Source organism: Lagenorhynchus albirostris, chromosome 5 (genome assembly GCF_949774975.1).
Source record: "Lagenorhynchus albirostris chromosome 5, mLagAlb1.1, whole genome shotgun sequence".
Taxonomy (NCBI): domain Eukaryota; kingdom Metazoa; phylum Chordata; class Mammalia; order Artiodactyla; family Delphinidae; genus Lagenorhynchus; species Lagenorhynchus albirostris.
This window is the reverse complement of record NC_083099.1, coordinates 86,912,277-87,034,172: the sequence shown is the minus strand read 5'-3', so window position 1 is coordinate 87,034,172 and position 121,896 is coordinate 86,912,277. Positions and strand designations below refer to the sequence as shown.

The following is a 121,896-nucleotide window of genomic DNA, read 5'->3' as shown; positions in this document are numbered from 1 at the left end:
CTTATTGCCTGTTTACATCTTCCACAGTGCATGGCTGCCTGAAAAATGACCTGCCAAATAGGGAGCAACCAGTGTTGCATGTGAGACTAAATAGCAGAATATAGAGAGGGAACCACGAGACTACAAAGTTTTCAGAAATCCAGATAAAGGAATCTTATTTTAAAATTAATTTTCCAAATTAGAATTTAGAGCTAGTGCCATTAGAAGCATCTCTGGCTAGTGGAAGGTAGTATAATCATACTATCACACAAAGGCAAATAAACTGGCTTCCTTCTACATCTCTGGGGACAGGTGTGCTCCTGATCATGTTGGAGAAACTGAGGCAGCTTACCAGACTTTCATTTAGGCTTGTTATAGGCCTCCTCATAGAAGTTCTTATCCTCCGTGGTCTTAACAATTGATTCTGTAGGCTGTTGATTCTAAAAATGGAGATAGGAGTCAAAGTCTGAGACTGTTAATAAGGGTCAGATTTATAAAGCAGAGCTGGTGTCAGATCTGGTCTGTAGATCAGGGGACCTAGAACTGGGACTTCTGCCAGTGACAGCACTGTGTGGGGACCAAAACATTTTGTAAGGAGCCACTTTATGTTGTGTCAGCCTTTTTCATTATGTAAAAGTAAAGCTACAGTTCTGGGGTGGTAGTAGTAGGGCAAAGGTTTGAGGGGAGTAGGAAGGGAGCTGGCTCAGAAACATAGCCAAGATCTGACATCAGGGAGAAAAAAGAATTTACTACATAACACACTTTGTTGATCTCTGTATGTCTCAGTAGCTGATGTTTCTACCATTTAATGGACTGTCTCTCACTTTAACACTACTTCCTCTATGTTAGCAACCATCATGCAATCCTTTTCTTTAATTAAGGAAAAGCAGCATTTTGGGGCAAAGTGTACCGGGAGAGCACTAGCTTCCCTGGCTCTTCCCTCCATCCCCTCAAATATGCTATTAAGATGAATCCTACAGGCTTGTCAGCCTGCCAGGGCTAAGGAGAAAGATGGCTTAATCGGTAAGCTAGACGAAGCCATCTAATATTTTATCTTAAGTGTCTTACTCCTCTTTTTTTGTTTTTTAATTGTAATTTCCCTTTGTTATTTCCTAGTCTTCAGCAGCAACTGTGTTTGCGAGAATTAGAGGAGGTGACTGTGTCCATATTTTTTTTTTAGAAAATTAATATGGGGAGAGCAAAAGAGGTTTGGAGACGAAGTTTACAATGTTAAGAAGGGGTTAACAAAGAATAATAGACATTCTGTGTATGTATTGCTTGTTATATGTCAAATACTATGCAGTGTACTTCCCATTTCTTTAATCCCCATGTGGTCGCACTATATGAAATAGGCATTGTTATTATCCCTGTTTTATAGACAGGGAAAAAGTGATGCTCAGGCAGGTTGAGAAACTTGTCCAAGGTCACATGGCTAATATATGATGGAACCAGGAGACAAACCAGAGAATTTCATGCTAGAGCCCATACTCTTAGCCCCAAAGCTATTGGGTCAGGAGTTCTAGGTAACAAGCAGGGAAGGTTTGAGGAAAAGCTTCCCCAGGAAGACTCCAAAATACTTAGGGAGAAAGTGAACTTCCTGCTTTTATGCAGAATGAGAACATTTGTGTTAAAGAAGAGTATTGGCCTCTTGAAGATCTGAGAACTTGGACACATTTGAGTTTAAGATGGACATGAGAAAAACACCTTCAACGTCCCCCATGGAACCTATAATTAACTTTCATTCAACATACACTCATGAGGAGAGTTTCGGGGGAAAGGGAGCATGTGCTTTGAGTTTGATGCCTACTGCTAATATAGCAAATAGACTTAACTGATGTAAAACATTTTTAACAATCAAATATACAATTTTCTGATGTATTTGTAGTAGATATTTCTCAGATTCTGGGCATGATAATCAACATCTCCTGGAAAAATACAACCAGCTTGGAAAAGACAAGAATTAAAAATAAATTCTCCCCGAAACTAATATGTCAAATATGCCTCAATTGGGCTTTCCTGGTGGCGCAGTGGTTAAGAATCTGCCTGCCAATGCAGGAGACATGGGTTCGAGCCCTGGTCTGGGAAGATCCCACATGCCGCGGAACAAATAAGCTCGTGTGCCACAACTACTGAGCCTGCACTGTAGAGCCCATGTGCCATAACTACTGAGCCTGTGTGCCACAACTACTGAGCCTGTGTGCCTAAAGCCTGTGCTCCCAACAAGAGAAGCCACCACAATGAGAAGCCTGCACACCACAACGAAGAGTAGCCCCCGCTTGCTGCAACCAGACAAAAGCCCACGTGCAGCAATGAAGACCCAACACAGCCAAAAATAAAATAAATAAATTTTAAAAATATGCCTCAATTTTAAAAAATAAAATTTATTAAATAAATAAATAAACTCTCTACCCCACCTGGAACTCCCTAAAATCCAGTCTACAGGTAGGCTGGTGTAGATCTAGTGAGGTAGAGTCGTCCCTAGGTATTGGCAGGGGATTGGTCCCAGGACCACATTCCCTCTTCCCACAAGTACCAAAATCCATGGATGCTTAAGTCTCTTATATAAAGTGGCATAGTACAGTATGCGCCCAGTATCCATGGGTTCCGTGTTCTAGGATATGGAGGGCTGACTGTACTTTCACTCTATTTCTCAGTTTACCTGAGTACTTGTCTCTTCTTGAGGGTGTTCTTCATTTGTTCTGCTTGCAGCTGCTTCAAAAAAGACTGTGTTAGTTCAAGCACTGAAACAAAGGACTGTATCAAATAGTACGACTCTCAAAGTCAACCATGTTCAAGTCACTTACACCCAGGACATGTGATCTGAAATTGGTGGTAATTTTGACTGGTAGCAAGTGGGGTCACTTTTCAAAAAAGGGATTAAAAGTCCTTTATTATAAAGATTGTGTAACAATTGTGCAGAAGGTTTGGAAAGTAGAGAGACAAAATCATCTATTGTCCCACCAGCCCCAAAATACTTTTATATTAATATCTATTGAGCATGCCAGGACCATTGGTAAGCAATGGGGATACATAAGAAAACAAACGAGTTATGATCCGTGCCCTCTTGGAGCAGATGGGCCAGCAAAAAAAAATACAAAATGGGAAAATAGGATTGTGTGCATAGCGGGCTATGGGAGCACACAGGAGAGTGAAGTGTTGTGAATTTGGAATGTATCAGTGATGCTGAGATTTGAAGAATAAGAAGTTAGCTCCGTGGAATGGGGAGATGTGGGGAGAGGCATGTTTAGAAGTTCCAGGCAGAAGGAAAAGAAGGAATGTGCAAAAGTTCAGGAATGAGAAAACATGAGGTCTCCCAGATTATGTGAACCATTAGCTGTTTGGTATGGCTACGTTTTAGAGAGTGGGGAGGGGAGATGGCTGAAAAAAGAGAAGACGGTGAAGGTTTCAATACCATGTCCCATTTCTGCTTAATCTAAAGATGAGAGGAGACTCATGTGATGACAGTATTGTGTGTCCACATGGATTCAAAGGTATATAATTGTAACATAATAAAGATAAAATTTGTTTAATGTTAGCAACACAATGTTGTATCATTGGTATTTTTACTTGACATGTATCATTGGTCTTTTCCAAGTTACTACATGGGAAATTAATTGGTTAATGGTTATTTAGCATTTAATCATGTTGACTAATGTGTTAATTTAATTAACCATTCATTTATCATTAGCCATTTTGATAACTTCTACTTTTTATTTTTATAAATAATGCTCAATTACCCTTATCACATTTTTTTATTTATTTCTTTACAATAAATGTCTAGAAATTATATTATTAATTAATTTTTTATTGAGGTATAATTGACATATATAAAAATTATATTATTTAGGCAAAGGATATAAAAACCTTTACAGCTTTTGGAATCTTGTGATAAATTTATTTCATCAATTAGTGCTGGTATCAAGGTAAGAATGTATATCAGATTCACAACATTTTTTTTGAGCATTAGGCATTATAATTCTTTAAAAATCTCACTAATTAAACAGAGCAATATTTAATTTCTGTTTCTATAAATGTTAGTAGTGTTGAACTTTTTTACATTTTGTTTTCAATGTAACTTTTCTTCCATGAATTGTCCTTTGCTGACCTCTTGATTGGTAATATTTTTATTGACACAGAATTTTAAAATTAATTTCTATATTTCTAAATTTAGAACTATGTCTCTTTCAGTGAAATGATAAATATTAAATTATATTACTATTTATTAAATAATTTAATTATTTACCAGTTAATTTTTAAATCTACCTCAAACTCATTTTCTAAATTTGAATCAATGACTTAATAGTATTTATTAAATAATCATTTATGTTCTGATTCAACTTTATTCATGCAAAATTTGTATGAATAGGCTTTATACTAAGGTTATTTATTGGGTCCCTGAACCAAGATGACAGAGTAGAAGGGCGTGCTCTCACTCCCTCTTGCGAGAACACCAGAATCACAACTAGCTGCTGGAAAATCATCGATAGGAAGACATTGGAACTCACCAAAAAAGATACCCCCATATCCAAAGACAAAGGAGAAGCCACAATGAGAGGGTAGGAGGGGCACAATCACAGTAAAATCAAATCCCATAACTGCTGGGTGGGTGACTCACAGACTGGAGAACACTTATACCACAGAAGTCCACCCACTGGAGTGAAGGTTTTGAGCCCCATGTCAAGCTTTCCAACCTTGGGGTCCGGCAACAGGAGGAGGAATTCCTACAGAATCACACTTTGAAGGCTAGTGGAATTTCATTGCAGGACTTCAACACGACTAGGGGAAACAGAAACTCCACACTTGGAGGGCACACACAAAGTAGTGTGCACATCGGGACCCAGGGGAAGGAGCAGTAACCTTAGAGGAGACTGAAACAGACCTACCTGCTAGTGTTGGAGGGTCTCCTGCAGAGGTGGGAGGTGGCTTCGTTTCACGTGGGGACAAGGACACTGGCAGCAGAAGCTCTGGGAAGTACTCCTTGGTGTGAGCCCTCCCAGAGTCCGCCATTAGCACCACCAAAGACCCCAGGTAGGCTTCAGTGTTGGGTTGCCTCAGGCCAAACAACCAACAGGGAGGGAACCCAGCCCCACCCATCAGCAGACAAGTGGATTAAAGTTTTACTGAGCTCTGCCCACCAGAGCAACAGTCAGCTCTATCCACCACCAGTCTCTCCCATCAGGAAATTTGCACAAACCTCTTAGATAGGCTCATGCACCACAGGGCAGACAGCAGAAGCAAAAAGAACTACAATCCTGCAGCCTGCGAAACAAAAACCACATTCACAGAAAGATACACAAGATGAAAAGGCAGAGAGCTATGTACCAGATGAAGGAACAAGAGAAAACCCCAGAAAAACAACTAAATGAAGTAGAGATAGGCAACCTTCCAGAAAAAGAATTCAGAATAATCATAGTGAAGATGATCCAGGACCTCTGAAAAAGAATGGAGGCAAACATCAAGAAGATGCAAGAAATGTTTAACAAAGAGTTAGAAGAATTAAAGAACAAACAAACAGAGAAGAACAATGAAATAAATGAAATGAAAACTACACTAAAAGGAATCAATAGCAGAATAACTGAGGCAGAAGAACGGATAAGTGACCTGGAAGACAGAATGGTGGAATTCACTGTCGTGGAACAGGATAAAGAAAAAAGAATGGAAAGAAATGAAGACAGCTTAAGAGACCTCTGATACAACATTAAATGCAACAACATTCGCATTATAGGGGTCCCAGAAGGAGAAGAGACAGAGAAAGGACCCAAAAAAATATTTGAAGAGATTATAGTCGAAAACTTCCCTAACATGGGAAAGGAAATAGCCACCCAAGTCTAGGAAGTGCAGTGAGTCCCATACAAGATAAACCCAAGGAGAAACATGCCAAGACACATAGTAATCAAATTGGAAAAAATCAAAGACAAAGAAAAGTTATTGAAAGCAACAAGAGAAAAATGACAAATAACATACAAGGTAACTCCAATAAGGTTAACAGCTGATTTCTCAGCAGAAACTCTACAAGCCAGAAGGGAGTGGCATAATATACTTAAAGTGATGAAAGGGAAGAACCTACAACCAAGATCACTATACCCAGCAAGGATCTCTTTCAGATTTGATGGAGAAATCAAAAGCTTTACAGAAAAGCAAAAACTAAGTGAATTCAGCACCACAAAATCAGCTCTAAAACAAATGCTAAAGGAACTTCTCTAAGTGGGAAACACAAGAGGAGAAAAGGACCCACAAAACAAACCCCAAACAATTAACAAAATGGTCATAGGAACATACATGTTGATAATTACCCTAAACATGAATGGATTAAATGCTCCAACCAAAAGACACAGGCTTCCTGAATGGATACAAAACCAAGACCCATCTATATGCTGTCTACAAGAGACCCACTTCAGACCTAGGGACACATACAGACTGAAAGTGAGGGGATGGAAAAAGATATTCCATGCATATGGAAATCAAAAGAAAGCTGGAGTAGCAATACACATATCAGATAAAATAGATTTTAAAATAAAGAATGTTACAAGAGACAATGAAGGACACTACATAATGATCAAGGGATCAATCCAAGAAGAAGATATAGCAATTATAAATATATATGCATCTAACATAGGAGCACCTCAGTACATAAGGCAACTGTTAACAGCTACAAAAGAGGAAATTGACAGTAACACAATAATAGTGGGGGACTTTAACACCTCACTTACACCAATGGACAGGTCATCCAAACAGAAAATTAATAAGGAAACACAAGCTTTACATCACACAATAGACCAGATAGATTTAATCGATATTTATAGAACATTCCATCGAAAAACAGCAGATTACACTTTCTTCTCAAGTGCTCATGGAATCTCCTCCAGGATAGATCATATCTTGGGTAACAAATCAAGCCTTGGTAAATTTAAGAAAATTGAAATCGTATCGAGTGTCTTTTATGACCACAACTCTATAAGACTAAATATCAATTACAGGGAAAGAAATGTAAAAAACAGAAACACATGATTAAATGAGGCTAAACAATATGTTACTAAATAACCAAGAGATCACTGAATACATCAAAGAGGAAACCAAAAAATACCTAGAGACAAATGACAAAGAAAACACAATGATCCAAAACCTATGGGATGCAGCAAAAGCAGTTCTAAGAGGGAAGTTTATAGCTATACAAGCCTACCTGAAGAAACAAGAAAAATCTCAAATAAACAATCTAACCTTACACCTAAGGAACTAGAGAAAGAAGAACAAACAAAACCCAATGTTAGCAGAAGGAGAGAAATCATAAAGATCAGAGCAGAAATCAATGAAATAGAAACAAAGAAAACAACAGCAAAGATCAATAAAACTAAAAGCTGGTTCTTTGAGAAGATAAACAAAATTTGTAAACCATTAGCCCGACTCATCAAGAAAAAGAGGGAGAGGACTCAAATCAATAAAATTAGAAAGGAGAAGTTACAACAGACATTGCAGAAATATAAAGCATCCTAAGAGACTACTGCAAGCAACTCTATGCCAATAAAATGGACAACCTGGAAGAAATGGACAAATTTTTAGAAAGGTATAACCTTCCAAGATTGAACTAGGAAGAAATAGAAAATATGAACACAGCAATCACAAGTAATGAAATTGAAACTGTTATTAAAAATCTTCCAACAGGGCTTCCCTGGTGGCGCAGTGGTTGAGAGTCCGCCTGCCGATGCAGGGGACACGGGTTCGTGCTCTGGTCTGGGAGGATCCCACATGCCGTGGAGCGGCTGGGCCCGTGAGCCATGGCTGCTGGGCCTGCGTGTCCGGAGCCTGTGCTCCGCAACAGGAGAGGCCACAACAGTGAGAGGCCCGCGTACCGCAAAAAAAAAAAAAAAAAAAAAAAATCTTCCAACAAACAAAATTCCAGGACCAGATGGCTTCACAGGTGAATTCTATCAAACATTTAGACAAGAGCTAACACCCATCCTTCTCAACTCTTCCAAAAAATTGCAGCAGAAGAAACACTCCCAAACTCATTCTATGAGGCCACCATCACCCTGATACCAAAACCAGACAAAGATACTACAAAAAAAGAAAATTACAGACAAATATCACTGATGAATATAGATGCAACAATACTCAACAAAATACTAGCAAACAGAATACAACAACACATTAAAGGGATCATACACCATGATCAAGTGGGATTTATCCCACGGATGCAAGGATTCTTCAATATATGCAAATCAATCAATGTGATACACCATATTAACAAATTGAAGAATAAAAACCATTTGATCATCTCAATAGATGCAGAAAAAGCTTTTGACAAAATTCAACACCAATTTATGATAAAAACTCTCCAGAAAGTGGGCATAGAGGGAACCTACCTCAACATAATAAAGGACATATACGACAAACCCACAGCAAACATCATTCTCAATGGCGAAATTCTGAAAGCATTTCCTCTAAGATCAGGAATAAGGCAAGGATGTCCACTCTCACCATTATTATTCAACATAGTTTTGGAAGTCTTAGCCACGGAAATCAGAGAAGAAAAAGAAATAAAATAATACAAGTTGGAAAAGAAGAAGTAAACTGTCACTGTTTGCAGATGATATGACACTATACGTTGAGAATCCTAAAGATTCCACCAGAAACCTACTAGAGCTAATCAATGAATTTGGTAAAGTTGCAGGATACAAAATTAATGCACAGAAATCTCTTCCATTCCTATACACTAATGATGAAAATTTGAAAGAGAAACTAAGGAAACACTCCCATTTACCACTGCAACAAAAAGAATAAAATACTTAGGAGTAAACCTGCATGGGGAGACAAAAGACCTGTATGCAGAAAGGTATAAGACACTGATGAAAGAAATTAAAGATGATACCAACAGATGGAGAGATATACCGTGTTCTTGGATTGGAACAATCAATATTGGGAAGATGACTATACTACCCAAAGCAATTTACAAATTCAATGCAATCCCTATCAAATTACCAATGGCATTTTTTATAGAACTAGAACAAAAAATCTTAAAATTTGTATGGAGACACAAAAGACCCTGAATAGCCAAAGCCGTCTTGAGGAACAAAAATGTAGCTGGAGGAATCAGACTCCCTGACTTCAGACTATACTAGAAAGCTGCAGTAATCAAGACAATATGGTACTGGCATGAAAACAGAAATATAGATCTATGGAACAAGATAGAAAGCTCAGAGATAAACCCACGCACCTATGGTTAACTAATCTATGACAAAGGAGGCAAGGATATACAATGGAGAAAAGACAGTCTCTTCAGTAAGTGGTGATGGGAAAACTAGACAGCTACATGTAAAAGAATGAAATGAGAACACTCCCTAACACCATATACAAAATAAACTCAAAATGGATTAGAGACCTAAATGTAGGACCAGACACTATAAAACTCTTAGAGGAAAACATAGGAAGAACACTATTTGACATAAATCACAGCAAGATCTTTTTTGATCCACCTCCTAGAGTAATGGAAATAAAAACAAAAATAAACAAATGGGACCTAATGAAACTTAAAAGCTTTTGCACAGCAAAGGAAACTACAAACAAGACCAAAAGACAACCCTCACGATGGAAGAAAATATTTGCAAATGAATCAATGGACAAAGGATCAATCTCCAAAATATATAAACAGCTCATGCAGCTCAATATTAAAAAAACAAACAACCCAATCCAAAAATGGGCAGAAGACCTAAACAGACATTTCTCCAAAGAAGACATACAGATGACCAAGAAGCACATGAAAAGCTGCTCAACATCACTAATCATTAGAGAAATGCAAATCAAAACTACAATGAGGTGTCATCTCACACCAGTTAGAATGGGCATCATCAGAAAATCTGCAAACAACAAATGCTGGAGAGAGTGTGGAGAAAAGGGAACTCTCTTGTAATGTTGGTGAGAATGTAAATTGATACAGCCACTATGCAGAACAGTATGGAGTTTCCTTAAAAAGCTAAAAATAGAATTACCATATGATCCATCAACCTCACTACTGGGCATATACCCAGAGAAAACCATGATTCAAAAAGACATCTGCAGCCCAATGTTCATTTCAGCACTATTTACAATAGCCAGGTCATGGAAGCAACCTAAATGCCCATCAACAGCTGAATTGATAAAGAAGATGTGGTACATATATATAACGGAATATTACTCAGCCATAAAAAGGAACGAAATTGGGTCATTTGTGGAGACATGGATGGATCTAGAGACTGTCATACAGACTGAAGTAAGTCAGAAAGAGAAAAACAAATATCGTATATTAACACATATATGTGGAACCTAGAAAAATGGTACAGGTGAACCAGTTTGCAGGGCAGAAGTAGACACACAGATGTAGAGAATAAACGTATGGACACCAAGGGGGTAAAGCTGTGTGGGGTTGGGGGGGTGGTGTGATGAATTGGGCGATTGGGATGGACATGTATACACTGATGTGTATAAAACAGATGACTAATAAGAACCTGTTGTATAAAAAAATTAAAAAATTTTTTTAAAAATAATAAAGTTATTCATTTAGTCACATGATTTATATCTCTGTTGTTCAGACAGTGCAACAATATTTTCACTATTACTGCTATATAAAATATTTTAACTTTTGGGATGAATTAGGAATTCCCTCATTAATTACTTTTATACACAAATAATGTGTATAATATATAATACTATTATATGTGTTTGTTTTTATAGATTAAATATTAAAATTTCTAATAACTTAGATGTTCTTGGTTTTAATTCACACATTGGATATCAAATATGGCAGTTAAAAGGATTCCTCAGTACTCTAGGTAGAATGCATACAAGTTTCCAAATACATATAGGAGTATTTTACAAAAGGAAAGTAAGTTCCCAATTGCTCAAAGAAATCTAACATACCTGATGCTACAGGATGAGCACGTTTACGTGAAGTTATATACTTTCTAGTGTTCCACCTGAATTTTTTTGAATCAATCGCAGTTCGAACAATTGTTACCTTTGTGAAATCTTCAGTGCCTTGTATCTGAAAGTTGACAGATTACAAGCTATATCATACGGTTGAATGTTTCTGTTAGGCTACTATCTCAGACCCTCTCTAAATATCTGGGCCTGAAAATTGACAGTAGCAATAGATATTAGATATCTTTAAATACCTGGATATGTTAGTTTTGTGAGAGTCAATATTCTACACACTTTCACTGATTTTTAATTATTTTGCTCATTTTTATTACAAATGAGAAAAATAATCGAGTTAATCATCAATGACCCTTTAAAATATCACCCAGAAAGTTTTTCTATGTGGCAGGAAGAAAGTTTGAAAATCAATGGATTTCAAGAAATCTTCCAACCTTGTGACTGTCTTCAATATGCTTTGAATAACATTGGTGCCCAAATCCACAGTGAGCAGAGTTTTATGCCTAGAAGAGTAGACAGAGTTGGGCAGGTTTGGGCTGCCTTGAGAATCTCTTACTTGGTCATCTAAATTCCCAACCAGCACCCCCCAACTAAGCTCTATTGTTATGTATTCAAGAATAGAGTTGGGGAGCACCATAGTTAAGAATAATGTTTTACTTCCTCTCACTTGGCATCAAATTGATGCTAGTGGCATCCACGTAGAAAATTTTCTTGTGACTGTTTCTCAGCTTAGAATTCCTCTTATTCCCACCTCAGTTTTTTCCTTGTGTCCCAAATCTACCTTTTAAGCACTTCTACCATAGCTGTAAATGTTTATTAATCTATTTATATATGTTTCTTTTCGCTTGGTTGAGAGATCTCTTGAGGGCAAGCTTAAAGTCTCATTCATCTTGACCACTTTAGCATCTAGCACTGTTTCTGTCATAGTTGCTTTTAAAAAGTACCTGATTTAATTGACTCTAGGTCCCTCTTTCAAGTTACTTTCTTTAGCTGTATTTTATGTGTCCTCTGATTCCTCCTGACATGTGCCTCTCTTACTCTACACGCACACAGACACACACATAATACAGTCTTACTTCTTTCTTTCTTCTCATGGCACAGCTTCTCATTTTAATTGGAAGGGTAACCCAACAGCTTAAATATGAGAAGTCCTTCATTTCTACATTCACTTTGAAAGTATCTGGGGAAATACCACTGGTACTCACTTCAGCATGGGACTGACAGAACATTTTTAGAGCACTGCTGTTACAGTCCAGAGAGAGTAGTCCTTCTGCAATATGTACATGAACTTAATAGGTCCTCTTTTGCTATTTACAGTTGCACCAAAATCTAACTGTGGTCAAAATGTATAGCTTGGCCCAATTCATTGACAGTGAATAGGAATAACTTGGTGTTTGGGCTACCCAGTGCCAAAGCAATCAATTAATTTGGTGTGTTGTGTGTGTGTGTGTGTGTGTGTGTGTGTGTGTGTGTATGGAGGTGGTGGGGGAAAGGGAGAGAATGGGAAGGTGGAAAAGTGACAATTTTTCTAACATTAACACATTGGACAAATGGCATATTGACCTGAAGATATGAATCAATATTTCTTTACCTGATGGCATGTTATAGGAATTAAGAAAGGAGCCTTATAAGCTTTTCGTAACTGACAATCTTCCACAGCTCCATGAATGAGGATGACATAAATTACAGTTTCACCATAGATATCAGTTTTGGTGTTCTTTGGTATATTTTTTACATAAATGTTACAGAGTTTTAACTGCATCTTGTAATTCCAATCCTATAAGAAAAACACAATTTCATAGTCTATTGTTTATAAAGTTTAATATAAATTCCTAAATAGTTAATTTCTAACAAAACTTTAGGGCTATTTCACTCAGAGAGAAATACAATTTTATATAAACACCTCTTACCTCATAAGATAAATGTTCCCTGATTTTTTTGGCAGTAATAGAAAGTCCAAGTTTTAGCCACATTTTATATTCAATGTGAGGAAAGAATTGTTCAAAAGCTTCATACAAGTGATGTTTGGGAATAAAGTATGCCTGGAAAGAAGAGGATATCAATTTTTTTAAGTCTTTTGTTGAATTTGTTCCAATATTGCTTGTTTTATGTTTTGGTTTTTTGGCCACGAGGCATGTGGGATCTTAGTTTCCCAACCTGGGATGGAACCCACACTCCCTGCATTGGGAGACGAAGTCTTAACCACCTGACTGCCAGGGAAGTCCCAGAGGATATCAGTTTAACATTTCATCCTGTGCACCCATGATTTAATGAAATGAGGTTTTCCCATTTATATATGTAACATTAAAGCTAATAATTTCAATTATATAGATTCATGTTATTTCCTGGAAACCTAATAAAATGTATCTATTTAGTAAATATTTGTGCAATCTTGTCATACACTAAGCACTAAAAGACTACATGATCCAATGAGAGGTTCTTTATTATTCTTACAGATTCTGAAAAAAATAGAAAACCAAGTATCAAAGATCATTTAACCTTTTCTAAAGACATAAGTATTTCTAAAAACACATTATTTGAGGGGAGCGAGTGTTTTGGTCAATAACAAAATGCGGATACTAACAATGAACAGACTATTGGCTATTAGGAATAAGCTGCTATGAATACAGAAGACATTGTGTATGTTGGTTTTAATTTCTCTTAGTAAGTATCTATGAGTGGGGTTGCTGGGTAATAGGGTAAGTGTGTATTTAACCTTATGAGAAACTGCCAAACTGTTTTCAGATGAAGTTGTAACATTTTACCCTTTAACTAGCCATGTATGAGAATTTCAGTTGCTTCACATTCTTGCTAATACACTGTTCAGTTTTTTTATTTTTAGCCAATGTAGTAGGTGTGTAGTGATAACTTATCATGATTTTAATTTGCATTTCTCTGAGAGCTAATGATATTGATTATTTTCTTCATGTGTTTATGGGCAATTTGTATATTCTTTTGTGAAGTATCTGTTCAAATCCTTTGCCCAATTTTTAAAATTGAAGCATAGTTGATTTACAATATTATACTAGTTTCAGGTGTGCAACATAGTGATCCAGTATTATTACAGATTATACTCCATTTAAAGTTATTACAAAGTATTGACTCTATTCCCTGTACTGTGCAATATATTTTTGTAGCTTATTTATTTTATACATAGTAGTTTGTACCTCTTAATCCTCTACTCTTATTTTGTCCCAACCCCTTCCCTCTCCCTATTGGTAACCACTAATTTTTTTCCTGTATCTGTGAGTCCATTTCTGTTTTGTCAGATTAATTTGTTTGTTTTCTTTTTTTAGATTCCACATATAAGTGATAACTTATAGTAGTTGTCTTTCTCTGACTTATTTCACTAAACATAATACCCTCTATGTCCAACCATGTTGTTGCAAATGGCAGAATTTCATTCTTTTTTTATGGCTTAGTAATATTACCATATATATGTATATAATATATATATATATATATATATATATATATATATATATATATATTACCACTTAGGTTGCTTCCATGTCTTGGCTGTTATAAATAATACTGCTGTGAACACTGGGGTACATGTATCTTTTCGAATTAATGTTTTCATTTTCTTCATATACCTATCCAAGAGCAGAATTCCTGGATTATATGGTAGCTCTATTTTTAGTTTTTAGGAACCTCCATACTGTTTTCCATAGTGGCACAAATTTACATTCCCACAAACAGTGTACTAGGCATCCCTTTATCCACATCCTCACCAACATTTGTTATTTGCAGACTTTTTTTTTTTTTACTTTTTGACCACACCTTGCAGTATGTGGGATCTTAGTTCCCCAACCAGGGATCAAACCTGGGGCCCTAACGGTGGAAGCACAGAGTCTTAAACACTGGACTGGCAGGGAAGTCCCATTGTTATTTGTAGACTTTTTGATGATAGACATTCTGACAGAGGTTTTATTACTTCATTAGGGATGGCAAAATGGAGATATTCTAATTCTGTCATTCTATATTTGTTAGCTGGAATTCTTCTACACAGAAGAATTTTTCATCATTTTTTTTTTCTTTTTAGCTTCCTTGAAAGAGTTCATAGAGGAAAGGCAAGATAAATGTTTAATTTTTTCTTTTTTAAAAGAAGCAATCCAGAATTCCCTGGTGGTCCAGTGGTTAGGACTCCGGGCTTCCACTGCCAGGGGTCCGGGTTTGACCCTTGGTTGGGGAACTAATATCCCGCAAGCTGTGTAGCATGGCCAAAAAAAAAAAAAATATATATATATATATAAAAAAAATAATAAATAAAACACGGTCCTTTAAAAAAAAAGAAGCAATCCATTTTCAGAGACAGAAATTGATATCCTAGCAACCTTTATGGAATAAAAAAATAGGTGTCATTATCGACTTATGGGTTTTTATATATTTTGGAGGTTCAATTATTTACAGTCATTATTTTTTCTGAGTTCTCATTAGGCCAGTGGAAGTCTCTGCTGCTTTGAGGATTTTGTCCTCAATTGTGTGTCAGGAAACTTCCGTCCACTTTGCTCAACTTTTCTAGTAATAAACCCCAGCTCTTTGACTTGTTCCCTTCCTTACCCTCCAAATTATGGTATTGATAGTTAACATATCCCATCTAATTTTCCCATGAGAGATCTCATATAACCAGTTTTTCTGGTTAAATCCTTGTTTCAATATGGTAGGTTAACTTTTACAAACCATTTTGTTAGGACATTATAGTGTGTTCATAAAATTTTATAACAAGTTTTATTTCTTTATCATCCTTATTTTTTAAAAAATTGTCGCTAGACTGTAAACATATACAAGTACAAAAATAACCTTAAATTTTGTACTAGATATTTAACAAAGTACAACAGTAAGACATTAGGTGATGTTTTCTGACCTCCACTACAGTTTTGCAGGTGGCAGAATATTTCATAGGTTCATTAGTCAAGCAGTTTAGCTCTCCTATTATTGCCCCACTGATCACAAAGTCTGTGTAAGTTATTTGGTAATCTTTCTCCTCTGACTCCCAGATTATTTGGTCAATTCCCAAACCTGGCTTTGATCTTTGAAGCTGTTCAGGAACAAAGAAAGAAAAAAAATACATAGGCCAGTTAATTTACCAAAACTATTTAATTTATGGCTTTTTCCCCCTTTGGTTTTAACAGTTTTAATATTTATATATTGTTTGAGAACACGTATTACTCATAACTTTTAAAGTGAATTTATTAAATTAGCAATGACTTGGAAAAAAAGCATTCTTAAATACTCTGATCTTTCTGATCCCACCTACTCACTCAACCTATACCTGTCTTAGAATGGCTAAAAGCCCAACTCAAACATAAGATAAATAACAATGTATATTATAATTTTCCATCTTAATGCTGATCCTTTGAGGTTTCTTGTTATCAATAGCAACGTATGACTTAAAGGTGATGGCTGGTATTATCATTGTGTCTGAGGAAGAAAATTGTTGTTTGGATAACAGCTGCTGTCCAAAAAAAGGAATAATGGAGTTCTTAACATTGAAAGGTATTTATTCTGTATTATGTAACTTTTTAACTAGTGCTCACAAGGGCATTTATAAATGTCTCTGCCTTACCTTTACCATGCCTGAAATAATTACATAAATTCCTTGGGGCTCATCACCTTCTTCAAATATATCATTTCCATAATCAAATGTTACAACTCTGGATCTTTCCTAAAAAATACCACCAAATACATAAGCCATAAATAATATTTTAGTGGTGATTGGAGTTTACATTTTTTAAAAAGTTGTACATTTTTAAAGTAAATGTTACTTTAAAATATCTGAAATTTTGTGTTAGTAATAAATTTGTAAGAGAAAATAGGAATTATGGCTAACAGAAGAAGGTGGATATTCACAGGTATGTGTAATTTCAGATGGGGTGTTCATACGTAGATTAAAAAACAATCTAATCTAGGAATAAGAATGTAGTAGAAGGATGAAAATATTTCATTTGGATGAAAGATAGGACAGATAGAAGCTAATGGCACATATGTGTCTTATACATACTCGTGCTCTAAACAGCTGATGAAGTAATAAAAAAATTCATTCATTCAAAATATTTTAAGCAGGTGAAAAAAATATAATTTGTCTTTTGTTACTTATTTGATATAGAAAAAGATGTTAATAGAACAGGTTAAATCTCTTTATTTGTTCATCCCACAAACACTTACTGAACACCCGCTATGTGAGATGTTACATGGTAGGAGTTGAGTATTCAAAAGCTGGATGAGGTAAAAATTATAGTAGGGGAGAGAGATGTAAAGATAATAATTGTAATATAATGTAATGATGCTATAATAAAGATATACAGTAACAGTGGTGATTCCTTTGGTCTTCCAAACTCTGGATGGACCATAGGATGTTCTTCTACTGGTGGGGTATTTGACTCTAAAGCCTGCTTTTCAGAGTACCTGTGGTAGGGGTGTTTCCAGAGAAGCAATAAGCAGAGGAGGTTTTGGGGGAAAAAATGAAAGCAAAGAGCATTTCAAGATAAGTAAATAGCACTCACAGAGGAATGGACTTAAAGAACAGTATAAAGTTCTTGGGGTACCATGAGTGGTTCAGTATAAATAGAGTATGGGGTATATGACACATGGGTAACAGAAAGTAAAGATGGAGAGGTAGGCAGGAGGCAGATTGTGGGAGAACTTTGCATGTCATTCAAAGAGATTTTGATTTTATCCTACAGGTAATCAATGACATTTAGGTAATTTAAAACTGAAGAGTATCATGGTTAAATCTTTACCTTTTAAAATATCATTTGCTGATACGTTAGAGATAGTATTACTAGCAAATACAAATATTACCTGAATAAAGCTTATATAGTCTTGGTCTTTATCTAGCCATGGAATATTATAGAGTGCTTTGTCAACAGTAAGAGGTTTGTACATAGGTTGAAGATCAAGTATCTCTCTTTTTCTGGCCATTATTAACTAAAACCACAAAAGTTAAGAAAGGAGATGAACAAAATTGGTGTTCACAGAATGTTTAAAACAATTATGGTTTTATACTATTTCCTTTTCTTGCTCTTCTGAGATTTTTGTTCTTCCATGGAAACCTTCAACCTCTCCCGTTATAGCATTTTTCTATGTTATCATTATTCTGAAGTCACAGATTACTTTTAAAAGTAAATCTTATATGTCCATGCCACTCTCTCACTTCGTCCCAGCTACCAAATGTAAAATAGCTAGTGGGAAGCAGCCGCATAGCACAGGGAGATCAGCTCGGTGCTTTGAGACCACCTAGAGAGGTGGGATAGGGAGGATGGGAGGGAGATGCAAGAGGGAGGAGATATGGGGATATATGTATATGTATAGCTGATTCACTTTGTTATAAAGCAGAAACTAAGAAAAATAAATAAATCTTTTACCGAAGTATAGCACATATGCAAAAAGTGCACAAATCATAATGTCCATCAAAGAACATTTACCACATGAAAATATCTGCGTAACCAGCACCCAGATTAAAAAATAAAACATTTATTGAACCCTAGAATCCTCCCTTATGTTCTCTTCTAGTCATTACTTCTACCCCAAATTAATCACTCTTTTTCTATTACCATAGTTTAGCTTTGTCTGGTTTTGAACTTTATCTGCATGAAATCAACGAGTATGTACTTAGTTGTGTCTGGTTTCATCTGCTCAACATTATGTTTCTGAGATTCATCTATAATGTTGCAAGGAGTAAACATTCATTCATTTCATTTTCACTGTTGTGTAGTATTATATTTTATGAATATACCACAGCTTTATTTATCTGTTGTTGATTGACATTTGGGCTGTTGCAGTTTTGGACTTTTGAAATGCTGCAGTGAATACTTGTTTGCTGTACATATGTACTCATTTCTATTGTATATATGGTTATATAATCTAATTTCTGGGTCTTAAGATATGTATATGTCCAAATTTAGTAGATTCTGCCAAATAATTTTCCAAAGTGATTGCATCAGTTTATATTCCCACTCTAATGTTCCAGTTGCCAACACTTGGTATTGCCAGTATTTTTGTTTTTATTTTAATTTTAAGTATTCTGATGGTTGTGTATTTGTATTTACTTTTGGGTTTAATTTGCATTAAGCTTATGATGATGATATTTGGCATCTTCTCTTATGTTTATTGGCCTCTAGAATATTCTCTGTTAGGAAGTGCCTGTTCATATCTTTTGCTGATTTTTTTTTTTAAAATGAATTTTCTGTCCTGTTCTTATTGATTTGTAAGATATTTTTATATATTCTGAACATGAGCACTTTTTTGGATATATTTATTTTGAAAATTTCCTCTACCTTTTTGTGGATCATCTTTTCATTATCTTGTATCTTTTTCTGTCTCTCATTTTCTGCATTACTCTCTTCTTTTGTATTTAGTTGATTTTCTGTAGTGAAACACTTAAAACTCCTTTCTCATTTATTTATATGTAATTCTTTAGTTATTTTCTTTTCTATTACCACAGGGGTTACATTTAGCATCCTAGAATATAACACTCTAATTTGAATTTATAACAGTTTAACTTCCATAACATACAAAACTCTGCTCCTTTAACAGCTTCATCCCCACCCCTTGCAGTTGATGTCATAATATTACATCTTTATGTGTTGTCTGTCCAAAACACAAACTAAATATTTTTAAAAATGCATTCATCTCTTAAATATGACATTACAAGCCAAAGCTGTAATAATTCTAGCTTTTAGACTAATAATTACTTTAAAAATATATTACTCTCTTAAATCATGTAGAAAACAAAAAAAATGGAGTCAGATACAATTATTACAATAATACTAGCTTTAATAATTGCCCATGTATTTACCTTTACTGAGATTTTTATTTCTTCCTATGGGTTTGAGTTATTGTCCAGTGTCCTTTCATTTCAATCTTCATGACATGTTTTAGAATTTCTTTCAGGGCAGGTATAGTGGTAATGAACTCCCTCAGATTTTGTTTGTCTGAAAGTGTCTTAATTTCCCTCTCACTTCTAAGGACATTTTTGCTGGATATAGGATTCTTAGTTGACTATTTTTTCTTTTAGTACTTTGTATATATCAGCCCATTTTCTTCTGGTCTCCAAAGTTTCTGATGAGAAATCTGCTGATAATCTTATTGAGGATCCTTTGTATGTGATGAATTTTTTCTCTATTGCTGATTTCAAAATTCTCTCTTTATCTTTCAGCAATTTGATTACAATGTGCCTTGATGTGGGTCTATTTCAGTTCACCCTACTTGAAGTTCATTGAGCTTCCTGGATGTTAATATTCATGCCTTACATCAAATTTAGAAAGTTTTCAGCCAATATTTCTTTAAATTTCCTGTCTGTTCCTTTCTCTCTCTCTTGTCTTCTTGGGACATATACATCGCATGTGTTGGTCCACTTGATGGTATCTCACAGGTCCCTTAGACTCTGCTCACTTTTCTTCTATCTTTTACTTTCTATTCCTCAGATGCTATAATTTCCATGGTCCTGTTTTCAAGGAGACTTATTTTTTTTTATGCCTTTTAGTTCTTGCCATGTGGTGTTATACATATTTTACCTTAGGTTCATTCTTAAGGATTTAGAGTTTTTAATTGCTATTGTGAATACAATATTTTTCCACATTTTCTTTAGTTGTGGAATAATTTTGAAAGTTGATCTTGTTTCTGGAAACCTTATTGAATTATTTTATTGATCCTATATTATCAATTTTAAGTTAATTCTCTAGGGTTTTAGATTAAACAATCAATAGGAAATAACAGTTTTATTCTTTTTCCAAAACTTCCATCTCTCAAGTTCCTTTTATTTTTCTTCTTGATCTGGCTAAGACTTACAAGCACAGCATTCACTACCTGGAATGGTACTGTTCTGACTTTAATGGGAATAATTCTAAATGTTTTGCCATCTAATACAATGTTTGCTTCAGATTTTTAATAGATACTTTTTATCCAGCTAAGGATGTTACTTCTTTTATTAGCCTTTGAACATTCTGAATGAGAGTTGGATTTTATCAAATGACTTTTCTTCTTTGATCTCTTAATAAGGGAGTTATATAGCTATTTTGGGAGACAAAACCTTCTTAGTCATAGTGTATTATGCCAGATTCAACTAGCTACTATTGTGTTAAAAAGTTTTATATATGTATTCACAAGTATAATAACTTTTTTCCCCTTATACTATTCTCGATTTGGGGAATAAATTTTATACTTACAGAATGAGTTGGGACCCTCTCTAACTTTTTACATGTCACAGTACCATTTAAATAACTTAGAGAAAGGAAATGTAATTAATTCTTACCCTATAATTGAGTGTTCTTATAAATCATAGTTTTTATGGAAAAAGTTGTTTGAGTGTCACAGGTAACTCCCAGGAACATATTGATACCCAGTTTAGCCTAGGATGAGGAATAGTTTCATTATACCTTTAGTCTGGGTGCAAAGCGTAGAAAGAAGTTGTCCCTCACTATGGCAAGAAAGGAAAGGGAAGTTGACCAATAGAACTGCAGGAAGGAAACTCTCTCTGATAGGTGCTTTTCTTTAGACAACTATTTTAAGTTATATATTTATATTGCAGGAATGGCCTATATTGGAAAGAGCCAAAAGTAGGTTTGATGATCATAAATAACTATATATCAAGTAAGTATATTTGTTTTGAAAATATTCTACCATACCTTATTAATTTCAAAACCTTCAATTTTATGAAGAATTCCTTTTAACCTGAAAACTTTAACAATTTCTCTAGCCAAACTGAGCATGACATTAATCTCCTCCTTTGTTTTCATAGTGACAGCGATTTCTGGGTGGTCATACTCTAAGTAGCCTGAAAAATAACAAAATATTTTCAGAGGAAATAGGACATTGCTTAAATATTTCATGTGGACAGTAAGCTAATATTTCTTCTTTAAACTCATGGAGTATAACCCTCACCACAGGGAAATGTATCTCTCCCTGAAGAGGTCTCTACAATCAATCAAAATTCACCAGTAGTTACAGAATTCTGCCTGACATTTTCTTGTTGGCAGCCCATACCTGTGTCTAAGCCCGTGAAGGACAGACAGCCCTAGTCCTAGGATCAAAATTATACTGAAGCACCTATGCTGGACACTGAGAGGCTCTCCTGGGCTCTAGGTCTGGAGTTCATGACCCAATTTTTCATTCTGTTTAAATGAAGATTTCTGACTACAGACTGTGTGCTTAAATATGGCTTCTGATCAAGTTCTCTCACTCCTCCTGGGTCATTTCCACCTGTCCTGCCTGGGCATCTAGATCACTCATCTATGTTCTCCTGCCTGTCTGATGTGGATTCCTGGATGCCCATGAGAGTTTCATCCACTTAGGACTTTTTCTTGGTCATGACCTCTTGTCTGGCTTGACAACCATCTGCCATGCAAGATCTCTCATGCTTGGCCTCATTCCCAGGCTTGCTGTGTTCTTTTGTTGTCCACCATCTGGTACCAAACCCCCTTCTTCTCCATACATGTAAACACTGTGCTATAGGGATGTGTCTGTCTCACTCCCAGGATTTGTGCTGCACTAGGACCATGAATTGGTGTGATTCAGAGAACAGGCTGTTGTCACGTTTGGGCACTGAGTCTCCTAGCAGTCACATCAGCGATCTGTGAGGCTCTGTTCCGATTTCAACTCGTTTTAAAGCCTAAATTGTCAGATGGCAACTCTGTGGCAAACGGAGGAAAAAATAGCTTCTTTCCTTGTGTTGCTCAGGAAGGTATGTTTGGAAGAAAACAGAATTTATAAGGTGATAAAGACATGCATAACCATGGCATGCAAATGTGTTTTCTTTAAACAGAAATTAAAAGTCCTTCACTATGGTATAAGGCAGAGAGAACAAATGTGGAGGGGTAATATTACACTATTCTCATCCAGCCAAAGATACGATCATGTTGATTGTTGAAGTTATTCATTTTATTATTGATAGTAAGTAGGTCTCCTCAAAGATCAGTTTTGTTATCAAAACCATTGCCTCTCTGAAGAAACGATGATAAGAGATGGTCATGTTAGATCTTTAGGGTGAGAGGTACCTACCTAGCTCTTCCATAGCATGTCCTGTATTCTTCATTATCCTCCTTAATAACATCTACGGAACAAAAGAAATGTTTTGGGAAACAAAACTGTTATAAAATGTCTTTACATTTGCAACTGATGAATTTTTAACCTAAATTAATAACTTTAGGGCTTCCCTGGTGGTGCAATGGTTAAGAATCCGCCTGCCAATGCCGGGGACATGGGTTCAAGCCCTGGTCCGGGAAGATCCCACATGCTGTGGAGCAATTAAGCCCATGCTCCACAACTACTGAGCCTGCGTGCCACAACGACTGAAGCCCGTGTGTCAAGAGCCTGTACTCCGCAACAAGAGAAGCCACTGCGATGAGAAGCCTGTGCACTGCAACGAAGAGTAGCCCCCACTCACTGCAACTAGGGAAAGCCTGCAAGCAGCAATGTAGACCCAACGCAGCCAAAAATAAATAAATAAACTGAATTAAAAAAATAACTTTAAAGAAAAATATGATGGGGAACTTTTCAGGAATTCGAATTGAATTTTGTGCAATGAATTTTATTTTACTCCAGCAAGAGTGGTGGAGAGGATAAGAAGCGGCATTACCTAGGCTAATTTTGAGAAGCCTAAAGGTAAGTCATATATTTTTTCTTAAAGTAACTTACTTTAGGATATTATTGATTCTGAAAACTGCAGGCATGCTAGTACTCTCCCATTCAATTTTTGATAGCCTCCAAATTTCGGAAACAGGTGTGGCTTTCAACCTTAAATGAGATAGAAGTTTTAACCAAACTATGTGGGAGCAGAAATGAGGACTGAAACTGGCCAATATCTTAGAGATTCAAGTCCTTCTGTATTTTCTACTGTGTATCCTCAATATGAGTGGTTATAAAGGTAATAAAATGCAGCAAAATAGTTTTATAGTTACAGGTGGTGAAGAGAGAAAAGATACAGCTCTTTGTATTCAACTACATATTGAGTGTCAATGTTCTCAACTACAAAGCTTTGGACATATAGCATATAGAATATAGCATTCAGGGCTTCCCTGGTGGCGCAGCGGTTGAGAGTCCGCTTGCCGATGTAGGGGACACGGGTTCGTGCCCCGGTCCGGGAAGATCTCACATGCCGCGGAGCGGCTGGGCCCGTGAGCCATGGTCTCTGAGCCTGCACGTCCGGAGCCTGTGCCCCGCAACGAGAGAGGCCTCTCCCCACAGTGAGAGGCCCGCGTACCGCAAAAAAAAAAAAAAAAAAGACTATAGCATTCAAATGTTCTAAATTATCTTGAAAGGTGACTGCTTAATTCCACATAGCTGGCAAATTTGTGGGGACATATAATCTGCCTAATTGAGAAAATGAAAAATAAGGTCTAGAACTTAGGCCCTAGCATTCTCTTTGCTGTTTATTAGCTATGTGTGTGACTTTGGCATAATCATTTAACCTCTCTTGGCTTCATTTTTCTCATCTGTATAATGAGAGAATTAGATGTGATTTCCCTCTAAGTAAGTTATTGGTACTCCTTTCCATTTGCCATATCCCCATCCTTTACTTCTTTCATTATTTACTGTGGGAAAATCAGGGATATAGAGAAATAGAAGGAACCTTTGGGAATTATGAGGAAGGTCCGTTGGCTCAACCCTGCCATCACTTATCGTCCTCCAATATTTCCTATTTAATGCATCTGTAGCCTGACAGATCCTGGAACTTGCATTGAGAGAAGCTGACCGCTGCACACAGGTTTCATGACAGCTCCACAAGGACAAAAGGATGTGCTCCAAGAGCCTCATAACTTGTTAATATGGCATAGACACTTCAATAAGGAGCCTTCTGAGTAATCTAAATGTTGATCAGTTTCAGTTTTTACAGACAATTCTTAGCAAACCAGGAATCAAGGGTCATATATAGACAGAAGACATGATGGGTGAGGGAGACTGAGGGGTGAGGAACATAAACCATTTTCTTAGTATTTAAAGTTTTCCTCACCTGTTTAATCTGTTTAGAACTTGCAATCTTATCAATTATAGTCATTATGTCTGCTTCACCTTGGATATATCCTTTTAGTATAGCATACTTAAAGGACAGCTGATGACTCATCTTTTTATCTAATATCTGCAGCAACTTTGGTGTTACGAGCTAAAAAACAGGACCACTATTTAATATAAATTGTACAAATTATAGTTGATTTTATGTTGGTTAGTTTAAAATAGGTATTAATAAAAAATGACATGCTCTCAATGGTAACTATAGTAACTTGTCAAGATTCTTGGTTATTTTATTCATAGTATCTCTATAATTTCATGGCTAGAGCTATTTCCCCGTAACTAATAATATTAGATGTCTCTGTGAGGTTAAGACTTTATTCTTTACTTATTTCCCTTAGAGAGAATTGCATGCTATTTTCAACTGGTTTAAATTCTTGGAAAACAATGTGATTAATCTTCTGGGCTTAGGCCATAAAATGACCGTCTATAAAGTACTGTCACTTTTACCTGCTAAACCTCCCACTAAACTGTTCACTAGATGGTTCATTTGAGTGAGAGTCCACCACAACTATACTCCCTGTTTGGCCCCACAATTAACTTTTCATTGTTTCTTTGCTGAGGGTTTAAGTCCCCAGGTTATCTGTTACCCTTGTACAGTCTCCTAACTTCAGCAGAGTTGGCTGATCCCTAAGTCCATGCTCCATAATCTCCACACTCATATAGAAATAAATAACTACTCATTATACTTGTTATAGGAAGACATTAATTAGACAGTCAAAGGTCATTTTTGATGCTGTGATTTTATAATATTATGAGTTTATATAACACAGAATGTGTATTTTTCGGTTTCTTAATTTGTATGAATGTATACTATTTGCTTTGTCGCTACATGGTTTGTTTTGTTGATTTCCATCATTTATTTCAGGTATTCATAAGAATAAACATTACTTTGGAGTTTTCATGTGCTCTCTATTCAAAGGAGAAGCTGTGATGAGTATTTCTGTACTTTCATGTGCTAAACAAATTTCTAATATAACTTGGATATTCATAATATAATCTGTTATAAAATTTAATTTGTCAAAGGGATCTAAAATATAAACATCAGCCCAACAGAAAGTGGAAACCATAACACTAGTAAACTGATTTTAGTCCATATTTCATGAAGCAGTCAGGAGCAGTTCGAAACTGCATGATTTAATAGTTCTTTACCTTCAAAATGCGTAGAACGCGAAGAAATCGAACAACTTTTATAAAGACCACTGTTTGAATCAAATCAAAAGTATGATAATTAATGGAATTTGTCTCAATAAGCATTACATCTATGATGCCAATTAATGTAATTGTTAACTCAAATAGATTCCAGGCATGTAAAAAATATTCCTTCTTCATTGCTGCTATCTGTCGATTTAAAAAGAAATTATATTATCTTATTTGTTTTTGCTTTTACTACACCATTTTCCATAATAACTGAAACATTACTAGTTAGGTTTTTCTCTGATCTACCTTAAGATTCTACTTGTCTAAAATACTAGGAAGTGATCATATCAACTTGAAATTAAATGGTTAAAATATTGAAATATCTATTCCAAGAGATAAAATATTCAAAATACCTACTAACTTATTAATTCATTCTTTATTTATTTAAAAAATTTTTATTGAAAACCTACTATAACTAAGAGAGTAGGAGCGGTCAAAAATGATTGTGGAATCCAGCCTGGGAAATTAGGTTTCCAGGGGAATTTTGAAGCAAGAGTAGGTTTAGAGATGATACATTTGTTTTGAATATGCTGTTTGAGATGTTTGCACAGTATTTTATTGAAGAGATCCAGTCATCAGTTGTCTATATGATCTGAGGCTCGGAATAAAATCTGAGCTGGAGACATGAGTTTGGGAATCATTAGACTATGAATGGTAGTTGATGCAAGGGAAGTGGTTGAGATAGCCTGACCCATGAGGCCCTTTATTATTTAATTCACGTCTGTGTCTCCTGTCTCATTTTCCATATCCTCCTCACAGATTTAACATCTCTCCAATCTGCATCGTGACCAGCCCATCCCTAAGCTCCTGTCATTAGGAATATTGTTCCTTGTATGTGTCACATTGTTGCTTCTAAGTTTTCCCTTATTCTTGTTGTCCACTCACATACTCCCTACTTTGACTCCTATTCATTATTCAGAATTCAACTCAAGCATCTCCTTTCCTTAATAGCCTTCCTTCTCTAAACCTACTATTCTGTGTAAGGAACTCCATTTTTTTCCCATAGCACCCTGTGTAGGTCTCTATCATAACCCTTAAGATACTGATTTGTAAATTTGATTAATTTGTCTTTTTTAGCAGCCCGATCCCCCTACTCACTATGATTCAGAGACTGTAGGAGACAGACTTATTTACGCCAGGGAAAGTGTAAGCTCGATTACAAATTAAGAAACTGTCATGCTTGTTTGTAAACAGACTGTTGTGTGTTTAGTGGTAGAGAGTCATTTCCCTTGAGTCTGCTCACATTTGGCGGGGCTGAGGAAATTCAGTGTCTGAATCTAGGGAGCGGAAGACCAGATCCTGGTCTTGTGAGGTCCTGCTCAAGGCACCATTCAGCTACTGTAGATGTCTCATTTCCTTCTTATTGAAACAGAATATAGGTTAGATCATTCTCTTAGGAACTTGAAAGAACTGGTATCAACAGTAAGACTTTATCCAGATGCCCAGTATTTGGAAACGTGAAGGAGTTTTTTGGAGGTCAATAGAATACAGCCACAGGAGAGGAAGAGCTTGGTATAAAAGGATAGTGTAGGCTTCAAAGGAAGAGGGTTTGTTAAATATAAGGTTGTTAAAGAATGGTTAGAAATTCAGGTAATGGAAGCCTCCAGCACTCAGATATAGAAGAGTGATTACTCTTCCTCTGAGAAAGTTTCAAAAGATCCATTACTCTAATAGGTTGAGGAGTGTTTTGGGAAAAGTTTGAAAATACAAGAAGGAAAGTTTAAGGTAGAATTGTGTATTAGAAAGAACACAAACTTTGAGGGGTTGGATCCAAACTCTACTATCATTAGCTATGTGACCTTAAACAGCTTCTCAGAGACTCAGGTCCCTCATCTGTAAAATGCAAGTCATAATATATATCTACATTAAAGGGCTAACAAGGATTTGAAATGTTATAATTGCAATGATACCTGGTACCTTAGTGATCATTTATTATTGTTGTTATTAACATAATGAATTTTTAATAGGCATAGTACAAAGGGAGCAGAACTGAACTTGTGTAGAAAAGACAGCAAAGAAAATAAGTGAAGGCAAGCTTGTAAATCGGGCAGTGACGATGAATCCTGAGTTAAATAGAAGGGAGAGACAAGAACAGAGTTGCACATTTGGGAGTACCCTCTTAGCTATGAAGTGTAGCGAAGTCTCTGCAGTCCTTTTCTGCTCTCTTAAGTGGACCTGACTGAAGGAGCTATGGCTATGCACAGTTGTGAAGAAAATAAGTGAAGGCAAGCTTGTAAATCGGGCAGTGACGATGAATCCTGAGTTAAATAGAAGGGAGAGACAAGAACAGAGTTGCACATTTGGGAGTACCCTCTTAGCTATGAAGTGTAGCGAAGTCTCTGCAGTCCTTTTCTGCTCTCTTAAGTGGACCTGACTGAAGGAGCTATGGCTATGCACAGTTGTGACAGAAGCTTAAACTTGGCAAAGTACAAAGACCACAGAGCTGGAGGGATCATTTCCTCTCATTTAGGCCAACCCTGATATCTTACAGAAGAAGAAACTAAGGTTGGGAAAAGTTTAGTGACTTGGTGAACAGCTAACTGTCTGTCAGAGAAAACCAAAACCAGAGCCAAGTCTGCTGCATCCCAGCTCGGTGTTCTTTCCACTATAGTACATATTAAGTGATTTTAGGGAATCCTTTACTCACACTCACCCTGGTACTAACCCTAACCCTAATTGCTTTATTTCTTCTTAATTAGGTGACATCTCCTATGGTCGTTCCAACTAATTGGAATTTATTACATACAATGTGATTGAATGTGAAGCCATTCCCCTCTCCCCACCAATCACAGCTCTGCAGTAGCATTTTAATTTTCCAGTAACAATTCGAGATTTCATCCACTTTGTTTGAATATCATATATAATTCTTCTATTTAAATCATCTGGCTAAAAATATTTTATATTACAACTTGATCCATATGACACAATACTATTATCAGTTTGTGGACCCATCAATACATTTCCATCATTTAACAGCTACCTTTATACTGGATTTAACAAATCAAATTATGAAATGTTTTTCAAGTATAAATGAATTTCTATCAATCTACTTATCCATCTGTTTATCTATCTAGTATAAAAACAATAAAATGGGACTTCCCTAGTGGTGCAGTGGTTAAGAATCCACCTGCCAATTCAGGGGACACGGGTTCAAGCCCTGGTCCGGGAAGGTCCCACAATGCCGTGGAGCAACTAAGCCCATGTGCCACAACACTGAGCCCACATGCCACAAGTACTGAAGCCTGCACACCTAGAGCCTGTGCTCTGCAACAAGAGAAGCCACTGCAATGAGAAGGCCTCGCACTGCAACGAAGAGTAGCCCCGGCGTGCCACAACTAGAGAAAGCCGGTGCGCAGCAACAAAGACCCAAAGCAGCCAAAAATAAGGAAAGAAAGAAAGAAAGAAAGAAAGAAAGAAAGAAAGAAAGAAAGAAAGAAAGAAAGAAAGAAAGAAAGAAAGAAAGAAAGAAAAAATCTTCCATTAAAAAAATAATAATAAAATGAACATCCAGGTGCTCACCTCTCTGCTAAGTTAAAGAACTTTGCCAATACCTTTTTAACTCACTCTGCATCTCTTTGACACACACTAATTAAAAATTTGCAAATACAAAATCAGTCCCTAAAGTATGAATATTTTCTATTGTCACCCTAAAATCACCTTTAAAAAATAAATTTGTTTGAGGAGTGAGGGAGAATTTTATACACTCCTTTGGAAAACTGCCTGTAGCTAGTGTTGAAAAATGAAATTAGGAAATCTCCCTGTTAGACATATCACACACACACACACAAACACACACACACAATCACATTTTAGCTTACCTTAAGTAGTGCCTCCGTGATATAAAATGCAAGAAAAGAGTAGTTAGCATATGCTAATTCAAGCTCATAGATATCGTTTAACACAGATATCCAAGAAATTATAATAGGAAATATATTCATTAGTATCACAAGATATCCGACATACTCAAATTCATCAGTAAATACTATTTTATGACATACACGAAGAAAGCAATGGCTGTAAAAAAAAAAAGATAGTTTTATCTGACAAAATAATTACACTGAATTAATTTCAATATATGCTCAGTTCTGTCCTAATCATCAACAGCTACAAAGCCCAGCTTAATTCTGAGAAGTAGCTGTCAATACCATACACTTTCTGGCATCCTACTTCATATACTTTCCTTTAATTTCTTCCTCTGCTAAATATCTTCAGGCTGGTTTCCCCTCTTTCTCACTTTCCTCACCTCTCATTCATTTTTACTTATACTTTTAGTAGAAATACTTCAGATCATAAGACAGGGATAATTCAAATTGGAAATATTAAAAAAAAAAACAAAGCAAATCTCTCCCACCTTCTAATAATTTCACTTCTCAGAGATGGCTACTATTACCAGTTTGAATATTTTTCCAATATTTTTGTTTATATAATCATATTTATAAATACAAAAGGAATTATATCATACATATTGTTCTATAACCTGTTTTTTCTCTTAGCAATGGATCATGAGCATTTTTCCTTGTCAAGGCATATAATCTGGAACAAATCCCAGCATGTGTCGTAGTGGAACAGGTTAGGTCATATTTTATCAAAAACTTTAAATTAACATACATGCTTTGAAAAATTATTTTTATACTGAGTATGCTAGACAGAATTGTGGGTGAGAGGAATTACTTAATGTATTTTTAATTTTATTTTTAAATTATTCAACTAGTATAATAATGCATTATTATTGCTAAAACTCAAATGAAATTATTAATCAATTATTGATTGAAGAGTGGGTAAGTGCTGGATTATTTCTCTATTCTTAGAGGTAGATCCGTGTTACGCAGGACCTGAAATTTTTACAATTTGGACCCCTGTTTAAGGAAAAGAAGATGAAATTATGAATACATATATGATGCTGTCATCAAATTGCAAAAATCCTCCAAGGCCTCAGGCAGTGCCAGTGTGAGGGAGGAGCCATAGAGTGTAAGCTTTGTTAAGTTTATGGTAACACTGCCTTTGCCCTTCTCAGCCCTCTCTCCAGACTGTTTTCCTTTTCTATTTTTTTAAAAATTCAGCCATATTGAGGTATAACTGGCATAAAAAATTGTAGATATTGAAAGTGTACATCATATATACATGTATATATACAATACAATGTATATACATATACATTGTGACAGGATTCCCCCCATCTAGTTGATTAACACACCCATCACCTCACATAACTCTTTTTTGGGGGTGTGACCATTTAAGTTCTACTCTCTAGCAAATTTCAGTTATAAAGTACAGTGTTCTCAATTATAGTCACCATGTCTTACATTAGATCTTCAGGCATTATTCACCTTATAGCTGAAAGTTTGTAACCTTCTACCAATCCCTATTTCCACAAACCCTCAGCTCTGGTTTCTACTCTCTGTTTCTATGAGTTGACTATTTTTTTTTAATGAATTAATTAATTAATTTATTTTTGGCTGTGTTGGGTCTTTGTTGCTGTGCACAGGCTTTCTCTAGTTGTGGCGAGGAGGGGTTACTCTTTGTTGCGGTGCACGGGCTTCTTATTGTGGTGGCTTCTCTTGTTGTGGAGCATGGGGTCTAGGCACGCAGGCTTCAGTAGTTGCAGCGCGCAGGCTCAGTAGTTGTGGCACACGGGCTTAGTTGCTCCACAGCATGTGGGATCTTCCTGGACCACAGCTTGAACCCATGTCCCCTGCACTGGCAGATGGATTCTTAACCACTGCACCACCAGGGAAGTCCCTATGAGTTGACTTTTTAAAATCTATTATTTTATTTCATTTTTTTCATTTTACTTATTTTTAGAGTTAACATATAAGTGATACCATGCAGTATTTGTCTTTCTCAGTCTGGTTTATACTTAGCATAATGCTCTCAAGATCCAACCATGTTGTCACAAATGCAGGAATTCCTTCTTTCTCATGGTTGAATAATACTCCATTGTATTTTCTTTATCCATTCATCCATTGATGGACACTTACGTTATTTTTGTATATTAACTATTGTGAATAATGCTACTGTGAAATGGGAGTGCAAATATCTCTTTGATATCTTGTTTTTATTTCTTTTGGATATATACTCGGAAGTGGGACTGCTAGATCATGTGGTAGTTCCATTTTTAATTTTTTGAGGAGTCTCCATAGTGTTTTCCACAGTGGCTGCATCAATTTAAGAGATAAGAGAATGTGAAATGAACAAAGAACTATATAAAGTAGTAAGAAAACAATTATCAAATGGCAATAGTAAATCCATACCTATCTACTGATGATTTTCAGTAGTGGTATGCTTAGATTCCTTTCTCTTTATCTTTTGTGTATCTACAATTGTTTTCTGCTTTGTGGTTACCATGAGGTTTACATAAAACATGTTTATATTTATAACAGTCTATTTTAAGATAAACTTAACTTTGAATACATACTAAAATCTTTACATTTTTACTCCTCCTCTCCACATTTTATGTTTTTGATGTTACAATTTACATCTTTTTACCTTGTGTATCCATTAACAAATTATTGTAGTTATTTTTAGTACTTTTGCCTTTTAACCTTCATACTAGATTTATAAGTGACTTACCATTATTACAACATTAGAGTACTCTGAATTTTACTATATATTTATTTACTTATGAAATTTATACTTTGATATGTTTTCCTGTTATTAAAAAATTCCCGTTCATTTTACCTTGAAAGGGACTTTAGTCCATTTTAACATTTCTTTTAAGGCTGGTCTTGAGGGTGCTGAATTCCTCAGCTTTTTCTTGCCTGGAAAAACTCATTATCTCTTCTTCAATTCTGAACAGTTTTGTTGGGTAGGGAATTCTTGGTTGGTAGTTTTTTCTTTTTTTATTCTTTCAGTACTTTGAGTATATCATGCTATTCTCTTCTGACCTACAAAGCTTCTGCTGAAAAATATGCTGATAGCCTTATTGGTGTGTGTGTGTCCCTTGTATATAACAAATTGTTTTTCTCTTGCTGCTTTTAATATTCTCTCCTTGTCTTTAACTTTTGACAATTTAATTACCTAATGTGTCTTGGTGTGGGTCTCTTTGGATTAATCATATTTGGAAATTACTGAGTTTCCTGGATCTGGATGTCTGTTTCTTTCCCTATGTAAAGAAAGTTTCCTGCCATTAGTTTTTTGAATAAGTTTGCTGCCCCTTTCTTTCTCTCTTCTTCTGGGACCCCTATAATGTAAATACTGGTCCACCTGATGGTGTCCCATGAGTCATTTAAGCTATCTTCACTCTTTTTCATTCTTTTTTTTCCTCCTCTGATTAGATGAATTCTGCTGCCTTGTCTTTGAGTTTGCTTATCCTTTTTTCTGCTTGATTTCGTCTGCTGTTAAACCCCTCTATTGAATGTTTCAGCTCAGTTATTCTTCAGCTCTGTGATTTCTGTTTGGGACATTTTTATATTGTTTATCTCTTTGTTAAATTTTTCCCTTTGTTTATACATTCTTCTTCTGACCCTAGTGAGCATCTTTGATCTCTCTAACAGCTAAATCACTCTAATAGATCTCTTTAAGAGATAAATCACTTATCTAAATTTCATTAAGGTGTTTCTGGAGTTTTATTCTGTTTTTTTGTTTGGAACATATTCCTCTCTTTCTTCATTTTCCTTCATGCTCTGTGTTGGTTTCTGCATATTAGATAAAACAGCCACCTCTTTCAGTCTTGATGGACTGGTCTTGTGTAGATAAACCTTATCATTCAGCCTAGCCTGAGCTCTTGGTTGTCTCTCAGACCTTCGTGATTGTCCAAGCTGCCTTATTTGCTCTTAGTGGCTCCCAGTAGTTGAGGATGTTTGTGTCCCATTGTGGAGAGTATCATTCATCACCTAGATGCAAGCTGATTGGAAACTGGACTCCTCAGGTAGCAGCTTTTGAGGTATGCAAATAGACTTCTTTCAGGGAAAGACTGGGAGATGGGTATTTCTATCTGCTCCATCTGCACTGAATCCTGGAGGTGTAGTCCATTAAGAAGTGTTCCTTTGTTTGCTACAGTCCTGTGGGTCCTAAAATACAAGCCCCCTTGGCCACTAGAGCCAGGCAATCAAGAGGTGTGTCCTTTGTGTGGCAGCCACAAAATCCAGGGTGCCAAATTTTACACAAGCTCCTTCCAAGGAGACAACATCCTCATGAACCCATTAAGAACTGTTTCTTTGTCTGCTCTAGTCTTGTGTATTTTGTGGTTATAAGTCTCATTAGATTTCAGAACTAGGTATTTTGGGGGCCCATCCCCTAGGGTGAAGTCTTAAAAGTTGGGGTACTAGATATTGGCTCAAGCCCTTTGCTTCTTGGGAGAGACTGGGAGCTGTGTGTTCCCTTCCGATTGTATGTCTGTGCTAGGGGGTGAGTTTTATGGTGAAAGTGTGTCTCAGCCTTTCCTACCTGTTTCAAAGTAGGTATTTTCTCATTAGCTTGATGTGTAGGAGTTGCTCAGATAGTTTCTGGATTTCTTTCAAGGAGAACTCATCCATGTTTAGCTGTAGGTTTGGTGTGTCCATGGAAGGAATTGAGTTCAGGAGTCTCAATGCCACCATCTTGGTTGAGAGAACAGACTGCTTTCTAAAATTTCTTCCAGCAATAAAATCACATCTGGCACAGCATTACACTTGAGGTTACCTTCTGCTTAAATTGATAATTGACTATAATCTGATTTGTTTATGTCAGATAGATAAATTAAAGGGAATATGATGGGAATTACTTACAATTCCTTTAAATCTTTAATGTTGGCGTTAGTTTTTAAACTCCTCCTGGAATGCTATATTGCTTCTCATTACTATTTTGGCCAAGGGTTCCACTTGGCCATTTCTGCCATGATTCTTACAATATAGGTCAACAAGGCGATGTTTGTGTTCAGCTAGACACTAAGTATATTCATCCCAATTATACACTTAGGGACTTAGGGAAATAACCACACAGTGGACCTGGTGGACTTCTATGAGACAGACTGGGTCAGAAACTCCATAAATTATCTGGCCTAAAAGCTCCCAGTTTAACTTGAGGAACACAATAGTATTTCAAGCCTTTGATATCAGTATCATTTAAAATGCCATAACCCAAAGTCCTAACAGAGTCTGAGTATTTTCTTTTCCCAATGCACAGGAACTCTGGTAAAATGATTAAATGTCCATTTGAGAGAAGATTGAGGAAATATTTATCCTACATATTTGTGGTGCTTGAGTTCTTTCTCAAGGACTCTGGTTCTGAGAATTGACTTAGCTATCTTGCAGTAATTGACTTCATCCCTTTGCTCAACAGCTCTCCCTTTTTATCTTTAGAAAAGTCAAGTAATAACATAGTTAATTGTTTGTCTATATTGTCTTTTAATATACAATATTTGTTACCCATCCTTAGGTCAAACACTCTGACTGCTACTCCAGGTTTGCTGTCCACAAAATAAAGTATGCCCACCTTGCCTCTGACATTTAAGTGTTGCCATCTGTCTTCTGCCATTCCCATTTCCTTTTGATACTAGAGAGGCCAGTTCCACAGCAGACTTAATGATGGTTAACCATGTCCTGCAGAGGACATCTATCATTGAGTTTCTCACTATTGCCTTGGTGAAGGAAAATATCCTCCGTTCTTTCGCAGGGAACAAGATCATGAGGTTGGTTCTTCATTCTAATATAATAAATCTGGTTAAATATTCCAATTTTATCATCTTCACTTCATTTATTGTAGGTTATTGGCCTGGTCAAGCTTCAAAGAACCATCTCAGGAATATAATAGCACCAGCTCCAAGTGTCCTAGATAGAATGTTGAATCCTGAATTATCATGGATAAGACCTCTGTGCCAATAAATTTCTCCCCAATCTGGCCTTATGTTGCAGCCCTCTGGTCCCATATCCTCAAGACCCATCCCCTTATATGTTCTACTAGTATTTGCTGATGTCAGGTCCTGTAATTCCGTCAGCTGACAAGTTGTAGTCTCCTGAAGCAGCCACTATATTTCCCCCTCCAGCTGTGTTGAGACCTGACCTGGGTAATTACCTTGGAAGCAATGAAAAGGTGGTAGAAACTATTATATATATTTTTTCCATGTTATAGAATTTATATATAAATTATATATTTTTTCATTTTCATTATATAAATCTTCTTTTGGTGATTGGCCTTGCTCATGTTTGTGATTCCATCACTTACTAACTTCAACATTTCATTAATACTTATAGTCCATATTGGATAATTTTAATAACTGAAGTCTTAGGGATATAAATCTGCCGTTATTTCTGCTGATTCACTCTCACGATTATTTGTTTCCTTGTGTCTTTGTTCATCTTTGATAGTGACTTCATCCACTGGTTAGAGAACTCAATTTTTATTTAGCACAATAATAAATGCTAACATTTAAGTGCTTACTTAGTGCTAGTCTCTGGACTAAGTGCTTCTACACACACTATTTATGTAATCTTTACAACAATCCCATAATGTAGGCAGAGGTGAACCCAACTAGCATATACTAGTACCTACTATATGCCAGTTATTTTGCCAAATGCTTTACATATATCAGTCTCCAGAATATGACATCGATATTACTTTATCCGTTTTTCAAATGAGAAAACTGAGACCTGTAAAACTTATCCAGCTAATAAATGATAAAGACTAGGATTCTAAACTAAGCCATCTGACTCCAGAATCTGTACTACCTCCTCTGAGATGAGTGATACATAAGAGACAGCCTAAAAGGTAGACGACTATAAATCCTAGTTTTTCAAATCTCCATTTCTTTGTTACATCAACAGAAGTAAGTACTCAGAAAGTTGTAGCCTAAGTCACTATTGAAGGTTTTGAAAGAACCATAGTACAAAAATATCCATTTGGTATTTACTGATACTCCTATTGAGAAGAGGGAGACCTCTCTTGAATCTAAGAAAAGAAATAAAAGACATCCCAGTTGGAAAGGAAAAAGTAAAATTATCTCTATCCTTAGATGATATGCTCTTAAATACAGAAAGTCCTAGAGAATTCACAAAAAACAACTAGAGCTAATAAATGAATTCAGCAAAGCTTCAAGATACAAGATCAATATACAGAAATAACTTGTATTTCTATACACTAGAAATAAACACTACAAAAATGAAATCAGGAGCACAATTTTATTTGAAATAGCATAAAAGTATTTAGGATTAAATTTTACCAAAGACATGTACACTGAAGACTTTAAGACATTCCTAACAGGAATTAAAGATCTAAATAAATGAAAAGACACCCCATGTTCATGAATCAGAAAGTTTAATATTTTAAGATGGTAATACTACTCAAAGCAATTTACAAACTAAATGTAATTCCTAAGAAAATCTCAATGACATTTTTTATGTGCATAAATAGACAAGCTAATCCTAAAATTCATATGGAATTGCAAGGAACCCTGAATAGCTATACCAATCTTGAACAAGAAAACAAAGTGGATGGACTCACATTTCCTGATTTCATAATTATCTAGCAGATGTGGAAAACAATTTGGTGTTTCCTCAAGAAATTAAATAAATTAATTAAATTAAATAAATGTTATTTTCATATGATCCAGCAGTTTTACTCCTAGGTGCATACCCAAAAGATGGAAAGCAGAAATTCAAACAAATACATGTACATAAATGTTCATAGCAGCACTGTTTACAACAGCCAAAAGCTGAGAACAACTCAAATACTCATCAACCGTTGAATGGATAAAGAAAATACAGCACGTCTGTACAATGGACTATTATTCAGCCATTAGAAGAAATAAAGTATTCATACATGCTACAAAGTAGATGAACCTTATGCTACAGATACATGCTACAATGTGGAAGAAACATTATGCTGAGTGAAAGAATCCAGAAACCGACTTACTTCACCCTGTATGACAGACTCTAGGTCCATCCACCTCACTACAAATAACTCAATTTCGTTTCCTTTTATGGCTGAGTAATATTTCATTGTATATATGTGCCACATCTTCTTTATCCATTCATCTGTCGATGGACACTTAGGTTGCTTCCAGGGTGGGATAGGGAGGGTGGGAGGGAGGGAGACGCAAGAGGGAAGAGATATGGGGATATATGTATATGTATAGCTGATTCACTTCTTTATAAAGCAGAAACTAACACACCATTGTAAAGCAATTATACTCCAATAAAGATGTTAAAAAAAAGAATCCATAAACCGAAGGCTATATGTTATATGATTCTATCTATATAATACATTTGGAATAGGTAAATTCATAGAGACAGAAAGCAGACTAGTGCTATCCAGGAGCTGGGGGGGAAGAGAGAATGGGGAGTGACTGCTTAATGGGTACTGGATTTACATTTGGGGCAATGAAAATGCTGTGGAATTTGACAGAGGAGATGGTTGCCCAACGTGAATATACTAAATAACCCTGAATGGTACACTTAAAAATGGTTAATGTTTAATCTTGTATGAAATTTACCTCTATAATAAAAGTTATTACACTATATCTTTTTTTCTTTAAGTAACTTTTTGTATGTATATAAGTAATTTAGTTGTAAACCACCTCAAAATATTTTACAAAGTATTCAGGATATAAATTTTTAAAAATAAATAAAAGGAAATTTCAAATGATTATAATAACATTTCTAGTAAGGTTTAAAAGCACTTACCTTGATGGGATCCCTTTTTCCTTTTTCGTATTATACACCCAGTTGAGCAATACTTTTCTAGTAAAGACAAGAATTTTTTTGCTTTCAGAGTAATTCTTTATTGTCTCTGCACTCATATATCTAAAAAAAAGAAAAAAGAAGAAGAACCTTTAAATATGCTTTAAAATTTTTGAGATAAGTTTAATGCAGTATTGTCAGGAGGCAGGAAAACTATTTTGTCTAGTGACGACAGGAAATGAGACACTTTCATGGGCATAGGTCCAAGTCATGAAGATGTAGATGAAGGTGGATATGTAATTATGAAGTTAGATTGTGGGACTCATCATTAAACAGAGAGTAAAAAAAAAAAAAAGGAGATAAATGTTTCAAAATAGAGAAGTCAAGTTTCAGGGAGAGAAAGCATACCATGATTCAAATATTTGGGATTCAAATATATGTGGGTTTTTGTGTTTGATCCTCCATTATCTGGGTGGCAGTGAACAAATTACCTCATTAACCTGTTTGCTCTCAGAATGGAAGTAAAAATACTTATGTCAGCCTGGGAAACTTAAATGAGAAAGCATATATGAGGCATCCAGCCCAACTCACACATTCACCCATCTCTTTTCTTGCACCTTCTGGGCAAGTAATCAGGGAGTTTATGGGGAAAATACAAGTGGAGAAGTGAAAGAGTAAAAATGGTTACTTGGAGAAGTTGGTGCTCATAAACCGCCAAAAGACATTTGCCCCAAGTTGCCTGTAGGTTTCTTCTGGGTTTTTTGTTGAGGCAGTTCAGATCTATATGTTATCATTTGGTCTTGCTCAGCAAATTCCCTTGGTTTCATGAGGAACTTACCTGCTGCTGACCAGATACTTACATTGTCTTCATCAGAAGGAGGATGGGGCTCCATCCCTGGATCTGAGGCCCTACCTTAAAATGCAGCTTAATGGAAAGGCATTGGTGACTTAAGTACAAAGGTGGACCTTGTTCTTCCTATGGATTATGATGTTCTCAGCCTAAAATTTGGGCAATTTCTCTGTTACAGGGATACTGATATAATTAAAAAGAAGGAAGTTATTCCGTTCTCTGTGATTCAATATAATCATGTGGTAATTACATGGAAAATCATGAATGTATATATGACTTGATTCATTTCTGATTTTTAAAATATTTGATTGAGCACCTTTTATGCTTGATAAATGCATGGGGTAAACCATAAATACTGGTCTCTGCCCTCAAGAATCCAGAAGACTAGTGGAGTAAAACATGCAAACAACAGTTGCAGTTAAGTGTAGTAAGCGTTCTGCAGAGACAAGAAGAGGACACTCTGGACCCACAAAGGAGGGTGTTGAATACAGTCTTGGGGAATCAGGAAACCTTTCTGAAGGAATTAATGTCTAAGCTAAGATCTGATCATTTCACAAGTTCCTATGAATCCTAAAATTCTGTGATATCAATGTGTGTGATATTTTGCAGGCCAAATTATTGTGTTTTCCTGAGTTCCTATTTTATATCAACATGTTCACCGTTTAGACCTGATTTAGGAAAAGAGTATGATCTCTCTAACTGGATAGTGAGGTAGGATAGCTTTGAACCCGTGCTCTGTAATTCGTTAGTTAAATAACCCTGGGTAAATTATTTAATCTCTCTGTGCCCCACTTTCCCCATCTGCAAAATAAAGATAATAGTAGCACTTATAGGATTTTTATGACATTGAATGGGTAATACATGTAATATGTTTAAAACTGTATCTGACACAAGACAATAAATATAAGCTCTATTCAAAGTATTGCTTCTTAGGCAATTACGCAGGCACTTAGCACAGGTCCTGGTACCTCTATTTAACCCCCTACTGTTTTTATCTTTAGACTTGTTTTCTTGCCACAGGGTACCCCAACAGGTGGGGCTATGGATAGGAATGATCAGCAGATGGTGAAATCAACTCCAAAGCAACACAGCAAAGCAGTTATCACTGAACACAAGTGTAATTAAGAGAAAGTTCTCTGATATGAACACCATTTCACTGATCTTGATATTCCCCAGTGCTGGCATATAGTTTTGCACACGTTAGTATTCAATATTTATCTCTTGCATGTATAAATGAAAATGTATCAAAATTTGCCTTTGTTGCCCACTACGAGTCCTTTCACACCTTAACCCCATTTACTCTGGGTCCTCAGAGGCATATGTTTCTTCTGCCTTCGTGGATTTTAAGAGGAAAAATCAAGGTGGTGGGCTGAATTGCTCTATATAGGTACTGTTTTATATGTATTCTACATATGTTAACCTCTCCTGGACAATGCAGTGATACTACTTTTCAGCATGCCATTTGTTCATTCATTTAAAAACTTCCACTGTACATAGTGCATCTGTCTTTAAAGTATGAATCATATTGTTTTAAATTGATCACATCGGCCCAGCCTTCTCCCTCTACTTCACTAACATCGCTCAGGTCCCCTAAGCATTTGAGGGCCCTAGAGCAAAAGGGCAGGTGGAGGACTTGCACCATATATGGAAAGAAAATGTCATAATGATTTACATGGTTAGGCTTGAAATTAAAACTCTTAGACTCTTTGAAAATCTGTACTCACACTGCAGTGAGAGCATGCTCTAGTGTCTGGCTGTTTCTCTTCCCACACACAGCTTTATCTCTCACTGTACCTCAAGCCGGTGCATGTGAGTGGACACCAGGCTGGCACATGTCTTAGGTTTTGAGGGGTGCACACCAAGGGCCCAGTTTGCTTGTAAGATCATGACATAAGGGAAAAGGCCCAAGCGATCCTAGAAATAAGCTTAGGACCACTTGAGCAGGAAATTTTGGTGTCCGCAGTACCAGAAGTGAGACCTAGAACAAGAAGGTATGTCTGGGTTTTGGGTGGTCACTGTCGCAACTGCATTGCAGTTTAACTCATCCTCTGCCCAATCATACATCCTTCATCCTTCCACTCCACAGGGGATGATCTGAGGGTACTCCCTAACATGATGACTTTGAGGAACTCATTGTCGACTCTGGAGGCTTGCATCTAAGGAAATCATTATGAGTATATCAGGAGAGGTTGTGCATTGGGATGATGTGCCTGGAAGAACTAAGGAAGTCTTTGACCTCAGTGAGGTATCTGAGTAGCCTAGAAGGAGGAGTGGTTTACCACAGCTTAGCTTTGCAGGGGTGGGCAAAAGGAGAAAGGGAAGAGCATCTCAGTCAGAAGCAGCAGCTGGTTCAAATGCACAGAGGTGTGAATGAGTGGAGCAAGTTTGGGAAACTGGAAGCAGGTGATTTGGCCTGGTTGTGGGGTGGAGAGCAGGCAGTGGCTTGCACGCATAATACTGGATGATCTCAAGTTACCGGACAAAAGCGGGAAACTCATTTGCACAATTTCCTAAATGCAGTGGCTTAGGCTGGAAGCTTTCTCCTGAAAATATACTTACTCTCCTTTCTCACCAAAGCTTCCTGCTGCACCTACCAGCACCTGGACTGCACTCTGGGACAGAGTCTCATTCCTGTATTGTCTCTGGTAGCTTGCCTAAAAGAAATGTTGAATCAAATCATTCTATAATATGGGTAACAGGGACAATATATTATTTTCTTTATGGAAAAATAATCTGTGAGAAAGAAGTCAAAATCCCCAAATAATCTGGTATCTTTATATAAAAAAAGTTTTTTCTCCTATGGAGTCCAGACCATGAGGTCAGTGCAGAAGGTAGGTCTGAGTTTTGGGTGGAATGAAAATGGTTATGCAGGAAACTAGGTTCCTCTAGATGTTAATTAGGTTTTCAAAAATAAGTGGAGTTCTGTGGCCAAATAAGCGTGGGAACTGTTGCAAACTATCCCCATCTTAAAAGTTTATAATGCATATTAGAATATTAAAAACTCTGAGAAATTCTACAGTAAGGAATTCTGATTTATAGCTTTATTTAATTCCACTTCCCCCAATATTTTGACAACAGAACTCTCTTGTCTCCAATCGATTCCCAGCATGAAATGAGCTGCTCCTGTGGTGCAAAACACAGACATTCATTCATTCAATCCATATACTGAGAGCCCACTCGACTTCTGTGTGCTGAACATTGTTGAGAATCAACTTCCTAAATTGGGATGTGTGATATGACTAAAGATTCCTGGTTCCATAGAAGACACTCTGTCTGCACAATTATTTACAGACATTGAAACATGGTTTTGCTCTTGGGGGATCCTAGAAAGGGACAGAACTAAATTTAAGGATGAATGGTCAAAAGGTTATTTGTCAGTAATGAAAGGAATTCTATAGAGTATCATTTTCTCCTTAAACTTCATTAAAATATTTGCAAAATAATGTAGCATTAAAATATTTTCAGTATCCTCAAAGATAAACACTGTAGTTTGTGGGGAAAATAAGAAAGCTGAAAGTCATATGGAGCTCACGAAAGCTTAGTGACATAAGTGACAAAGCAGTTAGATACTAGAAAAATGTTAACTCTTAAGTGATCCTTCATACCAAAATGTAAGAAGAATTTAGAGAATGGTTGATTCCTAACAATAACTGCCATCTCTGAGCTCTCTGTTATACTATTGAATTAACATAATTATGTTTTACAGAAAATTATTTAATTCTTGCAACAGCTTTATGAGGAAGGTATATGAATCTGCATAGATGAGAAAGATGAGCCTCCTCAGGGAGTTGAGCAGTTTTCTCAAGATCACATTGGAAACTCAGTTCTTTCTGAATTTAAAGCCTGCCTCTCTTTTCCCCCATTATGTTGTGCTGCTCTCCTGTGCCACTGTCTTACCATGCTGTGCTTCCTCTTCTTTCTTTTTTTAATTAGTTAATTAATTTATTTGTCTTCTCTGGGTCTTAGTTGCTGCACACAGAATCATCGTTGCCTTGTATGGGTTCTTCCTTGTGGCATGTGGGATCTTTAGTTGCGGCATGCATGCGGGATCTAGTTCCCTGACCAGGGATCAAACCTGGGACCCCTGCATCGGGAGCGTGGAGTCTTAACCACTGGACCACCAGGGAAGTCCCCCTCTTCTAACATACAGTAGTGGAGGAGATATTGCTCCCGTTAACAAGAGCTGGCTGAGATTTAAATAAAAACTCTCAGAGCTTTGAAAACTGCAATAACCAATTAATACTGTTGGGAACAGTGAACATTAGTATTGAGATTGCAGAAATCAAATCAACAAGCTAAGATACACATGAAAATATGTCTAGAACAAAGAAAGACTAAAAATATATGAGGTGAGATGAAGATCTGGAGAATAGAACAGAGAGATCCAATATACTTTGAAAAATAGGATTTCTGGATTAAGACCTAACACACAGCACAAAATCAATGAAGATATAATAGTAGAAAAAAAAAGTTTCAGGCAATAAATCAAAAAGGTACAGGAAGTATATATTGCAGAAAACAGGCTATCATGAGTGGAAGGAATCTAAGAGGTCATTCAGGTAGCATAATTTCCCCTTTTACAGATGGGGAGAATAATAACTTAAAAGAATATGTTCTGAGTCACATATCATATTAATAATAAAAGCAAGACTCAAAATGGAGTCTCCTGCATTGATTTTAAGGGTTCCTGAATACTATATTTTCCTGAAATAAATTAAAAATCTGGAAGTGACTCAAAGACATGATCTCATAAAATCTGCTGGTGGAACAAAGCATGATATGGGCATAAGTTCACCCTTCATGGCACTGCCTCAATTGCTTAAAGAAGTTATTTGGGTCCTTGGAAAGCTGTCTTTGAGACTCAGCTTGTCTGCCAGGACTACTGCTGAGGAGGGAATAATCATACCCTAAAGATCTTCCATTTCCCAAGTTAGACTGAGCAAGCAGAATCCTATATGCATGGAACAGAAGAGAAATGCATGACAGTTCCACAGGCAGTGAGGAAGGCCCAACATGAACATTTTGAGAGGATGAGTCATGGCAACTGGTCAAGATTCTGACCTGGATAGAAAATGGTAACTGGGCTGTTAGCATTTCCTCACAGAGTCCTATATGCTGCTGTGCTACAGAATTTCTTTAATTTTTACCCAAGATTTGATATGAAAACATACTAACCTATACCTGCAGTTACTAGTGGACTTGGTGGTATTCTTTCGGGAAAAACTGGTTCCGTCCAGAGATAGGCAGTGTCATGGAACTGACTGCATAACGCATCTGGTGGTAGAGCTCAGCTGTAATTCCTGCCATTGGGATCTGTGAAATTCCAAGTTCCTCAAAATAAAACACCTTCTACTTAAACTAATTTGAGTGGATTTCTTTTTCTTTTTGTCCTTTTCTTTTTTCTCTTTGCACTCAAGCAGATTCCTAAGACAATGCCAAACTTCCCTTTGCCTTTGTAAGCAATCTATTAAGCTGTGCAGGTGAGAATAACCAAGATGTCTTAAGCAAGGGAGAAACTTTTCAGTATAATTTTAGCCAATAATTTAATTTTTTAAATTTAATTTTTTTTAGTATAGTACTGGCACAAAAACAGACATGTAGATCAATGGAACAGGATAGAGACCCCAGAAATAAAACCATGCACCTATGGTCAATTAATCTATGACAAAGGAGGCAAGAATTTACAATGGAAAAAGACAGTCTCTTTAATAAGAGGTGCTGGGAAAGCTGTACAGCTACATGTAGGAGAATGAGATTACAACATTTTCTCACAACACAAACCAAAATAAATTCAGAATTAAAGACCTAAATGTAAGACTGGAAATCACAAAACTCCTAGAAGAAAACATAGGCAGAACACTCTTTGACATAAATCGTAGCAATATTTTTTGGAATCTGTCTCCTAAGGCAAAGGAAACAAAGCAAAAATGAACAAATGGGACCTAATTAAACTTAGCAAAGGAGACCATTGACAAAATGAAAAGACAACCTACTGAATGGTAAAATAATATTTGCAAATGATATAAATGATAGGACAAAAATTTAAAAAGCGTATAATAAAATACTAACTATTTGTGCTGACAGGAGACGCCTCTTGGCCAGCTCCATTGCTTCAATATTAAGGGTCTCATCTATTTCCTTGTTACAGTGTATACATTTCACTTTTTGATGTTCTGCTTTTTCTTCTTGGCCCAACTAAATAAAACACAAATCAAAACCAAAAAATAATACATGAACATTAACATATTGTTTAGCATAAACCTCAAGCAATTCACATACCATTTTGGTTTAAAAAAGTATAGAAATTTTGCTAGATACAGAAAAATGTTCAGATGAGTTTTCTCATTGTTTGCACAGTCATCTAGAAGGTAACATAATTGCCAGTTTTGGGGGGAAGGAGTTATATCATATTTTTACCTTTGCATGGCATTGGTAAAAGTTTATAAAAGCTACTACATTGCTGATCACACTTTAAACCACTGGTTCTGAAAGTGTGGTTCCCCAGCACCAGCAGCATCACCTGGGTATTGTTAGAAATGCACATTCTCAAACCCCACCATAGACCTGCTGAATCAGAGACTGTGGGGAGATGGGACAGCAGTCTGTGTTTTTACAAACCCATTCCATGATTCTGCTACAGCTAAAGTGTGACAACCACTGCTTTAAACTAATCACTTAAGGTAGAATAAAAAGTGAACATGGCTGTTAGGAAATGGGTATATGGATAACTCCATTTTATAGATGAAAAAAGTTGAAGCTTAGATAAAATAAAAGGTTTATATAAAGATCACAAAGCATCTATTAAGTGATAAATCTAGGATATGAACCCAGATTTTCTGAGTCTAAAGCCAATGTTCTATCTATAACACTAGAATATCCCTCATGTCAGCATCATAAAGAGGAGGATGTAGTTGTTTAATTATCTGCCTTCTGAAACAGATCAAATACCAGAGTGGTGACCTCAACCCTGACTTTGCATTAGAATTAGCTGGGTAAATGGATTAAAAATATATATTCCTGGGACCCTCCTCAGACCATCTGCATCAGAATCTCCTGGGTAGAGGCTGGGAAATCAATCCGTATTTTTTAATAAGCTTTCCCAGTGATTCTGATGCAGCCAGATTAACAAAAGGCCACAATCAGATATTGGGAGCTACTATAAAAAATCCTTAGATTTGACTTGATACTTTTCTTATCCAGAAATCCTGGCAATATTCCTGCAGACAGGAGGCTTGATTCTGAGCCCCCACCTGGAGCTTCAAGCACCTGTTAGAGAATTTAAAATGGAGTTTTAGAAATCCTATTTCATAGCAACCAATTATCTTATGTCTACAGTCATAGAAGTTGGCCCCTCATATTGTTTGATGCAGAAAAACATTGCAATGAAAATTGGACTTAATGTAGGAGATGGCAACCCAGAAGAAGCATTGAGCAGATACCAGGACAACTTTTATTATTTCTCCTTGTGGCATTCATGAGAGCTAATGAATTATGAACTCATATATGAATTAGAAGTCTGACCATGGAGATTCTAAAGCATATCTCAGAAGCAGGAGGTGACATTTCACCACATCTAATCGTATGACACTGGCTTTGAATTCTATTTTATATTACAAAGTAATATATATATATATATACATATATATATATGTATAATTTTTTTTTTTTTTTTGCCGTACGCGGGCCTCTCACTGTTATGGCCTCTCCCGTTGCGGAGCACAGGCTCCGGACGCGCAGGCTCAGCGGCCATGGCTCACGGGCCCAGCTACTTCACGGCATGTGGGATCCTCCCGGACCAGGGCACGAACCCATGTACCGTGAATCAGCAGGCGGACTCTCAACCACTGCGCCACAAGGGAAGCCCTACGCTGTCTTTTAAAGGCAGCTCCAATACACTAGTCCTTCTTTTGAATTTACAATACATACTTGCTATACTCAAAGGGGTTGTCAGTTCTACTTTGCCCCATAGTGGTCACAAAAATCCCAAAGAATTGTGAATTAATATTTATAACATTTATACTTATTTAAGGGCAATCATATCCACTTTGAAGGAATAAACAAAAGATATTACTTGCTTACTGCATATGGGTTTTGCAGCATAATTGCTTTCTCAACCATGTTCCAATCTGCGTTAGCAAGATCTTTGTCAAATTTGAGTGCAGAGGCTACAGATATGGTTAGTTCTTGAAAGTGTTGAAATGTATAATACAGTGATTTATACTTTGTTGATGTGACATCATGAAGACCTTTGATACAAAGAACACATTTTATAAATAGTAGACATCATCATTTTAATGATATATATAAAATATACATATATACATATAGATGTGTAGGAGATATATGCAGGAGGTATAGATATACATATACATATATGTACTCAGTGTATGTGTAGATATATACATATATTTCCCACCTATACATAAGGTCATATATATAAGTATTTATGATATATATTTATTTATCTCCAGATGTATACATTTGACCCTTGAACAATATGGGAGTCAGAGGTGCCAACCCTCCACGCATATAACTTTATAGTTGGCCATTCATATCCATGGTTGTGCATCCTCAGATTCAATAAGCAGGTTTGTGTTATACTGAAGTACATATTAAAATTTTTTTTAATTAAAAAAAATTCATATCCACTTATAAGTGGATTGGCGTAGTTTAAATTCATGTTGATCAAGGATTAACTGTGTGTGTGTGTGTGTGTGTGTGTGTGTATGTATATATATCTCCAGACCTCAATGTTTGAAGGAATCTTACTACCAGACACAAATTCCCTTTTTCTGAGCCATAGAAGTTTCTTTGGAAAGCAATAATGTTCCATGAGCAAATGTTCACTGCTCTCAGTGCAAGTAAACAGATGCTCCACAATAAGAATTTTAGGTTTATTTAGCTACTAAGTAGAACCTCTGATAAATTGAAAATTTTTACCTCTTTAATCTGTTTTTTCCATTTTACTATGTTAAGGCTCAGAAAATAAAAAAAGTAAATGGAAGGAAAGATTTTGTTGCAAATATGAGGATGAAGGTGCAATATTATCCATAAACATGGAATTTAAGATTGGTTACAAAATGCCATATGAATGAAAACTCTGCGTGTAACTAGAAAGGGTGATAAAGCAGTTAAGAATACAATGGATTAAAAACATTAGAGCAATTTGTTTTTAGTTCTTTAACTGTCATTATCAAGCCATGTGACCTTAGACGAGAACTTTTAACTCTTTAGATTTCAATTTATCAATTGTTAAAAAGTAGGGGATTGAAACAGTCATATTGTATAATGCAGTTGCCTCCTAAAACTAGTATTTCTGCTTCTATTCTCTTCATAGCTCCCAATCAGCTATCCACAGAACGAGAGTTGTCTTTTTAAGGACCTTATTCATAAAATTACACTTAGTTGCTTAAAACCAACCAAGAAATCCATTTATCCCTTAGAATAAAATCTTAAAATTCAAGGTCCTTCATTATCTAACTCTTTCCCTACCTCTCCCATCTGAACTTCCTTCACTATTGGCATTGTTCTCGAAGGTCCCAGCACCTTACCTTCTTTCTTTGAACACACTCATTTTCTAATTTCCTCAGGAATCTATTACCTGTTGTGTTTTCTATTTTATTTATATGTGGTTTGTTGATTTTTATACAAAAATGACTCTCTGATATTACCTTATTTGACTTGTTTACTGCCTGTTTCTCCTCTCTCCATCAACTCAGAAATCTTTTTTGTCTTCATAATGCATCACTATCAGTTAGAATAATGACTGGCATATAAGAGGCTCTTAACAAAAAGTTTGTCAAATAACTGAATAAACTTATTGTATAATTTTACTTAAACTGGACTAATGTAAATAAGTAATCTTTTTTTTTAATTGGAGTAAAATTGCTTTACAATGTTATGCTAGTTTCTGCTGTACAATGAAGTGAATCAGCTATATATATATACCTATATCCCCTCCCTCTTGGACCTCCCTCCCACTCTGCCCCCCATCCCACCCATCTAGGTCATCACAGAGCATGGAGCTGAGCTCCCTGTGCTATACAGCATGTTCCCACTAGCTATCTATTTTACACATGGTAGTGTATTTATGTCAAACCTAATCTCCCAATTCGTTGTACCCCTCCCTTCCCCCTGTGTGTCCACATGTCCGTTCTCTATGTCTACATCTCTATTCCTGCCCTACAAATAGGTTCATCTGTACCATTTTTCTAGATTTCACATATACGTGTTAATAATATACAATATTTGTTTTTCTCTTTCTGGCTCTTTCTCTTTCTGGCTCTGTATGACAGACTCTACATTCATCCACATCTCTACAAATGACCCAATTTCATTCCTTTTTTATGGCTGAGCAATATTCCATTGTATATATGTACCACATCTTCTTTATTTATTCATCTATCGTTGGACATTTAGGTTGTTTCCATGTCCTGGCTATTGTAAATAGTGCTGCAATGAACACTGGGGTACAAGATTATTGCTTATTGGCCTAACAAGCTTATTGGCCTAAACAATTCATATGACTTTACATAGAGATCCAATTTCCTCTTCAATTAGACACCATTGATTTGTATTTATATGGCTTCTGTCTTCATTATTAACAATTCTTTAGCATGTTTGGAATATTTTTGTCTTCACTCAGAATATGAATTTGCAGGGCTTACCGAGTTTAGTAACTGCCATTGGCAAAATAAATCTATTGACAATCAGGCTAATTAAGGATACTGACACGCCATGAAATAATATCTGGAATAGAAAAAAGAAAAGTAAGTTTTCATCACAATGTCATATAATATACTCTATATTTACCAATGTAAATTAAGCTAGGATGTACTATGTCAATAGATCCTCATGGCAGAGGGGAATTTGGATGTCAGACATGATGAAAGTACTCTGGGGATTCTCTATCTTCTTGCATGTGCTTCATTCACATTTTGGAACCAAACCAAAAATCAGGACACATGGTTTGACAAATATTTATGTACTTATGAAGACATTAGGGGAAAATACTTGTTCTTAAATTCTATTACTGCACTTCTTGAGCCCTGGAAATATACCTGTGCTTCACCAATTCTCATCCACCATACACACCTCCATGTACACAGCCACACAGTTTTCTGCTCAACATTATCAGCACATCTGTATGAAATAATTCTCTCCACTTAGGAAAAGAGGACAACTCAGAGGTCTTGGTATGTTTGCTCCACCTCATACTTTGCCTCTCTGGCATCTCATTGCCAGCAGGGAGGAGCAATTGATGTCTTTGGTGCCACCTGTTTCTTTTCTCCATTTATATCCCAAGTTAATCTCCATGGACAGATGAAGCGACACTTTTCAATTTGATACTACATACTTCCATCGTTTTATGGAATTCTAACTTCCAGAACTTATTTTAAACTCTTAGCCAGTCCTCTATTCTTTGGCTACAAAGAAAGGTTAGAGACAGAGCATGAAACCACACCAGAGGCCTTCACGTTTGCACACTAGGATCACCAGAGAAACTTTAAAATATTGGTGCCCAGGATGGTGCCACTGAATATTCTGATTTAATTCTTCAAGGGTGCAGCCCAAACACTGGTAATTAGAAAAACCAAGGTATAATCTACACACATTGAAATGTACTTATGTATCATTTGATAAGTTTTGACAGTGCATACACCCATATAACCCTCAGTCCTATCAAGATGTAGAATATTCTCATATCCCTCCAAATTTCTCCAGTGCTGCTCCAATCAATCTCCACCTGACACGAGGCAACTACTCTTCCTATTTCTATTTCTATAGGTGAGATTTGCCAGTTCTAAAACCTTCATTTAAATTGAATATTATGTTTCTCATTGTAGTTTTAATTTGCATTCCCCTAGAGTAATGATGTTAAGCATTTTAATGTGCTTAGTGGTATATATCTTTCTTTTTGAAACATTTGTTCAACTCTTTTGCCTATTTTTTATTTTTATTTTTATTTTTATTGCAGTACACGGACCTCTCACTGTTGTGGCCTCTCCCATTGCAGAGCACAGGCTCCAGACACTCAGGCTCAGTGGCCATGGCTCACGGGCCCAGCCGCTCCACGGCATGTGGGATCCTCCCAGACCGGGGCACGAACCCGTGTCTCCTGCATCAGCAGGCGGACTCTCAACCACTGCACCACCAGGGAAGCCCCTTGCCTATTTTTTAAATTGGGTCGTTTTTCTTTTATTATAAAATTGTAGAAATTTTGAAAAATATATTCTGGATAAAAGTGCATTCTCATACAGATTACCAACAGGCACATGAACAGAAGTTCAATATCACTAATTATTAGAGAAATGCAAATCAAAACTACAATGAGGTATCACCTCACACCAGTCAGAAGGGCCATCATTAAAAAGTCTACAAATAACAAATACTGGAGAGGGTGTGGAGAAAAAGGAGCCCAGCTACACTGTTGGTGGGAATGTAAATTGATACAGCCACTATGGAGAACAGTATGGAGGTTCCTTAAAAAACTGAAAATAGAGTTACCATATGATCCTACTCCTGGGCATATATCTGGAGAAAACTCTAATGTGAAAAGATACATGTGCAGCAATCTTCACTGCAGCACTATTTACAATACATGGAAGCAATCTAAATGTTCATCCACAGATGAATGGATAAAGAAGTTATATATATATACAATGGAATATTACTCAGCCATGAGAAAGAGTGAAATAATGCTATTTGCAGCAACTTGGATGGGCCTAGAGATTATCATACTAAGTGAAGTAAATCAGACAGAGAAAGACAAATATCATAGGATACACTTACGTATGGAATCTAAAAAATGATACAAATAAACTTATTTACAAAACAGAAATAGACTCACAGACAGGAAGCAAACCCCTGGTTAGCAATGGGTTTAGCAGTGGTGGGGGGAGATAAATTAGGAGTTTGGGATTAACATATGCACACTACTATATATAAAATAGGTAAGCAACAGGACCTGCTGTATAGCACGTGGAACTATATTCAATATCTTGTAATAAACTATAATGGAAAAGAATCTGGAAAAGAGTATCATTTTTCTGTATACCTGAAGCTAACACAACATTATGAATTAGCTATATTTCACTAGAAAAATACAGAAAAATGTGCATTATCAGATATATGTGTTATGGATATTTCTTCTCAGTTTGTGACTTACATTATTCATTTATGTAAAGCTATCTTTTGGTAAGCAAACATTTTTAATGTTGAGAACTCCAATTACTATTGTTTTTTTGATCTGAAAACCCTTTGTCTATTCCAAGGTTGCACAGGTATTCTCTTATGTTTTCTTCTGAAGTTTTAGGGCTTTTGATTTTATATTTATGTTTATGATGCATCTCTAAGCACTTTTACATATGGTGTGAGGTAAAAATGAAGGTTTTACTTTCTTTGGCAACTTATTTACCTTATAACTGGGAGTCTGTACTTTTAGGTTGCCTTCATCCATTTCCTCCATCTCCTCTCACCACCTCTGGCCATCACCAATATGTTCTCTGTTTCTATGAGCTCAGTTTTTTTAGATTCCACAAATAGTTTCTTGAATGTTAAACTAATATTTCTGGACATATTTTTTGGATAGTCTATTTGATCATAATGTCATACTTTTTATATATTTAAAATTAATTGGCTACATATTTTCTAAGAATTTTTGCATCATGTTTACTTAATGGTTTTGTTTGTTTGTAATTATCTTTGTTGGGGTTTAGTATCAGAGTGGGCTGGCCACATAAAATTAAGAAGTGTTCCATCATTTTCTATTTTATGAGAGAGTTTATGTAGAATTGTTATCATTTATTCCTTAAATGTTTGGCAGAATTTTCTAGTCAAGCCATCTGGGCTTCTAGTTTGTGAGACAGTTTTAATTTATATACCCAATTTCTTTAGCAGATATAGGGCTATTCAGATTTTCTATTTTCTTTTGTGTCACTTTGGGTAAGTTGTGTTTTTGAGGAGTTTAACCATTTTCATCTAAGGTATTGAATTATTCTGACAAAAAGTTATGCATAATTTCTATTTATTACTATTTTAATAACTGTATAACTTGTAGGCATGTTTTCTTTTTAATTATGGATATCAGTAATTTGTTCCCTATCTCTTTCTGTCTGTCTCTGTCTCCCTCTCTTGCTCTTTTTTTAAAGTTTATCATTTTATTTATTTTATTTTTTTAACATCTTCATTAGAGTAAAATTGCTTCAGTGTGTTGTGTTAGCTTCTGCTGTATAACAAAGTGAATCAGCTATACGTATACACATATCCACATATCCCCTCCCTCTTGCATCTTATCCCACGTGTCCAGGTGGTTAAAAAGCACCGAGCTGATCTCCCTGTGCTATGCAGCTGCTTTCCACTAGCTATCTATTTTACATTTGGTAGTGTCTATATGTCCGTGCCACTCTCTCACTTCGTCCCAGCTTACACTTCCACCTCCCTGTGTCCTCAAGTCCATTCTCTATGTCTATGTCTTTATTCCTGTCCTGCACCTAGGTTCTTCAGAACCATTTTTTTTATTCCATATATATACATTAGAATACAGTATTTGTTTTTCTCTTTCTGACTTACTTCACTCTGTATGACAGACTCTAGGTCTATTCACCTCACTACAAATGACTCAATTTAGTTTCTTTTTATGGCTGAGTAATATTCCATTGTATATATGTGCCACATCTTCTTTATCCATTCATCTATCAATGGACACTTAGGTTGCTTCCATATCCTGGCTATTGTAAATAGAGCTGCAAAGAACATTGTGGTACGTGACTCTTTTTGAATTATGGTTTTCTCAGGGTATATGTCCAGTAGTGAGATTGCTGGGTCATATGGTAGTTCTATTTTTAGTTTTTACAGGAACTTCCATACTGTTCTCCATAGTGGCTGTACCAATTTACATTCCCACCAACAGTGCAAGAGGGTTCCCTTTTCTCCGCAGCCTCTCCAGCATTTATTGTTTGTAGCTATTTTGATGATGGCCATTCTGACTGGTGTGAGATGATATCTCATTGTAGTTTTGATTTACATTTCTCCAATGATTAATGATGTTGTGCATCCTTTCATGTGTTTGTTGGCAATCTGTATATCTTCTTTGGAGAAATGTCTATTTAAGTCTTCTGCCCATTTTTGGATTGGGTTTTTCTTTTTTTTTGATATTGAGCTGCATTGTATATTTTGTATATTGTATATATTGTATACATTGTATATATTGTATATATTGTACATATTATATTGTACATTGTACATTGTACAATTGTATTGTACATTGTATATTTTGTATATTGTATATATTGTATATATTGTTATATATTGTATATATTGTATATATTGAGCTCCTTGTATATTTTGGAGATTAATCCTTTGTCAGTTGCTTCATTTGCAAATATTTTCTCCCATTCTGAGGGTTGTCTTTTGGTCTTGTTTATGGTTTCCTTTGCTGTGCAAAAGCTTTTATGTTTAATTAGGTCCCATTTGTTTATTTTTGTTTTTATTTCCATTTCTCTAGGAGGTGGGTCAAAAAGGATCTTGCTGTGATTTATGTCATAGAGTGTTCTTCCTATGTTTTCTTCTAAGAGTTTTATAGTGTCTGGCCTTATAAGAGGTCTTTAATCCATTTTGAGTTTATTTTTGTGTATGGTGTTAGGGAGTGTTCTCATTTCATTCTTTTACATGTAGCTGTCCAGTTTTCCCAGCAGCACTTATTGAAGAGACTGTCTTTTCTCCATTGTATATTCTTGCCTCCTTTATCAAAGATAAGGTGACCATATGTGTATGGGTTTATCTCTGGGCTTTCTATCCTGTTCCATTGATCTATAATTCTGTCTTTGTGCCAGTATTATACTGTCTTGATTACTGTAGCTTTGTAGTATAGTCTGAAGTTAGGGAGCCTGATACCTCCAGCTTCATTTTTCTTTCTCAAGATTGCTTTGGCTATTCGGGTTCTTTTGTGTTTCCATACAAGTTGTGAAATTTTTTGTTCTAGTTCTGTGAAAAATGTCATTGAGAGTTTGATAAGGATTGCATTGAATCTGTAGATTGCTTTGGGTAGTATAATCATTTTCACAATGTTGATTCTTTCAATCCAGAAACATGGACTATCTCACCATTTGTTTGTATCATCTTTAATTACTTTCAACAGTGTGTTATTGTTTCCTGCATACAGGTCTTTTGTCTCCTTAGGTAGGTTTATTCCTAGGTATTTTGTTCTTTTTGTTACAATGGTAAATGGGAATGTTTCCTTAATTTATCTTTCAGATTTTTCATCATTAGTATATAGGAATGCCAGAGATTTCTGTGCATTAATTTTGTATCCTGCTACTTTACCAAATTCATTGATTAGCTCTAGCAGTTTTCTGGTAGCATATTTGGGATTCTCTATGTATAGTATCATGTCATCTGTAAACAGGTACAGCTTTACTTCCTCTTTTCTGATTTAGATTCCTTTTATTTCTTTTTCATCTCTGATAGCTGTGGCAAAAACTTCCAAAACTATGTTGAATAATAATGGTGAGAGTGGGCAACCTTGTCTTTTTCCTGATCTTACTGGAAATGGTTTCAACTTTTCACCATTGAAGTCGATGTTGGCTGTGGGTTTGTCATATATGACCTTTATTATGTTGAGGAAAGTTCCCTCTATGCCTACCTTCTGCAGGGTTTTTATCATAAATGGGTGTTGAATTTTGTCAAAAGCTTTCTCTGCATCTATTGAGATGATCATATGGTTTTTCTCCTTCAATTTGTTAATATGGTGTATCACATTGATTGATTTGTGTATATTGAAGAATCCTTGCATTCCTGGAATAAACCCCACTTGATCATGGTGTATGATCCTTTTAATGTGCTGTTGGATTCTGTTTGCTAGTATTTTGTTGAGGATTTTTGCATCTATGTTCATCAGTGATATCGGCCTGTAGTTTTCTTTCTTTGTGACATCTTTGTCTGGTTTTGGTATCAGGGTGATGGTGGCCTCATAGAATGAGTTTGGGAGTGTTCCTCTCTCTGCTCTATTTTGGAAGAGTTTGAGAAGGATAGGTGTTAGCTCTTCTCTAAATGTTTGATAGAATTCACCTGTGAAGCCATCTGGTCCTGGGCTTTTGTTTGTTGGAAGATTTTTAATCACAATCTTAATTTCAGTGCTTATGATTGGTCTGTTTATATTTTCTATCTCATCCTGCTTCAGTCTCAGAAGGTTGTGGTTTTCTAAGAATTTGTCCATTTCTTCCAGGTTGTCCATTTTACTGGCATATAGTTGGTTGTAGTAAACTCTCATGATCTTTTGTATTTTTGCAGTCTCAGTTGTTACTTCTCCTTCCTCATTTCTAATTCTATTGATTTGAGTCTTCTCCCTTTTTTTCTTGATGAGTCTGACTAATGGTTTATCTGTTTTCTTTATCTTCTCAAAGAACCAGCTTTTAGTTTTATTGATCTTTGCTCTTGTTTCCTTCATTTCTTTTTCATTTATTTCTGATCGGATCTTTTTGATTTCTCTCCTTCTGCTAACTGGGGTTTTTGTTTTTTTCTCTAACTGCCTTAGGTGTAAGGTTAGGTTGTTTATTTGAGATGTTTCTTGTTTCTTGAGGTAGGATTGTATTTTGTCATAAATTTCCTTCTTAGAACTGCTCTTGCTGCATCCCATAGGTTTTGGGTCGTTGTGTTTTCATTGTCAATTGTTTCTAGGTATTTTTTGATTTCTTCAGTGGTCTCTTGGTTATATAGTAGCGTATTGTCTAGCCTCCATGTGTTTGTTTATACAGATTTTTTCCTGTAATTGATATCTAGTCTCATAATGCTGTGGTTGGAAAAGATACTTGATATGATTTCAATTTTCTTAAATTCACCAAGGCTTGATTTGTTACCCAAGATATGATCTATCCTGGAAAATATTCCATGAGCACTTGAGAAGAAAGTATATTCTGTTGTTTTTAGATGGTATGTTTTGGATGGTAAGTCCATCTTACTTATTGTATCATTTAAAGCTTGCATTTCCTTATTTATTTTCAATTTGGATGATCTATCCATTGGTGAAAGTGGGGTGTTATAATTCCCTACTATGATTGTGTTACTGTCAATTTCCCCTTTTATGGCTGTTAGCAATTGCCTTATGTACTGAGATGCTCCTATATTGGGTGCATAAATAATTACAGTTGTTATATCTTCTTCTTGGATTGAACCCTTGATCATTATATAGTGTCCTTCTTTGTCTCTTGTAATAGTCTTTATTTTAAAGTCTATTTTGTCTTATACAAGAATTGCTACTCCAACTTTCTTCTGATTTCCATTTGTGTGGAATATCTTTTTCCATCACCTCACTTTCAGACTATATGTGTCTCTAGGTCTGAAGTGGGTCTTTTGTAAACAGCATATATATGGGTCTTGTTTTTGTATCCATTCAGCCAGTCTATGTCTTTTGGTTATAGCATTTATCCATTTACATTTAAGGTAATTATTGATGTGTATGTTGCTATTACAATTTTCTTAATTGCTTTGGGTTTGTTATTGCAGGTTTTTCCCATCTCTGTGTTTCCTACCTAGAGAAGGTCCTTTATTATTTGTTGTAAAGCTGGTTTGGTGGTGCTGAATTCTCTTAGCTTTTGCTTGTCTGTAAGGGTTTTAATTTCTCTGTTAAATCTGAATGAGCTCCTCACTGAGTAGAGTAATCTTGGTTGTAAGTTTTTCCCTTTCATCACTTTAAATATGTCCTGCCAGTCCCTACAGGCTTGCAGAATTTCTGCTGAAAGATCAGCTGTTAACCTTATGGGGATTCCCTTGTATGTTAATCATTGCTTTTCTTTTGCTGCTTTTAATATTTTTTCTTTGTATTTAATTTTTGATAGTTTGATTAGTATGTGTCTTGGCATGTTTCTCCTTGGTTTTATCCTGTATGGAACTCTGCGTTTCCTGGAGTTGGTTGACTATTTCCTTTCCCATATTAGGGAAGTTTTCAACTATAATCTTTTCAAATATTTTCTCAGTCTCTTTATTTTTCTCTTCTTCTGGGACCCTTATAATTCGAATGTTGGTGCATTTAATGTTGTCCCAGAAGTCTCTGAGACTGTCCTCAATCCTTTTCATTATTTTTTCTTTCTTCTGCTGTGCAGTAATTATTTCCACTATTTTATCTTCCAGGTCACTTATCTGTTCTTCTGCCTCAGTTATTCTGTTATTGATTCCTTCTAGAGAATGTTTAATTTCATTTATTGTGTTGTTCATCATTGTTCATTTGCTCTTTAATTCTTCTAGGTCCTTTTTAAACATTTCTTGTATTTTCTCCATTCTATTTACAATATTTTGGATCATCTTTACTATCATTACTTTGAATTCTTTTTCAGGTAGACTGCCTATTTCCTCTTCATTTGTTTGGTCTGGTGGGTTTTTACCTTGCTCCTTCATCTGCTGTGTATTTCTCTGTCTTCTCATTTTGCTTAACTTACTGTGTTTGGTGTCTCCTTTTTGCAGGCTGCGGGTTAGTAGTTCCCATTGATTTTGGTGTCTGCCCCCAGTGGGTAAGGTTGATTCAGTGGGTTATGTGTAGGCTTCCTGGTGGAGGGGAGTAGTGCCTGTGTTCTGGTGGATGAGGCTGGATGTTGTCTTCCTGGTGCGCAGGACTGTGTCTGGTGGTGTGTTTTGGGGTGTCTGTGGACTTATGATTTTAAGCAGCCTCTCTGCTAATGGGTAGGGTTGTGTTCCTGTCTTGTAAGCTGTTTGGCATGGGGTGTCCAGCACTGGAGCTGGCTGGTCGTTGAGTTGAGCTGAGTCTTAGCATTGAGACGGATATCTCTGGGAGAGGTCTCGCCGATTGATATTATGAGGAGTTGAGAGTTCTCTGGTGGACCAATGTCCTGAACTTGGCTCTCCCACCTCAGAGGCTCAGGGCTGACACCCAGCTGGAGAACCAAGACCCTGTCAGCCACACGGCTCTAGTCCTACCCTTAGCACTCTGTGACATAATCAGGAGAAATCTCTGAGTTCCTGGGTTCTCGCTGGACTGGACCCCCAGCCCCTGTTGTGGGTGTCCCTGATGGTGTTCAAAGAAGAAAATGGTTCCTGATAGAGGAGGCTGAATGGAGGAGGCAGCTTCACCAGGCTGCTGTCAGATGGGCTGGTTCAGAAACAGAGCGTAGTGCTCTGAAGCTGCCCTTAAGGCAAATGTTTAAGAGACAGGCACAGTTTGTCTTCTGGCACGAATTTTTGATACCTCCAAGCTCCCAGCAATAACTGCTTGACTTGAGGATAGTGGAAAGTCTTGTTGAGTTGCTGTAGCCTTGACCTTGACAGACTTAGCATTGGGAGCTCTATGTGTCCGGGCCAGAAGCGCCCATGCTACCCCAGGCCCTTTGGGTCCCTTCCTTTGCGTATGTAATTTTTTTTTTTTAAGTAACTGCCAAATTCTTTTCCAGAGTGACTGTACTATTTGATATTCCTACTAGTAATGTATGAGTGGTCCAGGTTCTTTGCATCCTCACCAACATTTAGTTTCATCACCATATTTCATTTTAGCCCTTCTAATAGAGAGATATCTTTTTTGTGGTCTCAATTTGCATGTCCCCAGTGGCTAATCATGTTGACCATCTTTTTATGCTTATTTGTCATGTGTATATCCTGTTCTGTGGAATGTCTCTTCCTGTATTCTGCCCATTGGACTGTTAAAAGTTTTTAATTTTGATGAAGTATAATTTCTTCTTTTTTTTTTCTTTTATGGATTATGCTTTTGGTGTCCTTGCCTTATGCTAGGTCCCAAAGATTTTATTCCAAGTTAAAAAAGAGTTTTCTCGTTTTACATTTTGTATTTAATTCTGTGACCCACTATAATTAATTTTTGTAAAAGATGTGAGACTTAGAGTCAATGTTCTTTTTTTTTTGCCTATGAATGACCCATTCTTCAGCACCATTTGTAAGACATCCTCTATTGAATTGCTTTTGCACCTTTATCAAAAAATAGTTGGGGGGCTTCCCTGGTGGCACAGTGGTTGAGAGTCCGCCTGCCAATGCAGGGGACGTGGGTTCGTGCTCCGGTCCAGGAGGATCCCACGTGCCGTGGAGCAGCTGGGCCCGTGAGCCATGGCCGCTGAGCCTGCGTGTCCAGAGCCTGTGCTCCGCAACGGGAGAGGTCACAACAGTGAGAGGCCCATGTACCGCAAAAAAAAAAAAAAAATAGTTGGGGATGTTTGTGTGGATCTATTTCTGGTTTCTCTGTTCTGTTCCACGTGTCTCTCTCTCTCTCTCTGACAATACTATCTAATCTCCATGACTATAACTGTAATAATGCCTTAAAATTGGGTATAGTGATTTTTCCCATTTTTTCTTCTCTTTCAAACTTGTTTTCATTATTTTAGCTCCTTTGCTTTTTTTTTTTTTTTTTTTTGCGGTACTTGGGCCTCTCACTGTTGTGGCCTCTCCCGTTGCGGAGCACAGGCTCTGGACACGCAGGCTCAGCAGCCATGGCTCACGGGCCCAGCCGCTCCGCATCATGTGGGATCTTCTTGGAGGGGCACGAACCCGTGTCCCCTGCATCAGCAGGCAGACTCTCAACAACCGCGCCACCAGGGAAGCCCTTCCTTTGCTTTTTATTTCTTGAATGATTGTATGTGGAATTGTATCTTTAATTTTCATTTCCTTGTATCAATTGGTAGTATATAGAAATACTTGATTTTTTATACTTATCTTGTATCCTGAGACCATGCTGAACTCACTTATTAGTTCTAGTAGAGCTTTTTTTTCTCTTTTTGAAGACCCTTGGAATTTTCTATATAGATAATATTATCTGCAAATAAGGATAGTTTATTTCTCCCTTTTCAATATTCATGTGTTTTTTTTCGTTAATTTTATTTTATTTTTTTGTCTTATGAAGCAAACTAGAACTTCCATCATGATGTTTAATAAAAAGAGTAAGAGTAGACATTCTTGGATTTTTCCCAATTATAGGGTGAAAATGTCTTTCACTATTAATTATAATGCCACCTGTAAATTTTTTTGTAGCTGTTCTTTATCAACATTAGGAAATTCCCTTCTATTTCTATTTTTTGAGAGATTTTGTCATAAATGGGTATTAATTTTTGTTAAGTGCTTTTTCTGTATCAGTTGATACGATTCTATAAATGTCAGTTAGATCCTGTTGGTTGATGGTGTTGCTTAGTTTTTCCATATCCTTGCTGATTTTTTTACTAGTTCTACACTTTGTTGAACAAATTATAAAAAGGAGTGTTAAAGTCTCCAAATATAGTTTGTCTATTTTTCCTCTTAGTTCTCAGTTTTGGCTTCACATATTTTTATGTACTTGTTTGGAACATATTCAGTTCAGTCATTGAACTTGTGAGTAGTAGAGAGAGGATTAAGTTAAAATTTTAAGCTTTCATTGTAGTGCCTCTTTGTGAGTATTAATAAATTAGCTGTAAGATTCAGCTAAATTAAATTAAGTAAGGAGTGCTACTTTCTTCTCAACTAGTTAACTACTACTGAGATATCTCTCAAATGATTTTATCTACTAAAGTTTTATTTGAAAGCAAGTCTACATGGCAACATCATCATCATCATCATCATAGCTCAGATTTATTGTACATTTACTATGTGCTAAACAATGTGTTAAGCATTTTAGGTATATTTTCAATTTATCATAATAACCCTTTGAGACAGTGGAGATAGTGATATAGCCAGATAGACCTGGCTCATACAAGTTTGTGAGAGCTGATCATTACATTTTCAGGAAGTTTATGAGCAGATTGATATTCCTGTTGGTGCCAGTGATTACACAACAGAAACTGGCAAACACTACAACTTAGGGTCTCCCCCTCTCTGAGAAAGTTACTTGTTAAATATTTATTAGCAAACGATTGGTATTATTACTAAATCTGTTTTGGAGTGAGGAAACTGACACCTTGGGTGAGGTGGTGGGAATTAAATAACTTGTGGATGGTCACACAGTAAATAGCAACCAACTGAAAATTTCGGAACCCATATCCATGTGCAACGTTCACCATTATACTGGTCAGGATGTATGATGATGCCGCTGATTTTTATTCAGGCAGGTGGAGATAGGTTAAAAAGAAGGAGGAGGTCATGTAATATTAGATACTTTGGTTTAGAAAGCAGTGTTTGAATATTTAGTTTTTTAATGTTTGGATTATACATAATAATGGCCTTTGTACTGTTCCCTTTACTCTTGGAATTTATGTAAAAAGAAAAGCCACGATGGAAGTATTAGATGTGTTGTGATGTCTGCATAGAAAATTTCTTAAAGAGCTCCTTGAAATTATCTTATTTTGAGATGAGGTAGAGGGAGAGTCATACCCATTATGTTCTGTTAGGCAGAGTTTGGGGGTTCTATCTTAGAGATAACTTCCGTTAATAAACAAAATGTTTCGGTTCCTAGCATTACTAAATGTGGCCTCATAAAGTTACAGAAGGCAATAGAGCCAATTATAAGTAGGTTTCTGCTTTTCTTGAGTAGGTGTTAGAAGTAAATAAAAATAGAAACATTTATTAAGTGCATACTCTGTATCAGGTAATATTTTAAATGACTTATAAATTTTAATTCTCTTAACTTGTACGATAAACCTATCTTTTAGGAGTGTGATGAAGGGATTTAGGAATCCTTAAGCTAGAATGGAGAAGAGGAAAGTTGCCAGTTGTTTTTCCCCTCCCCAGTTTTACCATCATAGCTAAATCACTCCCACATTCCAAGTGGGGTTGAGCGATCTCACTACAAAAGCATATTTTAGTACACAGAAACAGTTTTCATAAAATATTCTAATAAAAAAACACATCTTTCTTTACTTGAGATTTCTCCCTCTCAGATCCAAGAGAATATTCAGAGTAGGCAAGCAGAAGAGCCATGTTTATATTAGGAATCCCTTTCATTTCACTCCAGACCATAATGAATGCCCAGCGCCAGCTGAAACCATGACCAAGTCGAGACAAAAGAGGGCTCAATAATAGAAAGACCAGAAGTCTAAAAGACAAAACAGATTTAAAAAAGTTATTTTTGTTATAGAAATTTCTTTCCATCCCATTCTATGCTATTCCAATCTATTCCCTGTGGAACTGCCAACTCTCAGACCAATGAACCATCTTTCACACTCTGTGGGCATGGCACGAAAGGAAGGCAGAAGGGCATTCCATACCAAGAGAATGGTATTATTCTTTTTCTTTCTTTCTCTTAGGAAAGTAGTGGAGTAATTCCACATCACCTTTGAGTGGTGCTTCTCCAGGTGGAAAAAAAAGTGTTAGAGACATTTTGTAGATATACTCTATTCTAGATCTCAAAAACAAATAAAAGCAAATCTAATAAATACGAGAGAAAATAATGTCCTCTCTTTCTTTTTCTTTGTAGATTTTAATCTTACTGAATCTGCCCAGTATCAGTTAATTCATTTCTATTTCTTCTTTTAATAACAGATCATTCTTATATTTTACACTAACTGTATCTGACAATTTGGGGCTAATTTCCATTTACTTGGCACTGGCTGACTTGATGTTGAGTCCCAACTAATCTTCCTAGATGGAAGTAGAATGTTAACAATTTTGGTGATGGAGATTAAAGAATTGTTATGGTGGTTTTCCTCTTCTATGTTATCTCCTTTTCAGTTACATAAGCAGATTGTTTTCTGCCTTTTAACACTGGAAAGGGGGCTACAAAAATTATTTAGGTAAAAAAAGACATTTACAAGGAGAACTTCCATATGATTTTTTTTTATTTATTAGACATGTGATCATTTAATTTATTTTTAATTTTTTTGAATCAAAGCTACAAAAATGTAACCTAAAAGCAACCAAACATAACATCACATAACATAACGTAACATGGCAGAATGCCAGAATCGTCAGAACACCGAACAGAGCAGATATCAAATAATAGTGAATAATAATTTAGGAGGAAAGAAAGGTTATCTTTCTTTTTTAAAAAATTTTATTGGAGTAGAGTTGATTTACAATGCTGTATTAGTTTCAGGTGTATAGCAAAATGAATCAGTTATACATATGCATACATCCACTCTTTTTTAGATTCTTTTCCTGTATAAGCCATTACAGAGCATTGAGTAGAGTTCCTTGTGCTGTACAGTAGGTCCTTATTAGTTATCTATTTTATTCATAGTAGCATGTATATATCAATCCCAGTCTTCCAATTTGTCCCTCCCTGATTTTTAAAAAGCAATTTCCAACTATACTTTATTAAGAGTAAGTTGTTATATAATATATATATTATATTAATATATAATATTAAGCGAACAAAGCAAGATAACATTTTTATTTATGATAGGTGTTTAACTTCATGAAACCTCATAGAATAAAAAATAATAGAAAACACTGGAGGAAATATACGAAATGTTATTAGTGGTTGCTTCTAGGTAGTAAGATTATGAGAAGTTTTTCTCTTTTTTCTAATTTTCAAAAATTTTACAACATGTTTGCATTGCTTTGAAATGTAGTTAAAAATTGAATAAAACACTGAGTGCTAACTTGCTGATGATTCCTTGGAAAGTTTGAGTGAATTTTTCATTCTAAGGTATGAAACATTTCTGTCATTTAAAGAATGTCTTCAGGCTTAGTCAATGTCTTATAAATAGAAATATTCAAATGACTTTCTTACCTGAAAACAACAAGTGTTAAGCAGATATTTAATGAATAATATATATCAGAAAATGATATATATAAATATGTATGTGCAGGAATTAGAAGTCCAATGAAAGTGAACACCATAAGAAAAGCAACAAATGATAGACAACTCCAGAATCTGCATTTTTAGAAAAAAATTTAAATATAATTAATTAATCTAACATGTTCAATGCAAGACTTACCTATGTAAGGCATTGTGCTAGGCATTATAAAGAAAATAAAGATGAATAAGGCATTCACCAACACTCAAGGGGCTTATAATTTAAGTGGGGTGTAAGGAGCACTAAGGCAAGTAAACAAATACTTCTAAAGCAATTTTAACCAGTTTACACTGAATGTCAATTAGTGTCTTTCTATTTGGGTTGACTTTGAAAGATATGTTAGGTTGTAGCTATACTATTTGACAGAACTCATTCAGGCACTATGGTTCAAGTAGCTGGAAAATACTGACTGTGAAGTCCTTGTATCATTAGGAAGATCTAAAATTGTTTATTTTAAAAGGAAATACTGAACTACTAGTCTGATTTACATAGTGATAGAATTAAGCCTTTGCCCAAAATCTAGCTAGCACTTAGAATATGTGAATGAATCTTTTATTCACATGAATGCCCTTTGTAGATTCTCCTTTTGTGATTTCTGAGTCTGTACTTATTCAAGTACTCCAGAGCCCAGGAAAACTCTGCATCATTCCCAAAGCTCACGTTCTCATCAGCTGCAGGCAAAGCAGTTTGAAAAAGTACACTCAGACACGAGTATTTGTCATTTTTGGGTGTTGGGACCATAGCTATTTAAAACTTCATGTTATCTTTCTGTATATTTCATGTCTTTAAGGTTGACATTATATGTGTAGCAAAATAAATGGAAAAGATTAAAAGGGCACATGAACACCATTTTATGAGAGGAAAAAGCTTGGTTTTACCCATATGCTGCCAGACTCTGTCCCTGAAACACAAATACCTAGGCATTACCAGAGAAAATTTCAACATGAAACGCTGTGGGAAAATGTCTCCAAATATCAAAAATCTCAGTCTTGTTGAGATTAGCACAAAATGTAATCAAATCAATTAAGTGACATATATTGAAGAGTTATCAAGACTCTTTCATATATGGTAGAAATTAACAGGAGAAATCTTATAAGGAGGAAACCAGATTCTGTAAGGAATCAATGCCCACCAAATTCAGAGTGGATATGAGCTGAATAACCAAGCTCCAAATCCATCTAATAGACGTGCGCATGTACGTGTGTGTGTTCAATCAGTCAGGCACACAGAAAAAAGCTTCTGAATTTTTTTTTTAAGTCTGTTTCCTTTATTTGGTGATCATGAGTTATCCTAACAAATCTAGACCTTTTACGGGAGCAAAGGGTCACAACCCTTTCTGTATATAAGTATCATCTTGGAAGAGTTTTTTAAAATCAGATATCCCATGCTTTCACCCTCATAGATTTTGATACTATAGATCTAGGCATCTGTGTCATTTTTATATCTCAATGTTGCACAGCCCTTAGCCTAGAGGAATGGTAAGACCTTATGGCCTGGACATTTTAGGGACATCAATTTGCCAAGAATAAAATATTATACAGGTTGGCACTTCCCTGGTGGCACAGTGGTTAAGAATCCACCTGTCAATGCAGAGGACATGGGTTCGATCCCTGGTCCGGGAAGATCCCACATGCTGCCGAGCAACTAAGCCCAAGTGCCACAACTGAGCCTGCACTCTAGAGTCTGTGAGCCACAACTACTGAGCCCGTGTGCCACAACTACTGAAGCCTACGTGCCTAGAACCTGTGCTCAGCAACAAGAGAAGCCACTGCAATGAGAAGCCCTCGCATCGCAATGCAGAGTATCTCCCACTCGCAGCAACTAGAGAAAGCCCGCACACGGCAACGAAGACCCAATGCAACCAAAAATAAACAAAATTAAAATAAAATTTAAAAAATAAAAATAAACCAAGTAGTACTATATGACATAAGAAGAATTATATGGGTTGACAAGGAAGTATCTCTTATTTGGGGAATTTCTTTCTAACAAGGTGATGTATGAATAGAAGCATGAAATAGAAGCATGAAATTGGCAGCTACTTATACCGATATGTAAAGGAAGCACATTTCAAGAGCAGAAGCACAAGAACACAAGCCCAAACAGGAAGCCTGTTTGGTATATTTGAGGAATAACAAGTGTGGCTAGAGCAGGGTGGGTGAGGGTGAGGGTGGTAGAAATGAATCACAGAAGTAACAGGGGGACAAATACATCATTTGTTTGCCAGTGAAACAACTTTGACTTGTAGCCAAATGAGAAGTTATTAGATGGTTTTAAAGAAAAGAAATGATCTGGGTAAGGAGGAAGTGAGGTGGGTGAGGGTCAGAAAACATCATAGGTTCAATGCGTTATATTCTAACAACAGAATTGTTAGAATTGGGGTCCTAGGGGGTTAAGCTGAAAAGATGGGAGATGGTGTGCCTCCTCTCTTAGAGAGTAGCATGGACCTGCTGTAGACTCTTGTAGGATTTACCATTATTATCTTAGATTTCTACTGTCTCGGAGAGTAGGAGCTGCCACATATTATATTTTAGATAGTAAGATTCTTGAAATTGAGAATATGAAGTTATTATTTTTATGAGCATAAAGTGGGTGGCTGAAGCGGAGTGATAGATGTGCTCACAGGAGGAGAGGAAGTCTTGGAATTGAAAGGTGAGGGAATAGTAGGATCAACTGTGTGAATATTGATTGATGCCACTAAGGATGGTGATAGCATGATGTTGGAGACAGTCGCAGTGAGACAGCGGCCAAGATCTTCACAAAATGGAGAGTGTGACTCAGAGTTCTAGAGATAACTACAACCAAGAGGGTGGCCGATGGTATAATCTGATGGCATGAGCTTCAATACTGGGCTCCTCTGGGGAAGAATAAGAAAAATAATATAGAAATGACTGAGGTACAGAAAAATCACCCACCTCAACCCTAGTCTTATAGCACCAGGGATGCAGGTGAGAAAGACACTATAACCTTTAAGGAACACGAGGGAAATAATGTCTTCAGGGGAGATCCAGCTTTCAGTTACAGCAAGAATGAAGGGAGCCTTCAGAATCACTTCCCATAGATATAAATACATGCATAACATTTTAAATTCTTCTTACAATGGTGGCCCAATTAATGCTGCCTAGCTGCTAGTACAACTGGCTTCCTTTGTAATTGACAGGAAATTTTAGTGACGTGCTCTCAAATCCTATAAAATCCTATAATTTTCAGCTTCTGACTTCTGAACTTACTTCATCTTCCATAATGATCTCCCAAAAGCCAAAAAATCATTGATTATGTTCAGGGCCTCTGTTAACACATATTAATATGTTGCCATTGTGTGATTTAGGCCAAGTTCCCATCCCATGTATTGGAACATTACAGAAAGTACCCCTTCTTCAAGACTGACACAGATTCCACTCACCCCCTCAGCCGGGTGCCCTTGAGCAAGGCACAATTTTCTTTTTTAACACTGCCAATTGTATTTAAATGCCCCAGCTTAATCTTTTAATTGTCTTTGCATGGCCTCTCTTCACTGTCCTTAAAATATTGGTCTTCCATTCTAGTGGCAGTGCCAAACTGACCCATATTGGAGGCTGAGGCAAAAGGAATTGTTAGTAATACTGATCTTTCTTTTAAAATTTTGTATTTTCACCATGGATTTTTTGTATTAATTTCAATTTTAAAATATTGCATTAAAATATTTGCTTTGATTACTGAGTGTTTTGGCACCCTCTTAAATTTTGTGCCTGAGATGAAGGCCTCAGTTGCCTTACCTTAATCCTAGCCCCTGTCTAGGGGATTAGACTGAACATTACTGAGTAATATGGTCAGACTTAAGGGAATTAGTGGTGAAATAGAGTCAACATGAACTCAAAGTGAGGTTACAAATTTTGCTTAAAGATGGAGGTTTAGAGGACATAGGCAACAGAGTTTTTAGAACGGGTTTTTAGTTAGCTAGTTTTCAAGTCAGTGTCTTATTTTGACCATGTAGACGTAGATGTAGTTACTATTACAATATTATAACTTCTAATGTACGAAACAAAGTGAAAATATGCTAGCCACTCACTCAAGAAGAAGTGCTTCAACTCCTGGTTTAAAACTTGTAGAATTTAAAAAAAGTCCCATAACGACGATGGTAAATATTCCAGACATTCCAACTAGCTTACCTATGTTTTTAAAGAAACAAATATAAAATATTAATTTTACATCAACAGTGGCACAAATTTTGCCAGAGATGAAAACATCAGATATCTGATAGCAGTGACTTCATATAGAGAGGCTATCCCCCTTGGTTTCAACTGGATAATATCACAAATTATTATCACCACCCATCGTCCTTCTTCCTCCTTAGATTCATACCCAACTGTGCAGAAAAGTCTGTAATGAACATCCTTGCACTGCTTTGGCTTCTGATAATTGGCAACAATGTGGAGTTCACAAATCTCTTCATGTGCCCTAGTGAGGCTAGAGCACCCTTCACAGGTCTAATTTTTTCAGAGGGGCTCTGGATGAATTAAATAGAAGTGAGCTGATGAGCTCTCTATGGACTAGCTCACTTCACATACTTTTTCTTAGAAGACAGTAGGAGATAGAAATGGTTTGATCTTGTGACAAGACTAAGGGAGTGGAGCCAATAGAAACCTAATATGGATCTACTCCCCCCGTTTAATTTTGGTTTGGTGAATTTACTGTCAGGGACTGAAAAGTGTACAAAACTGTGGAATATTCTTAAACATTCGCATAGCTTTCATGAGCTAGAGGGAAAAATAATTTTGAAAGTAGCTTATAAAAGTGATATATTATCACTGTGAAAAATTCAAATAATATGATACAGTATAGAGATTATATTTTTTAGAAAAAGGGAATACCCATAATTCCACTGCCAGGACTTCAGGTATAGTTTTAAAGAACATTTTGTTTGTTTGTTTGTTTCCTCTTTTTTTTTTTTTTACATCTTTATTGGAGTATAATTGCTTTACAGTGGTGTGTTAGTTTCTGCCCCATAACAAAGTGAATCATATACATATGTTCCCATATCTCTTCCGTCTTGCGTCCCCCTCCCTCCCACCCTCCCCATTCCACCCCTCCAGGCAGTCACAAAGCATGGACATATATACGCTACCAAATGTAAGGTAGATAGCTAGTGGGAAGCAGCCGCATAGTAAAGAACATTTTGATTGAAATTTCTATTGAAGAGAGGACTATATTTGCCTAGAAAAAAATCATAAGATAAGCTACTTGAAAGTACAGAATGAGACACCCAGAAGGCAACTCCAAGCATTAAAGGCTGCTTGCTGAATTTCTATACTGGAGACAAGTGGTAAAAATTAAGCGGGAAACATGGAAAAGTGAGGAGATATGGGTAGCTGTTAGATCTCATAGAGTTGTGAACTACACAACGTAATTTTCCTTGTGAGCTCCCCTTGTCTCCATCTTCACTAGAGTTTACTAAGAAGAAGAAATTGCTATATATTTATGAGGAGGCAGCAGAGATTATGAGGAAGAAAACTCCAGAAATTTTCAGAAATTATGAGGAGATATCTTTGGGTTTTCATAGACTATAGAATTGGAAGCTTAAGATAATTGGATTAAGATCTTAGAGAGGAGTGGAGTACCCTGTGAACACTCACAGAGGCTTGCTTCTAACATACATATATACAGTCACACATTAAGAAAAACTACAGAGGGATTATACAGCAATACAGTTCTGTAATGGGCTTATTTTTTTTCTCTTAATTTTTTTTTCTCTGAACTAGACATTGTTCTAGTTAACAAGTACAAATTAAAATTTTTGTTTTAATATTGAAGGATATTATGGATATGCCACTTTGACCATTATTGCCATGTTTATCAAATTGTCATACATGGATCTGTTTTGTGCCCCTTCTGTTTCTTTGGTTTACTTTGTATTTCCCTGTTAATAGCAGTTGTATTTTAATTACTATAGGCTTTTTAAATGTTTAATACTTACCTAATTGTAAAATTCTTCACTTTAAAAAAGTTGTCATGCATAGTCTCACAGTTTGTTTCCAGATGAATTTTTAAAATTATTCTGTAAAATTTCACCTCCCTCCAAAATTCTATCATTATTTGATTCAGATTGTGATAATCTTAATTTGATGAAATGAACAACATTATCACACTATTGAGTCTTCCTTTCTAGAGATGGAAAATTACAAGTTTTATATTCTTTATTTTAGTTCTGGCTAGGAATGATACCTAAGCCAGAAACGAACACTTTACTTAGTCATTTTTGAATCGTGAAGGAAGAGGAAACTGTGGATGCATGTGCTTTGAGATCAAATCCTGGACTACTCTTTATAACTTGTTAAGTAATGGTAAAATTTGGAAAATATTTATGATGACTACCTTGAAGATATTAATATAAACAATAAGCTAGGTCAGGGTAAAAGTTATTTTACATTAGATTTATATTTACTCATTATCTGTTTTCATGAAATTCTGTCCTAGGATTTTTTTTTTTTGCTAAAATGTTTATTGAGACATCTTGACTCTAAAAATTTAAAATAATTTTCTTGGAGATAGGGTAGGGGATTATGAGATACAAATTATCATGTATAAAATAAATACACAACAAGGATCTACTGTACAGTGCAAGGAAATATAGCCATTATTTTGTAATAACTTAGAATGGAGTATAATCTATAAAAATACTGAATCACTATGTTGTACACCTGAAACTAATATAATATTGTAAATCAATGATAATTCAATTTTTAAAATTAAAATAGATAAAATTATTTCCTTGAGTGTAACTCTTAATCTTGAGGCTATGCTTACTTAATGATGTTAGAGGAAATTATGTTTGCTGGAATATAAATTTTGTAGCATTAGGAATACACCATTAAAGTAGTATGTAACGAATGTACTTGTACTGACTCATTATTCTCTCACTGTCTATTAATTCATTAACGATTGTGCAACCTCACTAGATTATAATTGGTTTAAATCCAGATTAGTTAGGAAACCTCACATCCCTATGTTCTGCCTTTCCTTCCTCAGACATGAAAGTAGTGAATCCTGTTACTCTAGCATTTCTAAAAAGAAGCTTTTCTTTGTGTCTATTTAAATTTTATATTTCTCAGAAGTATAAAATGTGTAGCTTTCTGTTTAAGTCCAAACTTCTTGTTAAGTTTATTCCTTGATATTTTATAACTTTTTGCTAATGTAAAGAGAATCAATTTTCATTATATTTTATAACTAGTTACTGCTGCTTTATAAGAATGCTATTTGATTTATTAATTTTTGTATATTTGCCTTATATCAAACTATTAAAGAACCTTGTTTTCTTAGTTTATTAATTAATTCTCTTGGGTGTTTCTATATAATCTAAAATGTTTTGTCTTAGTTTATTAATTAATTCTCTTGGGTGTTTCTATATAATCTAAAATGCTGTGACTAATGTAACCATTTTCTCCTTTAAAATGTATAAACGTCTTTCTTTTTTTCTTATTATATTAGCTAGAGCTTCCAGAACTTTTTTTTTTAACCTCTTTATTGGAGTATAATTGCTTTACAATGCTGTGTTAGTTTCTGCTTTATAACAAAGTGAATCAGCTACACGTATACTTATATCCCCATATCTCCTCCCTCTTGTGTCTCCCCCTCCCACCCTCCCTATCGCACCCCTCTAGGTGGTCACAAAGCACCCAGCTTATCTCCCTGTGCTATGCAGCTGCTTCCCACTAGCTATCTATTTTACATTTGGTAGTATATATAAGTCCGTGCACTCTCTCACTTTGTCCCAGCTTCCCCTTCCCCTTCCCCACGTCCTCAAGTCCATTCTCTACATCTGTGTTTAATCACAGATATGAGGCTAGGCAACACTCTTATTCCTAAGTGTAATGGAAAGACATAGTGTAATTTGGGAAGTAAGTATTATCACACATGCCAACTCCAAATCATTTGTGGAGCTGTCTAAAGGGCTGGGTTGAAAGTGATTCTGAGGCTCTGTCAGGGAACAGTGATATGGCTAATTATCATTGCCTGCCATACTTCTTTGAGAAGGGAGTTGTGGTAAATGGATTAGTAATGTTGATAGAGTTTCTAATGTTTAGCCTTCCTTGATCTGTAACTTCTATTTTTATTTCCTTTTTGATTGAAGAGTTACCAAGAAAAGTTTTTTTAAATTTCAGGCAGTTAGAATGTTTATTTTTAAAGATCCTCCTTTTGAAGTTAGCATTTAATTGCATTGTGGTTGAGCAATGTTTGAAATTTTATTGTAATGTTCTTCTAGTCTAGTTTATTTCTGTTAATGTCTATATGTCTATGTAAAGGATAAGTATTCTGTTTTGGAAGATAAAACTCTTTATATATCTTGTGAGCCAAGCATTTGAGTTTTTATTTAAATCTTTTTATAGCCATAGTCATTTTTTTGTCCACTTGGTTATGAAATTATCTAGGAAAGGCATGTTAAAGTATCTCATTGTAATGATTTTGTCAAATTTCTCTTGTCATTTATAATTGTCTTTATATATCTTGGCACATTGTTTTCCATTGTATACATATTAATATTTTTAATCTCCTTTGATACATTGTTTTCAAAAATATTCCTTCTAGATCAGTTGAATGTTCTTTTTTGGCCTAAATATTTCCCATATCTTTATTTTCAATTTTTCTACATCATTTAATTTTAGGCATATCCCTCTTACTTACAAATATAAAAGATGAGGTATAGAATTGAAAGGCTGAGACTTATATGATTCACATCATCTCCAAAAACAGTAGACAACCACAATTGTACCAGTTTTGAAATTAGAATTCCAAACAAGAGACTTTCTATACAATATGACCAAATTATATCCATGATGCTATGAGCTGTAAGAAAGGGGAGTAAACAGGAAATAATTAATAGAACTTACTTGCTCTTAATTTTAAGTGATAATCTGGGTCAACTTTTCTTTTTGTCATTCTCTTTAAAAATAGCTCATAGTTTTTGGGGTAGATGTAGGGTATTTTCTTATTCCTAAATTGAAAGAGTTTCTTTTCAAATGTTAAAAGTCAGACACAAATTTGTAAAATTTGATCAGTTTAGTTTAAGAGCTTTTTTCAGTCCCCATTAGGGAATATATATCTATTCAGTGCCAAAATTGTAATACATTTTGGAAAAACAGTAATGAACAAGAAGTAGAAAGTCTCTAAACCCATGGAACTTATTTTCCAGGTCTAACATAATACACACAAAGAAATACAAAACAAGGAATGCCTCTGAGTCCCAGCTGAGTGAATTTCCTGTATTGTCTTGGCCTGCCAAACCGATCCAATTGGTTCCTTATTGTTGGGCATTTCATTGTTTCCAGTTTTTCCCTGATAAGCAATGTTGCAGTGTGTATTTCTGTACATAATTATTTTGTAATTCTCTGATTACTTCCTTAGTCCCCAGAAGTGGAATTACTACACTAAAGGATAGTTGATCCTTTATCGATATTATTATATCTTGCCAAATTGCTTTCTACAGTCGTTATGATGCCCTCCCCAGGAAAACAGGAGACCTAAGCCCTTGATAGCCTTGATTGCCGGAATCAGGCATTTTCAGTGGGTGAGGAAGTCCTTCCCACCTTTACAGGGTGAGGAACAGAGGAGCAAAGTTTGAATTACAGACGAGAGTGGGTCTTGGGGTCAGGAAAGCCTGAAGGGTCAACTTCAACAGAATATGTGAAGAGCAAGAACAAAATCGAAACAAAGAATGGCCAACAGAAAACAGCAACAGCAACCACATCGAAAAACAAGGCTAAATTTGGGGAAGTAAATCCTAGAACTATGCTCTTAGATAGTAAAATGAAGGAGAAAGAATCCATTTATGAATCCTCAATCGTGTCCACTGGTGGAGAGGGCACTGTTAAGAGTACTGAGGCTATTTAGATTCCTTCTCTACCTAGTCTCATTCCTATGGCTGAAAGGGAGCCACGGTTTCTAGATATGCCAAGCAGAAAGATTTAACATCCGTAGGGATAGTGTGAACTTGGGAGGAGAATTTCATGAATGACCCTCTAAGTCACATCCATTCTAGGTATGGAGTTGACCATGATGATAATTTTGGGAATCCAGCATCTCCTGTAAATGAAACATAGGCTGGAGGCCAACTCTGGTTTCAGAAAAATGCAGGGAACTGGAGTTAAAAGACCCAGTTTAAAAGTTGCTTTCCCCTTTAAGAAAGAAAAATAGCTCTTAATGAGTACAATATATGCTGAATGGATTTATTAGGTTAGGAAAAGCCTCAAAGCAAATCCATTATTTCTTATAATGTTCTTAAACTTCTAATATACAAATAGGAAAAGGTAAGAACCTCTGAGTGCAGTAACTTCTTGGTTTTCCCTATTATGAAATATGTGTTCACTTCAAAGATAGAGCACTACTGTTTAAATAATTACATGTTGTAAAATAATGATTACTATGAAAATTACTGTTTCATAGCTGTGTTAACTGATATAAATGAAATACCAGTAAAACTTATCAAGAAACTTTCTTAAGGGAAATTCTCCTATTAAAAATTCAGAGAAAGTCCTGATGTCGAAGAAAATAAGTTCACTTTTCTCTTCTTTCTACAGCAGACATTTGTAATAAATGTTGTTACTATTATCATTTTAACAGTGATTACTTAAAAGTTTGTACTCCTCTGAAATCTAATCAAAAACAAAAGTCTATTCCATTGATTATAGTCAAAATTTTGAGGCAAGCTCCACAAAAGCAAGGACTATTATGTTCATGGCTGAATCACCAGGGCCTAGAATAGGAGCTATCACATAGTACATATCAACAAGTAACTGTTGGATTAATGAATGAATTAACTTCTAAATCAGTACTTTTCTTTTTTTTTTTTCTTTTTTTTTTTTTTTTTGCTTCTCAGTGAATATCAAGAAAGTGCTTTTGATTAGATTGTAGATGTTGCCTCTGATAAAGTTCCCTGAAATTCTGTGATCAGTATTTACTCTCTTAAATGGGACCTGGTAGAATACTAGATCAGGTATAGGGGCTGGGCTTGGATCCTCCTGACCAGCATGTATGACTACATTTTACATTTTTCAGTTTCCCCCAAGGGTGGCTCTTGAGTTTTTAAGATGCTTCTGAATATAAACATTTCTTTTTTGTTCACCTTATTCATCTTCAGGAAGCCCTTATCTGCAGCAAGTTTTATGGTAAAAACTCTCTAAGTGCTGTATGGTGTCACCTCGTTTTGTATTCTGGATTTTGGAAAAGGTTGTATGTAGGTAGTTGGTTTGGTTTTCTTATACACCACAGATGGCATATATGAAGAATTTAAAGAGAATGTACCTTCCTGTGCTAAACTGGGGTTCCAGTTGATGTTCCAAGCTGCCATGGCCTGGGTAAAATAATTGGATACAGAACAATGCTGAAAGCAAGTGCTTCTTATGCACAAGTAGGGTAATTAATTGTCCACTACTTGAACCAGCTCCCTAGAGGAAGACATGAGAGGGGTGATTCTTTTTGGAAAAGAATAGTCAGTAATCAAAACAGTATGGTATACCAGTACTGTACCATTTTGATTACTGTAGCTTTGTAGTATAGTCTGAGGTCAGGGAGCCTGATTCCTCCAGCTCTGTTTTTCTTTCTCAAGTTTGCTTTCGAGTCTTTTGTGTTTCCATACAAATTAAAAAATTTTTTGTTCTAGTTCTGTGAAAAATGCTATTGGTAATTTGATAGGAATTGCCTTGACTCCATAGATTGCCTTTTGGTAGTATAGTCATTTTGACAATATTTATTCTTCCAATCCAAGAACATGTATATCTTTCCATCTGTTTGTGTCATCTTTGATTTCTTTCATCAGCGTCTTACAGTTTTCAGAGCACAGGTCTTTTGTCACCTTAGGTAGGTTTATTCCTAGGTATTTTATCTTTTTTGATGTGGTGGTAAATGGGATTGTTTCCTTAATTTCCCTTTTTGATCTTTCATTGTTAGTGTATAGAAATTCAACAGATTTCTGTGTATTAGCTTTGTATCCTGCAACTTTACCAAATTCATTGATGAGCTCTAGTAGTTTTATGGTAGTGTCTTTAGGATTTTCTGTGTATAGTATCATGTCATCTGTGAACAGTGACAGTTTTACTTCTTCTTTTCCAATTTGGATCCCTTTTAATTCTTTTTTTTTTTTTTGTCCTCTGATTTCTGTGGCTAGGGCTTCCAAAACCATGATGAATAAAAATGGGGACAGCAGACATCCTTGTCTTGTTCCTGATCACAGAGGAAATGCTTTCAGTTTTTCACTATTGAATGTGACGTTAGCTGTGTGTTTGTCATATATGGCCTTTATTATATTGAGGTAGGTTCCCTCTACACTCACTTTCTGGAAAGATTTTATCATAAATGGATGTTGAATTTTATCAAAAGCTTTTTCTACATCTATTGAGATGATCATATGGATTTTATTCTTCAATTTGTTAATGTGGTGTATCACGTGGATTGGTTTGCAGATACTGAAAAATCCTTGCAACACTGGAATAAATCCCACTTGATCATGGGGTATGATCCTTTTAATGTATTGCTGGATTTGGATTGCTAGTGTTTTGTGGAGGATTTTTGCATCTATGTTCATCAGTGATATTGAGTGATATTGGCCTGTAATTTTCTTTCTTTTTTTTTGTATCTTTGTCTGGTTTTGGTATGAGAGTGATGGTGACCTCATAGAATGAGTTTGGAAGTGTTCTTTCCTCTGCAATTTTTTGGAATAGTTTCAGAAGAATAGGTATTAATTCTTCTCTAAATGTTTGGTAGAATTCACCTGTGAAGCCATCTGGTCCTGGTCCTTTGTTTGTTGGGAGTTTTTGAAATCACAGATTCAATTTCAGTGTTTGTAATTAGTCTGTTCATATTTTCTATTTCTTCCTGGTTTGGTCTTGGGAGATTGTACCTTTCTAAAAAATTGTCCATTTCTTCTAGGGGTCCATTTTAGTGGCATATAGTTGCCTATAGTAGTCTCCTATGGTCCTTTGTATTTCTGTTGATTGTAACTTCTCCTTTTTAATTTTTAATTTTATTGAGACTACACTCTGAGCACCACTGAAAGCATGGGGAAGGGACATATAAGATGCTCATGGGAGTGCTGGTAACTGTATTTCTGGTCCTGAGTGATAATTACTCATCTGTATACTTTATAAATACTTTATAATCACTCATTATAGTGTGCATATATCATTTATTTCATACACACAAATGCACACATACACATATGATAAAGGAAATAAAATACTTATTGTTCAGGGCTATCTGAATGTGGTAAATGAGCTTCCAGGCATATTACAGTCTCTTTGCTTACAAGCACTGCGCTCAGGCCTTGTAGATGGCTGTATAACTCACATTTCCTCCCTGAGCTGACAGCTTTCTGTATTGCCTGCAGGGAGATAGTCCCAGGGCGAAGGGAAGGGAAGCCACCTCCTCTCGCCACTGGTGGATGCACTACCTGGCTTATCTTTTGAGTTCATCTTCAACGCATAAAAAACAACATCCCTCATTCTTGTTATCAAACATTCTGATTCAGCCTAGGCCTGTGGAATGTTGCTTCTATATGCATCCTCGTGAAAAGTCCCAACTCAGCCTCACAACAAAACTACAACAGATATTAAATAAGGGATGTGTGGTAGTGCTTTGTAAAGAGCAAATCATTATACTAATACAATTACATTTGTATAAGCATAACTTATGGTAAGGTGTTACAAAATCCATGTAAACGTTCAGAAAATACAGGATTCTAATTTTAAGAAATTAAGAAAAAAATAAGTCCTTACCTAAGGAATAGTTTACTTTTTTTTGCAAGCCAAAGTTAATATCCATAATACTAGTAAACACTATTAAAGACACTATAGAGGTCATCAGACTTTCTCCATTAATTAAATTGACAAGGCCTCTAGAAAGACCTGCAGAAGGAAAAATATTTTTTTAAGGTGGGAAAAACTTCATCAATGTTGAAGAATAAAATTTTATCAGCAATTAGAAGGATATTCAGCTATGTATTTATATCACATACTTTTCCTAATACTTAAGTATACTTTAGTCATGTTTGTAAACTCCCTTCAAGGAAATTTCGTTATGTATCAACTACAAGTTAAGTCTAGATCACCGTGATTAGTTACCAAATTAATTGTGGTTGATTATAGTTTATGTAAGTAAGATAATCAACTAGAGCTCTCATTCCTTGTTTCAAAGCACAGATGAAAACATAAAATTTATTACTTTTAATTCTGAGACTTGGCTTATATAAATACATACATCATGCATTTAAGACAAGAAAAACTGATGGTGGAGGAATAAAGTATATTTATAAACTAAGGCTTTATACCACGGTACCTAATCAAAGTATTAAGGCAATTGTCCTGATAATCACACTATAATTAGACATTGTCTGACTTTTCCCATACATCACTTGCAATGGTTTTAGAAATCAAGCTCCATTAATGGAGAGCACCCTGATATAATCTACTTCCATCCTCATCCTCCTCTATTTATGATGATATTCTAAGTTTAGATATCCATCAATTATCATTTTTCTTTGCTATTCAATGTGCCTGTAGGGGAAAACTATAACTTTGAGCACCTTTAATGGTTTTCAAAATGTCCATAAAAAGGAAATATTATTAAGGAAATGGTAAAAGCCCTCCCTGTGAACCAACCACTCTATAGTTGTGATCACAATCTAATACAGTAAGTATGCTGTTGGAAGAGAAGAAAAGCCAAGGCAGTCTGTTCCTGTGGAAGTTCAATTGCCTTGATGGTCCAATTCTTCACCTCTCCCTTCATCCAGGCCCTCTGCTGTAAGAAGTTGCAGTTTCTCTCACCAAAGAGTTCTGATTTTTAAATTTAAAAAAAATATTATTTTTTAATGAGACTTGATGAAAGCAGAGGCTTGAGGAAGATTTCTGCTTCCTCTCTCTTGGATCCCTGCCACCACCATGGCAGCATTCCCTGGCTACCCTTCTGGAGGAATGTGAGAAATACATGGAAGAAAGGTGAATCTTCCTAGTTGAGGCCATCCTAGATCACTTAGTCCCCAAATGACCCTCCAGCTGACTGGAGATTCATTAGTAAGCCTAGCCACAATCAGTGGAGCCCAGCCTATGCCATCAGGGAGAGTGGGAGGGAAGGAGACGCAAGAGGGAAGAGATATGGGAACATATGTATATGTATAACTGATTCACTTTGTTATAAAGCAGAAACTAACACACCATTGTAAAGCAATTATACTCCAATAAAGATGTTTAAAAATATATATATATATATATAATTGTAGTTTTAAGCCACTATGTTTTGGTGGTGGCTTTTTAGTCAAAAACAAAGACAAAGACAAACCCTAACTGACACTGTTGTATAACTATTCCATTTTAGAAAATGGGGCTATAACAAAATGTGAGTATTTAGAAATAAATAACAGACAAGGAACATAAGAGAAGTCAGTGGACCGTAAAAAGCTCAAAACAATGTGAATGTATTCATGTACTCCAGACATTGGCCTGGGCAGATTTTATTTTTGAGAATAAAGTAAAAAATATATAAAAGTCTTGCTTTGAAAACTCAGACAAAAATGTTGCCAAGAGAAAGATACTTTATTTAAAAAAAATTTTTTTAAGATGCAAATTGAGGAGAAAAATAAAATTCCAAAAGTAACGACAAGATGGCCAAAGTTTATGAGAACAACCTTGTAACTCAACCCAAAGAAATTATTTAAATTCAACAATGGTAAGCCAGGAAGTCAGTGGAATAAGTAACTAGATTCCAATTAAGAGGAGTATGGAATTCTCTCAGGTAGCATAGAACTCTTCCAAATCTTTTGAGTAGGAAAGGGCCTGACATTGACAGAGTCTCATAGAAGCAGGGTTGAGGGACAGACAAATCTCCTTGTCTTAAAGATATGGCTTTTCTTTATTCACATAGGTACAATTGAGGTTTCTGCACTACTCTGTTTCTACTTGCCTCAGAGAGCTCTTTCCTTTTCAAGTGGCCATAAAAAGTATGTGTGTGTGTATGTGCATGTATGTGCCATATTAAAATTATACTTTAATTCTACTTTAAAGCAAATGTTTTTGTTCTCATTACTAAAAAATAGCTGAGGGAATACAAATTAGGTAATTTTTTTTTTGAATGAGGCTCTTGGATTTTTTTCTGGATTACATTGACTTGATATTTTATACTTCTAAATATAGATTTCTTTCTCCTAAAATAGTACACACTGTATCATTAATGATTTTATTGTTTTTGACTTTTTAGGCTTTTGGTCTTAATGGTGACAAACACTCCAACGACTTTTTCTTTCTTTTTTTTTTTTTTTTTTTACCAATAGCATTATCTTAATGACAGTGTTTTCAACAGAAAAGGGGTTTTGGGCAATAGAAATGTCACCGCAATGTACATGCAATATTGTGATTCTCCCAGAACTACTCTGTTGGCTCAGGATAGAAGCATGTAGAAAGTCAAGGATTACAAATAATCCCCTGCCCTATTCCACAACTGAATGTAAGACTTAAAATACTAAGTAAGCCCATCACTGGCATTTCCTTCTTTTCTAAGCATCACCACCTGAATCTCTATGCTCAATCCCCAATGTCCCAGCACCCCACTTCACATAGTGAAAAGCTATAGTGAACAAAAGATCTTAAAACTAGACAGTTTAAGCATGGAATATATTTTAAATATAGGAAAAGAGAAAAATATACTTACCCAGGTCTTTTATAGAAGATGAAGTCAGCATAGGATCTGAACTCACAAGGATAGCTGAAAATAATAACCATGTGGTGGTTTTCAAAACTAATTTATTCACAGATGCCAAATACCAAAGAATTAAGGTATAATTAATCAAAAAGCCAGGAATTGTAATTAAAAGTATCTGCAAAGAAATTTTACAGATAGAAAAATCAGATGGCATTTGTATTCCATTTTTAAATGCAGATAATCAGGATACTGGAGATGTAGAATCACATGCAATCCATTAAAGGGAAATTTTAAATTATCTTATTTAACAACTACGTGATTGCAACTCTGGAAATAAGGAACAAATATTGCAATGAGATTCTTAGGACCTAAGAAATACCAGTTACAAGAAATACCACATTATAGTTAAAAAGGAACTTTTATACAATCTACTACATATAAAATAGATAAACAACAAGGTCCTACTCTAAAGCACAGGGAACTATATTCAATATCCTGTAATAAACCATAATGGAAAAAAAATGAACTTTTAATTTTCTTGATAAGGCCACTGAATATAGATGTATATGTGTGAAGGTATATACATACATACCATATATATATATATATTATATATATATATATATACACATTTAACAATGCATAAAAACTGAGACATAGCCTATTAACATAGAAAAAAGAACACAAATTTAGAAAGAAGTTACAAAAGAGGGGAAAAAAGAGAAAACAAAATAATAGAAGGAATGTATAGAAAGGGCAGAGGACTAGAAAAAAGATGGGAAGGGGCATTCTGTTATTCTACAACTGGATCCTGGCCTTCTGCCTTCCCACCATTGTCTTCTACTTTCTCCTATTCTACCTGTGGTGGTTATCTAGCAAGATTTTATTACCAAATGCACTTGGGAAAATGTGGTGATTGTGCCTTAAAGTACCTATGAGAATTCACAACTACACCCTCATGTTCACTGTAGCATTATTTACAATAGCCAAAACATGGAAGCAAGCTAAATGTCCATCTATGGATGAATGGATAAGGAAAATGTGGTATCTATATAGAATATTATTCAGCCATAAGAAAAAGAAAGAAATCTTGCCATTTGCCACAATATGGGTGGATCTTGAGGGCATATACTAAGTGAAATAAGTCATACAGAGAAAGACAAATAACATATGATCTCACTTACTTATATGTGGAATCTAAAAAAACAAAAAACTAAATTCATAGATACGGAGAACAGAGGCGGGCAGTGGGGTGGGGTGGGGGGTTGGAGGTGTGAAATGGGTAAAAGGGGTCAAAAGATACCAATTTCCAGTTATAAAACAAATAAAGCATAGGGATGCAATATACAGTATGGTGACTATAGTTAACAACAATAGTGTATTTCATATTCGAAATTTGCTAAGAAGGTAGGTCTTAAAAGTTCTTATCACAAGAAAAATGATTTGTAACTATGTGTGGTGATGGATGTTAACTAGACTTATTTTGGTGAGCATTCTGAAATATATACAAATATCAAATCATTATGTTGCACACCTGAAACTAAATAATGTTATATGTCAATTATATTTCAATTTAAAAATAAAATGAAATAAAAATGGATAACTAAGAGTTTCATAATGATGTTGAAAAATGCTCTTACTGCCAATATAAAATTAAAAACAGCAATATCATACATCCTTAATTATATCCTTAGAATTTCAATGAGTAAAATTAAAGACATGCATCATTTTGGAACTTTCCATAGAGATTACTAATATATCCTCCAAAAAGTTTTACCAACAAACACAGCCACCAGCAGTGTACTAATCATTCCCATTTAAAACAATTCTCCAGAGAAGTAAAATCAAATAAAATCCCCAGGTTCCTGTCTCAACTTTTGCTACATCAAGAAAAATGAAAAAGCACAAGTTCTTACCCCCTTATTTATTACACATTTATTCACTACCTACTATGCAATGAGGCATTGCAGTAGGCACTGGAGAAAGACATACCTAATGCAGTTAATGAAAAAGAGAATTCAGAAGAGCTAAAATATTAAAAGCTATCTTCCTTCTGATTATTTTAGTCTTTTGTCTGTACAGGGACATTCTTGCGGAGAGTTAGGGTCCAGTTGGGAAATAACTGGACTCTGACTCAGGAGGCCTGGGTGCTAGTCCTGAGTGATTTTGGTTGTCACTTAATCAGACATTTCTAACCCAATCTTAAAATTGACAGAACAATGACAGAGTGCTTATACGGCATTACTGAGGCCTGACACTATTGAGAGGGAGTCTTTGGTAGATAAAGCTTGATAACAGCATCAGAATGGTGAAAGAAAATCAAGGTCCCCTAGGTAATTTACCTCTAGGGTGGCTGAATTCTCAATTTAAGGTTATGGTGGTCAAGGGAGTTGTATTACTAACTCCTGTTCAAAGGAACAAATTAAAATGAGGCTTTGAGACAAGAGGATTGAGGGTCAGGATATCCAAATCTTTGTTCTTCCACCAAATAGCTGTTGATACCTCAATAAATCACATGGTATATTGTTTGCAAAAATGGCTGCAGTAATTCTGCTCCCTGAATCCACACCATTGGGTAGCTATCTTCCATACTGACTGAACAGGAGCAAACATGATGTAACTAGAGACTTAAAAAGTGGGGAGAGGGAAGTGTGGAGGGGCAATATATGGGTAGAAGATTAAAAGATACAAACTATTATGCATAAAATAAGCTACAATGATATATCATACAACACAGGGAATATAGCCAATATTTTATAATAACTATAAATGGAGTATAACTTTAAAAAGTTGGGAATCACCATATTGTACACCAATAACTTAGAAAATGTTATACACCAACTATACTTCAATAAAAATTTTCTCTTAAAAAGCACTAGTAAATTCAAGTTTGCCCTCTCCCACTGATGTTTGAGACTCTGAAATCACCATGTGAAGAAGCCTGGAATAATTGCCTGGATAATGAGATACATGTACAGTGACACTCATTGCCTATAGCCAATATTAACAGTACCAACCAAAAGACATATGAGCAGAGCCATCTAGCTCATCCTACCTCAGCTGACCCCCCAGTTGAACAGAGACTCAGGAGATGGCTTGACAGGGAACACTAGAACCAGCTCAAACTAGTATTATATCTCTATTCTTTTCAATTTCATTTTTTTGTAATTTGTCTGAATTTCATTTGCCTGGACTCTTTCAAGTGTAAGTTATTTTAATAGTTTTGATTCCAATGTATTTTAGGTAACAGCTTTATACTTGCAAAACTGTATTGATTACTTTGAAAGAAATGCACATCCTGCTTATAATCTAGAGTATTTTTTCTCAAGGTCTTTCCTGGAGGGGTTCAAATATCACATGATTAGAAAATAATCATAATAGCTTGTGAATTAGGATTATTGCTTTTTCTGTGAGTAGTCTTCTCTGTGCTGTTCTTTTATGTGTGTGTGTGGGAAATTTTAGAAGGTGGGTATTTGAAACACAACTTTTATCAGTAATTTCCTTTTACTGGACCTAGTATATTTAATAATAGCTTTCTTATAGTATCAGAGTTAAAATCATAAGTGGCGTTAAGTTTTGCCGGTCAGATTTTTTTGTTACTTTTTTCCTCCATAATTTCTTTCTTGAGTCTTCAACATGCTAGACAATTGAAAAGATATAGTTTATTCACTAAAACGTAGAGCTGAATTTACTTTTCCCACACTTTATACTTTTTCCTTGTTTACTTTGTTTTACAATTTGGAGCAAAGTTTTAAAATTTTTGAATATAGAGGGCAGTGGCAAAGATGGGGGGGCGCGGTGCATAGAAAGACCTCGAGCTTACCTTCTCCCACTGGCACATCAAAAGTACAACTATTTACAGAGTAGCTTTTGTTGAGAAAGACCAGAAGACTAGCAGAAATGATCTTCTACAACTAACTATATAAAGAACAAACCATGACAACCCAAGTGCCCATCAACAGATAAATGGATAAAGAAGATGTGGTATATGTATTCCATAGACTATTACTCAGCCATAAAAAGAATGGAAGGCACCTATGCTCACCACTATACAACCAATGCAAAAAAGAATGAAATTCTGCCATTTGCAGCAATGTGGATGGACTTAGAAAATATTATGCTTAGTGAAATAAGCCAGACAAAGACCAATACTGTCTGATATCATTTATATGGGGAATCTAAAAAAATTAATACAAATGAATGTATATGCAAAACAGAAACAGACTCATAGACATAGAAAACAAATTAGTGGTTACCAAAGGGAGAAGGGACAAATTAAGTGTATGGGATTAACAGACACAAACTAGCATGTATAAAATAGTATAGTACAGGGAATTATAGTCATTATCTTATAATAACTTATAATGGAGTATGTTCTCCAAAAATACTGAATCACACTACATTGTAAACCTGAAACTAATATAATATTTTAAATATTTTAAATCAGCTATACTTCAAAAAAAAAAACACAAAAAAACAAACCATGAGATGTGTAGAAGGGCCAGAGACATGGTATAGTCAAAATCCATACCCACAGTGAGTGAGCCACAACTAGGAGGATAATTACAATTGCAGAGGCTCTCCCTAAGGAGCAAGGGGTCCAGGCCCTGCATCAGCCTCCCCAGCCTGGGGGTACTGCACCATGAAGATGATTCCTCTAGAACATTTGGCTTTGAAGGCCAGCAGGGCTTTCTTTTGGGAGAGCCAGATGGCTGTGGGAAATAGATACTCCCCTCTTACAGGGCATACCCAAAATCTCAGATGCTCTGGGACCCAGGGCAGAGGGAGTGATTTGAAAGGAGTCTGGGTCAGACCCACCTGCTGATCTCGGAGCGCCTCTCAGAGAGGAAGGATGCAACTGGAGCTCACCTTGGGAAAGTACTGGGACGCCTCAGGCCAAGCAGCTACCTGGGTGAGAATATAGCCCCACCCACCAGCAGGCCAATTGCGTTAACATTCTCTGAGTGTGCAACTATCCTGGGACACAGCCCTGTCCATCAAAAGGCCTAGGATCCAACCCCACACACCAATGCACTGGCACTAGCCCTGGGATCCCCTGCATATCCACAGCCATCTGTAAGGACCTGGCTCTGCCCACCATCAAGCTGGCACTAGCCCCTGGACAAGCCACACCCACCGACGGGCTGGCACTAGCCCCAGGACAACCCAGGCCCCAGCTCTGCCCACCAGCAGGCCAACACACCAATTCCAGGACCCTCAGGGCCCTGCAGCCAGAGAACCTAGGCCACAGCTCCACTCACTAGTGGGCTGGCACTAGCCCCAGGACTCATCCTCATCCACCAGTGGGTGGACAGGAGCCCAGGGGCCACCAGAGCACCAAAGCCATCCAGATCAGCAGGACAGCACTTGCTCCAGGAACCCCCTAGACCATGGCCCTGCCCATCAGTAGGCCAACACCAGTTCTGGGACCCAACCACCAAGCCCGTCAGCAAGCTGACACCAGCTCTGAGACATCTTTGACCCCTCAGCTCCCGACCCCTGGGTTCAGCCCTACTCACCAACAGGCCAACATGAACTCTGGGGTACTCCAGACTCTGTAATCAGCTGTGTCAGGAACTGGGCCCACCCACCAGCAGCAGACACTAGACCCAGGATACCAGGTCCCAAAACCACCCACTTCAGAACCCAGCTCTGCCCACCAGTGGGCCAACCCTAGCCCCAGGACCACCCAGGGCTCTGCAGGCAGCTGCCTGGCCCTGCCCACCAGCAGCTGACAGCACCCACACAAGGCAGAACCTGGCAACCAACTGGACTGGGTGTCAGCCACATCTACCAGAATGCACACAGTGGTCATCCTCCTTCAACAGAAGGACCCACAAAGCCCACATAGGAAGAACTCCTAGAGGATACACCTCTGGTGATGAGAGGAGAGTATGTTGCTGGGTCACAGAGGACTTCTAAAAAAGACCACTTCTCCAAGGTTGGACAATGTAACTAACTTACCAGATACATATAAATAAAACAGCAAATTAGGCAGAATGAAGCAGCAGAGGAATATGTTTCAAATGAAGGAAGAAGATAAAACCCCAGAAGAACTAAGTGAAGTGGAGATAAGCAACCTACCTGATAAAGAGTTCAAGGTAATGATCATAAAGTTAAAGCAAGAATATTAAAAGCAGCAAGGGAGGGGCTTCCCTGGTGGCGCAGTGGTTGAGAGTCCGCCTGCCGATGCAGGGGACACGGGTTCGTGTCCCGGTCCGGGAAGATCCCACATGCTGCGGAGCGGCTAGGCCCGTGAGCCATGGCCACTGAGCCTGCGCGTCCAGAGCCTGTGCTCCGCAACGGGAGAGGCCACAACAGTGAGAGGCCTGCGTACAAGGAAATTCCCAAAAGACGGTCAGCAGACTTTTCAGCAGAAACTCTGCAGGCCAGAAAGGAGTGGCATGATATATTTAAAGTGATAAGAGGGAAAAACCTAGAAACAAGACTACTCTACCCAGCAAGGCTTTAATTAAAGTTTGATGGAGAGATGAAAAGTTTTATAGAAAAGCAAAAGCTAAAAAAGTCCAGCACCACCAAACCAGCTTTACAAGAAATGTTAAATGTACTTCTCTAAGTGAAAAGGAAAAGGCTACAACTAGAAATATGAAAATTATGAAAGGAAAAATCTCATTGGTAAAGGCAAATATACAGTAAAGGTAGTAGATCAACCACTTAAAAGCTGGTAGGAAGGTAGAAAGACCAAAGTAGTAAAATCATCTATATCAACAATAAGCAGTAAAGGGATACATAAAGCAAAAATATGTAAAATATGATGTCAAAAACAGTAAATGTGAGGGGGGGGAATAAAAATGCAGGGTTGTTGAAACGCATCTGAGCTTAAGAGATCAGCAACATGCATCAATGGAACAGAATGGAAAACCCAGAAATGAACCCACACTTATATAGGCAATTAATCTACGACAAAGGACGGAGAAATATACGATTTGGGAAAGGCAGCCTCTTCAAAAAATGGTGTTGAGAAAACTGAATAGCTACATGCAAAATAATTAAACTGTACTACTCTCTCACATCCTGCACAAAAATAAATTCAAAATGGATTAAAGACTTAAATGTAAGACCTGAAAAACTTCTAGAAGAAAACATAGGTAGTAAGATCTTTGTTATCAGTCTTAGTAACATTTTTTTTGGCTATGTCTCTTTGGGCAAGGGAAACAAAAGCAAAAATAAATAAATGGGACTACATGAAACTAGAAAGCTTTTGCATAGTGAAGGAAAGAAACTCAGCAAAACAAAAAGATCACCTACTGAATGGGAGAAGATATTTGCAAACAATATATTGAATAAGAGGTTAAGATCCAAAATGTACAAAGAGGTCATAATACTTAACATCAAAAACAAACAAACAAACCTATTAAGTAATGGGCAGAGGATCTGAATAGACATTTTTCCAAAGAAAACAGAAAAATGGCCAATAGGCATATGAAAATGTGCTCAACATCACTAATCATCAGGGAAATGCAAATCCCTGATTTCGACAATGAGATATCGCCTCACGTCTGTCAGAATGGCTATTATCAAAAAGACAACAAATAAGTTTTAGAGAGGATGTAGAGAAAAGGGAAACCTCATGCACCATTCATGGGAATGTAAATTGGTGCAGCCACTATGGAAAACGGTATGGAGATTCCTCAAAAAATTAAAAATAGAACTACCTATCATCTGGCAATTCCACTTTTGGGTATTTATACAAAGCAAACAAAAATGCTCATTCAAAAATATATGTGCACTCTATGTTCATTGCAGCATTATTTACAATAGCCAAGGTATGGAAGCAACCTAAATGTTCATCGATAGATGGATAAAGAAGATGCGGTTTATATATGTGTGTGTATATATATATATATATATATATATATACACACACAAACAACACACAGACACACAATGGAATATTACTCAACCACAAAAGAATGGAATCTTGCCATCTGTGGCAAGAACTAACTGAACAAATGTAACAAAACAGAAACAGATTTATATAGATATAGAGAACAAACAGGTAGCCACCTGGAGAGGGATTGGGAGAAGGAAAGAAATAGGTGAGGGAGATTAAGACGTACAAACTTCCAGTTGCAAAATAAATGATTCACAGGTATGAAATGTACAGTGTGGGTAATATAGGCAATAACTAGTTAACATCTTTGTATGGTGGCATATTGTAACTAGACATTGTGATGATCATTTTGAAAAGTATATAAATATCAAACTACTGTGTTGTGTAACAGGAACTAACACAGTGGTATAGGTCAATTATACTTCAAAAATAAACAAACAAGCAACCAAACTCATAGAAAAGGAGATCAGATTTGTGGTTACCAGAGGCAGGGTGGGAGGGGGTGTGAGAGGGAGAATTGGATGAAGGCAGTCCAGAGGTACAAAACTTTCAATTATAAAATAAATAAGTAGTAGGGATGTGATGTACAACAATATGATGAATATAATGAACACTGCTGTATGTTACACACAAAAGTTGTCAAGAGAGTAAATCCTAAGTGTTCTCATTACAGAGAAAAATATTTTTTTCTATTTCTTTAATTTTGTATCTGTGAGATGATGGATGTTCACTAAATTTATTATGATAATCATTTCATGATGTATACAAGTCAAGTCATGATGTACCCCTTAAACTTATATGGTGCTCTACATTGATTATATCTCAATAAAACTAGAAGAAGAAAAATGATTTTGTAAAAATTGAATGTCCATATGAAAAAAAAATGAAACAGAACACCCAACTCACATCATATAAAACAATTAAATCAAATTGGATCTTAGACCTAAATGTGAAATCTAAAACTATTAAACTTCTAGAAGAAAACATAGCAAAAGATCTTAGTGACCTTAGAATAGGCAAATAATTTTTAATAGGACATAAAAACACAAATTCTAAAAGAAAAATTGATGAATTGAACTTCATCAAAAGTAAAAATTTTTGGAAAAAAGAAAACTACAGTGGTATCAAAGTGGAGACTTATTTTTGATTGTGAATCTAAGTCATACATGGAAGACAATGACACTGTTATGTAAATCTTGAAGAACCTGCTAAAAACAATATGTAATGGATTTTTTAATCAATTTAATTGAATATAATTTATCTTGCTTAGGAATGACTTTTGAAAATAATGCCTGTAATAGTCACTATGTAAATTTTTTCACCTGGCATCTATTTGAGACTTTAATAATAAGGCTATAGAAATGATTTCCTACTTTTCTCTTTGAATTAATATTCAAAAGAAATATACTATATAGAAATGACAAGTAATGAGAAAGTTAGTCTTTGCACTTGTACCCCATGACCTTGCAAATGACTATCTGTACCAAAAATTACATAATATTTGGACAGAATTTCTAAGGTAAATCAAATGAAATTGAATCATTAAAAAAGAGAAAGTTGGATCAGTACTTACCTCTCTGAGGCATTGATGAGGGATTGACTTCAAAGAAGTCTGAGGGAATTTTCTAGGATAATGGAAATTTCTATATCTTGATAGGTTGATATTTGTCAAAACTCATCAAACTGTACTCTCAAAATGTATGCATACTATTGCATATAAATTATACCTAAATATAGTTGATTTTTAAAACTGTAAAAAAATCTGAACACAGATAACATGTAGTAGTTCATGAGTGAATAATATTATTGAAAATAACACTTCTTACCTGCCAGAATAACTTGTGGAGCAGGTAAACATCCATGTCAAATGCAACATTAAAGAGAATTATTGGTGTAAATATATCAAAAAATAAATGTGGATCCATCCACTGTACGGCATCTGCATAGTTTTGGACCTAATAATATAAAAATGTTATTTTCTCATTTATCTGTTGGTCTATTAGCATGGAATACATGCCAGGCACTCCTATGCCTAGCACAAGATAGAAAGATTAATCACAACATAGTAAGTGCTGAAGTCTTAACTCTTGGATTTTCATAATTTTGCATCAGATCATTACCAACTACAGCAAAAGGTTAATGAACATCTCTATGCTTCTTTTTCTTTTTTTTTTTTTAAGAATAGATATAGGAAACAGTTTGACAAAAGTACTGAAGGGTATGTAGGCGATTTTCAGGCATACAAGAGAAAGAAAGAGATTTCAGGTAGATGGATCATCATGCACAAAATCCACACAGGAGTAAACAATCATATCAATTTCCAGAAACTACGTATTTAGCCATGGATTATACAGAAGATGTGTATGGAAGAATAGCAGGGATAGAGACTGGGAAGGTAATGCAGATTATGAAATAACCAATTAATGGTGTTTATCATAAAATATTTAGTTGATAGTTTTAAATCCTATATGGGCATCTGTAACCACGTAGGACCCTATGGGGCCTTCCCCAGAGAGATGTCTCCCTTATATCCTCTGTTTTAGGTCTTCTCTGAAGTACCTAGATAATAGTATCTCATGCACATTTCCTGAGTTGTTTTACAGATGCAAACCCCTGCACCAAATGAAAGAAATTAACACATCCCTTCAGGAGTCTGGCTGGAACCAGGAAATATTTGCAACAATTTTTGATCTTTTTACTTTACCTCACCATCAACCAATCAGAGAATTGTGCATGAGCTCATCACATACCCTGGGACTCCCTTCCTTTGCCTTGCTTTTAAAAATGCTTTGCTGAAACCCATCGGGGAGTTCAGGCTTTTTGAGCACTAGCTGTCCCATATTCCTTGTACGGCACCTTACAATAAACGCTGCACTTTCCTTCACCACAACCCACTGTCAGTAGATTGGCTTTACTGCCCGTGGGCAAGCAGACCCAGTTTGGTTCGTTAACACATCCATTCAACATTCACTCAAGGAAACACTGAGTACCTACTGTGTTAGGCTCTCTCCTTGCATTTGGGAAATGATTCTTCATGGGTCTCTTGTGTTTCTCTGTATGCTATGGATGGAGGCACTGACTGCTTTTCTTCCAGGAATATTTTCTTTCAAGAATATTTGTATGGCTAACAGCTTTGGAAGATAAAGCAAGTGTCTCCCTCCAGAGAAAAAGGCAGGTTTACTATACTGTCCAGTGTTATAAAGATATTATCTCTCTCTGGAGCAAGAGGGCAGATGAGCTCACTGCCCATCATAAAATATTCAAGTTCTCTAAGCTCAGATTTCTTCTCCTATAATGCAACCCATTGTGTATGCAGGTTTCACCTTGCCCTCTTTACTTCTCCCTGTGGGGCTCATGGAACAGGTGCAAGAAAATGCGGAGACTCTGGCTTCTGTTATTGCTATGAGTAATAAAGTCCTTTGTTTCTAGCCCAGGAGTCCCGTGTCTTTTGCCAGGACCATGAAACTGTGGCAAGCAAAATTATTAGATTGAAAGTTGAGTAAAATCTTAGACCGTTCACAGTTCTCAACATATGGTCTCTTCCTTTAAAGAGCTGTTGACAAATAGTAAAGTTTATAGAAGTACTTAAAATTGCACTTATGTAAAAAATCAGATGATTATAAAACCTGTTCATGACAAATGAAGGAGTAATCTGCTTCTGGTTCTGGCATGGATACATGGTTTCCATTATGGTTTTTAACATCACTGGTTAAATTTGTTTGGGAAAGTCAATCATTTTCACACACGTTCGTGTTTATATACTGATTAACTAGGGCAGGTGTTGGCAAACTATGGGCCCTGGGAACAAATCTGGCTCAATGCCTGTTTTCATAAATAAAGTATTATTGGAATACAGCCATACCAATTTACTTATGTATTGTCTATGGCTGCTTTTAAACTACAATGGCAGAGTTGAGTAGTTGTGACAGAGATCATATGGCCTTCATAGTCTAAAATATGCACTCTATGGCCTTTTACAGAAAACACTTTGCCGCCAATCCCTGGGCTAGAGGACTATTTAATGTGTCAATAATGCATTCTATATTCCTTGTAGTAAGCATATTGTCTCTCCTTTACCTGACTCCGGCTGTTCCCAACTATTTAGTAATACTGTATATGCCTTGACTATATACTTTGTCTTGTTCCTCACTTCCAGCTCCATGTAAGAGGTTCAGTGTATGTTTCTTGAAATATTCTAAGGCAGATGCACTTAGAGAGTAGCCTCTATTCTAATGGGAACACTATGAAACATTCCCAAGGCAATAGATTTGTTCAATGTCAGAATTCTCTTGCCACTAGAGTCCTGTATCAGTAGCTCAAAGTCTCTCTGGGCTTCTCTCTTGTTTACCAATTTCTTGTCTAAGGTTTTGAATTATGATTAAATACTCAGCTACTCACATTCTTAGCAGCTGTACATGTACTTATTCTGAATTGCCTACCTAGTTTCAGACCTAGGCTCTGTTTTGACTATGTTACCTGGATTTCAGCTCTTTCATGCCTGGTTCCTTCTTCTACACAGCTGATATGATGTTATCCACATCATAAGCATCTATCAACTGGCAGAGCAGTGAAGAAGTATGTTTACAAATTTTCTTAAGCCATCTTTGTATTTATATGAATCTTAGATATAGTCAGATATATAAAATATTTACTATATTTACTATATTTACTCATATTTACTATACACACCTGGTCAGATGTAAAACTGAACATTTCAAAACTGCATCCAAATAAAAATAATATCACAGGGAGAGGAATTGGAAAGTCTTTCAAGTGTAGGTTCAAAAATGCTGCAAAAAAATATGTCTATTGAAAGGCAGTGAAATACCACATTTATAGAACTTTAATTGGACATGACTTCTTAATACTGAGGACAATGAAATACTGCACCACTCCTTACTTGCTATATTCCTGTAACTGAAACCCTCCCTCACACTTAAGCATATAGAATCAGTATAATTGGTCATCCACTAAATTCATGCTTTACTTCTTTTACAAAGTCTATCATTTTCTTAGAATCTTTATTAAATATTGCTAGTAATCGTTCGTTCTTGTGTTCCTACTAAAATATTTACAGCAGTTTATGTACATGCTATAAATCAGATATTCATTTCTTTAGCAATCCTGCAATGAGGGATTAATAAATTACTAACCTTAAATGAAATATCCTGGCTGATTCCCAAGATAGCAATGAGGAATTAGTATAATAATTTAATAATGAGAAAAACTAGCTACCTATTACTAATTACCTACTACCCATTAGAAAGCCTATAAAATGAATATTTAACTTTGTTTATAATTTTTTTCAAGGTGAAATAAGTAGTATCACAGCATTTCCTTCAGTTTAATGTTTCTAATTCTTTGTAATACAATTCCTAATCAGGTCAAAAGCACATGCAAAAAATGTGCTTTCTTTTGATTTCTACAGTGTTCTTTTCTTCTCATAAAAGCTGGGCATAATTTACCATTTGGACAAAACCTAAGGGAACACCTACCAAGGGGTTAAAAAGTAACTGAATCATTCAGAAGACCTATCACTTTGAAAATTCTTTTTCCAAGTGAAGAAATCTGTGGGACACCTAATTTTAAAATATGAATGAAACTCTAGTTTATGATGATGCAGGTAACAATAAAATCCCTAACCTTTGATTTTCTGCTTATCTGGTTCAATTCTCCACATCACTTAAATCTAACCACGACCTAGCAAGTAAGAAGGTATGAATACTCTGAACTCAATAGAGGTGAAGAATGTGGATCAGATCTACATGGTCTCTCCTCAGGGGCAGATTACCGTTGGATTCATTTGATTGAAAATCTTGGTATAGAGGTATGAATTTAGAAAAAAAAATCTAATTTCCTATTATTGCTACTTTTCTTAATTCTCTATGGTGACATTTACAAAATACAAGCACAAAACACACTTAAATAAAAAGAATTACACCTACCTCCAATTGTACAGATCAAAGACAATATTAGAATGATATCAGGGAGGTCCTGAGAAGTTTTCGTGAATGTTGTCATAAAAATATCCAGCCATATGTTGGTAAATCCTTTGTTAAGAAAAGTGAAATTAGAAACAGGGCCACTCATCCTGTGGTTTCTCATAGGCCGTCTGAATCCAACTCTTAGGACTCTCTGCAAAACTCACCTAGGACCAAAAGAACATAAGATTTTCCTTCTTGGTGGCCTTCTACAGCTTTTCTTAAAAAATAAATAAAAAGCCTATATTTCTCTTTAGTTATTTCTAGTGATTTCTTAAGGTGTGCCCAAATTAGGGATGCCTCCCTCTTCTATGATGTTTTCAATTTAGATGATAGAAGAATTACAACCCCAAGTGATAGAGACGAGCCAGTGTCATCCTGTGTTCTTATGATGCCAAGCGCTACTCAGCTATTTTCGTCCTGTATCTATCCAGCTGAAAAGAGGATTTTTCATCTAACCAGTCACCAGGACCACAAGCTGGTGCAGGTTACTTAGTTCTGAGGATGGACAACCAGGGGTCTGCTCTCAGCTTATCTGAGCCTCTGGAAGCATGTTCCGGCAGCTATTCCAAAGTAAGAAGTGGTGGTGGTGAGAATATTCTGATCTCTTTTGTTGTTCTATCCAGACAGAAATGAATAGACTATGATGATGTTTAATAACAGCCTTCTTTTATCTCCTCTGAGACATTGATAGGCCATGTTTTCTCTAACTTTTATTTTTATAGCAACCAAGGACCTAAGAAAAATATTGAAAACAAGATGATTTAAAACAAGGGAGTTGTTACATGTTTCTATTGTTACTTCTTGGAAAAGGAACAAAGGCCATGGTGTGTCTTGGTTTGAAGAAATAGGTAATAGCTGCAGTCTGCCAATCCCACTTGCTTCCCATGGTGAGGAAAGTTTTACGTCGGGGTCTTAAACTTCATGCAGGGAACTCTTCCAATTCTCTCATAATATTAGCTTAACCTTTTCTCATGTCTATTAGCATCTCATCTGGCTGCCCCGCTAAGCAATCAGTTATTACTAAACTTCCTCTCACAATCCAGCAATGTCTTTTTCAGTTTCATATTTCACATACATATGTTTTATAATATGCTCTTTACTGACTATAAAAACAACCTTTTGAAAGAAAATTAAATGAGTACATGCTTATTGTGAATATTTTTGAAATAAATATGTAAAGAAGCATTTCAAAAACAAAAAAAAATATGCACAGTCATGTCATCTAGTGGCTTTTATATATTTTATTTATATAGTTCTGTTCATCCTTATATAATTATACCTTCTACTTCTTTCCACATGGTATTGTAACACCAGCATTAAAGGGCCTTGTGAACACTGTTTACAAACGTTGTACCATATTAGCACCAATGTAAAAGTGTCGATTCTCTGGTCAGATTGCGACTCTCTGCACGCAAAGATCTGATGGGCTACTGCTTGCAGGGTAAAAGACTCTGAGCAACTTGCTGTTGGCCTCAGTTTTCTAATCTGTATAGTTTCCCAGTCTATGTAGTTCCTCTCCCTGTATTTATAATTTTATTTGAAATCACCTGGGGAGCTATAACGATACTATTGCCTGAGTCTTATCCTCAGCGATTCCTATTTAAATCAGTCTAGGTGGCAGCTTGGGCTCCCCAGGCAATTTTAATGTGTAGCCAATGGTAGTAACCACTGTGATTCACCCAATTCAAAGGCAACATTGCTCAGTTTTCAGTCTCAAAGCCAGCTTATTTTCAATATTCTTGCGTCAGATATTTTGAGAAAGGGTATCAATGCCCTTCTGGTGAAGACCCCAGAAACACAACTGTAGTTGACAAGTTTGGTTTATAATGTGTCTCAGTGAGGGAGGCCATTCACCCTGGGGAACTGTTGGGAGGTTCAGTAAAAGGATGTTAGAGAGAACTAATTGTGGATCTGGGTAATTTTGGAGAAGGTCTAAGGAAGTGAAAGTTTACTATAACTTGGGTGCTGTCAGAAAGCAATGACAGGGCTTCCCTGGTGGCGCAGTGGTTGGGAGTCTGCCTGCCGATGCAGGGGACATGGATTCGTGCCCCGGTCCGGGAAGATCCCACGTGCCGCGGAGCGGCTGGGCCCGTGAGCCATGGCCGCTGAGTCTGCGCGTCCGTAGCCTGTGCTCCGCAACGGGAGAGGCCACAACAGTGAGAAGCCGCATACCGCAAAAAAAAAAAAGCAAGGACAATTCTGTGATTGGGTATCTCAATAAATCTTATGTATAGAGAAAGCAGACTAGAATGGGGATAAAGCTGTGATGAGTACAGAAGCAGCAGCCACTCATTTTAGACAAGGGAGGGGATGTTTGGTACTGTGTGGGTTGCATGGTGACTTCTTTTTGTCCAACTTTATTTACGGTCTCCTAGTGAACTCATCTGATTTTGATGTTCTGTGAGATTATATGTCCAATAGGAGAACAGCATGGACTAGCTGTGAGCATCAGACCAGTTTGTAGTAACACTAGGTGACACCTAGCTCTGGATGTCAGACCAGTTCCCTGATGTTTGGGGCTGCTTATTTTTGGTTTGTTTCATTTTTCCTCAAAGGATTTCTAAATTCCTTAACCTCACTTTAACATGTTAAGAACTGAAAGTAGACCAAGGGATCTTGATAGTAATTTAAGTGATAGAGGAGAGCAAGCTCAGTTATCCCTCTAAGATAGAGATTTTCAACCTTGACTGCATATTGGAATCAGAGAGTTTTAAAAATACAGATACCTGGATGGTACCACAGAGGTTAAGTTAATTGGTCTAAGGTGCAACCTGAGTATTAGGAACCTAAAAACTTCCCAGTGATTCTAATAATCAGCCATTATTTAGAAGCACTGCTCTAGGAGAAATCTGTGCCATTAGGGAAGAACATTGTGATAGACTGATGGTATTTGCTCCCAGCATCAAACTATTTAGGAAAACATTGTCAATTTCACCTATTAATTTTCTCACTGTTACTCCTGGACTAAATATTCTGGAGCAAATGGGTTTGACCAAAAAAGGAAAACTATTTTCTGCATCATAGTTATACATTCCTATAGGCTCTCAGAATTTAATACAGTTAAGGAAATTATTGTTTTCCAAACTAAAAGCAGGGACACATGTTCCCATAAGCATTTTCTCATTTCTAAAATTGTTTATTTGAAACCGTAATAGCCATGACTCAAAAAGACACATGTACCCCAATGTTCATTGTGGCGCTATTTACAATAGCCAGGTCATGGAAGCAACCTAAATGCCCATCGACATATGAATTGATAAAGAAGATGTGGTACATACATACAATGGAATATTACTCAGCCATAAAAAGGAACGAAATGGGGTCATTTGTAGGATGTGGATGGACCTAGAGGCTGTCATACAGAGTGAAGTAAGTCAGAAAGAGAAAAACAAATATCATATATTATTAACGCATATATGTGGAATCTAGGAAAACGGTACAGATGAACCTGTTTGCAAGGCAGAAATAGAGACACAGGCATAGAGAACAAATGTATGGACACCAAAAGGGGAAAGGGGGTGTGGGATGAATTGGGAGATTGGGATTGACATATATACACTAATATGTAAAAAATAGATTACTAATGAGAACCTACTGTATAGCACAGGGAACACCACTTCACTGTACAGTAGAATCTAACACAGCATTGTAAAACAACTATACCCCAATAAAAAAATAAATTAAAAAAGAAAACCTTAATAAGTGTTTATACATTCAATCCTAATAAATCTCTTTCATAAAAGAATAAAATTACTGCAAATCTTAATTATTCTTGAACTTTAGGGACATATATGATCAAGTTCAACAGAATTTCCCTGTTTGGCTGTAAATACTCAATTTGGCTTCTTCAACCTCTACTCCAAATTCTCCTAACAAACCTTTCCCCTGACCAAAATGATCTCATGTTAAGTTAGCATGTAAATGCTAATATCATTCTAGTTTGATACTTTAAAGGATATGGGTAAAGAAGTAGCAGTTTAGATTAAACAGATTTTCAATGTAATTAAAACTCCTCTTCAGCTTAAATTGACTTTTGACAATTTTGAATAAGTTTGTGAGTTAATGCCTCATTAGGTAAAAAATATTGATTTGCCTTGAAATTGCCACATAGGTTTCCTATAGTAACTTATCAATAAATTAAATAATGCCTCAAATCTCTTTCTGTGTGGAGTTAATAACTGTCCTCTCAAAAATGGCATGTGGATTTGTCCTGAACATCACTTAGCCTTGAGAAATTCTCTCTCATGGAGTGGAAATCGTACTGATTCACTCTGTACTTGAAAATGGGAAATCTTTCTTCCTTTTAATCACCACATTTTGCAGGAATTTGGTGACAAAATTATCCTGAAAAGAGAGCTGTGGGATCCCAGTAATCTTCATTAGCTGTAAAGCTCTCATTGATTTATGGCAGATACAGAACTGGGGTTGGATTGTCTCTTCAGAAGACTCTCCACACAATACAGCGGGGCCTTACTCACAGACTCCGAAGGTGGGCAGTCTGTTGCCCTCCTAAGGCTTCTTCACTCAGAACAAGCCCCTCCTCCCTCTCGGCTCTGCTGCATACACCTGAGGAGATTCACCACGGCATCAGTGTGCTTTCCTCTTGGTGCCTCATAAGGCAAAGGGAACAATCGCCAGGCAGGTGAGCCACAGTCTGGAAAGTTGATATGGGAAGTGTAATGGAGGAGGGGCAGGGGCTAAGGCACAGAAATTCACACTGAAAGGCTGGTTGATCTTCGGAAAAGTGCTTGATTGGCTGCCATAGGAGAGTTGGAAACTACAAGAGGGAGTGGCTGGCTGAATCTGTAGCTGGAATACTGTGGGAGCATTTGTTCTTCTTTGCGGAAGAAAGTACCCAAGGAGAAGGACAACTTCCTGAAGGGGAAGCCAAGGGAGGACTCACCATCTAGAGCCTCGGGAGGAGTATCGTGTGGTATGTAGGTGAGAAGTGGAGGCTACCTAATCCGTTCACCCTAGAACAGCCGCAACTAACTGCTATCTCACTGACAGTTACTTGCTGTAAGCCCCGCCCCTGGTCTGAACCCATTGGCTTCAGCTTCACAACCTCTGACTTGATTGGCTGATGAAATACAGTCCTAGAAGGTGCTACACAGCATCATTGCCCCTGCACATCTACGGCGACCCTTGAAGCCTTAAGGACGTTTAAATAAATAAATAAATAAACAAGGGTGAAAAGGAACCTCCAGAAATTGTATTGCTCTATTAATTTAAAACTTAGGAACAGTGCATTTCTGGCAAAGAGCCAATGGACACTGTTTTCCCAGAATTCTGGTGGGAATGAGACTCCTACATAAGATAGAGTGATAGAGATTTTGAAATATGAGGATGCAGGTTGCTGGGTTAGGAAACAAAAAAGAGACAGAGGGAGACAATGGCTATTCTAACCATGTAGGAGAATGCAATCAAGACAGGCAAGATAGATTTTATCTTCAGAGTCCTTTATCTAGGGAAATTTTTTGGAATAATGATAGACTCATTTCTTTTTTCTAAACATAATGTGAAAAGGATATTTTCATTGAAATTACTTAGTGATACTACCATAGAGCCAATTTTCATGTTCCCACTCTCATCATAAAATGTTTGGGAAGGAATTTTATAATGGTTTTGAAATCTAGATTCTTATTTGGCTCTATGCTCTAGAGGTGCTCTCTATTTTGCCTATATGGGTCCTTCTGGCCTCTGGTTTGGTTGGTTGCCATGCCTTGCCTTGCAAGGAGGCTCCCAGCCACTGGAAGACAGGCTCAGGTCACCTGCTGGCCACATGGCCTCAGGAGGTCCTGGTGTAGTTCTGGTCTACTGGTGGGCAGAGATGTGTGCTGCAGTGGGTGAATGTGGGGCTGGCAGCCTCAGATCTAGAGTTGGCTTGCTGGTGGGTAGGACTGGTTTTTGACATGGCTCGCTGTTGTGTTTGGGCTGTCCCAAAGCTGGTGTTGGCCCACTGGTGAGTGGGGTAGATCCCATGGTGGCTGGCTGAGGTGTCCAAGTTGTCTCAGATCTGGTATTTACCTTCCGTTCAGTGATAGTGCCAGAGGACCCCTGGGTCCAGGGTCCTCTGGTGGACAGGGCCAGGTCCTGAGGCAGGTGCGGGCTGTGCGGTATTAAGGCAGCAAGCCTACTGGTGGGTACAGCTGTGTCTCCACTCAGCTCATTGCTTGTCCTAAGGTGTCCCAGCCCACAGGCTGATGGATGGGGCTGAGTCCTGGCACTTATAAGCTAGAGGCAGGACTCCAAAATGGGTCTTGCCAGCACCCGGGCCACATGGCAGAATGAGCTCCCCAAATGGCTGCCACCAGTGTCTATGTCCCTGGGGCAAGCCCCCTGCTGCCTTCTGCCTCTCCAGGAGGCTCTCCAAGATCAGCATGTTGCTCTGATCCAGGCTTCTTTCAAATGACTGCTTCTGCCCTGGTTCCCGAAGCATGTGAGATTCTGTGTGTGCCCTTTATCTCCTATAGCCCTCTGGCTCTCCTGAAAGCAAGCCCTGCCTGCCTTCAAAGCCAAATGTTCTGGAGGAACCATCTTCCTGGTGCAGTACCTCCAGGCTGGGGAGCCCAATTTGGGTCTCGAACCCCTTGCTTCTTTGGGAGAACCTCTGCAATTGTAATTATCCTCACATTTGTGGGTTACCCACCCAGGGGTACCACATTGACTGTACCACATTTCCACCTCTCCTATACGTCTCATTGTGGCTCCTTCTTTATATCTTTAGTTGTGCAAGATATTTTCTGCTAGTCTTCCAGTTTTTTCTCATCAATAATTTATGTGTGAATAATTGTAATTTTGGTGTACCCATGAGAGAAGGTGAGCTCAGGGTCTTCATAGTCCTCCATCTTGGCCACTCCTCTTAGCACTTTTTCATCTTAATTGGGGTATCGTTGTTTTACAATGTTGTGTTAGTTTCTACTGTACAACAAATTGAAGTAGGGTTCCCTGTGCTCTAACAGCAGGTTCTCAGTAGTTATCTATTTTATACATATTGGTGTATATATGTCAATCCCAATCTCCCAATTCATCCCACCCCTGGCTTTCTCCCCTTGGTGTCCATATGTTTGTTCTCTACATCTGTGTCTCTATTTCTGCCTTGCAAAGGTTTTTGATAAAAATTAGCTGTTAATGTTATTGAAAATCCTTTTCTACTTTCAAGTTTGTCTTTGATTATGTTTGATTATGATGTGCCTTGGTGTGGATCTTTTTTTTTTTTGGCTGTGTTGGATCTTTGTTTCTGGGCAAGGGCTTTCTCTAGTTGTGGCAAGAGAGGGCCACTCTTCATTGCGGTGCATGGACTTCTCACTATCGCGGCCTCTCTTATTGCGGAGCACAGACTCCAGACACGCAGGCTCAGTAGTTGTGGCTCACGGGCACAGTTGCTCTGCGGCATGTGGGATCTTCCCAGACTAGGGCTCGAACCCATGTCCCCTGATTAGCAGGCTGATTCTCAACCACTGCGCCACCAGGGAAGCCCCGGTGTGGATCTTTCTGTATTTATGCTACAGAATAAATGTTCTTGGATACGTAGACTAATGATATTTTTAATCAAATCTGGAAAGTTTTCGGGTATTGTAAAAAATTTATTTATTTTATTTATTTATTTTTGGCTGCATTGGGTCTTCATTGCTGTGCGCAGGCTTTCTCTAGTTGAGGCGAGCGGGGGCTACTCTTCGTTGCGGTGCACAGGTTTCTCATTGCAGTGGCTGCTCTTGCTGCGGAGCATGGACTATAGGCATGCAGCTTCAGTAGCTGTGGTGCACAGGCTTAGTTGCTCCGTGGCAAGTGGGATCTTCCCGGACCAGGGCTTGAACCCTTGTTCCCTGCATTGGCAGGCAGATTCTTAACCACTGAGCCACCAGGGAAGTCCCATCTTTTCATCTTTTGTAACTGCATTTCCATAGCTTCCTTGTCAACAGGGCTCTTCTAACCATGTTCAGTAATTAATGTGCTTTGACCCAGTTTTCAGAAATTCAAGAAAGTACAGTTTCTTGCCCTCATTACATAGCCTTAAATAGTTTTTATAGAAATAGAGAAGAGCTCTTGGCTTATCTGCCAACTGGAGTTTCCATCTCTTCCTGCAGAAGATATCTACTGTAGGTGCTTAGTATTCAGATAGTAATGCTTCAAATCCTAGACTTTATAATGAGAGTGAAATATTTTCTTTCTCCAAAATACACATTGAGAAGGCAAGTCATTAGTTACAGATCATTTTAGAAATAAGACTAGAGTACCTCTGCATATCTTTTGCAGAAAGCACAATCTAATGACTTTTCCAGAATCTTATTTGATGGGACAGCTTGCAGTAGAACTTAGGGTATCTTAATTCCCAGTCTTATATTTTGACAGTTTTCATAAAATTGCTATGTTCGGAGTTGGTGAGAACATTAAGTAAGTCATGTTAGTCAGCCCACTTATCCTATTTTATTAAGATATCTTTAACTTATCCTATTTTATTAAGATATCTTTAAAGATATCTTTTATTAAGATATCTATACTTTTGGTTTTTATAAACTCAGGAAAACGATGAGAAGATTAAAGTATCTCCATAAGTTGTCACATTCATCCAAGAAACAAAAAGCATCACTAGCCTTCAGTGATGTTGAATCATAAATTTTGAATGAGTGAAGGAGACATCACGTCTTTTGGAAATATAACAGTTTTTGTACATAGCCAACTACAGGAGTATTGGAATGAGTAGTCTAGTAAGCAGTCCAGATGGGCTAAACATAACTTCATTTAGGAAATCTCATCAATCTCTGAATTAACCTCTGGGCTAATCTAAATAAAGCACAAAATGAAGGCTAGCACCAAATGAGATGGTTGTAAAACATAATACACTCAGACCACCAAAAACTACCCTCTTCTGTCATTTTCAGCCTCTCCAGGCTACACAACCTGGTTCAAGTAGAGTTCAAAACTCAGTGCTGTAGGGAAACTAGCAATTTCCCTGGTGACTCTGGTGGTCATGCTACCAGGCCACAGGATCTATCCTATGGTCTTAGAATGCTTTCACATGTGATTGATAGCTTGCTTGTTATACAACTTTAGTTTAATCATCCTTCTGCCCTCAGAACTTCTAGAGTATTTCTCCATTACCCTGACTATCTATTATTATTAATAAGAAGCCAAATGTCAATCTGATAATTGTAATAGTAAATATTACTTCTCAGTGGTAACATTGTATCTTCTCTTTATTATTAGAGTTTTGAAACTTCCTGGTGCTATTTTTAGTTGTCTTGTTTTTAATCCTTTAATGTGATGGGCATTTGGTGAGTTCATTCAATCTAGAGACTCAAATCCTTCAACTCTGACTATCTTCTCATTTCTTTGAGACTTTTCCCTTTGTTCATCTAACATTCTCTTTTGATAAACTTTGATTAAGTGGTCACTAAAGTATTTAGATTGGATTTTATTTTATTTTTTCTTTAATATTCACATTTCTTTTTCTTTTTTTCAGACTATCTGAGTTTCTAAAATTTGTCTTCGAACTCTTTCATTAAATGTTTCCTTCTTTTGATAATCAGGTTTATAATTTTGAATTGCTTTTACAATTTAAAATTAATTTTACAATTTAAAATTGCTTTAATTCATACCCTTATCTTCTTATTTTAAGGAAAAAAATATCCCCTCAAATCTATCTAGGAATAATAATTTAGAGGTGCTATAATTATCTTTAATTTTCTTCACCAGTCCCTGCCTCACCTCCGCTACCATCATTTTAATTTTATATTTCTTTTACTCAGTATTTTTCACTTTGATTACAGGCTTTCTTCAAAGTCTAGTGAGCCTTCACTGGGAGTTTAAAGAATCCTTATTTGGTTTATCGCATCTTGTGAAGAGACAAACTTTTTTTTGTAGAGAGTAGGTAGCAATTAGCCAGGAGAGTCTAAAAGCTGGAATGCAGAGGCCTTTACTCTGGTGCTCTGACCCCCTCTACCCTGGTTATTTTGTATGTTTAATAAATTACTTGAACTACCACCTCATGTTTTTTGCCTGAGTGGCTGGCAAAAGCACTTGGCTGTCCAAAGTTGTGCTTTGGGTTATGGAAGTGGATGCTTATTTATTTATTTATTGAATTTTATTTTATTTATTCATTTTTTAAATACAGCAGGTTCTTATTAGTTACCTATTTTATATGTATTAATGTATACATGTCAATCCCAATCTTCCAATTCATCCCACCACCATTACCTGTTCCCCCCCAGTGGTGTCCATATGTTTGTTCCCTACAACTGTGTCTCTATTTCTGCCTTGCAAACCGGTTCATCTGTACCATTTTTCTAGATTCCACATATATATGTTAATATAAGATATTTGTTTTTCTCTTTCTGACCTACTTCAGTCTGTATGACAGTTTCTATGACCATGGAAGTGGATGCTTTCGACTCTTTTATTCTGTGATTCAGAATATTCCTTCCTTTGTTGTCTGAATCCTGAGCCTCTCCAGGTTCTGCAGGGCTCTCTCTGCAGAAATAGTCTGCTTTGTACATAAATGAACCTTCAGCTTCTTTCATCCGGCACCTTCATAGGCCATTCTTCTAACCTTTTTACACTTTTCATAAGTTTGTTTAAACTTCTTGCTAATGAAGGTCTCTCTTCTGTCTACTTGTTATTTTTCATTTAATCATTTTATTTTTGTTACTGTTACTTTAATGGAGTTTCAGGAAAGAATAGAGGTAAGTATTTCTGTTACATGTATCTCTTTTTTTTTTTTTTGCTATACGCGGGCCTCTCACTGTTGTGGCCTCTCCCGTTGCGGAGCACAGGTTCCGGACGCACAGGCTCAGCGGCCATGGCTCACGGGCCCAGCCACTCCGCGGCATGTGGGATCTTCCCGGACCGGGGCACGAACCCGTGTCCCCTGCATCGGCAGGTGGACTCTCAACCACTGCGCCACCAGGGAAGCCCACATGTATCTCTTAAAGCGAAAGTTAATCAGCTTTTTTCCCCTGGTAAGTTTCCCCAAATCATGAGATTGAATTATGGCAATTGAATAGTATATGTGTGTGTCCTCTCAATCTATTGGGTAGATTATTATGGTTAATTTCACTTATCACTGAGATACAAACGTCTGTAAAGAAGTAACATCAATTCAAAAGAGGATTCTTCCTTGCTTAGCTTCATAACAAGTATTTGGGATATAAATCCCTGATTTTGCTGAAATCTTATATAGAGCTCCCTCCCTCCTCCCTTTTTCTGTTGCTATTGACTTCACGGCTGTGTTCACATTTTTGTGCCAAATTCTTCCCATTCAACTTCTTCCACACATTTTGAATGAGCTATGTAATATCTCGTTGAAAAAGAACATAGTTAAAAGTAGAAACTGAGGCAAAGTGATACCTGAACAGTCAAAAATAAATAGCACAAAGTTTTTCAATTAAATATGGACTTTCTAATAGTATCTCAGGGAAGAAGTAATTGCTAACAAGAATTTATTTTTTTCTTCAATGATAATGGAAAATTAAAGCAGCAAATTAAAAAGGAAAAAGAGGTTACAGTGAGCAGACAAATGACATCAATCTGACAATCAGAAAGAGGACAAAAACAACCATTCACGAGAAGACCTAAGAATGCAAAATGCACAGTAATTCATGCCACTTAATATAAGTGCAAATTTCCTTAAGGTCCATCCACAAGGTATAGGTTCACTTTTATGTTACACCTAAGAACTATCATTGATAATCATAATGATGGCCATTTTTTGAATTGAAGTTGCAATGTAAAATATAAATTATATTCAGAAGACTATGTAGAAAGAAGTGACATTTATAGTACAATTTAAGTACACTGTGGTCATAATACCTGCTGTAAAAAGTGTTAATATTAAAAAATTTTTTTTGAATTTTATTTTATTTATTTTTTTCTACAGAAGGTTCTTATTAGTCATCCATTTTATACACATCAGTGTATACATGTCAATCCCAATCTCCAAATTCATCACACCACCACCACCACCCACAGCTGCTTTCCCCCCTTGGTGTCTGTATGTTTCTTCTCTACATCTGTGTTTCTATTTCTGACCTGCAAGCTGGTTCATCTGTACCATTTTTCTAGGTTCCACATATATGCGTTAATATAAGATATTTGTTTTTCTCTTCCTGACTTACTTCACTCTGTATGACAGTCTCTAGATTCACCCACGTCTCTACAAATGACCCAATTTCGTTCCTTTTATGGCTGAGTAATATTCCATTCTATATATGTACCACATCTTCTTTATGCGTTCGTCTGTCGATGGGCATTTAGGTTGCTTCCATGGCCTGGCTATTGTAAATAGTGCAGCAATGAACATTGGAGTGCATGTGTCTTTTTGAATTGTGGTTTTCTCTGGGTATATGCCCAGTAGTGGGATTGCTGGGTCATATGGTAATTCTATTTTTAGATTTTTAAGGAAGCTCCATACTGTTCTCCATAGCGGCTCTACCAATTTACATTCCCACCAACAGCGCAAGAGGGTTCCCTTTTCTCCACACCCTCTCCAGCCTTTGTTGTTTGTAGATTTTCTGATGATGCCCATTTTAACTGGTGTGAGGTGATACCTCATTGTAGTGTTGATTTACATTTCTCTAATAATTGGTGATGTTGAGCATACTTTCATGTTTGTTGGCAATCTGTATATCTTCTTTGGAGAAATGTCTCTTTAGGTCTTCTGCCCATTTTTTGATTGGGTTTTTGTTTTTATAATATTGAGATGCATGAGCTGTTTATATATTTTTGACATTAATCCTTTGTTGATTCGTTGGCAAATATTTTCTCCCATTCTGAGGGTTGTCTTTTCGTCTAGTTTGTAGTTTCCTTTGTTTTGCAAAAGCTTTTAAGTTTCATTTGGTCCCATTTGTTTATTTTTATTTCTGTTACTCAGGGAGGTGGATCAAAAAAGATCTTGCTGTGATTTATGTCAAACAGTGTTCTTCCTATGTTTTCCTCTAAGAGGTTTTTTTTTTTTTTTTTGCGATACGCGGACCTCTCACTGTTGTGTCCTCTCCTGTTGTGGAGCACAGGCTCCAGACGTGCAGGCTCAGCGGCCATGGCTCACGGGCCCAGCCGCTCAGCGGCATGTGAGATCTTCCCAGACCAGGGCACGAACCCGTGTCCCCTGTATTGGCAGGTGGACTCTCAACCACTGTGCCACCAGGGAAGCCCCTCCAATAAGAGTTTTATAGTGTCTGGTCTTACATTTCAGTCTCTAATCAATTTTGAATTTATTTTTGTGTATGGTGTTAGGGAGTGTTCTCATTTCATTCTTTTACATGTAGCTGTCCAGTTTTCCCAGCAACACTTATTGAAGAGACTGTCTTTTCTCCACTGATATCCTTGCCTCCTTTTTCATAGATTAGTTGTCCATAGGTACGTTGGTTTACCTCTGGGCTTTCTATCCTGTTCCATTAATCTATATTTCTGTTTTGTGCCAGTACCATATTGTCTTGATTACTGTAGCTTTGTATTATAGTCTGAAGCCAGGGAGTCTGATTCCTCCAGCTCCATTTTTTCCCTCAAGTCTGCTTTGTTTATTTGGGGTCTTTTGTGTTTCCATACAAATTTTAAGATTTTTTGTTCTACTTCTGTATTAAATGCCGTTGGTAATTTGATAGGGATTGCATTGAATCTGTAGACGGCTTTGGGTAGTATAGTCATTTTCACAATGTTGATTCTTCCAATCCAAGAACATGGTATATCTCTTCATCTGTTGGTATCATCTTTCATTTCTTTCATCAGTATCTTATAGTTTTCTGCATACAGGTCTTTTGTCTCCCTAGGTAGGTTTATTCCTAGGTATTTTATTCTTTTTGTTGCATTCGGAAATGGGAGTGTTTCCTTAATTTCTCTTTCCGATTTTTCATCATTAGTGTATGGGAATGAAAGAGATATCTGTGCATTAATTTTGTATCCTGAAACTTTACCAAATTCATTGATTAGCCCTAGAAGTTTTCTAGTGGCATCTTTAGGATTCTCTATGTATAGTATCATGTCATCTAAAAAGAGTGACAGTTTTACTTCTTCTTTTCCGATTTGTATTCCTTTTATTTCTTTTTCTTCTCTGATTGCTGTGGCTAGGACTTCCAAAACTATGTTGAATAATAGTGGCAGGAGTGGACATCCTTGTCTTCTTCCTGATCTTACTGGAAATGGTTTCAGTTTTTCACCATTGAGAATGTTGTTTGCTGTGGGTTTTTCATATATGGCCTTTTTTATGTTGTGTTCTATGCCCACTTTCTGGAGAGTTTTTACCATAAATGTTCATATTTTCTATTTCTTCCTGGTTCAGTCTTGGAAGGCTATACCTTTCTAAGAATTTGTCCATTTATTCCAGGTTGTCCATTTTATTGGCATAGAGTTGCTTGTAGTAGCTTCATAGGATGCTTTGTATTTCTGTGGTGTCTGTTATAACTTCCCCTTCTCCATTTCTAATTTTTTTGATTTCAGTCTTCACCCTCTTTTTCTTGATGAGTCTGTCTAATGGTTTATCAGTTTTGTTTATCTGCTCAAAAAACAAGCTTTTAGTTTTATTGATCTTTGTTATTGATTTCTTTGTTTCTATTTCATTTATTTCTACTCTGATCTTTATGATTTCTTTCCTTCTGCAAACTTTGCAGTTTGTTTGTTCTTCTTTCTCTAGTTCCTGTAGGTGTAGTGTTAGATTGTTTATTTGAGATTTTTCTTGTTTCTTCAGGTAGGCTTGTATAGCTATAAACTTCCTTCTTAGAACTGCCTTTGCTGCATCCCATAGGTTTTTGATTGTCGTGTTTTAATTGTCATTTGTCTCTAGGTATTTTTTGATTTCTTCAGTGATCTCCTGGTTATTTAGTAACGTATTGTTTAGCCTCCATGTGTTTTTTTTTTTACGTTTTTTCCCCTGTAATTCATTTCTAATCTCATAGCACTGTGGTCAGAAAAGATGCTTGATATGATTTCAATTTTCTTAAATTTACTGAGGCTTGATTTGTTACCCAAGATGTGATCTATCCTGGAGAATATTCCATGCACACTTGAGAAGAAAGTGTAATCTTCTCTTTTTGGATGGAATGTCCTATAAATATCAACTAAATCTCTCTGGTCTATTGTGTCATTTAAAGCTTGTGTTTCCTTGTTAATTTTCTGTTTGGTTGATCTGTCCACTGGTTTAAGTGGGGTGTTAAGGTCTCCCACTATTACTGTGTTACTGTCAATTTCCCCTTTTATAGCTGTTAGCAGTTGCCTTATGGATGGAGGTGCTCCTATTTGGAGTGCATATATATTTATAATTGTTATATCTTCTTCTTGGATTGATCCATTGATCATTATGTAGTGTCCTTCCTTGTATCTTGTAATATTCTTTATTTTAAAGTCTATTTTATCTGATATGAGTATTGCTACTCCAGCTTTCTTTTGATTTTCATTTGCATGGAATATCTTTTTCCATCCCCTCACTTTCAGTCTGAATGTGTCCCTAGGTCTGAAGTGGGTGTCTTGTAGACAGCATATAGATGGGTCTTGTTTTTGTATCCATTCAGTCAGTCTATGTCGTTTGGTTGGAGCATTCAATCCCTTCACATTTAAGGTAATTATTGATATGCATGTTCCTATGACCATTTTCTTAATTGTTTTCAGTTTGTTTTTTAGGTCCTTTTCTTCTGTTGTGTTTCCCACTTAGAGAAGTTCCTTTAGCATTTGTTGTAGAGCTGGTTTGGTAGTGCTGAATTCTCTTAACTTTTGCTTGTCTGTAATGCTTTTGATTTCTCCATCTAATCTGAATGAGATCCTTGCCGGGTAGAATAATCTCAGTTGTAGGTTCTTTCTTTTCATCACTTTAAGTATATTATGCCACTCCCTTCTGGCTTGTAGAGTTTCTGCTGAGAAATCAGCTGGTAACCTTATGGGAGTTCCCTTGTATATTATTTGTCATTTTTCCCTTGCTGCTTTCAATAATTTTTCTTTGTCTTTAATTTTTGCCAATTTCATTGCTATGTGTCTCGGCATGTTTCTCCTTGGGTTTATGCTGTATTGGACTCTCTGCACTTCTTGGACTTGGGTGGCTATTTCCTTTCCCATGTTAGGGAAGTTTTCAACTATAATCTCTTCAAATATTTTCTCGGGTCCTTTCTCTCTCTCTTCTCCTTCTGGGACCCCTATAATGTGAATGTTGTTGCATTTAATGCTGTCCCAGTGGTCTCTTAGACTCTTTTCATTTCTTTTCATTCTTTTTTCTTTATTCTGTTCTGCATCAGTGAATTCCACCATTCTGTTTTCCAGGTCACTTATCCGTTCTTCTCCCTAGTTATTCTTCTATTTATTCCTTCTTGTGTATTTTTCATTTCAGTTATTGTGTTGTTCATGTCTTTTTGTTTGTTCTGTAATTCTTCTAGATCTTTGTTAAATATTTCTTGCATCTACTCGTTCTTTGCTTCCATTCTTTTTCCAAGGTCCTGGATCATCTTCACTATAATTATTCCAAATTCTTTTTGTGGAAGGTTGTCTATCTCCACTTCATTTAGTTGTTTTTCTGGGGTTTTATCTTGTTCCTTCCTCTCGTACATAGCCCTCTGCCTTTCATTTTGTCTTTCTGTGAATGTGATTTTTGTTCCACAAGCTGCAGGATTGTACTTCTCCTTGCTTCTGCTGTCTGCTCTCTGTGTCTTCTCAGCATGTTACTATCCTGTTCTGATCCACTTCCACTTCTTGCCTGGATTATGCAGCAGGCTTCTCAATGACCTCCTGCCTCCAGCCTGGAGTTCTGTTTTTCATTGTTATTAAAAATTTTACCATTTGTGTTTTTCTTAAAAGTGCAGGCCCTGGATTCAGACAGAACTGCACTTGCTTCCAAGTTTTGCCACCAAAACACCGTATAGTTTTGGGCAATTTTCTTACAACTCAGAGCCCCCATTTTCCATTTTGTAACAAATAATTGTGCTCACCTAGTTGATGTAAATAATTATAGGAGTGGAAAATTTGTCCCTTCTTCCCTTTTAGGTTGTTTGGCTAGTCTAATAATTAAAATGGTATGACAGATTAACAGGAGAAAAACAAGCAAAAGTTTAATATATGTATACATGGGAGAGACCCACAAAAACTGAATCTTTAAAAATATTGAAGCCATCACCTTAAGTACCATCTTCAGCTTTTTAAAGAAAGAAGATGTTAGGGGTGGAGAGTCAGTTACGGGAGGTTACCAGAAAAAGCACAGTAAACAAGGGTAAGGTTGTTATGCAGATTTAAGTTGTTGTTTTCTCAATTGATAAGAGTTTCTAGAGATTTAGAGTCATCCCCCTCTTCCTGGTACAAATGGAGATCTCTCTTATACATGAACATGTCTCTTACAAAAGGGTAACTTCCACTTGGTTTTCAATGTTTCTCCTGTGTTTGCAGCTTCTTAAAAAAATCAGCCTGAAATAATCCTTAGGTGAAAGAGACATGTTTTGGTGTGGCAAATACTGCTCCCCTACATAAGCCTTATAAAAAGTTTATCACATTACTTAGAACATTAATCTTAAATACTAATTATTTTTGTTTTCTAAGGTTATTACGGGATCTTTGGAAATTCCATTTAGTAATTGGATATTTCATCAAGTGACTATATTATAGTTTGGTTAATCACTTTTAAGTGATTATATATAAGTGGATATTTAGGTGGCTATAGTTTTTTAAATTCCTGAGAGTAGCAGGATGAAAATAAATATTGTCTGTCTTCAATTTTAATATATATTAGTATATTATTTTACAAAATGAAACGTGACAAATAATCTTACAGTATCAATTTGCATGTCAACAAAGCAATGGTAAATCAAAACAGCATTACAGATTAAAGGTACCAAAATGTCAGTACAGTGTACATAAAGAAGTATAGTCCCAAAGAACATGTTTCTGATTTGTGTTTTTTAGGTACTGCTGGTTTTTCTTATAATTGGCTGTGTATAGTTGGTGCATTCATTACTGTTCCATGTATGTTATTTATCATCATCTGTATTGTTCAGAGAAAGAAAAAGTAAGTTGTATTACTACCTGTTTTGATAGAAAAGATGGATTAAACACATATAGTTTCAAATCTGAAAAAAAAAAAAAAACCACAGAAAAATTCCAAGGGCTCTGGAAGAATTCATCATGGAAAGAATCATCATGGAAAACTCCTTTGTATATCCCTGGTAATTTTTGCAGTCAAGGGTTTATTCTTATTAAAATGATATGCTACTTGGGATTGTTATAGAGGTAGGCTATTAGTAATCATTCATGCTTATGATAAATTGAGTTTAAGATTCTTTCTTGAGGACAGATTTTGATAGGAGAGAGCATATGGACTTCAGACAACTGGTGGGAGGCTGACCTCTGGGTGGTAAAAAAGGTTGAGACTGGGGCTTCCCTGGTGGCACAGTGGGTGAGAGTCCACCTGCCGATGCAGGGGACACAGGTTTGTGCCCCGGTCTGAGAAGATCCCACATGCCGCGGAGCGGCTGGTCCCATGAACCATGGGCACTGAGCCTGCACGTCTGGAGCCTGTGCTCCACAACGGGAGAGGCCACAACAGTGAGAGGCCCACGTACCACAAAAAAAAAAAAAAAAAAGTTGAGATTGGGAACTTGAGATAAATGTACCTGACAAAGCCACAGTAAGATGACAGTGGTCTTACTTTACAAGACTAATATAATAAAATATTGATTCAGTTATTCAACAAATACTTCCTGAATGCCTATACATTGCTATGCATTGTTCTCAGTGTGGGAGACAGAGTCACAACTAAAACTGACAAGTTCTTTGCCTTCAGAAACTTATGTCCCAGTGGGGAGAGGCAATCAAGGCAAGATACAAGGAAATGAGAAAATACTGGGTAGTGATAAGTACTATTTGGAAAATAAAGTAGAATGATATAATTGAAAGAGATGATGGGGCCAATTTATGTTGAGTGGTCTCTTTGAGGAGGTGAATTTTAAAATGAGAAATGGGTAAAAAAAAAGTTGTGAGTAAAGTTCTTGGCAAAGAGTAGTCGAGACAAAAAGGAAGAGTTACTATAAGTCCCAAGGTGGGAATGAGCTTGGTGTGTCCAAAGAAAAATGAGAAGGTCAACATGAATAGAACAATAATTTTGAGATTGCAGTGAGGGCCAGAACAGGTAAGGCCCATAGGCCTGGAAAGGCATTTGGGCTTTTAAGTGTCTGCAATATCAATCCATTGAAGTAATTAAAGCAAGGGAGTAGAAGGATCCAGATTTATGAATCTGTAATTTACAGAGCAAATAAGGATCAGAGGTATCAACTTGGGAATATAGAGGGGATTTTCTTCAAGGAGACAAATCATATCAAAATATTATTAAAGGCCATTGATCAAAAATATTATTGAAAAGATACTTTGAGGAGAAGCAAGAAGAACTACAATCCTGCAGCCTGTGGAACAAAAACCACATTCACAGAAAGATAGACAAGATGAAAAGGCAGAGGGCTATGTACCAGATGAAGGAACAAGATAAACCCCCAGAAAAATAACTCAGTGAAGTGGAGATAGGCAACCTTCCAGAAAAAGAATTCAGAATAATGATACTGAAGATGATGCAGGATCTCGGAAAAAGAATGGAGGCAAAGATGGAGAAGATGCAAGAAATGTTTAACAAAGACCTAGAAGAATTAAAGAACAAACAGAGATGAACAATACAATAACTGAAATGAAAACTATGCTAGACGGAATCAATAGCAGAATAACTAAGGCAGAAAAACAGATAAGTGACGTGGAAAGGAGAATGGTGGAATTCACTGCTGTGGAAGAGAATAAAGAAAAAAGAATGAAAAGAAATGAAGACAGTCTAAGAGACTTCTGGGGCATTAAATGCAACAACATTCACATTATAGGGGTCCCAGAAGGAGAAGAGAGAGAGAAATGACCTGAGAAAATATTTGAAGAGATTATAGTTGAAAACTTCCCTAAAATGGGAAAGGAAATAGCCACCCAAGTCAAGGAAGCACAGAGAATCCCATACAGGAAAACCCAAGGAGAAACATGCCAAAACACATAGTAATCAAACTGGCAAAAATTAAAGACAAAGAAAAATTATTGAAAGCAACAAGAGGAAAACAACAAATAACATACAAGGGAACAGCCATAAGGTTACCAGCTGATTTCTCAGCAGAAACTCTACAAGCCAGAAGGGAGTGGCATAATATACTTAAAGTGATGAAAGGGAAGAACCTACAACCAAGATTACTGTACCCAGCAAGGATCTCATTCAGACTCTATGGAGAAATCAAAAGCTTTACAGACAAGCAAAAGCTAAGAGAATTCAGCACCACCGAACCAGCTCTACAACAAATGCTAAAGGAACTTCTATAAGTGGGAAACACAAGAGAAGAAAAGGACCTACAAAAACAAACCCCAAACAATTAAGAAAATGGTCATAGGAATATGCATATCAATAATTACCTTAAACGTGAATGGATTAAATGCTCCAACCAAAAGACACAGGCTTACTGAATGGATACAAAAATAAGACCCATCTATATGCTGTCTACAAGACACCCACTTCAGACCTAGGGACACATTCAGACTGAAAGTGAGGGGATGGAAAAAGATATTCCATGCAAATGAAAATCAAAAGAAAGCTGGAGTAGCAATACTCATATCAGATAAAATAGACTTTAAAATAAAGAATATTACAAGATACAAGGAAGGACACTACATAATGATCAATGGATCAATCCAAGAAGAAGATATAACAATTATAAATATATATGCACTCCAAATAGGAGCACCTCCATCCATAAGGCAACTGCTAACAGCTATAAAAGGGGAAATCAACAGTAACACAGTAATAGTGGGAGACCTTAACACCTCACTTAAACCAGTGGACAGATCAACCAAACAGAAAATTAACAAGGAAACACAAGCTTTAAATGACACAATAGACCAGAGAGATTTAGTTGATATTTATAGGACATTCCATCCAAAAAGAGAAGATTACACTTTCTTCTCAAGTGCGCATGGAATATTCTCCAGGATAGATCACATCTTGGGTAACAAATCAAGCCTCAGTAAACTTAAGAAAATTGAAATCATATCAAGCATCTTTTCTGACCACAACACTATGAGATTAGAAATGAATTACAGGGAAAAAATGTAAAAAACACAAACACATGAAGGCTAAACAATATGTTACTAAATAACCAAGAGATCACTGAAGAAATGAAAGAGGGAATCAAAAAATACCTAGAGACAAAGGACAATGAAAACAGGACAATCCAAAACCTATGGGATGCAACAAAAGCTGTTCTAAGAGTGAAATTTATAGCTATACAAGCCTACCTGAAGAAACAAGAAAAATCTCAAATAAACAATCTAACCTTACACCTAAAGGAACTAGGAAAAGAAGAACAAACAAAACCCAAAGTTAGCAGAAGGAAAGAAATTATAAAGATCAGAGCAGAAACAAATGAAATAGAAACAAAGAAAACAATAGCAAGGATCAATAAAACTAAAAGCTGGTTCTTTGAGAAGATAAACAAAATAAATAAATCATTAGCCAGATTCATCAAGAAAAAGAGGGAGCCCTTCACAGGCAGAGACTGCGGGTGGCAGAGGGGGGAAGCTTCGGAGCCACAGAGGAGAGCGCAGCAACTGTGGTGCGGAGGGCAAAGCGGAGAGATTCCCGCACCGAGGATTGGTGCCAACAAGCACTCACCAACCCGAGAGGCTTGTTGGCTCACCCACCGGGGCGGCCGGAGCAGGGAGCTGAGGCTTTGGGCTTCAGTCAGAGTGCAGGGAAAGGGCTGGGGTTGGCGACGTAAACACAGCCTACAGGGGGTTAGTGCACCATGGGTAGCCAGGAGGGAGTCCGGAGAAAAGACTGGACCTGCTGAAGAGGCAAGAGAGTTTTTCTTCCCTCTTTGCTTCCTGGTGCACGAGGAGAGGGGATTATGAGAGCTGCTTAAAGGAGCTCCAGAGATGGGCGTGAGCCGCAGCTAACAGCGCGGACCCCAGAGATGGGAATGAGACACTAAGGCTGCTGCTGTCGCCACCAAGAAACCTGTGTGCGAGCACAGGTCACTATCCACACCTCCCTTCTGGGGACCCTGTGCAGCCCGCCACTGCCAGGGTCCCAGGATCCAGGGACAACTTCCCAAGGAGAACGTACGGTGCGCCTCAGGCTGGTGCAATGTCCCGCTGGCCTCTGCCGCCGCAGGCTCACACCACATCCGCACCCCTCCCTCCCCCCGGCCTGAGTGAGCCAGAGCCCCCGAATCAGCTGCTACTTTAACCCTGTCCTGTCTGAGTGAAGAACAGATGCCCTCTGGAGACCTACATACAGAGGCGGGGCCAAATCCAAAGCTGAGCCCCGGGAGCTGTGTGAATAAAGAAGAGAAAGGGAAATCTCTCCCAGCAGCCTCAGAAGCAGTGGATTAAAGCTTCACAATAAACTTGATGTACCCTGCATCTGTGGAATACATGAATAGACAATGCATCATCCCAAATTGAGGAGGTGGACTTTGAGAGCAAGATGTATTATTTTTTCCCCTTTGCCTCTTTTTGTGAGTGTGTATGTGTATGCTTCTGTGTGCGATTTTCTCTGTATACCTTTGCTTTCACCATTTGTCCTAGGGTTCTATCTGTCCAATTTTTTTTCTTTTAAAATTTTTTTTCTTAATAATTATTTTTTATTTTAATAACTTTATTTTATTTTATCTTACTTTGTTTTATTTTATCTTCTTTCTTTCTTTCTTTCTTTCCTTCTTTCTTTGTATTTTTTCATCCTTTTATTCAGATCCATGTGGGTGAAATGCTCTTGGTGCTGCAGCCAGGAGTCAGTGCTGTGCCTCTGATGTGGGAGAGCCAACGTCAGGACACTAGTCCACAAGAGACCTCCCAGCTCCACATAGTATCAAACGGCGAATATCTCCCAGATATCTCCATCTCAACACCAGCACCCAGCTTCACTCAACGTCCAGCAAGCTACAGTGCTGGACACCATATGCCAAACAACTAGCAAGAGAGGAACACAACCCCATCCATTAGCAGAGAGGCTGCCTAAAATCATAATAAGTCCACAGACACCCCAAAACACATCACCAGACATGGACCTGCCCACCAGAAAGACAAGATCCAGCTTCATCCACCAGAACAGTCACTAGTCCCCTCCACCAGGAACCCTACACAACCCAGTGAACCAACTTTAACCACTGGGGACAGACACCAAAAACAATGGGAACTACAAACCTACAGCCAGCAGAAAGGAGACCCCAAACACAGTAAGGTAAGCAACATGAGAAGACAGAAAAACACACAGCAGATGAAGGAGCAAGATAAAAACCCACCAGATCTAACAAATGAAGAGGAAATAGGCAGTCTACCTGAAAAATAATTCAGAATAATGATAGTAAAGATGATCCAAAATCTTAGAAATAGAATAGACAACATGCAAGAAACATTTAACCAGGACCTAGAAGAACTAAAGATGAAGCAAGCAACGATGAACAACACAATAAATGAAATTAAAAATACTCTAAATGGGATCAATAGCAGAATAACTGAGGCAGAAGAACAGATAAGTGACCTGGAAGATAAAATAGTGGAAATAACTACTGTAGAGCAGAATAAAGAGAAAAGAATGGAAAGAATTGAGGACAGTCTCAGAGACCACTGGGACAACATTAAATGCACCAACATTTGAATTATAGGGGTTCCAGAAGAAGAAGAGAAAAAGAAAGCAACTGAGAAAATATTTAAATAGATTATAGTTGAAAACTTCCCTAATATGGAAAAGGAAATAGTTAACCAAGTCCAGGAATCACAGAGAGTCCCATACAGGATAAATCCAAGAAGAAATACGCCAAGACACATATTAATCAAACTGTCAAAAATTAAATACAAAGAAAACATATTAAAAGCAGCAAGGGAAAAACAACAAATAACACACAAGGGAATCCCCATAAGATTAACAGCTGATCTTTCAGCAGAAACCGTGCAAGCCAGCAGGGACTGGCAGGACATATTTAAAGTGATGAAGGAGAGAAACCTACCATCATGATTACTTTACCAAGCCAGGATCTCATTCAGATTTGATGGAGAAATTAAAACCTTTACAGACAAGCAAAAGCTGAGAGAGTTCAGCACCACCAAACCTGCTTTACAACAAATGCTAAAGGAACTTCTCTAGGCAAGAAACACAAGAGAAGGAAAAGACCTACAATAACAAACCCAAAACAATTAAGAAAATGGAAATAGGAGGATACATATCAGTAACTACCTTAAAAGTATATGGATTAAATGCTCCCACCAAAAGACACAGACTGGCTGAATGGATACAAAAAGAAGACTCATATATATGCTGTCTACAAGAAACCCACTTCAGACCTAGAGACACATACAGACTGAAAGTAAGGGGGTGGAAAAAGATATTCCATGCAAATGGAAACCAAAAGAAAGCTGGAGTAGCAATTCTCATATCAGACAAAATAGACTTTAAAATAAAGACTATTAGAAGAGACAAAGAAGGACACTACATAATGATCAAGGGATCGATCCAAGAAGAAGATATAACAATTGTAAATATTGATGCACCCAACATAGGAGCACCTCAACACATAAAGCAAATACTAACAGCCATAAAAGGGGAAATCGACAGTAACACATTCATAGTAGGGGACTTTAACACCCCACATTCACCAATGAGCAGATCATCCAAAATGAAAATAAATAAGGCAACACAAGCTTTAAATGATACATTAAACAAGATGGACTTAATTGATATTTATAGGATATTCCATCCAAAAACAACAAAATACACATTCTTCTCAAGTGCTCATGGAACATTCTCCAGGATAGATCATATCTTGGGTCACAAATCAAGCCTTGGTGAATTTCAGAAAATTGAAATTGTATCAAGTACCTTTTCTGACCACATGCTATGAGACTAGATATCAATTACAGGAAAAGATCTGTAAAAAATACAAACACATGGAGGCTAAACAATGCACTACTTAATAATGAAGTGATCACTGAAGAAATCAAAGAGGAAATAAAAAAAATACCTAGAAACAAATGACAATGGAGACACGACGACCCAAAACCTATGGGATGCAGAAAAAGCAGTTCTAAGAGGGAAGTTTACAGCAATACAATCCTACCTTAAGAAACAGGGAACATCTCGAACAAACAACCTAAACTTACACCTAAAGCAATTAGAGAAAGAACAAAAAAACCCCAAAGTTAGCAGAAGGAAAGAAATCATAAATATCAGATCAGAAATAAATGAAAAAGAAATGAAAGCAAAGATCAATAAATCTAAAAGCTGGTTCTTTGAGAAGATAAACAAAATTGATAAACCATTAGCCAGAGTCATCAAGAAAAAAAGGGAGAAGACTCAAATCTATAGAATTAGAAATGGAAAAGGAGAAGTAAAAACTGACACTGTAGAAATACTAAAGATCATGAGAGATTACTACAAGCAACTCTATGCCAATAAAATGGACAACCTGGAAGAAATGGACAAATTCTTAGAAATGCACAACATGCCATGACTAAATCAGGAAGAAATAGAAAATATGAACAGACCAATCACAAACACTGAAATCGAAACTGTGAGTAAAAATCTTCCAACAAACAAAAGCCCAGGACCAGATGGCTTCACAGGCGAATTCTATCAAACATTTAGAGAATAGCTAACACCTATCCGTCTCAAACTCTTCCAAAATAGAGCAGAGGGAGGAACACTCCCAAACTCATTCTACAAGGCCACCATCACCCTGATACCAAAACCAGACAGGGATGTCACAGAGAAAGAAAACCATAGGCCAATGTCACTGATGAACAATAGATGCAAAAATCCTCAACAAAATACTAGCAAACAGAATCCAACAGCACATTAAAAGGATCATACACCATGATCAAGTGGGGTTCATTCCAGAATGCAAGGATTCTTCAATATACGCAAATCAATCAACGTGACACACCATATTAACAAATTGAAGGAGAAAAACCATATGATCATCTCAATAGATGCAGAGAAAGCCTTCAACAAAATTCAACACCCATTTATGATAAAAACCCTCAAGAAAGTAGGCATACAGGAAACTTTCATCAACATAATAAAGGCCATATATGACAAACCCAACAACATCCTCAATGGTGAAAAACTGAAAGCATTTCCACTAAGATCAGGAACAAGACAAGGTTGCCCACTCTCACGACTCTTATTCAACATAGTTTTGGAAGTTTTACCCACAGCAATCAGAGAAGAAAAGGAAATAAAAGGGATCCAAATCAGAAA

General features: G+C 36.6%; 1 protein-coding gene across 1 annotated transcript; it reads right to left on the bottom strand.

Annotated features, from left to right (window-relative positions):
- Window positions 1–338: 338 nt before the first annotated feature.
- SLC9C1 (solute carrier family 9 member C1) lies at window positions 339–95,781 on the bottom strand. The gene is made up of 27 exons (XM_060149046.1): window positions 95,637–95,781; window positions 94,381–94,481; window positions 91,518–91,646; window positions 81,846–82,011; window positions 78,923–79,051; window positions 73,839–74,000; window positions 69,229–69,328; window positions 65,117–65,260; window positions 63,304–63,478; window positions 50,202–50,283; window positions 47,614–47,780; window positions 45,604–45,729; window positions 42,094–42,188; window positions 38,688–38,807; window positions 29,910–30,105; window positions 26,044–26,232; window positions 24,836–24,985; window positions 22,885–22,936; window positions 21,513–21,661; window positions 17,689–17,814; window positions 16,454–16,552; window positions 15,752–15,925; window positions 12,795–12,926; window positions 12,476–12,661; window positions 10,870–10,993; window positions 2,639–2,703; window positions 339–419 (listed from the first exon to the last, which is right to left on the bottom strand). The coding sequence occupies exons 1-27, from the start codon at window positions 95,779–95,781 to the stop codon at window positions 339–341; spliced, it is 3,564 nt and encodes a 1,187-aa protein (XP_060005029.1).
- Between the last annotated feature and the right edge of the window lie 26,115 nt (window positions 95,782–121,896).

Excerpts from the sequence above, each read along its gene's own strand:
- SLC9C1 (XM_060149046.1), bottom strand. The coding sequence starts at position 95,781 with ATGAGTGGCCCTGTTTCTAATTTCACTTTTCTTAACAAAGGATTTACC. Across the intron at positions 63,479-65,116 it reads TTAACACTTGTTGTTTTCAG|ACTTCTGGTCTTTCTATTAT; the intron begins GTAAGAAAGTCA and ends TTTGTCTTTTAG. Across the intron at positions 16,553-17,688 it reads ACTATATAAGCTTTATTCAG|GAAAGATCCAGAGTTGTAAC; the intron begins GTAATATTTGTA and ends GGTATTTTTTAG.